Source organism: Eulemur rufifrons, chromosome 30 (genome assembly GCF_041146395.1).
Source record: "Eulemur rufifrons isolate Redbay chromosome 30, OSU_ERuf_1, whole genome shotgun sequence".
NCBI lineage: Eukaryota > Metazoa > Chordata > Mammalia > Primates > Lemuridae > Eulemur > Eulemur rufifrons.
In genome coordinates, this window is record NC_091012.1 from 33,377,564 (window position 1) to 33,521,742 (window position 144,179).

The 144,179-nt window shown below is 42.0% G+C and overlaps 1 protein-coding gene across 1 annotated transcript; it reads left to right on the top strand.

Annotated features, from left to right (window-relative positions):
• Positions 1-12,808: 12,808 nt before the first annotated feature.
• On the top strand, positions 12,809-14,892 carry SOX3 (SRY-box transcription factor 3). Its single transcript, XM_069463746.1, has one exon. It carries the CDS (start codon positions 12,817-12,819, stop codon positions 14,152-14,154), a length of 1,338 nt encoding a protein of 445 aa, XP_069319847.1. The 5' UTR covers positions 12,809-12,816; the 3' UTR covers positions 14,155-14,892.
• The last annotated feature ends 129,287 nt before the right edge of the window (positions 14,893-144,179 follow it).

A 144,179-nucleotide genomic window follows, 5' to 3' on the forward strand; every position in this document is an offset into this window, starting at 1 on the left:
CCGCAGTGAAAGAAGGAGGGAACCCCTCCCCCCACTGGCCTTAGGCTAAAAGGGCTGAAATGTCTACAGGAAACTCTCCTCTGGAATACAGTTTCATTTAAACTTTTTGTTCTTAATAAAAAACAGTTCCTTTCTTACAAATGGTATTTTATAGTTTACAAAAACTTTTCTCTGTCTTATCACTTGATTGACATAACCATCTGAGAAGGCAATGGTCATCCCCCATTAATAGATGAGCCCATGAAGGCCCACAGAGGAGAAGTGACTTCATACCATAGAGCCAGTAGTCAAACCCAGGTCTCCAGCTTTCAGGCACAATACTTCACAGCTTCTCCACATTGACTCCCTTGTGCATAAAAATTAACAAGACATTTTCTTTTTTAGCCTGATATCTCAGAAAAATTGAAAAAGGCCCAAATTTCTCTAGTACAATGAACAACTGATTTTGAACATCACTATAATGATCACTTGTCTATTCAAAAGTTGTTCATATATTGTATGCAAATTCTACTGATTGGTGGGGGAGGCTTCCCTCATTGCACAGACAATAGAGCCTAAGTCCTCAGCTTGACCTTCAATTTCCTCCACAATTTAGCCCCAAAGCCCTCCCTATGCCACAGCACCTTCTAGCTCTTAGCCACACTGACCTCCTCGCCATTTCCCAAACACGCCTTGCACTAGCCTGCCTATGGGCCTTTGTGCTAGCTGCTTCTTCATCTGGGACCCTTGATATCTGTGTCTTCTAAGGCACAGGCCACAACTCAGAGAGCCCACCTTCTCCAAAAATCCTTCTTAAATCAACCCAGACACAATGACACCCTCTCTCTCTCCTCTAGTCCCACAGCACAGGACACCTCTGCAAATGCCCTGAGAGACTGGCTTTTGTTGCAAGTACCAAAGTGTCTCCTCTAATAGACTGAGCTCCTGGAGAGCACCATCTATCTCCCCCATACCTCCCAGGGCAAAGTAACTGATTTAAAAAAAAACCCAGCACTTAACAAGACCAAAATCAGCCTAGCTTCTTGACTGAATACAATTGTAAATGGCTGAACAATTAATTATTCCTTTCGGGAATTAAAGTTTAAATTTTCTGGATGTCAGATAGCATGCCTAATTGATACCTGAACCTTGACTATTCCATCCCTTATCAAATGCCCTGTGGCCCTCAAAATTAAGGAGTAACTTACCAAAATGAGGACAAAAAGGATCACAAAGGCCTGTTAAAATGTAGTCTCCTTTCTCATTTACAGAGTTCTTTCTGGGGGCCACCTACTATAAATGCCTCTTTTCCGAGAATACCACCATATATTTTAAACATTGAATTGAAACCCCCAAATCAGATGGATACTATGTCAAGTGAAAGATATCAAATCTCTAATGAAATAAACTGGAAGAGAACCCAGGTTATCTAGATCGAAGGTCACTGAGACAAAGAGAAGAAAGAAAGATTATAATGAACAAATGAAAGAAAAAAGTAACAAACAAAACAGAAAGATCATCTGCATTTTACAGTTGCAGAAACTGAGATCCTGGGACAGCAAGTGATATTTCTAAGATCACACGAACTGATAAGAAACAAGCAATTTAGGCACAGAGTGGTGGCTCAGACTGGTAATTCCAGTGCTTTGGGGTGCCAAGGCAGGAGGATCACTTGAGCCCAGGAGTTTGAGGTTGCTGTGAGCTAGGCTGACACCACGGCACTCTAGCCCAGGCAACAGAGTGAGACTCTGTCTCAAAAAAAACCAAAAACAAGAAACAAAAAAACAAAAAAACCAAAAAAACAGAGCCTGATCAAGAACATTAAGGAAGCAACTCCTTACAGTGCAATGTAGAGGTAACATGAGGTACGGCAAGAAAAATTAGGCTAAAAGATTAGAAAAAGCAGGCATGTGATCCCCGAATTTCCACAAAGCTCACCTAGAATGCAGAGCATGTAACTAGTGATGGTTGATTGCTCCAGGTCACCTTTTGACCCCTCTACTCTTCCAACTCTAGAGGCTTTCTTCCTGCTCCATCCCACCACGGACGGGGACACTGCCTCTTGTGGATAAAGAACTAGAACCTAGCTTTCTTAGTTTGGTTCTGTTTCCACAAGAATTTTCTGCACTTGCTCTGACCAGTGCAACTAGGAAACTGGCCATTTCTGAAGAAAATCAAGGGTCACTTCAGCTTTCAGTGGGCTTACTCACTATTATAAATGGCATTATATGAGAACTTTTGGAATCTTCAAAATCTTACAAGGGAAAGGGTCCTTCCAAAGCATCTAGCCCAATTCCCTCATTCCACAGATGGGGAAAATGAGATCCAGTGAGAAGAGAGGTCTTTGTCTAAAATCACATAATATGGAAATTGGGCCCTCCTAGGACAGGGCAATGGAAAGAATTATCATTTAGGGATTGATCAAATTGCAAAGTTTAGTCACTGAATGTGTAACCTTACCTAGGTTGCTAGGATTAAACAAACAAGATAACATCTGTAAAGATCACATATGGTGTCACCCTGTAGTAGGTTTCAGTAAATGGTCACTATCATTATAATTTCCTCTAACCTTTGGCAAACTCACCTTTGTATATGTATGCCATAAGCCAAGAGATGAACTTGAACACTGGGAACAGTGAGAGGTCAAAGCTAGTGGATTGGATGCTTGGATCAGCAGACTGCTTTGCTATGATCTTCAATGTGAGGTCCACCTGACAGGGCTGAGAAACAAAATATGGGATTCTTTTGACTCCTAAGAATGAAAAGAAATAAGCATCATTATGAGAGATTAGTGTGCACTGCCTGAGAAGCTCATATATTGGTTTACCTATTTAATCCTGAATCTGACCCAGTGTCAATTTTAATGATTCTAATCAGTGTACCTTGAGACCTGGTCATGTCTCTCTCCAGCCCACCTCTGGGGGAACAACCTAAGAATGGAGGGATCCTCCTTGTGCTTCCTCTGCCATTTGTCACTGTTCATTAAGACATCTGGCCTTATTTAAATATAGGAAGAAATAATGGCATATTTCTTAATGTGCTGTGGTATCAATAACACTGCGGGATATGCAACCTAATAAAAAATTTGCTCATTGCCAAAGTGCAAGCAAACTATAGTTCAATGGAAAGATAACTGGACAAGGAGTCAAGAAGGGTCCTTTCCATGCCTAATTTTGCCAATTCAAATATCCACCATTTTAGACAAGTTATTTTATCCTTTTGAGCCTATTTCCTTATCTGTTAAAATATAAATAAGTTTGCCCCCCTCTGTGCTACATAGCTCATAAGGTTGCTGTGATGATGATGATGATGATGATAGCTTAACATTTACTGAGTCCTGCAACCATGTACCAGGCACTGGGTTCAGTATTTTATTCACATTATCTCATTTATGTCCCACAATCACCTTAAGGGGTAAGTAACATCAATTCCCATCTTTAAATATGAGGCTGAAGCTCAGAGAAGTTAGGTAACTTCTATTAAAGGCAAGGGCAAGATTCAAACCCAGGTCTGGGCTCTCAACCATTTCTCTGTGCTTCATTTTTATCCACCAAAGCCCTAGATAGTCTCTCAGCAAGGATTTTAATTAGGAGTCAATCAAAGTTTTAGACTAGATCTCTTTCCTCAAGTGCAACAGCACAGACTAACCACAGTCTAACAAATTATTTCTTAATTTGAAATAAATTCCCTCTAATTTATTTATTTAAAAATGATTTTTGTAATTTTCTAAGTCTTTTTAGAAGCCACTGTGAGGAGCGATAAGGGTTTAATCTCTGCTGATGATTAGTACTACTTTTTTTTATCCTCCTTGGTCAATTGTGCCTATTTCTGAGGTTTCAGGGAAAATATAAAAGCTATAAAATTTGAACAAGACTTCTTTTCTAATTCAACAGGACTCCTGATGCAATCTGTAGAAAGAATATACTTTCTACTGAGCTTTGAAAGTAAAAAATTAAACCTTACATTTTAAGCAAAAAAAAAAAAGGATTTAAAATCTGTATGACACTAATTATACATTTTTAATAGCAGGCATGTCTCTGTTATAAAGGATATTTTATGTTGTCTCAGAATTTAACACAAGAAGCCCCTCTGTCACAAACCAAGACCCCCATCATCTCAGTGAGTGCTCTCTAGAGAGCTTTGACAGAAACAATCTCAAGTGACTGTGTCGAATGTGGGAGACTATGATGAAGAATTGGAACTATGGAGTAATTAGTACATTTTTTTCTTTCATTCAAAGAGAGCTTCTTCAAATACTATGATTAATTCCACAAACATATGTGTATAGCCTATAAGAGGTAAGGAAAGTGAGACACAGTCCCCTTTTCTCCACACTAGAGGAATGTTCAATCCTGTTTGGGACGTAAGAAAGCCGAGTTGAAAAACAAGACAACTCCTTAACTGAGCTCACTCTGTAGGAAGCAGAATGCCAGGTGCTTTCAGTTGTATAATCTCATTGAATCCTCACCCTAACCCAGTGAAGAAGGCCTGATCACCTGCCACCTTGGGAAGGTGGCAATTTTCCCCCAGCACTAGTAGAATTCTCTCTGACAACAGGCCTTGCATACTGGTAAGATCACATCCTCTATTGTAGGAATCCAAAGGTAGGAAGAGTCAAGGAACTTGATTGCCAAGGAAAAGTCCCTTCTTCTGGCTGCCAAAGAAATCGGATGGCAACTCTGTACCCTTTGGCAAATGCTTTTAAGAACTCTATTTTGATATCCATTTGAACAAAGCAGCAAAAAAGTTAATGCTCAAAAGCAAAAAGCAAACAAACCTTTACTCAATATCAAAAATATGGTGGGAAGCCATTGAAGAGTAGCATCTGTCCTCAACAAGGACATGAAAACATGAGCATCAGAAGAATATTAGTAGCAATTTTTTGTAGTTGGTTGTTCTTTAGAAATGCATACTTTGAATAGCCAATCTAATGGCTCTACTCTTTCTATCTTTCTGAGTTGGCTGGCTATTTCTTTTTAAAGTTGTTTAAAGGATAAAGGAAATGGCAACCCTCAGGGTTGTCCAAGGTTATTGTGTTATTTTACTTAAATGACTTTATAGTTTTGTAAAAATATTTCTTTATTTTGTGAATAAATCAATTACTTTTAATTGTATTATTACAAAAATGATTTTAAGTTGTTTTATTAGCACAATCCCAAACACTAAGATCCCAAACCAACTCTGTTGGATTGCACTATTGTTTAGTTCTTCAAGGAATTTATAAAGACCAGATAAGTATTTTATTTTGCAAGGAAGTAAAGCCTTCCAAGCTTATAACTCTATTTTAATATTTCTAGAACATGTATTTAAAGGCTTACTGTGACTCACTGCTATTATTACTGAAAATTTCTTCTCATATTATTACTTTATGTGTTTTGAAAGGTTTTATTTTGTAGCACACCATAAAAACAGGATTTTTTTTCTTGCAGGCTTGATAATTTCACCAAAATGCTGAAGAATTAATATTTTTAATGAAATCATATCTAATGACACCTAGCAAATTTCAAAATTCATATTTTTAAAACACAAAGATGTATAAACCAAATTATAGTCTAAAGGGCACAGAAAAATTATCTAGAGATGGATTGAGCTGTGTGAACAATTAGAAACAATACTGAAAGCTGCTCATTTATGTCCCTCCCCTGTCATCACCTCGTCTGGGTCTTTCAATGAAGTACTAAGAAATATACAAAAAATAAACAAAGCAGGGGTTTCAATATGGTTTTTCTTTGGGGAACAATAAAAACATTAAACTTTATACATTTAAGTGTCTGTGCATCGAATGGTAACCCTTTCACGGGAGTCCGGCTTGAGTTTTATATGGGTGGGGAGGTGGGGAGGGAGTCTGTGAATACTCCCAGAGTCATTTAAAATATATAGTATTAGCTAATTGATGAGAGGACTAAAAACAATAGTAAGTAGGCAGTCTGGCTGTGAGCCAGGAGCAAGGCTTTATGGTGAAAGCGAGTTTACATTAGAGGCCTGTTTTCCCCCTTTCCTTATATGAAATGAACAGCTGTAATTGAAAAGCAAGGAGCTCTATGGTTTATAGAAATAGGTGTTGTGAAGAGCCTTGGCCGTCTAATTTTCTTCCTATTGCAGGGCAGGCTTCCATTGTCTGTTTTTTAGAGCTAATTTCTTTTCTGATCAAAAGGCCCACGTCGTTGAAAAGGTAGTAATGACTATTCATTTGGCTGAAGCCTCCATTCTCCAGACAGCAAGCTTTATTTAGAAATGGCTATTTCTTTCTAAAAGGAAAAGCTCATTTATGTCCTCTATAATGTCAATTAAAGTAGAATATATTTTAATTATTTATCCTGAGGAGAAACCTTTTAGGAACTTAATTTAGTATGCCTATGTTATGCAGACACTACAATATGTGAATGTGGAATGATATCTAGGCACATGGGTTTTATTTTATTTTACCACTAATGAATAGTTTATTTGCAACTAATTAACAAGTTAAATCGGCACAATTAGTGTCGGATTTCTTTAATAATATAACTCATAAAGGCATAGCCATTGGAACTAGAAAATAAGGTTGGTTGTTGGCTTTGTAAAGAAACCATTCCACAAAAGGGGCAGTTTTTTCCCATTAGAAAGGGTTATTGGGATGTTCTTCCCGTAGCTTTTTCAAATGAAAGCTGCGGCTGTGCTGCCAGAGGAAATATGTTCGGAAACAAGGGGAGACGGTGTTAATTACACAAACATCACATTAGCAAAGTCTCGACGTCCTAACTGGGCGATGCTTTCCGGAGAGATGGAACTGGGGTGACGCTGGCCTAGACGACAAAACTGCAGCATGGCCAGACCTCTTGATAGACCGCATTTTGTCGCGCCGTCTGGCCCCTGGCCCTCACGGAAATGCGTCTGCCTGAGGATTGACATCGTCCATACCTGGCAAGTAGCGGCACGCTAGCTGTTCCTGAGCCGCGTCCTCCGCCCCGCTCTTTGTCGCGAGCAGCTGCCCCAGAGGTTCGCCTGCAGGCCACTCGGACCGTGGCGCTGGGACGCGCGACCGCCAGGGTTCCAGGCACGCGGCGCTTCTGCGTCCGCCCCTCCGCTCGCTGGGCTGGGCGCGGCCGTGGGAAAGCGCGCTCACACCCCGCACACAGGGCGCACAGAGGCTGGCCCCTGCGGCAGGGGCGCATGAACTCGGCTTTAGGCTGGGACCCTGTTCAGGACGTCGTGCGTCCTGAGGGACCTAGATTTCTCCATAAATCATATGGGGGGAGCACGAGGAGAAAATTTCATCCACTCACAATCCGGAGTCCTCTTGAGGCTTTCCCAAGCCGTAGCCACTTTCTGATGGAGAGTGGGAAGGCACAGGGTCTCTGTCTCCCACTTGGTGCAAAACTTAGCACATAGTAGGTTTACGACAAAGGTTTGTGAAATGAAAAGAAATGATGGCCGAGAAGAGAACATAGATATTCTGTGCATTGAATTCCATGGCTCTCCACTCTCTGAAAAGAAAATGAAAAAGATAAATAAAAACAGAAAAAGAAAAGAGAGGGGGAAAAAAGAACAGCTGGATGCTGCCTTAAGATTTAAAATTTTCTCCAGGATACTCTACCCAATCCCCCACCCTGCCATCCTGTGGCACTTGTGGTTGGGGCGATAGCCTTGCCTGGTCACACTGGAAGTCCCCGGAGTTCCATTGATTTTTCAGGCACCTTCCCCGGGGAGTGCTGCCAGGCTTGGTGGACCTGTCACCTCCGCTGTGTGAATACCCATGTGGAACTGTGGGCAAGTGGAATAACTCAGACATTACATACTGATAACGATTTAAGATCGTTTTCTTTGCCCTGGCTTCCTGCTGGTCACCTCGCCTCTGTCCAGGCCAGGGTAGTTAGTGCCTTTGCAGCTATAGAAGGAAGTAGAAAAGGTGACAGGCCCAGTGGGAGGGCAGGCCTAGCTGTCAGATACTGGGTTCTGGGGGCTGCTCCGCAGGGGTGAGGGTTTGGCAGTGCAAAGAGCTGAGCGCGAGAGTTGTGAGGATGGGAGGAGGGAGAGGGTGGGGATTGGGAGGCCAAGAAGCCGACAGCGGTGGCTCAGAAGGCTGTCTGGAAACTGGACCCGGTTCCTGGACAGAGCCTTCCCTCCTCTGGGAAGATGGCAGTGTTTGGGTCTTGAGGTCAGCGAGGGAACGCAGAAGTCAAAGGTTGTCAAATTCCTCGCAGGTGCTGCGCACCTAGGCAAAAGAGAGCTGGTTGGTGATTGATACCTACATATCCTGTGAGTGGAAGGAAGCTGAGCGCCAAGGGGACTCCCAGTGTATTTAGTATAGCTCAGCTAACCAACTGAATTGAATTCGGAAACTTGTTTTAAAAAGTACCCCGCGCCCTTCGAAAAAAGAGCTACACCAAACTGCAATAGGATACAGTTGTACCACTCTTTTAAAGTACACTCTAACTTAATGTTAATAATAGTTACTTCCAATTACCCTGATTTGATTAATTCACATTGTATACCTGTATCAAAACATCACATGTACCCTATAAAGGTATACAACTATTATGTACTCATAATAATGAAAAATAAAAACAATTTTTTAAAAAGAATACAGTTGTACTGCCCACAGGAGACTTTCTGGTACCTCAAGGACCAGGTCTTCACACACCTCACAGCTCCTAGCTTTCTTTAGAGAGTGTCAACCAGGTTATCATTTACAACCTGCACCCACCAGCCTAGGGTCTTCAACTCCTTCCCAGACCTTTAAGGAAGTGTTTCCATTGGAACCTGGAAGAGGTGCTGTTGTTTGGTCTGGTGAGAGTGGGGTTCCTACTGAGTGCTCCAGGAACTGGAAGGTGCTGTCTCTTCCACCAGGTTGGAGCGAAGGTGACCTTTCCAACCTTTTTACAAGAGATGGTTTTAAGACAGACCCAAGCCTCTGATGTCTTGATCAAGCGCCTCAATCCGTGGCCTAAATACACAATCTTGGCTAGAAGCCAGAACAAATTAGTCAAGGGATGTTCTCAAGGAAGAAATAGGACAGACTGCTTTCAAAACTCAAACTTCTTGTCTGTTAGAAAGCAAAGTGTCTCCGAGGGTCCCCAGTATAAGTCGTTCTCACTCCCTCAAAGCCAGACTCTACATTGGGCCGGGTTGCACTTGAAAAACCTGAAAGGCAAATGCTGGGCCAGGGTTGGAGGGCCACCAGGCCACCTTTGCAGATCCTATTGTCAGGCCTCAGTAAGCCCAAATACTGCCCATCCCCCTGCCTCTCCAGCACCACCGACACACACTCACCCCATTTCACCCAGCACGCCGATGGCACCTCTTGTAAAAGCTTGAATCTAAAAGGTGCTGGAAATCCGGTAAGGTCCCCTATGAGCAGTTACTGAGCAGGAATCAACGAGGGTACCTCCGCGTGAGTGATGGGACAGTCCCTTCTCTGCTTTATCAGTACCTCTAAGGGACAATTGTTAAGAATGTACTTTGCAGATACGAGGCCCTTGGGACACCTGATTTCTGCCAGTGCTTGCAGCAGGAGGAATGCAGAACAGGGATGCCCTAATGTTCCCAGAGCCCGCTGAACCAGTCATAGTAGAGTCTGGGTCCCCGGATTTATGAGCAGCATTTTTGTACCGCAGCGAAGCTGACTGCCTCTCTTTGAGGTTTGGGGCGACTTCCAAGCCCGGGAGGGCGAGGCGAGAAGGGGCTACGCTGGGTGAAGTTTCCAACCAAAGCCAATAAACGGCGCTATTGTCGCGCCCTGGGTCCTGGGAGCCCCAGGCCTGGCTCCAGTTGGAGGGAGCCGGAGCTCTCTAGGGAGAGCGGGGGAATGGGGATGGGGGGCTTGTTCGGATTCCCAGCTCAGGATCCAGGGCTCTGCGTACCGCCCACTGACTCCCAGAGGCCCCCCGGAGGGGTGGGGGGGGGAGGCGGGGAGAAAGCTGCTAAGCGCGCTCTTTTCTCCCGGGAGAGGTTGGAAAGGGCCGGTCCTGGGTTTCCGCTGTATTCCTCTGCTTTCCTCGCTGGGTGTAGGGTGAGGGTTGGAGACACTGCGGTTCGGGTTCCGCCTCCCCGCTGCCAGAGGCCCAGCCGAGGCCCCTCGGGCTGTGGTGCCTGCTGTGACACTTCTCTCGACTCTCTTTAAAAGTCGTGCCGCTGGGCTGAGCCTGCACTGCTGATGGGCCAAGAACACTGGTTTCCTTTCAGCCTCTCCCCTTCATCTCTCTACGCCCGAAATGGTAGCTGTGTTTGTCTGTTGAAATGGTAGTTTGTGTTCAGAAAGTTTCCTCGGAAGAGTTTCAAAGGAAATCCGCGTGGCTCTTACTTGCAGACCACCCCAGAATCTCCAGGCACGGAAATCGGTTTATTCATAGCCTCCGAAGGAAGCCGGAAGGATGGGAGAGGGTGCCTGATCCTGGCAACATTCCAGTAAATCTGGCAGGAGGATGTTAGGCAAAAATGAGCTCACCTAAGCCCCGGGCTAGGTGTGATCAAATGACAAACAGTTGGGGGCAGTGACTAGGTTCTCCAGATAATCTGCTGTGGAGAGGATCGCCAGCCCAGTACCGCATCCCCTGCCTTGGGAAATATGCAGCCCAGATACTGTCACCACACGGCTTACTTGGGTCCTAAAACTTGGAAAGAAACCTGACATCTGTCAGGCTACTGGACGCCAGGCCGCGCGTCGGTTGGGTAGTTTCCTAAAACGAGCTTCACTTAGCAACAGCCTCGGGGGCCCAGAAAACCCTAGAGAGGGCGGGTGTGGAAGGCGGCGGGAGGGCAGGGGCTACAGCACATCGGCTTCTTTGGGAGAGGGTGAGTTTACCTAAGAAAATTTGACTTTGTCAGCCAGTTTGCCAAGAAAACAGGTGTAGGTGGGGGATTGCCTAATCATTCTGTTTTCTGAGACAAGCCTTACAGCCCGTGTTCACTGTGTTGTGCACATCCATGCGCGTGTGCGCACGCGCGCGCACACACACACACACACACACACACGCGTGCGCGCGCGCGTTCTCTCTTTCTCTCTCTCTCACACATACAATATATACCCATACACAGAAACCTTCCTGATAGTTTACTTTAAAACCTTAAATTCGTACAGCCCCGGACGACTCAGACCAAGTGAAACACCAACTAAAGGGGCAGGTTTTGGGACCCGAAACTTCTGGGAGATGATGCCGGCTGGGAGCTGGGATTTTGGTGCCAGCGGTCCGCCTAGTAGAGAGGGGGCTGGCCTGCTCTGTGTCCCCCAAGCCACAGTGGCCTACTTTTTAATTCGTAGAGAAGAGAAAGAGGGAAGAGTCCTGCGTGCAGGCGTCCCGGGATTGCCAGGTCTTGCATTAACCCTAGAAGCTAAAGCTAGAAGCCTGGGATTCCCCCCCTCATACTTAGGATTTATGCTTTCCTTTTAGTTCCCCACCTTTCCAGGGGGCTGGGGGCGAGGGACGAGACCCCACACAGTGCAGACACCTTATTTCGGCTTCCGCCACATCTGCCTGGATGGTTTCTCATTTCCACTCGCCGCCTCGGGCGGCTCCGAGAGTTTCAAACGCTGTGCCACTCGCTTGAGCTGGCGGTGGCGATTGTCGGGGTTCTCTCTCCCAGCAGCCAGGATTCCCGCGCCGCTAGTCTTTGGCAGACAACCCGACAAGCAAGCGAATGTCCTGCTCCGAATGTCGGGGCTCTGGCCAGGAAGTCTGTAAAACAAGAAAAAAGAAGGACGGAATCCGTTAGCAGAGCCTGCTCCCAGGGGAGGCGGCGCGGCTGCGCGCGGAGAGCAGCGCTCAGCGGTCCTGGCAGGTGCGCTGCCAGCGGAGGGGGCCCGGCGGTCTGCCGGGAGGACAGCCTCGGCTCTGCTCCGGCCACCGTCCCCCCCTCCAAGAAACTTTTCTTTCACTCAGACAGGCTCCGTGTTGCCATGAAAACGGATTTTCGAAGGGGCCCGACCCTCCCCCTCAGGGGCATCGGACTGGAAAAACCGAAATGGCCAGAGAGCAGAGACAAAAAGGGGCCGCTAAGCAGGGGCCGGGAGCGAGAGAGCCGAGGCCGACTCACCCTCTACGTCCCCCACACACACTCTTCACACCACCGCCTACAAGCGCCTCATCCAGGCTCAGGAGGCGGGCGGCTGACTGCTGACCCTCCGGCAAACTCCCAAGAGCCTCACAGCCGGTGCACTCCGCGGTCCCGAAGCCTGTCTCCCATGCCTGGGTCTCTGACCCCATCTCCGTCCTGGACGCACTGGCAGTCCTGGAGGAAGGTCTGGGCAGCCAGCGGCCAATTCCAGGGAGGGCTTCTTGGAGGCAAAGCCTGGGGCACATTGGATGCGCCGTGAGTCCCCAAGCCTGCCTGGGTAGCTCCTGACTGTGCTGCGTGTCCCTAGCGCTGGCAGCAAGCAGAAGCGGCCAGAGGACCTCGGTGCAGACAGCGGGGAACTTTGAGGGCTAGCCCCGGGACAGGGTGCCAGTCAGCCTTGACAGGGTGGCAAAGTTGTTTTCTGAACCCCCGCAGGCCTCCCTCCCCCTCCCCCCAATCGTGCTCGCGCTCCCGTCTCTCTCCCTCCCTCACCTCCTCCAGTTTCGTTCTTTCAAACTTTTTCAGACCTAATTGGTGGTCCCAGAGCGGGTCTCCGGGACTCCCGCCTCCTGAATAACTCTCATCACGTCACTCGGCCCAAGAGGGGCGTGAGGGTGAACGAAAGTGCTCCCCGAACTTTTTTTTTTCAGCCGGGCCAAACGGGGGCTTGGTGATGATTGGCCAGGGCGCATCACTGCGAGCCTGTCAATCACCGGGGCTCTGGGTGGCTGGGGGCGGACCGAGCCCCAACCCCGGGGAATCTGAGCAGGTATATAAGGGGCCAGAGAGCTCCCGGCCTGACTGTGAATGCGATCTGCTCCAGACAACTCATCAGGTGCGAGTAGCCTGCGGGTTCCTGGTGACTTGGCGCTGAGCACTTCGGCAAGCCTGCCCTTCCCGCCCGACCCGCTGGCCCACAGGCCCCCAAGCTCCCCTCCGACGGAGTCCCCGGGCCTTTTCACCGTGGCTGCTCCAGCCCCCGGAGCGCCTTCTCCTCCCGCCACGCTGGCGCACCTTCTTCCCGCTCCGGGAATGTACAGCCTGCTGGAGACTGAGCTCAAGAACCCCGTGGGGACACCCACCCCAGCGGCGGGCACCGGCGGTCCCTCAGCCCCGGGCGGCGCAGGCAAGAGTAGCGCGAACACAGCCGGCGGTGCGAACGCAGGCGGCGGCAGCAGCGGTGGTGCGAGCGGCGGGGGCGGGGGCAGCGACCAGGACCGTGTAAAGCGTCCCATGAATGCCTTCATGGTGTGGTCCCGAGGGCAGCGGCGCAAGATGGCCTTGGAGAACCCCAAGATGCACAACTCTGAGATCAGCAAGCGCTTGGGCGCCGACTGGAAACTGCTGACCGACGCCGAGAAGCGACCATTCATCGACGAAGCCAAGCGACTGCGCGCGGTGCACATGAAGGAGTACCCGGACTACAAGTACCGGCCGCGCCGCAAGACCAAGACGCTGCTCAAGAAGGACAAGTACTCCCTGCCGGGTGGCCTGCTGCCCCCCGGTGCCGCGGCCGCAGCAGCTGCCGCCGCCGCCGCGGCCGCCGCCAGCAGCCCGGTGGGCGTGGGCCAGCGCCTGGACACGTACACACACGTGAACGGCTGGGCCAACGGCGCGTACTCGCTGGTGCAGGAGCAGCTGGGCTACGCGCAGCCCCCGAGCATGAGCAGCCCGCCGCCGCCGCCCGCGCTGCAGCAGATGCACCGCTACGACATGGCCGGCTTGCAGTACAGCCCCATGATGCCGCCTGGCGCCCAGAGCTACATGAACGCCGCGGCCGCGGCAGCTGCCGCCTCGGGCTACGGGGGCATGGCGCCCTCAGCCGCCGCCGCCGCGGCCGCCGCCTACGGGCAGCAGCCCGCCACCGCCGCTGCCGCCGCCGCAGCCGCCGCCGCCATGAGCCTGGGCCCCATGGGCACGGTGGTGAAGTCGGAGCCCAGCTCGCCGCCGCCAGCGATCACATCGCACTCGCAGCGCGCGTGCCTCGGCGACCTGCGCGACATGATCAGCATGTACCTGCCACCCGGCGGGGACGCAGCTGACGCCGCCTCCCCGCTGCCCGGCGGCCGCCTGCACGGGGTGCACCAGCACTACCAGGGCGCCGGGACTGCAGTCAACGGAACGGTGCCGCTGACCCACATCTGAGCGCCAGCCTGCGCTCGCCGACCCTCGCCCCCACCCCACCCCGCACCCCCAAGTTGGGACGCCTTGTTGTTTAGCTTTGCTTGCCTGGGACTGTTGCCTTGTACTGATGATGGGGAGGACAAAGTTTTGCTGTAGCTGTCGGGTTTTGTACAAAAGCAAAAAGAAGTCAGGAGCAGCGGAAATGGGACTTCTAGAGAGCTCGCCTGCCCCTCGCCGCTGCCCCTCCCTTCCCCTTTGTAGGCTGGGAATCGCTGTGATATTTGCAAAGAAAAAGCAGCCCCCTCCTCCTCCTGAGTTCCTGGGTTCTTCTGTTGCATTTGAAAATGTTGTCTTTTTAGTTTGCAGTTAGCCAAGGAGTGAATGGGAGAAACATACTGTAGGGTGAGGCTGGCCTGAGGACTGCAACGCCCCCGCCCCCAGTCGTGTTGCATCTGTTTCCTCGTGGTTTTGGGGGGGGGGGGCTGACCGCAGCGACAGGCGCGGCAGCTAAAGCCAATGTTAATTTATAGCCAAGTGTGCGTGTGTCTCCCGCCTCACCGCCCCTGATGCCGGGACAGTTTGTCCAGTCCGCATTTAGACTGTCGAGTTGGTGATATCTGCTGTGATCTGTTTTGATATTTCGTCGCGCTAATGTGTTCGGATTTCGTTTGGGTAGTGGGGAAGGGGCTATTTTGTTTCAGGTTTTTCAAGGTTTTACTCTTAATTCCTAAATGAGAGATCAATAAATTTTATAACCAACATGATGGAGTCCTGATAATTTTGCGGGCCTGAAACTTTAGGTGCGGGTTGGGGAGGGGACCAACACTTGATTTTATAACCGAGGTCCCATGCTGGGGGCAGGGTAGGGCCTGGGGGGAGGCAAGCATGATCTTAAATGGTTTCTTTTTAACTACTGGTGATCCAAAATACACCAGCTCCCAATATTCTCAACTGAAACTCCGAGGAGACAGCGGTTTGTCTTCCCTGGGAGCGCCTCCGGAGAGCCGGCACACTGTAGCGGAGGCGCACGCCCGCGGCCGCGCACTTGTTGATCGCGGTGAGCGTCGGCTGAAGTACTGTCTGCTTCGGCAGCCACGCGGGGCGGGCGGGGAAGGCAGAGGCCGCTGAAACCGACCAAAAAAGGGACACTTTTACCTTTGTGCACTGGGGCGGGAAGACATTTGAGCCGAGCTGAAATATTTACAAAAAGAAAACCCATCGGAAATCTCGATGATCCTATTAAAAATAAATGGTTACAGGGATCCCCAGCAGGAAATAAATACATTGCAACCGTGGTAGCTGAAGCGGCGGGGTCAGCATTCAACACTGGAAGATTTGGTTTTAAAAAGTGCTCCTTAGATTTTCAAAGATCTCTAAAACGCCTCCCAGGGCCTTTTGTTTTTAACTTGTCAACTCAGTCCACTTATTTGTTTTCTAGAAGAGGCTCCCTCTCATCCAGAGCCTTGAGCCCGCTTTCTATTCCTACCTCCCCGCCACTTCCCTCCAGTCCCTGACCCTTGGTCATTCCACTGTGCCCCCCGAAGGGCTCTTTATTTCGCGCCAGGCCACACGGCCCCAGTGTATCTGTTTGGGGCCTAGGAAGAAAACAAATAGAACCAGTGTTTTTTTACCCCCTCCTCAGCTGTTTGAGGTGATTTCCTTAATCCCTTTAATCCTGTTACCTCGCTATCCCAGAATAACTAAACTCGGCCTTTCCAATAAGCTTGGCCCGGTGCACTGTTTTATCCCCATCCACTACTGACCACAGGTTTCTTTGCTTGAGGTTTGCTGGGACCCTAGGCGACAGAATCTCCCGTAAATTGGTCCAAATTCCACATTTCCAGCCGGCTTCCTTTGTGCGGTCCAGCCATTCACCTGCGGGCCACGGCGGGCCTGGGGGGAAAGGGGGAGGGGCGGGGGCTTTCTGAGGCTTCGGGGGTCGTGCCCGCTTTTTACACATCACTGCGGATCCTGGAGACTAAACCCACCCCGCCTCTCCAAGAAAGGTCGGGTCTCCCTGGGAAGGCAGCCACTCCTTCCCCCGAAGGCGTTTGCACTGCCATCCCCACCCCCTGGCCCCCATCCCCCACTGTGCAGCTTGGGGTGGGAGGGGGCCAGCGTTGATTTACAGACCCAGACACTTTGCCCTCCACCCCGTGTTCCTCCGGGCCTGCTGCGTCCGGGCTCGGGGATCAGACTCAGCCTCGGTAGTACTCCCTCCTCTCCCCATCCCAGGGCCTCAGACCTCAGGCCCCTCCTGATGGGCTGGTGCTTCGACCCTTGTTGCTGGGATTGGAACAAATGCACAAGCTGCTTGGTTCGTGAGCCTCACCCACGCCCCACCTGCGGTGCTCCAAAGTCCCAGGGCGTGAGGAAACTCTCCTGTCACATCCATCCCCCATTCATACCTTTCACAGTGTTTGGCTTTCAATAAAATACCTGTCTGTAGGTTACTCTGGGTTTCCAATTACTAGCAATTGTGGACTCAAGTTTGGACTGAAATGACTCCAGGAAAAAGAAGGTAAAAACAAGCAATTCGCCCCACTGAGGGGGGCGGTGCCAACAGGGGAATAAACTCTGACACTGCTTCTTTCGAAGAGTCCATTGTGCTGCTGCCTTCTTAGAAGTGCCAGGGTCACCCTTTCAGCGTGTCTCACATACTGCTCACTCCCTCTCTAAACATCCATGGCTTTGTGCTCCACTTTGTCTGATTTCCAAACTGCCTTTAAGAGAAAAGATTTCATCAATCAGCGCATTTGCGGGATTTAAATACAGATGAAAGATTTTTTTTTAACTTCAGCAATAGGGAAGAACACTGAACTGAACTAGAATGAAACTGGTATCTTCTAGGCCAGAGTTTTCAAATGGGAGCCCCTCCCCCACTCCTCCCCACCTTAATCTGTTTTATAGATTGGGGTTCTGGTAAGGTTTAATTGGAAATAAGGGTCCTGTTGCTTTAACAGCAATAATAACGAAATCTGGCCAAACCCAATTCCTCCTGCCTCCTCTTGCTTGTTTTACATATGAGGAAACTGGCCCTGAAAGGGGAAATGATGCTCAAGGTTGTGTTTCTAGGCAGCTGAACCAGACTCCCAGGCCTGAGAGGGCCCTCCCTGCCCTGCCGGCCACAAAACCAAGACAGAAACCAGTGAAATCACAGCCCTGGCTGCTTCTCAAACCCATAATAGCGGAGTCTCTAGAGAAAGAGGTGATTCCTGACACAGAGACACCTTATAGCCTCTGCTTGGCGAATGAAGTGATGTGGGAAGCACCGAGTCCTCACAGAGGGAAAGAGACTAGTCTACCTTTTAGCTTCCAGGACTGGAACAGAGCTACTTTTTGCTGGGAATTATCCTACAAAGAAATTTGCTTTCCTGTCCTCTGACTGTACAACTTCCCTCATTAATCCTCCTTGTAGAAATCTAAGGGGGGGGGTGTCCAAAGTGAAGGAAAAGATTCATAAACAGAGATGTTCGTCACAGCCCTCCTTATAATGCTAAAAATTATAAACAACTCAAATGACCAACAAATGGAGAAGACTAAGTAAATATGTTTTTTTAAAAAAGACTATGCATTCTAAACAGTAATTGCTACAAAATGAAAGAAAGACTACTTTGCAAATATTAAAATTTTTTATGGAAGGTTTTAATGACACAGGGAAAAGCTTAAAACACAAGGTGAAAAGGGCAAGATACACAGAACTACATTCAGTATATATGACCTTGATAGCTTAAAAATAAATATATATGATTGTAGAAACATGCAAAAATGCAGAGTAGTGTTATAAATACTGGTTAGTCTTCCTTCTCGTACTTTGCAATTTTATCTAATAGGATTATATTCCTGTTATCACCAGAAAAGTCAGGGTATTGTCTCCCTATCACGAATACAGAAATGTGTCTCCTCATGAAAGAGGAACGTTCAAGCCTTTCCTTCAGCTGTTTTGGGGCGATGAGGGGGCAGGGAGCCCCAGGAGCAGTAATCCCCTAGCTTTTCTCCAAGTTGGGGCCTGCAGTTAACACAAGCAGGACAAGCACACCAGAGCAACCCCCTGCCAAGTCCCCTCCTCAGTAAGCAGGAGCAGGATTAGATTAGTGAGCGGCTCCGTCATTCTTCAGACCCACTCACTGGAGAAAAAGACCTCCTTGGGAGCCAAGCTGAACAGCCTGGGCTGCGGGGAGCAGGGGCCACTGAGGAACCAGAAAGCAGTTAAATGCAGGGGCCTGAGCAAACCTCACTGCCCTCTTTGCAAGGGGCAGAAAGCAAGCCCCAGGTCAGGCTGAGGAGAGGCTAGGTGAGCAGCCACCAGCTGAATGGAACACAACATTCTGTGTCTCTCCCGCTCATGCCGCCATCCTCATCCACACCACTGTCACTTCTTGGTGGACCGACACCGTGGCCCCCTACCTGTTCTCCCTGCTTCCACTCTGCCCCCCTCCCCACCAATCCATTCTCCTTAGAACATTCCACTTTTCAAACATAAACCCTATCATTGCCACTTATCTTCTGAAATAACTTTCTGGTGGCTTCCTATCGATTGCTCTTGGAAAAATATCCCAACTTCTCCAAAACTTTGTCTGATCCAGCCCCTGCCCACCTCTCTGGGCTCCATTGCTTGGGCCTCTACTCTTCCCTCCCTGGACCTCAGCCAGGATTCCTCTGAGAAATGTTTGTTGACTAAATAAATCATACTTCTTGATAGTTTCATATCTTAACAAATTTTAAAGTCCAGTAGTTGTCTTAAATAAAGATTATTATGCATAGTACATATTTTACATTTTGCATCTGCAGAATTTCCCCCAAATCTACACAAATGCAAATTTTCTGAAAATTAATAAAATTTACTGACAAAAATACATGGATTCTTTCTCAGCTCAGGGCTTTTGAACTTGCTGTTCCCTTTGCTGGAATGTTCTTTCCCAAGCCCTTTTCTCAAATAGTGCAGGATCTTCCAGATTCTCATTCATAGCTCTGGGTACCTCTCCAAGCACTGATCCCAGTGGTCATTTGACATTTATTTATGTGATTTTGCCTATTGCCTGTCTCCTAGTCTGTAAGTTCCACAAGGACAAAGACTGTGTTTAATTTGTTCCCCAATACCGAGCACAAAGCCTATTCCATAGTAGGCTCTCAAGAATATTAGTGGAGGATCAACTATATGTTTAAGGAATGAGCGCCAAGGGGACTTGAAGCCAGTGGGATCGGTGCAAGCCCTTGAAAATCAAGATTGAATTTACAACTTTGGCTCCATCCCTTATCAGCTGTGGCCTCCTGAGGACATCACACTGAGCCTCAATTTCTTCAGATGTTGAGTGGGAACAACAATGTCTCTGACTTGTTGTGAGGATTCAGTAAATTAATGCTTTGAAGGCTGGGTGCAGTGCCTGGCACATGGTCATTGTGCAATATGTGTTAACTATTATTATCACCTTTCTTATCAACCTTTGTTGACCTTTCAGGGAGGAGCTGGTGTTCTCTGGTCAGATTCTGTATTTCTCATCATGAGTGATGCTTCTCATTGCTGAGGTCAGCTCTTGATACAGAAAGAAGGCAAAATAGGACTTCACCATGAAAAATGAAAAAAACAAATGACACCAAGTGTCTCTGATCCATGATACCATGTCCTAATGGATGCTGTTGTCAGCAATGGGAAAAGCATTGAGCTAGATGTCAAAAACCACCCTGGGGCCCTGGTGGCTGGTGGTAGAAGAGGTGTCCAGGGGGCAACCTATCCAGTGCTATGGGCTCACCAGCTGCTCCCTCAAACCCAAATACATTCTCTTAACTTAGGCTGTTAGAGCAGGAAGAGTCTTCAGACATCATCCAGTCCAACACCCTCATTTTACATACAGGGAAACTGAGGCCCAGAGGGACAAAGACATACCAAAGTCACAGAGCTTGTTAATGCCACAGTCAATGAACTAGAACTTGGGTATCCTTCTTCCCTATTCAATGATTTTTTTACAACTACCCCGAAGCTGCCTTTAATAAGGTTAAATATGTTCTTTCCACCTTCACCATGAACACCTTCACCATGAACACCTTCTCAGTTGGAATGAAAAAGGGCAAACCATTCCCCAAAGAAAAACAAAATAAACTTCTTAGTTACCAAAATTCTAGAATTAAGTCTCCAATTGGGTTCTTTTGATAGCAACTCTGCTAAAAACTCATTTTAAAAGTGAGCACTGGTCCAGTGTGGTGGCTCATGCCTGTAATCCTAGCATTCTGGAAGGCCAAGGTGAGAGGAGGATCACTTGAGGTCAGGAGTTTGAGACCAGCCTGAGCAAAAGCAAGTCCTCATCTCTACTAAAAATAGAAAAAATTAGCCAGGTGTGGTGGTGCGTGCCTGTAGTCCCAGCTACTATGGAGGCTGAGGCAAGAGGATTGCTTGAGCCCAGGAGTTTGAGGTTGTTGTGAGCTAGGCTGATGCCATGGCACTCTAGCCCAGACAACAGAGTGAAAAGTGAGAACTTTCATGTTAAAGTAACTTTTCATTGAGAAAAAAAGGTCCTGTTAAAAAAAGTAATTAAGAGCTTGTTTCTTTTAAAAATAGATATTTTCTATAGAAGTGTCAATAAAATTTAACTGAAGTTTAAATTACCATGTATATTTTACTCTCAGATTTTATTCATTGCTAATAAATACGCTTTTATATGTGGATCTTGGCAATGCCAGATGAGTAAAAATAAACCATGTATACTTACCAAACATTATTCAAAACATTTAATACGTTGTAATTTTCATTTAAATATGAAACTATCAATGACTTTTGAAATATGTTAAAAAGCTTTGCAAAAGCCCATGATTTATTTATTCTGTAAACACTTTTTAAGGCATCCTATGTGTCAGGAAGTGTGCAAGCATCTGGGCATGGTAGGAAGTCATGGGACTCACAATGTAGGTTTGGAGAGAGAAGGTCAACAGGAGACTCTGTGTTGAGACAGAATGAAATAGGAAGAAGCCATTTCATGGTAGAGCCAGAACCCATGGGAGAGCCAAAGAAGGGGCTTCCTGGAGAAGAGGAGATTTAAGCTGAGGCTTACAGTGTATATAGGACTTTCACCTGGAAAAGATGGGGTGGTGGACATCCCAGGCTGATAGAACAACATACAAACCATACAGTCATATATCTTGGAGTCAGGAGTCAGGGAACTTCATATGGTCAAATAACATGGCTTTGGAGTAAGGGGGTGGAGAGATGTCATGGGAAACGCAGCTGGAGAGGTAGAAGAGATCCTAGTCATGGGCCTTGAATGCCATGCTAAGGGGTTGTGGCTTGATCCTGCATTCAGTGGGAACCATGAAAGGATTTTGATCAGTGCTCTATAACGATCAAGCTGACTGCAGTGTGAAGGACAAACTGGAGAAGGAAGAGACTGGAGGCAGGGAGAGTAGCCAAGAGACTGCTTGATTTTGTTTCATGCAAGAGACAAAACCCTGACTGGCAGCAGTAGACATGAGAATGGAAAGTGTTAGAACTGATAGGTAGGAGTCTCTGCTTCATCCTGGCTGAGGGTAACTAGAAAGAAAGGTGACATGAACAGAGATAGAGAGCACAAGAAAACGAGTCTAAGTTGTTAAACTTTTAAAGCAGAAAGAGTGAATTTTGATATGTGACTTTAGTTTGGTACTGTGTGATTCTGTATATAATCATATTCATATATACATTGCTTTTGTTCAAATGAGCTATTGTGCCATCTAATTTAATGTGGATTTGTAGGTTAATAAAAACCAATTCCATCCACTAGCATTGCTCAATTAAAAATATTCTATTTGTTGCTTTATTAACACATTAACTGCCATGAGAGTTGTATTTAACTCATTCTAGTTTTGGCCCCGGGGCCACGTGAAGCATATATAAAATCTTACCTGTTGATGTTCTTATTGTTACAATTAATATTGACAATTTAATTCTAAAAATGTGAATTAAATGAATAGAAGTCAATAAATTTTGTTTTTCTATTTATGTTTGTCTTTAAGTTTTACACTTTAAGTTTTTATTCTATTTTCATAATGAAATACTATGGCCCCATGGAAAAGTCTGTGGCTTTTTGTATGACAGTCAATGTGTTAATGGCTCAATTGAAACACCATTGATTATTTGCAAGTACCTGGTTCAAAACATTCAGAATTATTCTGTGTACTTTATTCTAAAAAGGACTCTAAGGTGCCTTCTAACTTTAAGATTATTCCACGAGTCTCTATGTGCAGGAACAGGATATCTGCAATGTCAAAAGCCCCAAACAGCTCAACAAAATTGGAATGGTAACAGGCTTCTGTGCTCACACCCTGGGTAGGATAGTGGTGTCAACACCTCCAGCAGAGCTGATAGAGCTGTCTTTCAGTCTGTCTGCAGGCTCTGTTTACATTCTACAGGTTAGCTAGAAACACACTCACTACCGCCAACCTCCAAAAAGGATCTCTGGGTCAACTTGACATCTTCTAGACTCTCCATGTAGTGTATTTCTTCTGCTAACAAGCTCTCCTGCTATGTCACGTTACATGATTTCTTTGGGAAGAATAAAAGAATAAATTAGACTGAGTGTGTAAACAACGTAGGAACTCTAGAGATGTTACAAATAATTACCAGCAGCGGAAATCAACAGCAGAATTTCCCAGTATTCTTTCAATGGCAACTTGTCCAATTTGGAGAGGGCTCAGTTTAATCTGAAAGGTGGAGAGACTCACTAATGTTTGGAGTCTTTAGTGAGGTAAAACTGGAACACAAATATGGCTGCAAAGCTAAGGAAAAATATTTTAGGATGAGAGGTAGCTGCTTGGGAGAAGATGCACATAGATAACACACAGAAACACACACACACACACACACAATAACACCGACTTGATGAAAGGACTGTCTCTTAACTGTCAACATCGCCAGGGTTTCAATGTTGGTCCCTGCACTTCCTGAGCCACTTCTACATTGATACTCTCAAATGTCCAGTCCATATCATTCTCATGAGCCTCAGGCCTTTGAATTCAACTGCCTTCTGAATATATTTACTGGGGTGTCCCATGGGCCCTCAAACTTTGACCATCAAGCTAACTAATCATATTCCTCCCCAAAGCATCACCTCCTACTCTAGTTTCCATCTCCATTAAACAGCACTAACATCTACCTAGACATCTCCTTCCCCCTCGTACTCCAACCCAACTTCTTAACATTTCCAGAATCCATCTGTTTTTCTTGCCACTGCCTTAGCTGAGGCTTGTATTACTTATCTATTGCTGTGTGACAAATTATCCCAGATGTTATCAGTATAAAACAACAGATACCTGTACTTACTGTTTCTGTTGATCAGGAATCTGAGTGTGACATAGTTGGTCAGGGTCTCTCACAAGGCTTCAGTCAAGGAGTCAGCTAGGACTGCAGTTATCTCAAGGTTCCATTGGGATAGGATCCCTTCCAAGATTACTGACGTGGCTGTTGGCCTGCCTCAGAAGATCCACTTCCCAGCTCACTCAAGTGGCTGGTGAACAGGCCTCTGATTCTAGCTGGTTTGGGCCAAAGACATCAGCTACTTGCCATCCAAGCCTCTCCATAGGGCAGCTCATAACATGGCAATTGGCTTTGAAAGTCATAGTCCTAATCTCAGAAGTGACATCCCATCACCTTTACTGTATTCTGTTCATAGGAGCGAGACACTGAGTTCAGCCTGCACTCAAGGGAGGGGAATACACTGGGGCACGAATGTTGGGAGGCAGAGATCACTGGAGGCCAACCTAGAGTCTGTCCACCAGAGGGCTCTTGTCTTTTGTTTGGAATGTACAGCATGCACCAGCATCTCACCTGGCCTCCAGGTCTCCAGAGTCACTCCACTCCAGGTCATCCTTCCTATTGAGACCTGAGCAGTGTTCCTATAAAAGCAATCTGATTATGTCATGCTGCTGCTAAATAACCTTGTTGGCAACCTGTGCTGCCCAAGGACAAAGTCTGAACTCCTTGGCAAGCCATCCAAGACTCCTCATGATCTGGTCTTGGCTTCTCAGCTCTTTAACCTTGTTTCTTACCACCACTCACTCCCCTATGGCAATACCAAACTTCCCATGGTGCCCAGGTTCCCTGAAACAAGCCAGGGTCTCCTAGGCCCTTCCACAATTTCAGAGGAAGTGAAGAGTATGTGTTCCTCTCGCTGCCTGGTCTTGTTTTCTTCCTATCATCCTTCAAGGCACCACTTCAGTGATACCTCCTCTGAGATGCCTGCCCTGACTTTCCCTGCTTCTGCACTCCCCAAGCTTTTTAGACGCAGCTCTATGTGAGGAACTTACACAGTCCCTGGCACACACTATGAGGCACTTGCTGCAGGTTTTGTATTTTCTTTAATAAAATCAAGTAATTCCAGAGCTGTACAAAGAAAAGGGCATAGATTACTAAAATTCAAATGAGGAAGGACTTGAAGGGCTTGAGAAGATGCAGGAGGTCACACTTTTGTCTAAAGTCACACTGCTATTCGGTGGCCAAGCAGGAACTAACTAGCTTAGCCAGACCTCCTCACATCAACTCAAGGGCTCTTTCTACTGCTATGAAACTACCTTCACTGCTTCTAGGCTCCCTGTTGCCCCCTGAAATCTATGACTCTTTAAAGGTAGGAAAACAGAAGTTTAAAAATAAGCCTGCAGATGATGCTTCTCTGTTCCTCTTAGGGTCCACCAGAGTCGTGGCATTGTCTCCAGCTTATGTGAACATGGACTTCCTGTATGATAAGGTGGTGAGAGTCACATTCTAATCATGAGTAAAAAAGTTAAGAAATTCCATCTACTTTTTCATTTTTGGTGGAGGGCTGAATTTGTTTGCATGAGTTTATGGTCCTGCAGGGCCACTCTTGGGCCTCCCCTGGTAGCTGCATTCTCCATTTTCTGTAGATCTACTCAGCATTGTCCTTTCTGGGTATGTGGATTTCCATTTCCAGGACTACAAACTGCATGATATTCACAAGGAAAACTGTATGAACAGAAGAAGATTCTCCTTTCCTCTTTCTTCCTTTTCTACTGAATAAATCCTTAACATACCAAAAAGAGCTGTCCCAGAGATAACAGAGTCTTGCAGCATGTGCTGCCTGAGTAGCTGCAGCAGCAATGGCAACTCTAGTGACAGTCCAGTCCCTGAAATCAGCAAGAATGAGGAATCTGACAGGAGGTGCTGAGGAGGAATATGCTGCAACAGCTCATGAGGTGCTGATGGGGGGAGGGTGGTAGCAGGGCAGCTGGTTGCGTTTTACATTTTTGAAGATATGGCGATGTCCTTGCTAGGTATTGTGCACTTTCAGTGAGAAGAGGAGAGAATCAAGGCTCAAACTGCAGAGCCAGTGAGTAAGTCTTTCAGTGCCTGAACATTGTAATCAGACAGACTTTAAATTTCTGCCCCTCCCAATATCTATACATAGGTGGCTTTCTCTGAACATGGTTTGTTAACCTCTCTGAGACTCCAATCCCTCTTCTGTAAAATGGGAATAATAGTGGTACTTACTTTACAGCATTGTTCTAAGTTTAAATAGGATGATACATGTAAAGGGCTTATCATTCAATACATGGAAAATATTACCTTTGTTATTACAGACCTGGGAGAACCCAAAACACCCACATTCCAAATGAATATTAGACTTTGACCTCTAATACAACAACCCACGGAGCTTTTCAAGCTGGCTCCTCTGCTTACTAGCTGTGTGACCTTGGATACTATTTCCTAAGCATTCTGAACCTCCGATTTCCTTATCTGTAAAATGGGGATAATAATGGTATTGACTTTACAGAGTTGTAATAAAGATTAAGTTTAAAACTTAGCACAGTGCCTGGCATATGTTATTATTATTATTATTCTATACATACATAACCTTTCTATAGCTTCATACAATCCAGGCTTATTCTCCTGCTGTAGTAGAAAGAGCACAGTTTTGCAATCAGACAGATCTCAGTCTGAGATGTTTAGAGCATAGATTTCAGTGTCCCAATGCCTGGGTTTCAATCCCAGCTCCATCACTCACTGGCTGTGTGATTTTGGGCAAGAAGTTTAACTAGGAGTCAAAGATTCATCATAGATCCTTTGCTGAATCCTTGCATAGATTCAGTAGCACACACTAGCCATGAAATATTCTTAGGTCTGAATTGAAATCTTAGTAGTCTATTTATTTTCAGAAATGGTTTCTGTAATTTTTGTAAGCCTTTTGGAAGCCCCTGTATATTATTTTGACCTTTCTATTCCTCAGTTTCCTCATCTGTAAAATGCTGATTATAACAGCACCTATCTCAGAGTTGTATTGTGGCCATTAACCCAAATTTGGTTCCAATATCAAGACTGATGATGCCAAAAACACACCAAAGGCTATGAAAAGATTTGTTAATTACATAATGGGGCACTTCCGGGGAAAGCAGGGCAAACTTCCCAAGCTGGTCCAAAACTTGCTTGGGAGAGCAAAACAAGGAGCCTGGGCAGGGGGGTTTATTGTGATTAGGGGGTGGAGCCAGGTTTCCCACATGTGATCAGGGGCTTGCATGGTTTGAACCCTGCCAGCAGTAAAGGAGGGAGCACCCAAACTTTCTTAAAAGCTTGCTCAGATGTGGGGAATAATGAGAAGGGGGGCGGGGGTGAGGCTTAAAAGCTCTCAGCAGTCAAACATCAAAAAATGTAGTCAGATTCCTTTTTCTTTCTTTTTTATTTCAGCATATTATGGGGGTACATGTTGTGACCCAATAAATGAGATAACACACATAAAGTACTCAATGATCAGTGGCTGTAGTCAAACCACAAGTCTTGATAGAGTCATTAGCCGGCTGTATTGCAAATCTGTAATTTCTTTATATTGAGGAGTTCCGTGGTATAATGGAAAGAGTACCTGATGAATGGGCCATTGGGCAACACAAGGTCTCCCCTTCATTAGCCTTTGTGAACGTCCCCTCTGGGCCTCAGGTGTAGAATGAGGAGGTAGAACTAGATGTTCTAAGGCTCCCTCCTGGTCTAACAGGGTCTGAAAGGCACGGTGGTTGGCTCATTAAGTGGTATTGCTGTAGAATGAAGAGCAACTGGCATTCCTTTGCAGTCCATTTTTCACCACATTCCAGATGTTGTTATGCCCCATGCTATTTGGTTGAGTCTTTAAGACAGATTTCAACCAGCAGAATAAAGAAATAAACAAAAAGTAGAGACCGAAAAGACAAGCCCTAACTTAAGTCCCAGTCGATCAACTATTATTCCATGATTTTCCTGCAGTCTGAAAAAAAATGCTATTTATTAACCTTGTCTGAAAGAACTCTGATTTCTCCATTCTTACAAAGCATTCTCTTTCTTGTCTTTATTGTAAAGACATGTCCATTGAAAAATATTCATTTGAGATAAGGGAAAGAAAAGTACTAGAGAGATAGAAAATTTAGAAAAGTAGTCCCCAGAAATTAGAAGGTCTTATGTCACCTGCATAAATCACTACTTCCATCTAAACAATGTTTCCACTGGTGAGTAAGCTGGCACTACCATTATTAGAAGAGGGTACTGGTTTGCAGGACAAGACACAGAACTACAACAAGTCTTTGATGAACATTTCTCAGGGACAAATAAGGTTGAAAGACAATTTCCCAGGGGATTGTAACTTGTTTTCTCAGAGCAATTCCTGATGTCTAAACTCTCAGACGTCCCTCAACTCAGCCACGCATAACAACATTCTTGTCGACAGTGAATTTCAATCTACTTTTGATCACTTTCTTCAAGCTTGTCAGCTCTTCAAATGCAGTTCATTTGAGGGAGGGTGTAAGGGCCTAGACTATGAACAAGTACAGCAGACTAGGAGATAATCCACCCTCAGAAGAGCATTGCCCAGGATTGTGCTTGCTAAAAGAATTGATGGCCATGTCTAACCTTAGTAAGGACCACTCTTCTTGACTTCTTTGGCTCTGGGAATGTCACAGAACATCTCCATGTCCTTTCTGATAAAAGATGTACACCACAGGTTTCCATCTTTTTTACAGAATCTCACATTATATAAATATTGCCCTAGAGGAGATGCTCTCCTCTCTCTACATGTTGAGGAATATCATGTGCCATGAATCGCATCTATGTGACATTTGAGTTTCCTCTTCAGTTTCCAAGACAAGTGGATATGGCCAGGTTGGATGCTTCCAGGAATGAACAGATCACTACTATGTGGGGCAACCTGTCCCCTATTTGGAAAGCTCTTACAAGTCTGCATTGTACCTTCTACCCATTCCTCCTACTTGAGACTTCCAAAGTTTACTCCCTATTTGTGCTAGGGCAGCCCTGTGCTCTAAGGTTCTCATCTCCAGGCAAATCACTCTTACTTCCTTTAACTTTTTCTCATTTGGATGGTTCTTGGTGCCCTTCAACACTCTCATGTCTCTCCTGAGAAAATTTTGCAATATGTGTCCATCCATCAGCCCAGTGTAGCAGCCAGAAGTGAATACTGGGTGGAGTTTGACTAGTGCAGAGCAGAGCAGGACTCACTTTCCTACACTGGAGAGCAAGTTTCTCCAGCCCAGAAGTCCATGAGCAGGCACTTACACCGTGGACCTATATTAAATTTCATATTATTTGATTTAGCTCCTCAATCCTGCTTCATTGTCAGGGCCTGATTCTGTCATCCAATGTATCCTTCCCAGCTGCTATTCTATGGAGGTAGCTTGGCCCAATTTTTAATATGTGTGGTGTGTGTGTGTGTGTGTGTGTGTGTGTATATATATATATATATATAAAATATGGGTTATATATATTTGTCATTTGTCATATATATGGGAATATACATATAAAAATAAACTGATTGCCACTTAGAATTTAAAAATGCTAATTCTGGTCTCTGAGTAAGTACCTACTTATATTTTGTATTTCCCGCATTTGGACAACAGGAGTGAAGGAGATACTGGTTTCTAGTCAGATCACTTTGCAACCCTTTGCATTTATATATACTACTTCCGGGCTTAAGCCATTGATTCCTGACATGTCATCAGGTCCTTATTCTTCTCATATCTATACCAAACCCACTACCCATACTGAATTAAAGTCACCACCACACTAGACTCTCAGGCCCCTTGAGCCAGGACCCAGGATTTCAGCTTGAACTCTAGCCCAAAGGAATCATATCAGATCTAAAGAGAAATGACGTGGACAGTGAGGGCTGCACAGCACTGGGGCAGGCTCCTGAGAGGGGCTGGAGCTCCTTTCTAAGAAGGTCTGTATAAAGTACTCTTGGAAGTTTTTTCAGGAAAAGATTCTAAATAGAAGGAAAGAGCTTCTTACGTACTTAGACCTAGACCCTAGAAATCTATGAGAGAACACTCAGCAAGAATAAGAACTCCACCAAACAATATTGCCGCTAAGCTTCAACCTCCTACAGACACCGAGCTCAGCTTCACTTGCAGCTCTAATAAACTCAGGACCAGATGGAGATCCACACAGACATGGTAGCCTGTCATAGATGATGATTTTAGAATATTGAATGCTCATGAAATCCCAGAATTTGATCACCATAGGGGTTGTTAAATTGAACCATCTACAATATTTTGGGGCACAAATATTAGCAAATTTTCCAAGTTGCAGTAAATGTAAATAGGGAAACCACTTGCTAAAATAGTTGCTTCTCAGTGACATCGTTTGACTTTGCCAGTAGTTGTCAAATTTCAAGAACCTCTACTCTTGTGATTCACTGACCATGGAATTTATTCAGTCTCTTCTTTTAATTGTGCCTAAGCATAGAGGAAAGAGTGTTTATTTGTGTAGCAATTAAGTGTGACAGCTTAAGTTATATACCCTGATAGAAAAAGCATTTTTACTCTCGAAAGCAGATAAATAAAAAAGACACACACACAATTCTACGGAAGGGCCCAGAGATGTCATATTATCATCTTAAAGATGGGAAATGCAGGTCCAGGAAGGAGAGGGAGTTTCAGGAAGGCCACACCAGGAGAACTGGACTAAGACTTAGGGCTTCTGACTGACAGCCCAGTGTCCTTGCATCCATACAGTGCTAAAAACTAATCTAAAATAAATATATCACATATCCTTGTTGACTGAGGGAACCCTGATAGTAAATACTGATATTTTATCAAGATTGAGAAGTACCACATTCATTTCCCTCCCTTTCCTTCAGTAAAAAATCAAACATTCTTCAGAATTTGAGATACATTAATTTACTCATAAAAATAAATTTCTAGATGAATTAAAAAATTCAAATATGTATGCACAATATGAGTACACTTGCATTTGGCAGACAGTTCTCATCTTTGCTTCAAAACTGTGGTCACCATTTATGTAACTTTATATCATGATTAATGTAATCCACATAACAATATATAGCATGATAATGTTATCTAGTGTAAATCAAAAGAATTAAAACACTTTGCCCACATTTTAGTCTAAGCAGAACTGAGAGCTGGTGTTAAATTCCCTAGTTTTGTCACGAGAATAAACAGACCACCTACAGAATGAGAAAAAATTTTCACATACTATACATCAGATAAAGGACTGATAACAAGAATCTATTTAGAACTCAGGAAAATCAGCAAGAAAAAATCAAACAACCCTATCAAGAAGTGGGCAAAGGACATGAATAGAAATTTTTCAAAAGAAGATATAAGAATGGCTAACAAACATATGAAAAAATGCTCAACATCCCTAATCATCAGAGAAATGCAAATCAAAACCACAATGAGATATCACTTAACCCCAGTGAGAATGGCCTTTATCAAAAAGTCCCAAAACAACACATGTTGGCATGGATGCAGAGAGACAGGAACACTCATACACTGCTGGTGGGACTGCAAGCTAGTGCAACCCCTGTGGAAAGCATTATGGAGATACCTTAAACAGATTCAAATAGACCTACCATTCGATCCAGCAATCCCATTATTGGGCATCTACCCAAAGGAACATAAGTCATTCTATGACAAAGACACCTGAACCCGAACGTTTATAGCAGCACAATTCACAATTGCAAAGATGTGGAAACAACCCAAATGCCCATCAATTCGTGATTGGATTAGTAAATTATGGTATATGTATACCATGGAGTATTACTCAGCTATAAGAAATAACGGTGATACAACATCTCTTTGATTCTCCTGGAGAGAGTTGGAACCCATTATATTAAGTGAAGTATCCCAAGAATGGAAAAACAAGCATCACATGTACTCACTAGAAAATTTGTTTCCCTGATCATCACCTAAATTCACATCTGGGAATGATACCAATCGGATATCAGACTGAGGTGGGGGGAGGGGATGGGTGTATGCCTACATGATGAGTGCGTTGCGCACCATCTGGGGAATGGTCACGCTTGAAGGTGCTGACTCGGGGAGGGGGGGTGCGAGGAGGGGATGCGTATATACCTACATGACGAGTGCAGTGCGCACTGTCTGGGGAATGGACATGCCTGGAGCTCTGACTTGGGGGAACAGGCAGTACATGGGCAACGTATGTAACCTGAACTTTTGTACCCCACATAATAAGCTGAAATAAAGAAAAAAAGAAAAAAAATTCCCTAGTTTTGTTTGCAATTGCTTTCTTAGCATGCTTTTTCTCAGTTGGGGATGTTTACTGACCCCAAAATGGCTCTAGACATCTCACCTGTCTGTTGGTGGCCTAAATGATTACAAGTGACTAGGAAAAACTTAGCCATCTTCCAGAGGTCCTCCTCATTAGACAACTATGGAAGTGTCTAGTTAAGAAAGCACTTTTCCCTCACATTTTAGTTTCTTACCAACAGCTACTGAGCACACTATAACCGTCTCCATAAATGCCCATTTTCTAATTGGATTTTTGTTCCTTTTACTGTTGAGTTGTGAGTGTTCTTTTTTTTTTTTTTTTGAGACACAGTCTCACTCTGTTGCCCAGGCTAGAGTGAGTGCCGTGGCGTCAGCCTAGCTCACAGCAACCTCAAACTCCTGAGCTCAAGCGATCCTCCTGTCTCAGCCTCCCGAGTAGCTGGGACTACAGGCATGTGCCACCATGCCCGGCTAATTTTTTCTATATATATGTATTTTTAGCTGTCCATATAATTTCTTTCTATTTTTAGTAGAGATGGGGTCTGGCTCTTGCTCAGGCTGGTCTCGAACTCCTGAGCTCAAACGATCCGCCCACCTCGGCCTCCCAGAGTGCTAGGATTACAGGCGTGAGCCACCGCGCCCGGCCTAGTTGTGAGTGTTCTTTACATATTCTAGACAGTAGCCCTTTGTCAGATATGTGATTGAAAATATTTTCTGGCCGGGCGTGGTGGCTCACGCCTGTAATCCTAGCACTCTGGGAGGCCGAGGTGGGCGGATCATTTGAGCTCAGGAGTTCGAGACCAGCCTGACCAAGAGCGAGACCCCACCTCTACTAAAAATAGAAAGAAATTATATGGACAGCTAAAAATATATATAGAAAAAATTAGCCGGGCATGGTGGCGCATGCCTGTAGTCCCAGCTACTCGGGAGGCTGAGACAGGAGGATCGCTTGAGCCCAGGAGTTTGAGGTTGCTGTGAGCTAGGCTGACGCCACGGCACTCACTCTAGCCTGGGCAACAGAGTGAGACTCTGTCTCAAAAAAAAAAAAAAAAAGAAAATATTTTCTTAGTCTGTAGCTTGTCTTTTCATCCTCTTAACAGCATCTTTCCTAGAGCAGAACTTTATAGTTTTCATGAGGTCCAATTTATCAAATTTTCTTGCTTTGGATATCAAGTCTAGAAACTCTTCAGCAAGCTCTAGATCCTGCCTGTCCTTTTTTTCTAAAAGTTTTATAGTTTTACATTTTGCAATTAAGTCCGCCATTCATTTTGAGTTAATGTCTGCTTAAAGTACAGGGTTTAGGTGGATGTATGTATTATGTATGTATTTATTGCTTATGGATGCCCAATTGCTCCAACACCATTTATTAAATAGTGTTGAATTGCCCTTGCAACTTTGTCAAAAATCAGTTGGACTTATTTGTGAGTCTATTTATGGATCTCATTTTGTGCTCCACCGATCAATGTTATCTATCTTTCTACCACACTGTCATAATTACTATAACTATATAGTGAGCCTTAACATTGGATACAATGACTCTTCCCATGTTATTCTTCCTTTTCCAAGATTGTTTCAGCTATTCTGGGTCCCCTGCCTTTCTAGATAGATTTTGGAGTAAGTTTCTCTATGTCTACTGATAAAAACAAGAGCAGCTTTTACTCAGTTTTGTTCTGCTGTTAAAATTCTCTAAAAATAAAATTCCCTTAAAATAGGGAGAGAATGTTCCCTATTATTGCCTGCACTGCAAGGGGTCTGCTCTCATTACCTTGCCCTTGGAAGGCTACTGCTCCACCCCAAGTTTCTTTGTTTTTTAAAAATTTTTTATTGATACATAATAATTGTGCCCACCCCAAGTTTCTTATCAAGTGATTTGTAGCTTCCAAACACTACTATTTTATGGTGTGGAGATGCTGTCAGTGGCTTTCTGTGGAGTGAGGTTTTTGGTCCCTCTGAGGGCCTCTAGTTGCTTACAGCATCAAATGGGATACAACATACACCACTGTGAGGTAGATGACCTGGAGGTAATTTTGTTTTCTGCTTTTTTGGGGAGGTGTGTCATTGTCATATTGTCACCTCACATGTATCACACCTCAACCTATCTGGGCTCTCTCCACTTCTACCCCCCTCCCCACATAGAAACACCAAGCCCTTTTCTCTATTTGCTTGGGGGATGAAGTGCTTAGGAGGAAATTTGTCTTCCATGCCCAGCCCTCCCCCTTTCCTTATCCTCAATGTCTGTCTAACTGTGGATCTGTCCCCCAGCTCTGTGGGACTCTACTTCCCTCCCTTCTCACACATCTGCCTTCCTCTCTCCCCTCCATCAGAGAACTCTCAGAGACACACAGACATCTTTCAAAACTTGTTGATTTTATTTTAATCATCACCATTGGTATACCCTGTAGATAGCAGATTTGGTCTCTATATGGTTGACTCTCTTTCCATAGCCTCCTCTGGAGATACAACAGATAATTTTAGGTCTCCAGGACTCCCTATGCACAGGGCTTACTTGGATCGGTGCACTTCTCCAGGGTTCTCTAGGTTCTGATTCTGTTTCTTATTCAACATGTGGTAACAGATGAACATTGTGGGCCTTGTTTCTGTCTTATGCTTTCTTGAACAAACGATAGATGTTTCAGTGGATTTTTTTTTTTTTTTGTCTACACAAATGTGAAGGAGCATGTCTACTCTTATGGCTCTCTTGCATACCTGGAAAGGCAACAGGGTAAATACAGTAGAGCATTAGACTGGGGAAAAAGGATGGAGATTGGATGGGAAGGAGGGCTTCACAGGGGTGCAGGCTGAGGAGGGGTTTGTGCCAGGCAAGAAAAGGATAGCGATCTTGAGGGGTTCTAAGGGGAAGAAGAGGAACATGGGTAGGGTCAACTGACATGGCCACTCTCTCTACACTTGCACTGACAGGAGGTCATCTTCTCCTTCCTTTCTTGAGTGCTTGTGGCTGGTTGTTCTGCATTTGTGGTTGCTAAACTCCAGTGGTTTGCCAGTAAACTTGGCCATGTCAGCACCTTCCAGTGGTCTGTCCCAGGCCTCCTGCCCTCCCTATGGAAACTCTCCTGGAGATAATGAGGAGCCACACTTTTAAGCTTTGTTTTGTTGTCTAGGTACTGCCCCAGCCAATGGTATCCTTGAGGTGGCTTAAACATCACAAAACACAACCCCTGACACCTCCTTGGGTGGTTGGGTGATTGGGTGGGGAGAAGGCAGGAAGAGGGATACTGGAGAGGGTAAGATGCTGTGATCAGAGAAAGGGGGTTTCTTTAACACTGCATAAAGAGCCTTCTCAAAATGACAGGCCACCCCTCATCTTCTCTCCATATTCAATCCTGCTGTTTACCCCCATGGCAGAAAAAGGATACTTCTTCCAAGTTGCGACCCATGGGCCATCAGTGATTCATTCTGTTAGCTCTCATCCTTCACCATTACCTAGTATTTTGGATGTCTTGCCTAAAATCCTTCTAAGGTAATACGGTCATATTTAAGTCTTTGTGGTGATGTGAATCATCCTACTTGCCTCCAACAAATTTATGTCCTTGTTTTTATATGACCCTCAAGCTAAGAATGATTTTTAGGTTTTTATTTTTTTTTCACATCAGAAAGAAACAAGGTTTATTTGATGAATATAAATAAGGCGATCAGCACAAAGTACTTCTCATACACATAACAAATTTATGAACTGTACATACCATGTACATTGTTCTTCTACTACACACGAGGTTACAATGACTGCCTAATACATGCCCACTGGTAGTTTCAAGGGTTCCCTAGTTTTATTTTTTTTTCATATCGATGTCCATAATCACATGATCAATATCACAACCCACATGCCACTCACTTGAAGAAATGTTACAACAAGCACTATCAAACGAGGGTCTTGGGGAATTAGATACACTGACCCCTGGCAGCATTCAATTGCCACTCTACACAAAAACATCGCAGATAGAACTTATGTCAACACATTTGAGGTCTTGTCATAAACACTGTTTAAAAACTAAATTGAAACCCACTTTCAAATGAAAGTTGACACACTGTTAATGTGCATACTGGATACACGAAAATCATTAAATACAAAATTGAGACTTTACATCAAAATCAAATGGGGTGTAAAATACAAGCCTGCTTTTGTACAAAATAAGACCAACTTCTTCTAAATGTTAGCCTGAACTTTTTTTTTCAATTACATTATGATTAGAAGGAAATCTGCTAAAGTTTGCACAAAGGAAATATCCTCCCAACATCACAGTGTTTGTTGTAAACCCAAAGACTATTTTTAATAGGTGAAAAGGGATATTTTTTGGTAACCCCTAAACATCAGAGAATATCACGTAAAATGGAAAAAGATGCTATGTTAGATGGAATTTAATTTTATTTTTTCTTGATACATAATAATTGTACATATTCATGGATTACATGTTACATCTTGAAACAAGCACACAACATACAATGATCAAATCAGGGTAACTGGGACAAGATTCACCTGAAACATTCATCATTGCTTTATGTTGGGAGCATTTGAAAACTTCTAGCTATTCTGAAATATAGTAAACTATCATCAACTATAGTTGCCCCACTGTACCACTGAACATCAGAACTCCTTCCTTCTATTAAACAGAATTACCCCTTCACCAGCATCTCTTTATTACCGCATCCCACTACCCTGACCAATCTCTAGTAGCCACCATTATATTCACTACTTCCTTGAGATCAATTTTTTTTAGGTCCCATATTTGAGTGTGAAAATTAAATATTTTTCTTTCTGTGCCTGGTTTATTTCACTTAAAATAATGTCCTCCAGATCTATCCATGTTTCTGCAAATGACAAAATTTCCTTCTTTTTCATGGCTAAATAATATTCCTTTGTGTACATACACCACATCATTTTTATCCATTCATCCCTTGATAAACCCTTAAGCTGATTCCATAATTTAGCCATTGTGAATAATGCTGCAATAAATACTGAAGTGCAAATATCTTCTGGTTACATTTTATGACTTTGCCTCACCCAAGCGAGGTTTAGAGGCATGCCCTTCCCCTCTACAATGCTCACTGTGTCTGTGACCCTCAGTTGTGAGTTTGTCCCCCCCAATCCCCTAATCCCTGGAGAATATTACTACCATGTGAGCACCATAGTGTTGATCAGTTAGTACCAATTTGACAGTGAGTATATGTGTAGACTATCCTCCAATCTTGTGATACCTCACTGCAGTATTTTACATTTTTAAATGGTTGAAAAAAATTAAAAAAAATATTTCATGGCATATAAGACCTGAAATTCAGACTTCAATATTCAGAAATAGTTTTGTTGGAACACACATATGCTCATTAAAGTATTGTCTATGGCTGCTTATGTGCTAAAACAGCAGAGTTGAGTAGTTGCAACAGAGACTATATGACTACAACCCTAAAATATTTACTATCTGACCCTTTAAGAGAAAGTTTGCCAACTCCTTCTCTATTCTGTTCTATTGACTATTTGCCTATCCAAATGTCAATACCAGATAGTCTATTTCATCTTGGCTGAGTTTTGATAGTTGATGGTTTTGGAGGAGTTTATGCATTTCCTCTACTTGTTGAATTTATTGGTGTAAAGTTGTTTATAGTGTCCTCTTACTCTTTTAATGACTGTAGGATCTGCAGTGGCATTCTTCATTTCATTCCTGATATTTTTTCAGTCTTGGTACAAGTTCATCAATTTTATTTTTTTCAAGGAAACATGTTTTCATTACTTTTCTCTATTTTTCCCAATTTTATTTATTTCTGCTTTTGTCTTTATTATTTTTTCCTTCTGTTTGCTTTGTATTTATTTTGCTCTTCTATTTCTAGTTTCTTTTTTTATTATTTCTAGTTTCTTGAAGTAGGAACTTAGATTGTTGATTTGAGACCTTTCCTCGCTTGTAATGTAAGCATTTAATATTAAATACTAAATATTTCCCTATCTGCTTTAGTTTTAGCTTTGTTGTGTCCCATATGTCTTGATATGCTGTGTTTTCATTTTCATTCAGTTCTATGTATTTTTAAAATTTCCTTTGAGACTTCATCTTTGACCTGTCGATTATTTATCAGTAAGTTGTTTAATTTCCTAGGGTTGAGATAATTTCTTATCTTCTGTAGTTGATTTCTAATTTGATTCCATTGTGGCCAGAGAACACACTCTGTATGATTTCAGTATTTAAAAAATTGTTGAGGTTTGTTTTATGGCCCAGGATATGGTCTATCTTGGTGCATGTTCCATGGGCCCTTGAAAAATAATTATTCTATTGTTGTTGGGTTGAGTGTTCTATGTTCTGCATTTGTCAGTTAAGTTATATTGGTTGATTGTGTTGTTCAGTTTTCCTACAAAGTTGCTTATTTTTTGTCTAGTATTAATAGTTATATTGATTGCTGAGAGTGGGGTGTTAAAGTCCCCGATTATTGTTGTGGATTTGTGTATTTCTAATTTCATTTTTATCAGTTTTCGCTTCATAGATTTTGAAGCTCTATTGTTTGCTGTGTACAGATTTAGGATAACTATATATTCTTCGTGGATTGTTCCTTTCATTATTATGTAATGTCTTACTTGTCCCAAGCAATTTCTTTGTTCTGAAGTCTACTTTCTCTGATATTAATATACCCACTCCTGATTTTTAAAAATTAATGTTTCATTTTTTATTCTTTTGCTTTTAACCTACCTTTGTCATATTTGAAGTGAGTTTCTTCTAGAGAGCACGTAGTTAACTTATCCACCCTGTCAATTTCTTTTAATTGGTATATTCAGATCATTTACATTTAAAGTAATTAATATAAATGTCACAATTATTTTCTCTATCTACATTAAACACAACACCAGGTGATATTATAATTTTTGCTGCAATCATTGAACATAATTGTTACGGGTTGAATTGTGGCCCACAAAAATATATGTTGAAGTCGTAACCCCCAGTACCTGTGAATGTGACCTTATTTGGAAATAGGATTGTTGCAGATGTAGTTAGTTAAGATGAGGTTATACTGGAGTAGGACAGGCCCTTAATTCAATATAGCTGGTGTCTTTGTAAGAGGAGAAGAGACACAGACACAGGAGGGGAGAATACCATGTGATGACAGAGGCAGAGATTGAAGTGCTGCACCTGCAAGTTCAGTTCCCCTCTTAACCTCATTAACACATTCCTGGAGAAAGCAGGGTACTGCCTCATTCTGCCTCATTCCTGCATTGGAACTCAGTTCCCCACTGGAGAAGAAAGCCAGAAATCAGAGAGCCAACTAGCCCTGCTACACATACCGTGTTCCACCTTGCTGATGCTGATTGAGTGTGGAGGCTCAGCTTCCTACTGGGCTTTTCTGACACCAGGTGAGGAGGGGGTAACCGGAATATTTCATGATGTCACTTCACACTGCTTCATTCCACCTATGGATGCTGGGTGTAGGTACAGGGCTGAGCTCCCTGCCGGGCCCTGATGGGGGAGGGAGAGGAGTGTCAATTAGCCTCTCTTTGCACCACCTCTTTTTCTTGCCTGATACTATTGGCCAGAAACTCCAGTTGTAATGAGGTATAGCCAGTGGCCATCCCTGTCTGATGTTAGGGAAAAGCATTCAGTCTTTCCCTATTAATTATCATGTCAGCTGCAAGTTTTCCAAGTTTGCCCTTTATCAGGTTGAGGAAGTGACCTTCTTTTCTTAGTTTGCTGAGTTTTCCCAATCAGGAATATAGGCTAGTTGTTGTCAAATATTTATTCTGAGTCTATTGAGATGATCATACATACAAACACACACTATAGGTGTGATACATATATATGTTTTTACGTATATATGTACGTGTATTTACACATACTAGTTTGTTAATATGATGAATTATATTAATTGATTTTTGAATGTTAAACCAACCTAATTGGTCATAATACATTACTCTTTAATATATTGTTAGATATCATTTGTTAAAATTTTGATTAAAATTTTTGCATCTATGCTCATTAACAATATTAGGTTGTAGTTTTCTTTCCTTAGAATATCTTGCTAGTTTTGGTATCAGGGTATTATGGATTGATTGTGTCCCTTAGACTCCTATGATGAAACTCTAACCTCTAGTACCTCAGAATGTGACCTTATTTGCAAATAAGGACTTTGTTGATGTCATTAGTTAAGTTAATATAAGGTCATACTGGGGAAGGGTAAGTCCCTAATCTAATGAGATCTTTTATTTTTTAAAAAGTGGGGAAATTTGGAGACAAACATACACACACACAGGGAGAACATTATGTGAAGATAAAGGCAGATGTAGGGGTGATGTGTCTACAAGCTAAAGAACACCAAACAGTGCCAGAAAACCACCAGAAGCTTGGAAGAAGCATGGAACAGATTCTCCTTCACAGCCCTCAGAAGGAACCAACCCTGCCAGTCAGTAGCTTGATCTCAAACTTGTAGCCTCCGGAACTGTGAGACAATAAACTTCTGGTGTGTAAGCCACTCAGTTTGTGTACTTTGTTGTGGCAGCCCTAGCAAACCAATACCAGGAAATGCTGGCCTCATAGATTGAGCTGGGTGGTAGCCTCTCCTCTTCAATTTTCAAGAAGACTTTGTATAGAGTTGGTATCATTTATTTCTCAAATGTCTCATAGATTTTACCGGTGAAAGCATCTGGGCCTGGAGTTGTCTTTTTGAGAAGGTTTTTATCCAAAAACTCAATTGCTTGCTTGCTTGCTTGTTTGCTTGCTTGCTTTTTTCTTTCTTTCTTTCTCTGAGACAGGGTCTTGCTCTGTCACCCAGGCTAGAGTGCAGCAGCATCATCATAGCTCACTGCAACCTCCAACTCATAGGCTTCTGAGCTATGACAATTCTACTGCACTCTAGCCCAGACAACAGAGCAAAACTCTGTCTTGACAAAAAAGAAAAGAGAAGAAAAGAGAAGAGAAGTGAAGAAGAGAAAGAAGAGAAGAGAAGAAACTCCTGAGCTCAAACAATCCTCCTGCTTCAAACTCCTAAATAGCTGGGACTACAGGTGCATACAACCACACCCATCTAATTAAAAAAAAATTATAGAGATGAGGGTCTCGCTATGTTGCCTAGGCTGGTCTCCAACTCCTGGCTTCAAGCAATCCCCCCACCTCGGCCTCTCAAAATGCTAGGATTACAGGCGTGAGCCACCACATCCAGCCTCAATTTATTTAATAGATAAAGAGCTATTCAAGTTATCTATTCCTTCCTGTGGGAACTGTGGTAGTTTATGTCTTTTATGAAATTTGTCCATTCATCTAAGTTGAATTATTAGCAAAAATTTATTCATAATAACCTCTTAACATTTTAATGTCTATGGGATCTTTCATGAGATCCTTTTTTTTTATTTCTGATATTGATAATTTGTGTATTCTCTTTTTTTTCTCATCAGTCTGGCTAGAGGTATATCAATTTTATTGATCTTACTTAAAGAAACTGCTTTTGGTTTCAGTTATTTTCTCCATTGTTTTTCTGTTTTCTATTTCATTGATTTCTATGATCTTTAATATTTCCTTTCTTCTGCTTAATTTGAGCTTATTTGCTCTTTATTTCCAGTTTATGTGGGTAGAAGCTGAGGCCATTGATTTGAGACCTCTCTTCTTTTCTAATATAGGTGTTTAGTGGTATAAATTTCCCCCAATACTGCTTTAGCAGCTTCCCACAAGTTTTGGTATGTTGTGTTTTCATTTGCATTTAGTTCAAATTACTTTCTAATTTCACTTTTGAGTTCTTCTCTGGCACCCATGGTTTATTTAAAAGTGTGTTATTTAGTGTCTAAATATTTGGGGATTTTTTTCAGGAGATCTTTCTATTATTGATTTCTAATTTAATTCCTTTGTGGTTAGAGAACAGACTTTATATGACTTGAATCCTTCCAAATACATTGAGGCTTGTTTTATGGTCCACAATATGGTCTATTCTGATTCATGTTTTGTATGCACTCAAAAAGAATGTGTTATTCTATTGTTAGGTGGCATATTCTATAGAGGTCAATAGGTCAAGCTTGTTAATAGTTATGCTCAGGTCTGCTATATCCTTGCAGTTTTCTGTCTACTTCTTCTATCAGGATTCAAATCTATGCTGAAAGCCTATTCATTCTTAAAGCTGGGGCAAAAAGATCACTCACATGAAAATTATACAGACTTAAGTTCAAATCATTCTCTACAACTCCTTGTTTGTGTGCCCTTACATCAGTCACTTCACGTGTCTGAGCTTCAGTTTCCTCATCTGTAAAATGGGGATAATTATAGTACCTACCCCACAAGTTCATTGTGGGATTGTATGAGAAAATGTCAGAGAGCTAGAGACTTCTAACCGTGGGGTTTCAGAAAATTACGATTTGCTTTCCACAATCTTCTTATTATTTGGAAAGTTAGTAGAGTTGTAAAAGTTCTTATCAATTTTCAGTTTATTATGCCCATCTTTATTTAAGATTGTTATTTATGTTTATCTGGACATGTAGTCACCTGCATTTTAATCAAAAGGGATGCAGACTAGGTGTTAAATGTCTGTATGTAGAGCAGTAGTTGAATATAATATAATGAGATTTCAAATAAAGAAGAATTGGTTATTAATATCTCTCTCCCTTCTCTGGCCCCACCCCAAAGAAAGATTCAGAAATAACAGGTTTAATAAAAAGAAATACGAGCATCTCAAAGAACTCAAGGGATGTGGTGGTTTGCTATTCTTTACTTTTCATTCTGGCTATTACAGAAATATCCTGGCAACAAGGTACCCATTGCAACGTAGGTCAGAGTTCATTCGAATGAAAAAAGCCCACAAACAAGTAGAGATAGTTCAAGTGGGCTTTCAAAACCCAGACTAATGAGAAATTGCAGATAAAAGACAGTAACTCTTCCTGCCACAATATAGCCTCTCAAATACATCATCATTTTCTGGCATCCAGGAAAGGTCCATTTGAGGGCAGCATAGTGAGGGTGGCTGAAGCAGGAACTTCAAAATGAGAAAAAAAATGGAGCTTAATTCTGTACTTTACAGCTCACCATGGATAAGACCAGACCTGACTCCATGCCATATATAAAAAGTGGATCTAGTAATACCTAGTTCCGTATGTTGGGGTGAGGGCTGCATGGGATGGTATTGGTCAGAGCCCAGCTGTCTGCCTGACCTGGAAGAGTAAATGCTTGTCTCATCTTTAGATAGGAGTTCCTTTATCTTTCTAACTCTTTCTCCTTTTTTAATTAATATCTATTACTAAAATAATGGTTTCTCTTGGGTTTTTAGGCCTTCTGCTCCTATGCAATGTACATTCTTTTATTGTTCTATAATTAATCTGTTCCAGAGAAAAATCATACAATTGTGTGGACTCATAGATTGCAAAATCATCTGGGCCCACAATCCCATCCTGAAATCCCCTGGTCTTTAGTCAACTAATTATCCCACCCAACTACTCAAAACCTTACCACCCAAACACAAGCCCTTGAACTGAATGCCATGTCCTACACTCTCAGCAGATGGCCTTGCCTCCTTCCTCACAGAGAAAATCCCTCAGATTCCTGGCCAGCCCTCTGCTTACTTGTTTCCATAGTCATCTTTTTATTGTTATTTCCCTCTCAGAAGAACCAGCTCTTTTTTTTCCTACCCAGGGCTTTGGATCCCATCCTTCCTGACTCCTCAGGGGGTTTTTGCCATCAATTCCCCTCACCCCTTCTGTCTTTCAACCTCATGTTCTCTACTGGAGCCAATAATCTTGGAAACATGATCAAATTTCTCTTATCACCACACCACCAAAACCATATCCTTCTCTTGACCCAGCATCTACTATAGCTACTGCCCTAGCTGTCTCTTTTTTTATAGATGCCCTTCTTGAAAGAGTTTCCTACACTATCTCTGCTTCCTCAGTTCTTCCATGTTCCTCAACCCACTGTCATATGAGTCACGCCCACACCAGTCTGCTGAATCTGTTCTCATTCAGGTAACTAATGAGTTCCTTATTGCACACGGTATTAGTTAGGACACATGTTCTGTTGCTGCAACAGAAACTCAAGGTAAGAGTGATTTAAACAAGATGGATGTTGATTTCTCTCTCATGTAACCATCTGTGGGTAGGTTGTCCAGGGCCAGTGTGGCAACAGTGCTCAATGAATTATCCACGAACCCCTGTTCTTCTACTGTGATACTAGGCCATCCCTAAAATACTACACCATCTGTATGGTCAAAAATGACTCACCATGATGTCCAGCCAGTGGAGAGGGAGAGAAAGGGAAGGTTAAGGAATGTCTTTTCCATTTAAGGCAACAACTCAGATACTGCACGTATTACTATTGTTCACATCCCACTGGCCAAAATTTAGTCTTGTGGTCAAATCTGAGTCTGCAATGGAAAATAGAAATATAATCTTCATTCTGAGTGGCCATGTGCTCAGCTCAATATTCAGTTATGGTGGAAGAAAGAATGAAGATTTACTGGGGAACAACTAGCAGTCTCTGCCGTGCTAACCACATCATCTTAACAAAAGTCACCCTAGCACATGCGAGGTCAGAGGCTGGTTTTTACAAGTGCCCCTCTAGTCTGATCCCCTTTAAATTCACTCTACCAGGTGCCATAGTTGATTTATAATCTCAAACTTCTGCTGTGGATGTTGAGTCCTTTCTCAGGCTTGCAACACAGAGTCGATAGCAGAGAATAGGGAAAGCTCCATGAGAATAACATTCTTCCCTAGTTTGTTCATGGATATACCTCTGGAACCTAGCAAAATTCCTAACACGTAGTAAGTGCATAGTAAATATTTTCCAAATGAATGGGTATGTCTATATGCATTTAGTTAAGGGAAGATGGCAACAGTTTTTACCATCTTGAAACCCCTGAGAAGAACCAGGAAGAAGCTTCAGTTTGGGGCAGTGGAAGAAATGAGAGTGATTTGATGAATCTGTTGATGTCATACTCCTTAAAATCTGTTAGTTTTCCCATTACCCTGCAGCATAACTCAATCTTATCCTAGCCTACTCTGTAAATTACAGTTTTTACCTAGATGATCAGCTGGATGAATGGATGGGTGGGTGGAGAAGGGGCTGCACAACCAGGTGGTCCTCATGCCCAGATGTTTCCCTGGTGAGTTGTCCCTTCTGGTAGAAACTTTTCTTGTACCACAAGATGCCTTACTGGTTTTCCTGAATGACCTCTAGGTCAGTATTTTCCAAACCCGAATACACATGAGAATAACCAGAGGTGCTCCTTTAAATTATAGATTCTTAGGCTCTTGCTAGGAGAATCTGTTGTTTGAGACCCCCTGTTTTAAGTAGTGACCAGGGGCCTCCAGGTAGTCATAAGATTGTGCAGTTCATGCAAAAAAGAGTAACTCTGGTTGATCTAAATAGGAAAGATTATTTAAGAAGTCTAAATTGATAGTCACACATAGATGGGGTGGGTGTGTGGAAGGAGAGAGGGTCTGGATGGGCTAGCCCTTTACAAAACTCCATAGTTTTTAAGGCAGTTAATTTCTCAGTACAAAAAATGGCCTCAACTACCTCCCTGTACTCTGGATTTCGATACAAGGGCAATCCCCCAAATCTCTATATGTCCTTAATATGGAGGAGTAGAGCTTGGGGATGAAAGGAGTCTAGGACTTTGGATATCTTGTCTGAGTCATCCACATTCTGCTTCAACTGGTACTTGGCCCAACAATTCAACCTCCTGTTTCTTATGGGATAGACAGAGATGGGGCTGTCCTAGTTTGCTTTTGGGAGGCCACACCAAGAGTAAGTGGTTATATAATTAAGTTAGTCACACAGGACAAGCCTGAGCCCCTCTAATTTGACAAAAGAGGTAAGGGAAAAGTTGGAAGAAGTAGCTGTCTCCTAGTATCTCAGTGCTAAGGCCAGGGGGATCTTGGCAGAGCCTGAACCCCTCGTTTTTGCTCTTGTCCTTGTTTTTGTTTTTGTCATCATTGTAATTGTCAAACTCCTCCTCCTCTTCCTGCTTCTTAATGGGTTTTTGAACCCCATATGTTTTCATATTTGTAATTCAGGAGGGTAACTCCTGCAGGTTAAATAACGAATGCCTCTTCTTCCTGGGGCCTAGATGGAGACTGTGACCCCAGAAGATTTTGCATTTTTAGTGGGTAGTTGCATTTCCTGGCAGTAGGTTAAGGGTCTCCCAGACAGGGAATACATGTAAGTGCCAGGCAAGACTGGCCAAAAGGTGAAGCTGAGCAGCAGATGCACTCCTATGAGTTAAGTCAGTTCAAATATAATCCTTCCTGCTTAGGCTTTGAACTGTGTCCTTACAGTTGGGCTTTCCAACCCAGTCTTAGGACAACAGCTACAATTTGGAGGTTGATGGACAGACCCTTTCTCCAGGTGAAAGTGGCACTATCGTACTTTAACAAGGGTATTATATTTTCCCTCTGTGAAATCAGGAACCTGTTATACATATGAGACTGATGGCCAATGCCATTTTTTAAGCTTGAAAAATTTCCCAACATTTCAGAGTTGTCCCAAAAATTCCCTTGGGAAGAATTATAATGGCATCACAGGGGCAGAGGTGCCTGATAGGTTAGCTCCCGCCAATTCCCTAAGTAAAATCCTGCTGGAAGCAGATCATTTTAGCTGGGTTCCACAACACCCATTCCCAATCCTTATGTGTGCCCTCATTATAAAAGCTAGAAAAACTAAATGCTAATTTGTCTAACATTTCTTGAAGTTAGAGGTGGCCATGTAACACAGTTTTAGCCAAAGAGTTATAAGTTTCAGTCTGCTGGAGGATCCTGGGGGAAATCTTTGCTTTCCTGAGAGCAGACAACTTCTTTTCCCCTTTTAACTTCCTTAAACATGGACATGATGCCTAGAGCCATGGTGGTCATCTTGTGACAATGAGACAACAAGCATAAGGGTGAGGAACCAACACAATCAGGTGATGAATATAAAGATAGAGCCGGGGCTCCAAGAGCATTGTTGAGCCTCTGAACCAAACCCAGCAGCTGTGTATCTTTAGACTTCTTGTTATATTTGAGAAAAAATATATTATTATAATAGTAGTGGATTTTCTGCTACTTGTACCCAATGCATTCCTAACTAGTAATCATTATGCGGTTCCCTCTGCCCTTAGGATAAGACCCACACTGCTTAGCATGAAAAATAAAACCCTAAATGATCTGGCCCCTGCCTATCTCCCTAGCCTTGCCTCTCTCCACATTTGTCCTTGCACTACAGGCTATGGTAATACAGAGCTACTTCTGTTGCCCTAAGGACACCAGGGTGTCTCAGGCCTCCTCACTTGACCTATGCTGACAGGTTATAGGCAAAAACTGTCTTCCTTACCTGTGGATCCCTAAAATGTAGCACAGTGACATATAATAAAGGAACTGCACCAAAATGCTATTACCTGACTCTCTTTTGATAACAAACTAATTACTTAACAGCACTCGTACATTTTATGCACCATTTGTTTAATATTTCAGCATCTCTTCTTATATGTAAAGGAGTGTGGCAGCCTTATGTACTGACAACAAAAGATCTCTAAGAGCACAATGTTAGGCTAATAAAACAAATCTCAGAAGGACGCACCTAGTACTATTCCATTACTGTAAAAAACAAAACCCAGTAAAACAATATGCTTATCCACGTGTATGTGTAATATTATAAATGTACATTTTGTATATATATAAAATTAAAAGCAGAGAATGAGCCTTAGAAATATAGATACCAAAATGTTAACAGTGATACTTCTCAAGAGGGGCAAGGCCTGGGGAAGTTTTACAGCATGAAGTATTCACATGTAACTTCTTCAGTTAAAAACATAAAACATACAAGGCAGGAAAAGTCAGGAGAAAGAACTAGGGAGATGAAATCTAACAGATCTAGGCTCAAGTCCCTGCTCTTCCACAAACTAGTTATTTGGCCTTGAGCAATACACTTTACTTCTCTGAGCCTCAGTTTCTCATTTGTGAAATGGCGAGTGATTCATTTTTTTTGTTGTTGTTCTCTTGCTCAACAAATATTTTTTGAGTGCCTACTTAAGTGCCAAGCACTATTATAGGCACTGGGGACTCAATGATAAGCACATAAATCTCTGTCCTCATGGAGTTACAGTTTAGTGGAGAAGGTAGATGTTAACCAAATAGTCACACCAATTGATATAAAATTGCATCCATGAAAGTGCTAGAAAGAAGAAATCCATGGGGTCATGACAGCATGTAACAGGAGAACATGACCTAGTCAAAAAGGTCAGGGAAGGCTGATCTCTGAAGGGGCTTAACTAAGTGAGAGAGAGTGGCTTGAGCCAGGTGAAGAAGGGCATTCCAGGAAGAGGGAACAATACGTAAAAAGGCCATATAATGGCAAGAATATGGCTTATTTAAGATTCTAAGTTTGGCTGGAGTGTGTGTGTGTGTGTGTGTGTGTGTGTATGTGTGTGTGTGAAGGAGGGGCAATACTGGTATAAAAGGAGGCTGGGGAAGGAGGTTGGTCAGACCACATATAGGTCATGACACAGAGTTTGCTCTTCATCCTACCAGTAAGAGCAAAGTGATGCCATTGTAAGTTTTAGGTGAGGTGATAACATGATCAGATTTGAGTTTGGAAAAGGTAACCCTGGGTGCTGTGAGAGATGATGGGGGCTTGGATCACTGGTAATAATTCAAATAGGAGGAAAATGCATTGCCTCAAGAGAAACATTTATAAGATAGAATTGACAGAACTTGGTGATGGATCAGATATGGTGGCAGGGGTACGAGGAAGGGAGAAAGAGCATGGTGTCAGGATGACTCCTAGGTTTTGCCTCAACTAACACAGTAGATGGTGGGGTCATTTTTTCAGATTGAGATCACTGGAAAGGGATTAGTTTTTGAAGGGAAAATTTTGGGTTGAGTTTTGGATCTGTTGAGTTCGAGGTGTTCTAGAAACCTCTCTCACCTCCTTCACCTCCCTCACCTCCTCCATCTCCCTTATTCAAATACTACAACATCAGTGAGGCCTTCTCTCTCTATCCTACCTACAATTTCAACACCAGTTCAACATTTCATATCCTCTTCTCTGCTTTATTTTTCACCCTTGTTCTTCTTATTATCTAGATATTTTCCACTTTTTCTTGCTTATTATGTTTTCCCCACCAGAATGGAAGCTCCATGAGAAAAGGATTGTCATCTATTTTTATACTGCTATAACATTCAGCACCTAGAATCATGCCTGTTATATAGTAAGTGATCAATAAATATTTGTTGAATGAATAAACAAATAAATTCAAATATAGAAGTCAAGCAGGCAATTGGAAATAGTGGTCTGAAATGCTCAGAGAAATCTTGTCCAGGTATAGACATTTGTCATTCATCGGAGGGTAGGTGCTAACTACAGCTGTGGATGTGGATGAGATCACACAGGGACAGGGAATGAAGTGAGAAAAGAGAACAAAATAGTACCTGCCTCAGAGGATTATTGTGAGGACTAAATGAGATAATGAAAGTCAAGTATTTAGCATGGTGTCTGGCACTTGGTAGGTGGCCCAGGAATGTTAGCTCTTCTTAGTGTTGCGATTACAGAGCTATGGCACATGAAAAGCAGCAGATGAAATGGATGGCAGGATGTGGCCTCTAAGCTCTCACCAGTGAGCTCCCTACCTTTGTTAGGTGGGAGTGGAATAAGCACTGGCTGGGACAGAATCCCAGCTTTGCTTTGCTGCATGACTGCATCAATTTACCTAACTTAACCATGGTTAGCCTCAGATTCCTTGCTCATAGGTCAGTGTTGATGGCAATACCTTCCTCACAGGACTGAAATAATGTGCTTGGCACCAAGTCAATTCTCAGCCCCCAGCCCCTCACCCAGTGTCTGGTACATAGTAAGGGCTCAACAGGTCATTTGTTGGTGGAAAGTACACTGGACTTAGAGCCAGAAGATACTTACAAGCTCTTTGATTTTGCCCAAATCACATACTCTCAAAGGATCATAATATCTAAGTCACAGGATTGTTTTGAAGATCAAGTGAGAATGTGTGTTTTTTAAGAAAGATTATTTATTTATACCTTGCCTCATTCTAAAAAAGATTTGTTGTGGCTCACACTCACAGAGATATATTACCAGCAACAGCAGAGAAAACAGACAGATGAGAAAGCCCAGGCAGAGATAAAACAAACGTAGGGAAGTAAAAAGACATCAGAACTAAGAACAGTACATAGTCTATGCCAGGGGAGCCCAAGTCTAATAGAAATAATGTCGCTAGCCCAATACATGGCAGTGGCTGTCACCTCCCTTGTTTGTCTCCCCGCAAACCAGTACGGGCCCACTCAGAGACTCAGCTGGTGTTTAAAATAACACCGGCCCCAGCCCCCAGCCCCTCCTTACCAAGATCACTTTCTTGGCAGAAGAATGGGACTACCCCTCCTTTTCTGCCCCCTCCCAGTATTTCCTTGGGCTGCTCCCAGCAGATCTCAGTGACTCTTTTCCTCTCCCATCTCTTCTACATGTCTGGGGTGTTTTTTAAAAACCAGCTCATGGGTACTTCACATGACCATTCCAGGGAATGATGGGCTTATGATGATCTCATACCCTGAGTCCATTCAGGCTGCTATAACAAAACACCATAGGCTGAGTGGCTTATGAGCAACAGAAATTTATTTCTTATGGTTGTGGAGGCTGGGAAGTCCAAGATCAAGGTGCCAGCAGATTTGGTATCTGGTGAGGGCCTGCTTCCTGATTCACAGACAGCCATCTTCTCAATCTAATCTCACATGGAAGAAGGAGTAAGGGATCTATTTTGGTCCTCTTTTATGAGGATGCTAATCCCATTCATGAAGACTTCACCCTCATGACCTAATTTCCTCCCAAAGGCCCCATCTCCTAATACCATCATCTTGGGAGTTAGGATTTCAACCTATGAATTTGAGGAGGACACAAACATTCAGACCAAAGCATATCCCAAGTTTTCCACTAGTCTAATGTGGCCTGAAGAAAAAGCCCTTTCAAACATATACCCATACCAGCTCAACCCTCAAAGGGTTTCCTCAACTCAAGAGGCTGTTTGATAAATGTAAGCATTGTGTGGGTCTTATCCTCTGAGGGTTATAGTACATCCTAGATCAGCAACCTGAACTTTGGAGCACCCCAAAATTGCCCCAGTATCTTCAAGGCAATGGTTCAAGAATGTCTAATACATCTTTTTTGAGCACCTACTATATGCCAGTCACTAACTGGAAAGATAAGCAGTACAAAGATTAACAATAATCCTTGATCTCTAGTAGCTCACAATCTAAGGTTGGGATTACATGGACATATTACATAAACAGCTAAAATTTTTTGACTGCTTACTATGTGTCAGATGCTATTCTTTAGAGGTATTTTATCACATAATCCTAAAATAACTCTAGTAAGTAGATACTGCTATTATTGCCATTATACAGATCATGAAACTGAGGGCTCAAAGGGCTAGTAGATTTATTTAAGGTCACACAAGTGGTAAGTGTTTCTAAGTCTGTTCTCCTGATGCCAAAACTTGTGTTCCTGACCATTTGGCTGCACTAGGAAGGTTGTGTCAGGTTCTTAACAGAGATACGAAGTGTCCTGGGCATAAAGGGGAAGGAGAGATTGATTCTTGCTGATGATATGCAGGTAGAGATTGTAGATATGCCCCAGGGATCAGGTTTATTGGAGGAGGAATTTGACCTTAATTGATTGATTGGACTCTGCCGGAGGCAGAGGTGGAGAAGAAGACTCTGGGTGATTGACTGCACTTGGAAAGGCACAAATGCAGGAAAATACAGGGTGTGTTTAGTGAAGTGGGTGAAAAGTAGGATGGGGGCTAGAGGATAGGGGCTGATAATGGCAATGAGGTTATAAAGGGAGACTGGGGCCAGATGTGGAGAGAGGGGTCAGTAGGGCCTTGCATGCCCCAAGTTAAGAAGATTAACCCTAACTTCCCTAGACTTCAAAAAGGACACTCACTTGGCATGCTGCCTTACATTTGACTATGCCCCATTTGGCATCGGGACACACTCAGGTTGCCATGGCCCAGTTGTTATTTGCTGGCCACCTATTTCAAGGTCTTTGCCTGGGCAAACTCCTTGTCATCCTTTAGGAACCAGCTTGTGCCTTCAGTGGAAAGTAGAGCTGTTCATATCCTGATAGGTACTCTCAGTGTTTCCTTTTTTGGTATATCCTGACCACAGGGCATTCTAATTGCCTAGCACATGCCGGGTTCTAGCACTTGACTGCTCCTCCAGGGCAGGGCATGTGGTGTGTTTATCTCTGCATCCCTGGAGCCCAGCACACTATAGGGCTTAATATTCCATTATGGAAGAAAGGAAAGGGGTGGGAGATTCCCACTCTTCCCCTGATGGCCTCTTTAGCATGACTCAAACCATTGAATACCATAAAAAGGGAACATAGCAACCTTCCCACCTCTTCACCTTTTGTGTTTTGCAGTTAACACAACATCTGCAATAATAAAATCCACTTCATCTTGATGAGCAGTTTTAGGCTTCTGTAGGGCTAGAGGGATGGGGTTTGAGGGGATACAGTACTAGTCCCAGTGGGCTCCGTGGCCAGATGTAGAAAAGGCTGTGCAAAACATTAGAACTCTCCATTGTTGCTCTCCTGACACTGCTGCCCAGATAGCTCGTGTTGGACATCTTGCCCTTGCCATCTTTATTTTCCACTCTCCACTAGGCAGCCAAGTGTTTCTTATTGCACAGGGACTGTTCAAGTGGCAGTGGGCAGGTGGGGACATGGCTTCTCTCCCACACTTGTTCTAGCAACACAAAGAGAATTGGTGATGACTCATCCCTACCTTTCTTGACTCTCCTTCCTGGCTTTCTACTGCTTAGAAATAAAGCCCAGGAAAATGTGGCTGGAATTAGAAAAGATCGTTTCCCTCCTCCCCATTTATTCTCCATCTTACGACATGGGGCAGAGGAGCTGGGTGCAAAGTAGGACACTGGGTGAATAAGGGCACTCTAGTATTTCTAGACCATTTTCTAGACCATTTGCTCCTGAGTCCTCAGTAAATTTGGCAAATCCAAATTATTCCCTTTGTTGTAGAAATGAGAAAACAGAGGTTGAGAAAGTGTGAGGCCATCAGATAGTAATAAAGGACTTAGAATCTGAACTCAAGCTACCTGCTCCAGAGCTGTGCCCTTAACCACCACACACTCCATTGGCTATAGGTACATGCTCTCATTTGATCCTCTCCATACCATTTTGGGGTACAAATACTGACAAGGAAACTGAGGCTTAGTGCTCCTCTTACTAACTGTTCTAAGCAAAGAGAATGGTCTAGAGAATATAATAATTTAGCTCCACTCCCATTCCATTCTCCCAGGTATTGCCTGCCCTCCTTTCCTGGCCACCCTCCCTCACTACCCCACTCATCAAGATTCTGAGGACCACAGTAGATGAGTCACATGGTGTGGTTAGAAGGGTATTGTCTTATTTCCATTTTATTTTTTTAAATGAAAGTGGCTTTTTCCCTCTAGTGATCCAAGCAATGTACTTTGTTGTAAAAACAAAAACAAACAAAAATCACAGAGGTATAAAGAAGGCAATAAAAATCACTCCTAAGCCCACCACCCATGACCACTGTCAACATTTTGGACTGTACTCTAGCAGACATTTTTAAAACCACAAATACATATTTACAAAAATGGGATTGTACCATTTGCAATATTTTATAACCTGCCTATAAAACAATTTCACAATACATGTATTGTCTCATTTATTCCTTATAACAACCGTGCACTGTGAGAATAATAATCTCCTTATTAATTCAAAGGAAATTAGGGCCTACAGAGGTCAAGTAACTTGACTGAGGTCATGCAACTATGATGTGGCAGAGCCAGAATTTGAATCAAGATCTGTTTGCTCTTAAAACCCACATCTTCCCTATTAGGTTTTCACATTCATTAAAAAGTGATATTAGCACACAATTATGACACTGAAATGATGAAAACAGTGTGGTGCTGGTGCCAGAATCAACAGACTTTCATTCATTTGTATTTCACAGATGGTGATTCGGCATGTACTAGATACCAGGCCCTGTTTCAAACAGTGGAGAGAGAGAGAGAGAGAGAAACAAGGTAGTGTTCCTAGGCTCATAGATAGAGTCTGTATCCTGGCGAGGAAGGCAGGTAAACAAATAAGTTTATCAGGAAGTAATAAGTGCTATGAAGCAATATAAATTTAAGGGGACAGAGAGTGACAAATGGGGCTATTTTGTTTCTTCAAAGAATGAGGGCCTCTTTGAGGAGGTAATACTGGAGCAATGAGCTGAATGAAGTGAGGGAGCAAGCTATGAAGCTATCTGGGGGAAGAACATTCCAGGCAGATGGAACAACCAGTGCAAAGACCCTGAGGCAGGAGCATGCTTGGCATGTTTGAGGAACTGCAAGGAGGCCAGTGTCCCTGGAATGCAGCTTGCTTGGCAAAGAGCAGTAAGAGGTAGAGGGTGGTAGGGAATAGGCAGGGAATTAGGCCATGCAGGGTCCTACAGGCTATGGTAGGTCTTTTGATTTGATTCCAAGTATAAGCCAGTGTGGGGTTTTGAGCAGAGGAGCAACACAACCTGATTTACCCTATGAGAAGTTCACTTTCACTCAGACTGGAGAGGGTAAGAGTAGAAGCCAGGAGGCAAGTGATGAGGTGTGTCATGTGGGGATGAGGTGCTAGCCACTTGGGAAAAGATGGATATACATTTAACAAATGACTGGGTCTTATAAGGCTGGGTTATGGCGATAAATACAACATTGCTGCTGCACCTACAGAGTTCACAGTGGAGTAGATGGGACCAACAATGATGCCATTTAAGCCTGCTGTGGCAGAGTTCTTAACCACAGGCATTGGAAACTAGAGGAAAGAATGCTTCTTCCGTCTGGGGTCCAGGGTGAGAGAAGGCTTCAGCAAGAGAGTTTGACTTCGGTAGAATCCTGAAGACTTACTAGGAGGTAGGCAGAAAAGAAGAGAAGGGAGTGGGTTGGGGGTGGACATTCCAGGTAGAGGGACTTCATAAGCAAAGGCTCAGAGGGAGTCACCTTCAGGCTGTATTCGAGAAATGCCTATTCGTTAGCTTATGCTAGATCTGCTTGGAATTGACTATAAGTAAACAAATCAAGGCAGCAAATATAGCTGGGTTTATTTTAGACTCCTGCCCAGAAACTTTAAATGTGTTGGAACATTTTAAATTACAGACAACAGGGGTTGGCAAACTTTTTCTATAAAGGGCTAGATAGCAAATATTTTAGGCTCTATGGGCCGCACAGTCTCTTTTGCAGCTACTCAACACTGCCATTGTAGTGTGAAAGCAACTGGGGGAAATATGTAATGAATGCGCATGGCTGTGTTTCAATACAACTTTACTTACAAAACCAGGCGATGGGCCAGATTTGGCCCATGGTTTGGCAGCCCCTGAGCTAGTGCCTCAGCCCCCCAGTGCTGTGCTCAAAGCCCCCCAGTCTTTACCTCACAGGTACTGTTGAAGGGGCTGATGACCTGACCTATAGTCACCCATCCTGGGTAGCTCACCGATCTCAGACCTTTCTGGAGATTACTGACATCACTAAATTAGTTTTAATGTCAAAGATGGAAATGTGGGGACTTTATGGCAAAGATGATGTTAATGCTCATAAGAGGAGACCAGGTTAAGGTGTTTGCCCTAAGAAGCACGTTGGAACTAAAGTAACAATTATTATAAGGTAGATAAATCAAAAGATAAAAGGCATATAGTTCCACTTTTATGTTTAATCTGGACTCTACATAAAGCCCTGACAATGTCTGTTTCTCTGCCCCTATTTTAAAGTTTCAGTGTAATTTCCAATGAATCTCATTATACTGCACTATTGAAATAGGATTACTCCAATAACAACTGTATATCAATTATATACATATAAACGTACGTATATAATTTTCTAACTCTAAAGGAACACAGAGAAAAGAAATATTCATAGTGCAATGTCAATGATTTCAGGGCACTAATCTCTGCAATTCTCAACACAACTATAACAAAACTCAGTTTTGACCACAAAAAGGTGGGCTCTGAAAAGGCCAGCTCCTGTTCTTGAAATAGACTGTTAGCTTCATACTGGGCTATGTATTGATTAGTTGCCATAGTTTATTTGTCATTTTCCTGTTAATTTCATCCTAGAGCATCACCCTTGGCTAAATGTCTTGAATGGCATCACTTGATCAGACATGCTGTCAGTTTCAACATTTCCAGAGACTTGATGCCCAGAACAACGGATTTGCCTTTTCTCACATTGGCCATCTTGATGATGAATGACTTTGCATTGGAGACATCTTCTCCGCTGTCTTTCTGTAATGCCTCTCTGAGGAAAGAAAACCAATTTTTAGGAAATCCAAAAGGATTCATTTTGGGCACGATAAGAACTTTCAACAAGGACAAATCTCCAAACTGCCATCATCGTCATTACTCACACTTGTAGGGTACTCACTCTGTTCCAGGCCCTGCTCATGCACCTTTATGTCTTTTAATTCATTGAAGCCTCACAATAACCCATAAGGTATTAGTCCCATTGTACTGGGGTATGAAGAGGCTATGTGATTTGCCCAAGCTCTCACAACTAGAAAGTGGCAGAGCCAGGATCCGAACCCGGGCAGTCAGGCTCGAGCCCACACACTTGATTGCTAAACCGTGCAACATTGCCTTTTGACTGAGTTTTCAAAAGCATATATCTTAGACAAACTTCTATTAAAAGTATGATTATTATATTCCTTGTTATGTCTTGAAGTTTTTCATACAGTTAAACTCAGTTTGTCAAGGAAGCAGCTTTCCTATTTTTTCCCCCTCAGGGAGAAGTACTCCATCTTTGTAAGCTAAGCCCAATTCAAGAAACACCCTAGATTTAAAGGGCTTATTTCTCATATAATACTCTTAAGCATTTTCATGTAATTTCTCTCAATTGATGCAGACAACAAATAGATAAGGTAACTTGACCATAATCACTAGTCAGTAAGCAACAAGGCCACACTTTTCCTTCTACCTGACTGCCTCCCTCCTCAGGCACAAGTTGATTCAGAACGGACCACAAGTGTCCTGTTCAAGTGATTGGGCTTGATTGATTTTACTACGTTTGTGAAAATTACATTGCTAGTATCCCTGGCAAGGATTATAGTTTTAAATGTGCAAAATTATTCCAAATTACTTTAGAATCCATTTATTCTTTATGCTTCTGTGCATAAAGGGGATCATGCAGGTTGGAACCTGGTCATCTGGGAGACCCCACTTTGTATTTTCCAGTTACCATGAAAAGCCATGTAGCCTACGTGCTGTCTCTGTTATTCTCCTCATTTCTTTTCTTTTTTTTCCAACGCAAGAGCAAGATGTTCTTATGGTCTTATTTCCCTACGCTTTCCATATACACTTCAGAAATCAATAGCTTGCTCACATAAACACAAATAAGTAATGTGTTAAAAAGTGATAAAGAGTTCCACTTCTAGAGTGGCAGTGTGAATAGCATCTCAAAGAAACAATCATAATTGGTGAAAATCATTTTTAAAAAATCAACCATTTAAAGTCTCTAAAAATTGTCTTAAGGTCATACAGTAAATGAAGAAACATTTGTTCAAGAAAACCTACTTAATCTCCTCAAAAACGAACAGCAAGTGTCTTTGACATTTTAGTCATGATCCACTCCTTCCTGTTCCCCTCATTCAAGCTCAGCTTGACGGAAGATCTACTCTGAGTGGGTGTGGCCAAGAAGATAGGGCTCCCTCTCCCCTCAGCTCCCAATTAAGAGGCATGGCATCTCACATGGAGGAGCTGGCTGCCAGCATTTCTCACTCTCCAACTCCAAGTGGTAGAGGGTAAATTCCTGATGAGTGCAGCTGAGAGGTAGGGAGCTCCCTTCCTCCACACAGCCCTTGTGTATAGACTAGGCTTTTTTCTACCCCAGTTGTGACTGGCCAAGAATATTGGGGCCATGATCACCCTTACTCCAGCTAGCTTGTAGAGCAAAGGTTCCACATTGTGAGAAGCAATCCAAGAAGACCAGAGATTCCCATCCCTATTCAACACTCAAAGCAGTGGCTCAGAGATTTTGCCAAGGGGGAAAGTCAGTCAGTAAGAACAGAGAGTTCTGAAGTTCTCTCCAAAGGAACTGACTTTGTTTGAAGGAGTATGTAAAAGTTCAGGCCTAAGAATGCTCTGGAAAATGATGGCGATTTTGATGGTGAGCAATTAAGAGGAGGCTGGTAGCTCTGTGAGAGCAACAAACTTAACCATAGGCCATCTTGTTTACCAGAGAGAACCAGGGAAAGACCTAGCTAAGAAGAGTCCTCCTGGGGTTAGAACAAACCTCAAAGAATTGCCTCATAAAGCTACCCCTGCTTGAGTATAATTGAATCAAACTGTGCAGCAATTTATGCCCCAAAAATTATTGAAAAAATTGAGCAATCAGCCAGAAATTAGTGTAGCTTAATGGAAGAAGGCAGACAGCTTAACAGAGATATCAGGAAAAGAGACAAAGACAGCCATGCTGAAACCATTGTTATCCCAGGGTAACTGTGTTCATGCTCTCAGACACAACATCTTAGGAGTGACATTAGAGGCCTTGATTGTGTGGGATGTGAATCATATGTCAATAAAGTTGTTATTTAAAAAGTGATACAAGTAAGAGCAAAATGAACACTTCCATTTGCCTTTCTTCAGAAATCATTTAAGTAGAATGTGGGCCTGCAATTCTTCTTTTGTTTGTGTTTATTCCTTTTTCATTTACCACAGAAGTCACACTGTGTGTCAAAAGAAAAGTAGATCTGGTGACAATTTCAGCGATTAAATCTCCCTCCTAGTGTATTTTGTGGCACAATTACTGAGACATCTTTAGTACTAGAAGAGCAGGAACACCAAACGGGAAGACACAGGGCAGGTTGGGAGGGTCTGATGGTCTGATGAAGTTCATTTGCTCACTCTGTATCTGGAGGAGTACTATAATGCTTGCTTCCAGGCCTTCCTTGATGTCTCCTCTATGTCTCTTTTAGATGGCCACATGAGATGTCCCCTCCTCAAATTTATATCAGAAAAGGAAAACAAGCATCAAGCACCATGTCTTTTGTAAAATCTGTCTTTGGGAGCCACTCTTACACTTGTATGATCCAGACAGACTTCAAATTTGACACGTCCAAAATTGAGGTAATTATCCCCCTTCCACAGGAAATACCTCCTCCTCCTGTATTTCTAATCCTGACGGCATACAAACCAGAAACCTGGGAGTCAGCATAGATTCCTCCCGCTCCCTTACCCACACAGTCAATCAATCACCCATCCTTCTACCTCCCAAATAACTGCATCTCTCTGCTCTCTTTCCCTTCTCTTACTGGCCTAGCTCAGGCCCTCATCACTCTCCCCTGGACTGTCATAGCCTAGCACCCTCCTAGCTTATCCCCCTGCCTTTAGTATTATTCCCATTGGATTTGTTTTTACACAGGATCAAGTCCAAGTTTCCCAGTTACTCAGAATGGCATATAAGGTCCTTCATTCTCTGACCCCTGCTTATTGCCCAAGCCTCCTCATCCCCCAACACTCCATGCTCAGACCCATCTCCATACTCTTGTCCATGCTGTTCCCTCTGTGTAGATTGACCTTGCCTATATTTTTCAACCAGCTAAATTCTATTCATCCCTTCAGAATCCGTTCAGGAGTTATCTCCTCTGGGTAGCCTTCTCTGACCTTCTTCAGACTGAGTTAGGGAGTTCGGGGCCCCTCCTCTGTTTTCCCATAGCTCTTTGTGCATGACTCCATCTCTGCACTGTGCTGAAAGTATAAGTTTACTTAGAGGTTTTCCCCATTAGACTAAACCCCTTAAGGACATGAACTATGTCTTATTCTTCCTTATAGCCTCAGCTCCTAGCACAGGGCCAGACCCAAAGGGGATGCTCAATATATGTGCTGTCAGAGCAACCCCCAAGTGGGTGCTTAGTCATCCTTTACTGAAGTCAAACTTCCTGACTCTTGATGATGCAGTTGATAATTGGTTAGATGCACCTCCTCTATGCTCCCAGAGCATTCCTTCAACCTGTATGTTTATGGCAGTTCCTTATTTACTTGTCTGACTCCTCACTAAATGGCATCAGCTCTTGGAGAGAAAGCCCCAGGTCTCCTCTTGGTCACTGCCGAACCCTTAGTGCAGAGCTATCCCAGTATTCGTGGTAGAAAGTACCCGGTGGGCAGGGGACCAGATGTGAAAGGAGAGACTGTGCTGGACATGACTAATTCTCTGGCCCATCCCACTAATCAGGTAGAATGTGGAGAAACCGGCAGTGCTGTTCTACCAGAAGTTCTTCACTCCCCAATACAAACCCAATACTGGGGAAAGGGAGGACCCTACCAACAATGATTACCTGCTAACCTAGATTACAGTCATGAGATTCAACTCTCAATATAGTCCAGTTGTTGCCACAGAAAGCTTTTGGAAGGGATTTTTATTCCTTGGCAACTCCTGGAGAGTTAGGAGTATAGACAGAATGTAGAGGGAGAAAGTAAAACTGTCCCAAAGGGCCATGCTGCAAATTGGACTAATCATTGCAGGATGGGCATCAATTATAACCAACATAACTTCAAACACAGAACTTTAAAAGAGCATGTCTGTGGTCAAGTAGAGATTGAACCCCAAAATCTTGATAGAGTGCCAGCGTTCAGATGTTTATAAACTATAAGATACCTCCTCTCCTGTGCTCACTCTTTCATGTATCCCTCTCTCCTTCTTCATTGAGGTCACAGTTTTCAGCACATGAGCATCAGAAGAATACAGTTGTCCCTCTAAAAACCAACCAACCAACAAACAAAAAGTTGACCACTTTTCAGTGCTGCTAGTGTGAAAACACAAAGACATACTGAATATCTGTCAGTGCCGGGGCTATGTGGGCCAGCCTACACAAAGGCAAGCAAACTTTGTCATTCCTCCCAAATGAGCCTGTGGTGAAAGGAAATGTTATATATTTGAGCAGGCCCATGTTACTGTCACTTTGAACAAAAGTTTCTGGTCCAGTGTCCTAGTGTACATCATAACTCAAGAAAACTTTGAGCCTAGCCTCATTCAGAGAAGAAAGCCCTTTGTAGTTTGGACTCTGGGATGTCTGAGTTTGTCATGCACCTGATCATCCACCCCCTAGAGGTTCAAACACTAATATTAATTTCTAAAATGAGGGTTGAATAAAACTATTTTTGTTTGGGATATTTCTTGAGACATCCTGTGATGACCAGAAACACTGTAAGGTAGGGCCCAATGAAGTTAGCATTCACATCCCTATTTTCCAAACAAGATGACCTAGGCTCAAGAAGAGTAAAAATTTACCCAAAGTCACAGGCCATCAGTTGATAGAACCAGTACCCAACCTCAGCTGTGGCTCACTCCAAAGTGCATGTCCTTGATCGTCACTCCACAACACTGCTCTCTTGGCTACTGGACACTTGAGAGAACCATATTTAGCCACAAGTTATTTGGAGCCTCTAGAAATCAATATTTTGAAGGATTATCTATTTGGGCAACAGTTGTTTTAGGATAGCTTTTACATTTATAATGTGGCTGCGACCGTGGATTTCCCACTAACCAGAAAGGAGTGGCATATTATTATACTACTTTAATAATCACAGTGCTCAAAATAAATACTACATAATTTCAACACTTTCCCTTATATCTCAAAATAGTGAGATAGTGATGAACTAATGGAGTATGTTACATTGAAGGCCCATTTAAGCTTTCACCAAATTTGTCAAATTATAAGTCAAACATCAAATGGGGGTACTTATTAGGTTAGCATAGTTAAAATGCATTACTTCCTGAAAGGCTGCAGATGGTAGATGTTCATGAAGACGTGTGCAGGTGCCATTCGCTTTGAATTTTCCATCTGTAGACTTTGTCCCTCCAAATATTGTTTTGGGGGTTTCTACTTGGGAAGTGTTCCAGGATGATTATTGGAAATGGGAGGAATGTTCCAAACCCATACCTGTTCAGATAAATGGAGATATCATTAGCAACTAGAAGTAAGCGATCATGGCTTCTCTCGTTTTTCATAAATTACACTAAATAACCATAATGCTGCAATTTAGTGGTTCAAAGTTCATTCTATTCAGCAGGCCATCCATAGTCAACAGTTTAAAGAAAAGGGACCTGCTGAGAAAATAGTGGTCTAATCAGATGCCATAAAATTGAGCTGATGAGATGAGTCCCATTTCTTTTTTTGTAAGGGGATTCTAATGAAGCAATGCTCGGAGGGGATTCATAACTTTCATTATTCAGGTCAGCTGCACCCAGTTCCAAACGAAGCTAGGGAGCCTCATCCCACAAGCTATTTGTAGACATGTCGGATTGTGCGGGAGACTTAATAAATCCCAATTTCCTAGCTGCCAAATTGTACACCTTGTCTTGGTTCCTATAAGGATCATGAGAAAGCTTTGAGGGGGCGGGGAAAGGCAAAGCAGAGGGAGCAGTAATTAAATGAGAAGTACTGAAGGATGGCACCTCCAAAATGAATTTGTCAAATGCTGAAAGTGGGAGACAAGAGGGCTCCGTTTGTGTGCAGCGCCATGACAGCTCTCACAATAAAGTAAACACGTCCGAGGCTCAGGTGGGCAAACACAGGCAGGTTTAAAAGGGAAGTTTCCATGACACATCTAACACACCTTCCTCTCCGAAAAGAACCTGAGGAGGGAGGTGAAAGCTGGGTGACCATCTACTTAGCATCTGCCAGTTAGGCCCATAGGCCTTGAGAAATCATCCATGTGTCAATATACAAGTATCTCCTCCCAGAGAGGTAAAAACAGTTCAACTAGTGGTTCCTGAATTTATTCCATGAATACTTTCTCCTTGGAATACATGGCAATTATATTTGAAGCAAGTCCAATATAATAAGTGGAAACGGACATATTTCCTTTTGGCAACACTGGAGTGAGGATGTATTTTTAGGGCCCCACCTTCAGCACTGGAAGCCAGATAAAGAAATCAGTCAGCAGCTCCTGCACAGCAGGGAGTCTTCCTGCTGCAGATCTTGGTTATTGCCTCCTCAGCTCCCTGCCCCCCGACACTGTGTGGCGTTTCACTTACTTGCAGGAGAAACTGAGGCCCTAGAGAGAAAGGAGTACATGTCATTAAGATTAAATGAGACAATGCATGCAAAGTTCTTAGCAAGGTGGTTGTCATATAATAAGCACTTAATAAATGATAGCTAATGTTATTATTACTATTACTATTAGTATCACCAGCTTTATCATAGGAGGAGATATATAGCTTTTAATATATTGAAAGTTATATAAGATTCTTATTTTCTAATATCCCAGTGACACTTTATGTGGCCAGTATGTGATCACCAAAGTGAGCTCAGCTTGTCTTGCCAAGTGAAGTTCTTTCAGTACAGCTGATCAACCTTAACTAAAATATAAGGCTGGTGACCAGTGATCGTAGTTCAAAAAAAGATGATTTCTCTTCTCTGTATTACATGACTTAGAAACCAGGTCAGGGGTAACCCATCTCTGGACTTACTAATTAATTCAACGAACATTGGTTGAATGCCCACTGATTCTGTGTCAGCCTTACTGTTGGATGCTGGGAATAAACTAGTGAGCAAAAATAGACACAATCCCGGCCTTCATATAGTTTATAGTCTGGTGGATGGGGGATAGGGGACAACGGGAGGATCGGACACAACATTCAATTCAACCTATTGGAAGGTGTGTACTTGAAACAATGTGCATGACCTCAAAATGATTATATCAGAAGAAAATTTCCCAGAAGAAACAATAGAAAAGGGTTTCAGTCTGTCATTTCCATAGTACTGGCACTTGAGGGCAGTTATTGGCCTACCAGACATAGGCAAACGAAATCACTGAAGCTGCTCCTGAGTCTGACATCTCCACCCAAAGGAGGAGGTAAAAGCATCCAAGAAAACCAATGAAACCACTCCCATCCTCACACTGCCCCATCTGTCAGTGAAGTGCAGCACAGGTCACACATAACCCCCAAGACTATGGGAGTGAAGAAGAGGGACTCCATACCACCTTCACTGGTGACTCAATATGGTTATTCATCCAGTCATCACGTATTTAATGAGCCCCTGCTAAATCCCAAGGGATACACAGTGGTCTGTGCTCTCACAGAGCTTGCATTCTAGTGATTAGCCCTGCATTATCAGCCAATGGTAGTAGTCTCATGCTTTGGAGACCATGCTGTGCATAGTGGCTCATTTATGTTCTTAAATGTAGGGGATAGCTAAATAAAGATGGGAGTAAACTGGAAATGTGTGCCAGGCAGAGAGAACAGCAAATACAAAGGCCTGGAGACAAGAACAAGCTTGGAATATATAAGTGACAGAAGAAAGGCCACTGGGATTGGAGCATAATGAATGAGGGAGAGATTGGTGGCAGAGAAGGCAGGAGAGATCTCTGCCTTACACACCTGGGTACATGGTGGTGTCATTCACTAGGATAGGGACCATGGGAGGAGGAGAGCATTATAAATTGCCACAGCTCCCACGTGGCACAGTTTTGCCACATGATCATCCCAGGCTTAGGGTCAATAAAACCATTCCCAACTTTCTAATAGGCAAGCTTTCAAGGTTTATTTGTGAGATGATTGTTTAAAACCCAGAATTTTTGTCCCATAGAGTAATTTTATATGTGGCCAGCAGATGGGCTGTTGTATTGGAAATTTTAACTGTCTAAGACTCAAGTGTGGAGCCGGAGTGAACATGCATGACCAAATACCATGCATGGAGGGGCTCTGTCAATGTCAAGGCCCTGGAGCAGCCATAAACATCATCTGAATGCTGCCGCTGGCTCAATTAGTGCTCATGGAATATCAACAGGCAGGACCATATGATTAGTTCAGACCAATGGACCACGAACAGAAGGGATGTGAGTCAATTCTAGGCCAGAGCATTAATGGCCAGTAAGCGGCCTCTCTCTAGATGGCAACCTGTGTATGACACGTAGCATGAGTAAAATAGAAATATTTATTACATAAACCTACTAAAATGGTGAGTAGTTAGCACAATATAAGCTAGCCTACCTTAACTGATACAGTGCTTGTCTGCCGTTTGGCCCTCCCATGTACCATACTCCAGTTGGAGGAGGAGTCAGATTGCCCATGAATAACATGCCCATTTCAGACATCCAGCTGGGCTTGTCCTCCTGGTCACTTTCTCAACATGCTAATGTTTACTGTCATTTCACTGTGTCTCCACTCCCTGACTGCATAGCCTGGCTTGCACTCACTGCTCCTCACTGCCTACTCAGCTTCATGACACATTTTTATGCCCTTCTCTGGTTTTTTGACTTTGGGTTCCCACTTGCTTCTCTTCTCTACACATTGTCTAGATTTGGGCATCCTTTGCAGCTATATCCAAAATACTCTCACAAACAACCCTAGCACTGTAAAAGCTTTGTCGAACCTCATCTCCACAGGGAAAGGGAATTTAGACAGTAGAAAGAAGCCAATGGCTTTAGCTGGGGAAATAATACTGAACATGAGAAATGTAGGCCAGAAGTCAGATGGACTGGGAACTAGCACAGAGCGTAAAATGGCTCAGGACCAAAGATATGAATGGTACCTGATTGACTGAGATGAACTCCTTAACCTAATTCCTTATTTGGTGACAGCTGTGTGGAGCAACCATCCCAGAACCTTCCCCTTTTCAATCTAATGCACCCCAAACCATCTCATCTTGTTTTGCTTTCCTTTCATCAACCCTAGAAATACCAGAACACTGCCTGTACAATGGAAATACTAAGATTTCCACATTTCTCTTCTTCCTTAAGGACACATCAGGAACATGGAGGAGAGTCAATCATCTAACAAGTATGTACTGAACACCTACAGTGTTCCAAGCAGGAAACTGCTGCAGGGTAGTTACAGCTCTTTGGAGAAAGCTCCAGATACGAGGTAATATTGTCATTAATGGTTTCCATGTCATTTACTTTCCCCCATGTTAAAGTGCTGCTGATTCTAATTACTCAGTATATCATCATTGTTATTGGCTTTATGTTTCTCTGTGTTTTCATAGACAATACAGTTCTAGATATTATAGCAGGTAACAGGCCAAGAAATTTTAATATAACTTGATTAGCTACCATTTGTAGAACATTTTCTGGTTTTTATAAAGGGTGTTCCCAGCACTTCCCAGGAGGGTCCTGTGCCAAGTACTTGACAAGGTATGATAAGTTGAAATGTTTTAAATTGAATATGATATTTTGCAAGAAATCATATTTTTCTAATTTTTAATTTTTATTTCAGCATATTACAGGGGTACAAATGTTTAGGTTACATATGTTGCCCTTGCCCCACCAAGTCAGAGCTTCAAGCATGTCCATCCCCCAGAGGGTGCACACGACACCCATTAGTGTATATATACCCATCCCCTCCTCCCCCATCCCATCTGCCCAACACCCAGTGAATGTTATTACTATATGTGCACTTAAGTGTTGATCAGTTAATACAAATTTGATGGTGAGTACATGTGGTGCTTATTTTTCCACTCTTGTGATATTTCACTTAGTAGAATGGGCTCCAGCTCTATCTAGGATAATACAAGAGGTGCTAGATCACCATTGTTTTTTGTGGCTGAGTAGAACTCCATGATATACATATACCACATTATATTCATCCACTCATGTATTGATGGGCACTTGGTTTGTTTCCACATCTTTGCAATTGTGAATTGTGCCGCTATAAACATTCAAGTGCAGACGTCTTTATTATAGAATGTCTTTTGTTCCTTTGGGTAGATGCCCAGTAATGGGATTAGTGGATCAAATGGGAGTTCTACTTGTAGCTCTTTGAGATATCTCCATATTACTTTCCACAGAGGTTGTACTAGTTTGCAGTCCCACCAGCAGTGTATGAGTGTTCCTATCTCTCCGCATCCATGCCAACATTTATTGTTTGGGGACTTTTTGGTAAAGGCCATTCTCACTGAGGTTGAGTAATATCTCATTGTGGTTTTGATTTGCATTTCCCCGATGATTACAGATGTTGAGCATTTTTTCATATGTTTATTGGTCATTAGTCTGTCTTCTTCTGAAAAGTTTTTGTTCATGTCCTTTGTCCACTTTTTGATAGGGTGGTTTAATTTTTTCTTGCTGATTTTCCTGAGTTTTATATAGATTATAGTTATCAGCCTTTTATTGGATGTATAGCATGCGAATATTTTCTCCCATTCTGTAGGTTATCTGCTTGCTCTTGTGATAGTTTCCTTGCCTGTGCAGAAGCTTTTTAATTGGATCGGGTCCCATTTATTTATTTTTGTTGTTGCTGCTGCGATTGCCTTTGGGGTCTTTTTCATAAATTCTTTGCCTAGGCCAATGTCTGTAAGAGTTTTTCATGTTTTAACACAGGGTACAACAAACTATGGCCGTGGGCCAAATCTGGTCCATCAGATACCTGATTTTGTAAATAAAGTTTTATTAAAACACAGCCATGCCCATTTTTTTAAAAAACATAGTGTCTATGATTGCTTTCATGCAATAACAGCAGTGGATGGGTACAAACAACTGAAATAGCTTCCGTGTATCAAGTATTGTACTTATGCATTTAAAATTATTATTTTGAGAAGGGGTCCATGGGCATCAACGGGCTGCCAAAGGAAGCTATGAACAAAAAGGTTAGAAGCTCTCTATGCTGAGTGCATTAATTCACTGAGTACTCACAACCACCCTGGGTGATGTGTACTATGACCAGCCCCTGATCACACACTGCTTACACAGGAAGACAATGTGGAGCAAGGAGATTGATTTAATTGCCCAAAATCATGCAGTTAGTAGTGGGGCCGAGAATTTAACCCAGACAGTCTGAGTTCAGAGTCCATGTTCTTCATCAATATCTTATGCTAGACTACTCTAGGAAATCGATACTTTTTTATAAAGGAGGAAGTTGAAGGCTGTTGTGAATAGGGAAAAAAATGAACATTTCTTGAGCAGTAACTGTGCCAGACTCTTTTCATACATATCTCATTTTATCCTCTTAATGGCCCTCAGCATTTGACTGATAAGTGAACTGAGACCTAGGGAGGATATGTAAGTTGCTCACGATCACACTGCTGTGAAGCCATGTTAGCTTCCAGAGCGCTCTCCCTCTCTCTCTCTCTCTCTCTCTCAACTACATCATGCTACCTAATTAGTATGTAAATTGTCTCATGCAGTCCTCAGGTCTTATTTCATTCATGGGTTTTCAAGTGAGGGGAAAATATTGCAAGGAAATATTCATGCCCTCTTTCCTACGAAAGCCAAGAAATTCTTCATCAAAACAGATGGGCTAAATCACTGTGGATTTGCACGGTGCATTTTCAAGAAAAATATTTCATGTGAAGTTTAAGAATTTCACAAAACCACATGTAAGAACCAAATTTAAAAATAAAGTAATAGATTGATATTCATTACTATGATGAATGTTCCAAGTGAAAATATAATACTGGCAAAGAATACTTTCAAGCAAGAAAATTGACATCAATATAAAGAATTTTTTTTTAAAAAAAGGAATTGCAATAAATTATGGTGCAAACCTGTTTCAAGGATTTCATATAAAATGGTTTAAACAATAGTGACTTAACATCAAAAAGTATATTCTGGCTCAATTACTTGGCCTGATTCCCTCAGTAAACTTCAGATCAAGGCAGAGTTTAAAGTATTTTGTGTCAGTTACAATTTACAAATCAAGGAAAAAGGCTAGGGATGGGAAACTCTTTCTGGGTAAGAACTGCTTTGCTCAGATCTGAACTGTTTATACTCACAAATCGCAGTGTCGTTCAGACATGGGCTAAGCTTTTCCTTGGCAATAATGCTAAAGTCGGCCCTAAGAGAATGCAGAAAACCCGCCCCCCAAAAGCCGTTTCATTAGCAGCCTGCCTCTTCCTGCTAGGAGAGCTTCGTTTCCCAAGGCTCTCAGTGGTCACAAACCACGTTTCTAATGCAACTAAAGGATTCCTCTTCACGGACACTTAATGATGCCGAGTGTGTCATTACGACAAAAACAAACAAAACCTTGTCTTCAGAAAGGAAATCTGGGGCCTCATAGTCCAGAAATGAACACAGAGGACTGAAATGAAATAGTCCGTATTTGAAGAAGCCCTTCAGGATTCCATGGGGCGTTGGGGCAGGAGCCCTGGATTTGCATTTGGCAGATTTCAGTCATAGCTGTGCAACACTTCACCTCTCAGAACCTCAGCTACTTTCGTTTGTTCAATGGCATTAGATTCCACCAATCGCCATTTATTGATTTAGTACCATGTGCCGGGTCCTGTGTTAAGTATGGGATGATTGTGATGAGCAATGCTAAGCAATGTGTGTGATCCATGCATGTGAGAATAGTTGGTTACCGGTAATGTGTAAGATTTCATCATCATTATTACATGGTTGTGATCTCTGATGCCCCTCCCTTCCGTCTGTTTTACTTCTATTTTGAACAATGTCGATATATTTTTTTAATCGTATAAACAATTTGTGACCATGTTCAATGATGTGGAAAACACAAGAAAGTATAGGAGAAAAATAAAACACTCATAATAATGTTTACATGAGACAAAGCCACACAGTCAAAAATATTTGTTAGACAAGAACTAAGGGAACAGAAACCCATCTGGTTGAACCACACATCTATGTATGCGTCCTTCCCACCATCCATCCAATTTGTCCCTCCCTCCAACCAATAAATAGTGGCAGACACTGTGTAGGCACTGAGTCTGTGAGGAACGAGGGACCACAGTCATCTGTGCATCCCCAGACCCATAGAATGCAGGGGGCAGGGGCGGGCCCGAGGGAACGCGCAGCCGCTCCCCAGTATCTTTTCCAGAAGAGGAAGAGAGAAAGAACATCTTTGTCGTGGCTGACCCCCATGGCATGCTAGCTCCCCACAGAAATGGGGGAGATATTCCTACCCTGGCCCCTTAGGTTCGAGGGCATGCTCCATCTGGAGGGCCCTCGCTCAGGCCAGGAGATTCCTTCATTTCTAAGAAAAGCGCCTAATCTTCGGCCGGCGGCCCCTGCAGACCCCCGCGTGCCCCCTCGGTCCTTGCCTCCCTCCCCTTCCACAGTCTCTCGCTCACTCGCTCGCTGGGGATTGGATCAATGCAGCAGAGTGCTCTTTGCTGGGCCTTCATGCCCTGTGATCGCCCAGCCCGGGGCTTTAGGGGCTGAGCGTATCAATTCAGGCCCACTGAACTGTATTTCCCCAGCCCGGGCCCGCCCTCAGCCTTTGTGCCGCGCCCGGCCCGCCCCCTTTGCTCACTCTGCCTTCATGCTTTGTTTGGCAAACACAAAACGCCCGGCCCAGCGGCGGGCCCTTTTCAAGCTTCGCAGCCAGCACTTGAAAACGCCGCGAGGCTCGGGTACCTGGGAACACCTCCGGGGCCACGCCGCGGGGACGCCGAGCTGCCCGTGCCCCCGCCGGGCGCGCTGCTGGGACGGGCGGTGCCCCCCGAGACCCGACGGCCACAGTTGGGGCCGAGCAGCACGGGCTTCCACACCACGCCACCCGGGATGCCCCCCAGGCATCACGACTTCTTCCAGGCCCCAGCGTTGCCTTTGAAAATCCGGGGCACTTCAGGGGCCCCCCTCGCCATGCCTTTGTGTTTTAAATGGCCCAGAAGTTCACTTGACACAGAATTTAGAAGCCTGAGAACCGGTTTGGGTGACGCACTCAGGGCTCTAATCACAGCATCCCACACTGGCCATCAAGGGCTGCAAAGGCTCAAGAAGAAAAATATAAGCAGCAACAGCAGCTATTTTTTATTGAGCACTTACTATGTGCCAGGTGCCATGCTAAGTGCTTTACAAGCATGGCGACATTTAAACTTAATTTACAACAACCTTGTGATGGGGAGATCGGGGCCTCTTGTATTGACAAGGAAGCTAAGACTCCCAGGGGTTAAGAAGCTTGCTCCTAACCACTGCCATACACTTCCTCAGTTGAATGTCCTCTTCACTTAAATAGTGAAATCCGTTGACATCTTTTGGCTCCTAATAAGAAATGATTTTTTTTTTCCATTCCTGAACATGTTACTCTCTGTCACACTTTTGCCAGTTGTCTTCATAGCCTGAATGGAAGAAACTTTTTAGGCGTTGTCATATAATTATTACCAGAGTAGCCACACTTTGCTGAAGATTTATGGTGTGCCAGGCACTTAGCTAAGTGAATAAATACATCCTGTCACTGAATCCTCACAACCATTCTCTGGCGTGGATTCTGCTATCATTTTACAATAGAAGAAACTCAGCAAGCTGAAGTAACTTGTCCAAGGTCACACAGCCAGACCACTTGGCATAGCCAAGACTTGTCTGAAGCCAATGCCTGTTCTCTAAACCATTAGACAATATTGCCTTCTATTATTATTATGTTTTAATTTCTACAATTCTTCAAAGGATGGCTTTTTGTTTTCCAAAATTTGCCTCCAAGTTAACTTAACTGACAGTCACTTGCTTTGTTATTTTAAGTCCCTTTGGGATTATATTTTCCTTGAAAAGTCTAATATATTTAATTGCTTCAAACTGCAATAACACTGAAAGGAAGTAAGGAGAACAGGGCTCCTTACCTGGGTAGGTCCACCCATCAACAGGTGTTTGATTGGAGGAACAGAAAGTGATGCCAAACTAATAAGTTTTAGGACATCCACATCAAAGAGAATAGCACATGCCAAGACCCTGTGGTTGGAGAGGGTATGGCAGTTTTCAGGGACTGAAAACTCAGTGTGTCCAGAGCATAACGAACAAGGAGGAACACAGTGTGAGAAGAGGCTTGAGAGGCACACACGTGGGGCCCAACCATGAGGGGCCTAGTAAGCCCTGATAATGATCTGAGTCCTTACCCTAGGATCACTGAGAAGCCATTAAAGAGTCAAGGGGTGTCATGGCATTCTTAAAAGATCACTGTAGCTTCAGTGTGGAAAACATAATAGGTAGCATAGTAAATCCAGGAAAGAACTAATAAACTAGTAAACTATTGTAGTTGTCCAAGCACGAGATAAACGGCAGCTTGGACTAGGGTGATGACAATGGTTTTCTACTAACTGGTTGTTTGACCAGGGATCATCCATATAACTTCTTGGGTATCCATCCATATAACTTCTTCAGTTTCCTCATCTGCAAGCTGTCCCCAACACTTTCAGCCTTCCTCACATGACAGTACATCAAGAAAGAACTATAACCGATCAACACTCATGTGCACGTATGGAAACAACACTCATCGGAAATCAAGCAGGTGTGAGGGGGGAGGGGGAATGGGTAAATTCACACCTAACGGGTGCAATGCACACTATTTGGGTGATGGGCACACTTATAACTTTGACTCAAATGGTAAAAAAGCAATTTATGTAACCAAAACGATTGTACCCCCGCAATACTCTGAAATAAAATTTAAGGAAGAAAGAAAGAAAGAAAGAAAGAAAGAACGAACGAACTACACTAATGCAAACTGCCAATTTAGCGTAACAATAATCCAGGTCTAGCGATTTTCAATCCTAATCTAATGGTATCTACCACTTTTCATCATCATGTAATGACTAGGCAGAGCTGTGCCATTTTTTCTGGTTTAGTGTTAAATATACAATAAATACCTGAATATTTTTCCTTGTAAAGACTTAAACCATTATAGATAAGGCTAGAGTCTCCGTTGGCTTCCACCCCAAACCCTGGTCCCTGTTGTCTCTCCTTAGAGACGATGTTTAAAGTACCTGAAATTTAGACTTCAGAAACACAGGGTGATGATGCAGATCAACCAATTGTACCTGAATGCATCTAGAAACATAATATGGGGGTCACCTGGAAATATCTGAAAGAGAAAATGTCTGTTTGGGGGCACCCCCTTTGTAATAGACATCATGTTCATGGTTCTCCATATCCCACTGTGGTCAAAGGTCAGTTGGATCACAGGGTTGAATATTCCCCATTGTACTTTAAAACAATAAGTGATTTTTCTCCGTATGTATGTTGTATGTCACTAAAAAGGTTATTGGTTTAACGTACAAGTGTTCTGTGTCTAGAACTTGATCATAAAGTGAGCACACCTGTGAAACTAACACCTAGGTCAAGTTCAAGACACAGAACACTACCAGCAGCCCAGAAACCCTACTTAGGTCCCCTCTTTATCACTACCCCTCCCTCAAGGATAACCACTGTCTTGACTTCTAATGGCATAGATTAGTGTTGCCTGTTTTTGAGCTTTATATAAATGGAAGCATACAGGATGCACTCTTTTGTGTGTGGTTTCTTTTGCCGAGTACTAGGCTTGGAAGATTCATCCATGTCCTTTGCATGTAGCAGTAATTCCATTCATTATCAGTGCTGTTGTGCAGTGTTCCACTGTGCAAACATACCACACAATTTATCCATTCTATTGTTTGATAGACGTTTAGGTTGTTTTCAATTTAGGGTTACTTCGTTCTACTATATTTTTTATTACACCTGAGCAGGGTTTTCAGCTTTAAACTTACACTGACGTAAGAATGAAATACCCACAAAAAACAAAGCTGATCATTTTACCCTCTCCAACTTACAGTCTTTTGTGGCTCTCCATTCCTTCCCTTTGAATTAAATCTGAATTCCTTAGCATGACATTAAGGCTTCATCCAACGTATCCAAAACTAAATCTTGGGCCTAATCTGCCACCACACTCCAGCTACTCATTTCTCATTACTCCCCAGACATACCTGTGCCTTTGCACATGCCTTTCTGATGATTTTGGATGCCTTCTTTTTTATTTGGAGAATTTCCACTGTTTCTTCAAGATCCCTCTCCAATGTCACCTCCTATGTCAATGTCATTCTGCCTAACGCTTGTAGGCAGAATCAAGTGATACCATCCTGTGGGTTCCCCCTACAATTGGTTCAACTTATTTATTTTGTTCTAATTGAACAAACACATCATATTTAGCGCATGCAAGACATTATTCTAAACACTTTAAAAATATTAACTCATTGATCCTGAAAACAAACCCTATGGGGTTGTTGTACTTTTGTCATGTGAGGAGACTGAGGCACAGAGTGGTTAAAAATGACTTCCTTACCTTATGTAGGTGGATGTAGATGGAGAAAGTTGTACATGAAGATCCTAGATCCAAACCCAGGCACTCCAGCCCAAGAGCTCATGCTCTTCCCTCCTCTGCCACACTGCTGTACTCTCTAAGTGGCACTGCCCACTCTTTTGGGACAAATCATCTGGCTGACATTGCCAATCTCCCTCCACTAGATTGTATCCTCCGTTATGTACAAGTCACTGTCTCATTTCTTTTTATGTCCTGAGAGCATGAGAGAATCAATAAATAAGTGGATATGGTTGGGTTCATGAAGGGGAGTAGTTCAGAAGAACCTGAGAATTTCAAGGTGTGAAATGCAAACAGGTTTTCTAAGCAATTAGCTCAAGAAACATGTTCACCCAGGTAGAAGGGTCATAAGGCTTAAATACGATCGTGGGTGTAAAGTGATTAGCCTGACACATGGAAAGTGCACGGTAAATGTTATTTCACACTACACTAATAATAACAGCTCACATTTAACAAGCAATTACCATGTGCCAAGCGCTGCTGTAAGTGGTTTATTTAACTAATTTAATCATCATAACACTATCAAGTGAGTACTATTGTCCCCATTGCATAAGTCAGGGTCTAAGCAGTAAAACAGAAACCACGTTAAGTGTAAACAACAGTGAGAATGTAATGCCCGGAATTGGTGATACAGGTGAGGGAAGACCTGAGAAACCAAAAGGGATGAAGAAGTAACCTGGACATTAGCAGTAGCAGGAAGTGCTACCACCTGTAGACTGAAGGGACAAAGGGAGGGGGCTGGAATCGCCCAGTGGAAACTGGAATCATGGTGTTGATCACTAGGACAGGGGAGTGAGGGGCCGTCAGCAGGAGCTGGAGTTGGACGAGAAACTGCTTGAGGCAGAGGTACTTGAGGGGTCTCCTGGGACATGGAGCTGTCAGTGCTGAAACCAGAAGAGTCCTGGACAAAACAGGACAAGTTGGTCACTCTGGGACACAGAGAAGCAGAGGGCAGACATTCTCTGGCTTCTCCCTTCCTTTTTCCCCTCTCTTTCAGTGAGTGCTTCCCACTAGCCGGACCTGGTGGGAAGTCAGTCTGGGAGAGAGACAGCCTGCAGGGGTCAGACCCCTGCCATATAGAATCGAGCAGGCAAAATGCTAGGAATGAACTTGAGGGTCAACGAGCCCACAACTGGCACAGACACATGACAGGCAAAGAAACTTTAGTACACAAAGGCAACAAACCATTTGCAGAGCAGCTCTTGCACATTTTCACTCCTGAGGGGCTGTGATTATTCCATGACCACATAACCCGTGACCCCAGCCTGTATCACAACCCATTCCCCTTATAAAAGAGGTGAGGCACAGTTCTGTAATGGGATGCCGCCTCATGTTGGACAGGCATCAGCACCAGGGCTGCTGGGCACAGGGATGGCATTGAGTTACAGAGTTTGTGCCAATGTAAATCAGCTACCTCACTAAGCATGCTGTTTAGTTCAGCTGACATTTGATTTTCATAGCAAGGCTGTTTTGATGAAGCAAGCAGTGCATTGATTTACATTCTGGCGCAAGCTCCTTATCTCCTCATGAAACGCTAACAAACAGTTCTTGGACTGGCACTGGTCTTTGGGCCACACTTTTGTTGCCTTTGTCCTTGGGGAAATAATGTAGTTTAAAAATAGAGAAGAAGCAGCATCAGATCAGGGCTTAATCTCTGCTCCTTTCACTAATTGTGTGGGCAAGTCACTTAACCCCTCTCTTAGGTTAGTTTCCTCTTCTGTCAATACCAACCCAAGCTGCCCTGCCAACCACGCCGAGTCATCGTAAAGTGCTTGGGCAGCCAAAACATCCTACACCTCTGAAGGCTGTTTCCTTTATTGTAGGGCTAAATCCATGACTGGCTGCAAGGGGGAATATCCTATCCTTAATCTGCCACAAAATTTGGAGTGGGGAGGCACTTCAAACCACAGAACTACAGGGACATAGCTATGCTCAATGACAGGGCATTGAGAAACAGAAATAGTTCCCAGAATGGAAGGCACAAAATAATCCACCTGTACCAGTCTCGTGACAAACTGCGTGTGCTCACGTGTGTGTGTTTGTGTGTGTGTATTGGGGGCCAGGGTGGTAGAGTGGGGTGTGGACAATGGAGGAGAGAAGAATTGGGAGAGTGAGGAATGGGTGGCGTTACTGAGAGAGCTGCCCAAGGGAAGGGGCAAGCAGATGAAATGAGTATATGGCAGGAGTCCAAGGACACTTGGGGGAGAACTGCCTAAGAGGGTGGGCATGTTCTGTGGCAATGCCTACAGGTGGATACCACATGTAAGCTGCACTGGGTCATGCCAAGAGCTCAGTGGTAGTGTTGAGAAGGCTGTGCCTGCTGGGGATCACATCCTAGTGGTGACACAGACTTGGGAGCCAAATTGGCATGCCCTCCAAAAATGTGGGTAGGGCTACCTTGGCCTGGCTTACAACCCTTACCTCAGCCAGGGGGCCAGGGTGTGGGTGAGGGTCACAGCCACCCGTGTGCACCTGTGTGTTCATTCATAACAGCTGGGCCACTTCTTTAAGGGAAGCCTTGTATTCCTCTGGTCAGAGGCCAATCCCTGCTCCCCCCTCCCCTCCCAAACACCCAGCTGCTGTCCTGGGAAGGGACTGGGGCCATTAGTGAGGACAGAAGGAGACAAAGGCGACCCTCTTGTGTCTCCAGATCCTGCAGCTCCCTAGCTGTTCCTATGGGCACACAGATGTCTGCAGGCTCTACGAACCTTGTCTGATAGCCAAGGAGGGCAGTGGGCCAGGTCAGGGAACTAGGACTCCAGCCAGCACTGTCTACCCTGGACTCTTGCCCAGTCTCAGTCTTTCCTGCCAGAATCCATGCCAGGGGAATGTCCAGTGGCAGATCCAAGCAGCCCATGCTCTTCAAACCCATGACGTCTTTACAGGACAAATTCTCTGTGTTGAGAAAGGGCCCTGGTATCTCATACTAAGGCCAGATATTAGAAGCTGGCATCTAGAGGCTGCAGCTAGAGAAGAGTGTTCTTGGGAAGCCCACAGTTTATCTGGGGGTGAGGAACACACTTGGAGCCTTAGGGAGTTCTGGGGACCCAGGTGGTCCTGTTGCTCTGGTAGATCTGCCCCATTTTGAGAGATCACATGAAGACCCCACAAAGAACTCAGAGTTCCTGGGAGTTAGAACTCAAGCAGAACTTTCAAGTCCTTTCTCCTTTTTCCACTTCCCTTCATCTATTCTGGTTTTATGTTGATCCTCTCACCTAATCAATCTTTTCTTCTGTCTCCTCCTATTTGATGTCTAATGTTCAGCAGTTCTACAGGCTCATCCCTCACATACATTAGTTCTCTAGACTTGTCTCTTCTTACTAACACTGTACTTGTTTCAGAATGCTGCCCCCCAAAATACCCTCACTGGCTTGGATCTGGCACTAGGCAGTTCTGGGGCAGGGAGACAAGAGGTGTCTTTTCAGGCAACATGCTGAGACTAATACCGCTTTAGCTTCCTGTGCTTCCTGCCTGTGCAGAGGTGCCCAAGGGTAACAGCGAGGGTAGCAGCAACAGCTCTATTCACTTGACAGTGTTATAGACAAGGCATTAGCTCAGCTGTGTTACATGCTGGGATATGGCCAGAGGGGACCAGTTTGTAGCAATGGAATAAGGTTGCCTGGAGGGACTGGGGTGTTCTCTGGGAGGAGTAAGTGCTAAGGGAACATGTTCAACTCTAGGTGAGAGGGCACTCCAATGGGCACCAGGGTGGGTAACAACAGGCAGCGGGGACTCAGGCTCTGGGCTGGAACCCAAGGACAAGTCCTAGGAAACATGTCCTCAAATGCCAGGAGCAGTAGGCCAGTTTGATGGGGACTCCAGGGCCCACGGTGGTATGGTAGAGGGAGCACTGGCTTTGCTTAGAGCATGACAGGCTTGAGTTCAAATCACAGCAATGCCATTTAAGACCTTTGTAAAATTTAGCAAGTGATTTAGCCACTTTGAGTGTCAGTTTATTCATCTGGCAAATAGAGACACTTCTACATCATCTCACATGGTTGATTTATAGTAATTAAGTAAGGCAGTGTCTGTAAAAGTACACCGACTGACATTATTACTAAACATGAGTCTAATGTAGGAATGAAAGTACTCTTGGGAGGGGGCAGAAGCCCAGCTATTAAAACAGGCTGGATAGGAATGGATTTTCCAGAAGAGAACATGCATGCCAAGCCCAGCACCCTCACCTAGGGCTACTTAGAGGTCAGGCTTAGCCTTGCAGAGAAAACAAAGATTTTAAGCAAAGAAACTACCTGATCAGATTTATGAGGGGTGGGAAGAGAACAAAGATTTGGGAGCTAGGTTGACTTGAGTTTGAATCCCTAGCTCTAGTACTTAGTAGCTGTATGACCTTAAACAAGTGATTTAACTTTTTTTTTTGCCATCTGTAAAATGGGGATAATGATGCCTACTATTATGAGTTGAATTCTGTGTCCCCAAAATTCATATGTTGAAGTCCTATCCCCCAGTACCTGTAAATGTGACCTCATTTGGAAATAGAGTTTTTGTAGATGATCAAGGTAAGATGAAGTCATTAGAGCAGACCTTTATCTAATCTGACTAGCATGATGGTTAATTTTATGTGTCAATTTGACTGTATTGAGGGATACCCAGATAGCTGGTAAAGCATTATTTCTGGGTATGTTTGTGAGGATGTTTCCAGAAGAGATTGGTATTTGAATTAGTGGACTGAGTAAGGAAGATCCACCCTCACCAAATGTGGGCCAAATGTGGGTGGGCACCATCCAATTGGCTGAGGGCCTGGATAGAACAGAAAGGCAGAGGAAAGGCAAATTCATTCTCTCTTTTCTGGAGCTAAGACACTCATCTTCTCTGGCCCTTGGACATCAGAACTCCAGATTCTCTGACCTTCAGACTCTAGGACTTGTAGAAGTAGCCCCCTAGTCTTTCAGGCCTTTGGCATGAGACTGGGAGTTACACCATTAGCTCCCCTGGTTCTTAGGTATTCAGACTTGGACTGAGTCAGCTCTCCTGGTTCTCCAGCTTACAGACGGCATATTGTGGGACTTCTCTGCCTCCATGATCACCTCAGCCAATTTCCCTAAAAAATCCCCTCTCATATATCTATGTATCTCCCTCTGTAGATATCCTACTGGTTCTGTTTCTCTGGAGGACCCTGACTAATACAATTGCTGTCCTTCTAAAAAGGGGAAATTGACAGACAGACATACAACACAGGGAGAACACCATGTCAAGATGAATACAAAGATCAGTGCATTACATCTATAAGCCAAGGAATGACAAAAATCACAGCAAACCATGAGAAGCTAGAAGAGAAGAGTGGAACAGATTCTCCCTCACAGCCCTATGAAGGAATCAATTCTTCCAATGCTTTGATATTAGACTTCTACCCTCCAGAACTGTGAGACAATAAATTTCTGTTGTTTAAGCCATCCAGTTTGTGGTACTTTGTAATGGCAACCCTAGCCAACTAATACACCTACCTAAATGGAAGATTAAAGATAATCTAGGTACTCAATAAATGATGGCTATCATGATTGTTCTTTCTCTCAGCTGCTTAATTAGGTGTGACTGGACAGCTCCCAAGAAGCAGGACAGTGTGGTGTGAGGAGCACAGGCTTCAGGGTCTGACAGAAGCCTGGATACACCACTTAATAGTTTTGTTACCTTGGTCAAGTTACTCAAACTATAATACTTGGCCTTCATGTTCCTCAGCTATAGTATGGAGATAAGAGTAGTAGCCACCTCAGAAGGCTGTGGGAAATGCACGAAAAAAATGAGGTTAGATGATTACTGAGCACAATGCCTGGCAGGTCAAAAGCACTCAATAAGTGATAGCTATTATTACTACTATTGTTGTGGGGGTTGTTATTAATATTATATGTAGTATAGCTCTATAGGCTATAGAAGATCATGTTCTGTCTTCTCCTTGGAGCTTTTCTTGAATGTTGTAATCCAGTGATTTTTCTTTCCTCTTAATTCCTGCAGCACAAGCCCTGATAATTACATATTGTCTTCTGGATTGTTTCAGATGTGTGTCTTCTCTTTTCAAGGAGACTGAAAGCTCTATGAAAGTGTGGATTATGTCTTACTATGTTTCTGTAACTCTCACAGCACCTAAACACAATGATATGGCCTTAGTAGGTGCTTAGTTATTGCTTACTAATTGACCAACGCATTGAAGCTGAGTAATTGCAGCTTCAGCAGGGATTCAGTGCTGGTGAGGAGGGCTCATCTGCAAACATGTCTGGCTTTTGAGTTACCTTAACTTAAAGGATAGATTTTTAAAGATCTATCTATATACTCAATTATTTTTTGAGACAAGGTCTTTCTGTGTCACCCTGGCTAGAGTGCAGTAGCGTCATCATAGCTCATGCAACCTCAAGCTTCTGGGCTCAAGCAATTCTCCTGCCTCAGCCTCCTGAGTAGCTAGGACTACAGGCATGTGCCACCACACCCGGATAATTTTTCTATTTTTTTGTAGAAATGGAGTCTTACTCTTGCTCAGGCTGGTCTTGAACTCCTGGCCTAAGCAATCTTCCCACCTTGGCCTCCCAAAGGATTACAGGTGTGAGCCACTGCACCCAACCTTATATACTCAATTTTGATGTCACCTTTCAAAAACAATTATGTCTCATAGAGTATTCACTTAAGTATCATCCCATGTAGACATGCTGCAGTAAAAAAAATTCCTATCTCAAAAGGGTTGAATTAGATACTATTTAAATATCAAATTCTAATTTTGTCAATTAAAACATGCCCTGAAGTATCCATGGAATGGATGGAAGAAATGGGATGAAAATTTGGGTTTAGGACCAGATTATGAAGGGCACTGTGGTTGGTTCAGGCTAAGAAGTTGGGATTTTGCCTTACTAGGCCCGGGACTCACAGTGGAAGCCAGAGAATTCTGCTTCCTCTGCCACTTTTCCAACCAGCTCACTTCCCAGCCTCTTTAGCAGAGGGCCTGGAGGCAGGATCTTTTTTCTAACTGTTAATTGTTGTTTCCAAACCATTACTCTTCTACCCTGCCATTTTACTCTAATCAATCAATCTCTTGGTCACTCCCTGACATTCATTGAAGACTGAAGAAGGTAGTCCCTGACTCTATGGCTTCCTTTCCCCCTCACACTTTGTCCTTATGATAGAGGACTTCAATGCCCATAGTGACAATCTACTCAATGCCCTAGCTTCTCATTCTCCTGACTTCATCTACAGTAGCCTTTGCTCCCCTCCATCTGAGCCACTCAGCCACGGCCACACCCTGAATCTTATCATCTTGGAGAACTACTCTACCTCATGAATTTTGAACTCCATGAACTATTCTCTGACCACAATTCCTTTTCCTTCCAATTCTCTCACCCCATCATTGTCAGCATTTTTATCCTCATCAAAACCCTCAGTCCCCTTTGTCCCTGCAATTTTTCACAGTCTGTTCTATCTTTCCTCCTTCAACTATTCAACCTTTGACCACCCTCTTACTCAAACCTTCAACTCCCATGTCCTCTCATTGAATCTGCTTGATGAAACTACCTTTGTACCAATCCAACTCTTTGACTTCTTCAACTATACCCACAGAGAAAATCATACAACCACACACAAGTTGGAACTGCTATAAATTCACATTCTTGTGACCTCAAGTGGATCCTCAATATTGCCCACAATTCTTCTTATGCATCTCTAAGTCCATTCTAATTTATCACAAGACATTTCAACCTGTCAGCATTTTCCTTAAGACTACCACCCTATTGCCTCCACCCTAATTCTCAGAAGATTAACTCACTTTTTACCTTACAAAGGCATTTGAAGCAATCAGGTAGAACTTCCCCAATTTCCTGTCCTCCTCTTCCACACCACACATAGTATTTACGTTCAGCCACACCATTCCTTCCTGTCTCATGGAAGAAGTATGTTCTATTACTCCTGAAGGCTAATTTCTTCCCTTGTACCAAGCCTCTCTGCTCTGTTCCATGATATTATTCTCTTTCTTGTATCTTTAACATTTCCTTGAATAGCATATAAATATTTTTAAATCTTTTCAATATTAAAAAAATTCATATCCATGTTTAGAAAACCAACTTCTCTCTCCTAATAATATATTTCATTGATTTTATTAATAGTAAGTTTCAAAGACCTTGGACTTTTAAAATCTCAATGACTACCACTTACTAGTTTTCTTACTTTGGCTAGGAGATATATATATATATATATATATACACATATACACATGTATTCCCTTGCAAGTAACAGAGACGCACTCATATCTTTCCTATATTGAGTTCCAGGGTAACATGGTTGTGATCCTCCAAAGTTCCTGCATATTCTTACTGCCAGTTAATGTTTCCTTGGTTAGAATTAAGTCCTTTTTCTCAAGAAAGATTCTATTGTACTCAAGAGAAAATATTAGCAGGTGTTCTGTTGTTAGCCATTAGTACTCCTGGAAGATTCTTGCCATCAATAGTTTAGTTGAACAAACATTTACTGAATGCCTATTACATTCCAGACACTATTTATAGGTTCTCCCTCACCTCTGTGTCAGATTTGTGATCTGTGTTAGGAAAACATTTTTCGTGGCCTCCATCTGGCCAGTCTGTAGTCCACACCCACAAGGATAATAATAGCTTTAACAGATGCTGTTAATGCCCTGCCCCATATCTACTTGGCTAATTTGGAAATGTGGGGGTTAATGCCCCTGGGGATGATAGAGGGTAGATAAATGCCCCAGCCTCCCTGCATTCCAGTGGGATACTTCTGAGGCATGTTACACTAGGCTTCTCAAAGGTGATTTTCCAGGAGGACTGAGCCCCACTTGTCCATAGCAGTAACCTCTCATTAACATACATATTATTGGCTTTTATCCCATCCTGCCTCACTTTTCCCTTTTCATCACTTAGGCTAGCTCCCAAATAAACCACCTGCAACCTAGTAGTCTTTGTTTCGGGGTCTCTTTTTGGAGGAGCCAAACTAAAATAGTGGCTTACACTAAAGGAGCACTTACTATCAGCCTGGTATTATGATATTCACTTCATGTACCTTAGCATAGTGGTTAAGATTGAGATTAAGTTAGTCAAAACATAAAATATTTATAATAAGTTCTAGCACATTGTAGGTGCTCAATAAATATTAGCTATCTAATACATCAGACAGGGTCTAGTCATAGACATAAACCACACCAGTTATTTAAATGGAGAATTTCATATAAAGAATTATTAACTAGGCATAAAGTCATTACATAGACAGTTGAAAAGGTAAAAAGAGAACTCTGAAGTATCACAGAAGTAGCAACTGCAGGATACAGCTACCATTCCTGGGAAAACAAAGGAAAGAGACTGGAATTATTAAAACTTAAAAGCTTGAAGGAGAAGCCCTGAAGAGTTGAAACTCAGACCTCTGAGAAGAAGGCACTGCTCAGATGGTTCTGCTAACTCTGAGCTCAGCAGAGTGGCCCCATGAAACTGTGACCCAGACCTTTCAGAAGGGGCAAGGTTGGCTAGGGCTGTTTTTATAAGAGGGATGTGATAAGGCTAGTTTTGCAAGCTCTGGGGAAATGAAAATCTGGATTCAGCTGCTGTTTCTCGAAGAAGCTTCAACTGCTGGAGCGAAGTGTTGTTAGGGAGATATTTATAGGAACATGAAGCACACAGTAAGAGCAAGTCCCTTCTTCTTTCTCCTCCAGGCTTGCAGTCTTTCTCTAGCATACCCATTGGCACAGCCTAACAAGGAGCCAGCTGGCAGAAAAGAAACTTGGCTTGTGGGGTTCATATCTCAGTATAGATAGATGGGTTTCAGGCCAAGAGACAACAACCTAATAATTGGTACACATGGTCTCCACAACAGTTCTTTGAGGCAGGTACTACAATTTTCCCTGCTTTTTTAAAAATGGGCTTTATTTTTTAGAGTGGTTTTGGGTTGTGATGGTTAATTATATGTGTCAACTTGACTGGGCCCCAGGTTGCCCAGATATATTATTCTGTGTGCTTCTGTGAGGGTGTTTTGGAGTGAGATTAACATTTGAATTGGTAGACTGAGTAAAGTAGATTGCCCTCCCCAGTGTAGATGGGCCTCATCCAATCTGTTGAAGGCCTGAATAGAACAAAAATGCTGAGCAAAAGAAAATCTTTTATCTTTGCCTGACAGTCTTCAAACTGGGACATCAGTCATCTCCTGCCTTTAGACTTGGACAGGAATTTACACCATTGTCTCTCCTGAGTCTCAGGTCTTTGGACTGCATATCTTGAAACTTGTCAGCCTCCATAATTACACAAGCCAATACCTTATAATAAATCTATCTATCTATCATTGGTTCTGATTCTCTGAAGAACCCTACTAATAGGTAGGTTTGTAGCAAAATTGAGGTTAGAGTGCAGAGAGTTATGTCTCCGAGTTTTGATGATTAGACTGCAAGTTACTAGTCCAAGGTCACATAGCCAGTCAGTGGTAAATCCAGGATTACAACCCAGGATCTCAGGTTCCAGAGCTCATACTGTTAATCACCTAAACAATAACCCCACCTAAACAATTTCTTTGTTTCTGTCTCCATTCATTCAAGCTCACATGTTCTTCAATGCCATTAAAGTATTCTACAACTCCAACCTTTTATGTGTTTGGATAGACCAACCCTCTTCTCCCTTCACTATTCTTTTTCCAAATTAGCGATGGTTTTCTACACTTTGGGGTCAGAGCAAATGAAGTCTTTATCAGGACAGCACTCAGCACCTCAAATGGTTTTGGTGACCTTAATATTCTGTTGGTCCCATTGAGGAACATGCCAAAGGTGATACTATTAAAAACTTATGCACACCCAACTGGCATTTGTCCTAAGTAGTAGGCAGAAGATGGAATTAGTGGTCATGAACTGATGCTTGCTCCTTTAGTAAGGAGGAGAAATCCAGGTATATTCCAGTTCTCACTCCTGAGAGACCAGATGATTTTCCTTCTTGGGCCAAGCTTCTTCATAATAATGTTTGTTCTCTGTTGACACTCTCTTCATCTATATTCAATTTCTCTTTTTCATCATTCCTAGTCATTATGCTAGGTTAGAAGCACTGAGCTCAAGTTTGAAGGGTAGGTGTGGGGTCACCAGAAGGTCACTAATACCTCTCAGCAAGTTGGAGAGTTTTGAGACAAGTGATTGTCCAATTGTAGAGCCAACACCTGATAGCCTTCGTGCTAGAGGGTGGAGACCTCTACAAGGAAAACTGTAGCTGGAATCCTTCTCGGGGGCTGCCCTTCAACAGTAAGTCTGGTTTCACTCAGCAAAGAAATGTTGACTCTGGGTCTGCACAACTCACATGTGACCACATTTTAGAGACGACAGTTATCATCATTGTCTAAGGTTGTGATATTTCATGGTGCAGGAGTTCCTTCCTTCCTTTCTAACAGGTTGGAAGCCTTCTACTTGCCCAAGTCCCCAGAGAGGTAATTTCTAATGTGACAATTCAAACAGGCTTGAGCTTGATGTGAGACAGCCTTTGCTTTGGGGATCTGCTTTGAGAGGAATGAGACTGGATGTCATAATTAAGACTATTCAGAGAAACGCAGTATACATAACTGACATTTTGAGCCTCCTAACTGGGATAAGGATTTGATGAAATTTATAATGAATAAGACATGTTTTCCCATCATGGTAATCGGCAACCTGGACCATCCATACCCTCTCAACCAGTGGCCGTTAGTCAACCACAGGTATTTCATGACAATGTCTCTCATCTTTAGCATCCCATCATTAGTGCAATTTCATTATGAAGGCTGATGCTTGAAGGGCAAAAGAAGTGAAAAATCTCTATTTTCTGCTATCCTAAGGAGAATATCAGGTTCCAGTACTTTCTATCCCTTCTCAATATTTGCTCAATTCCTATTTAATTCACTTGATCAGGTTTTAATCATTTGTATCTTTACCTATAGTAGAAACCACCAAATGGAAACTTTTCCTGAAACACCACAAGATTTCTGATATATTAACAGGACCCAGCTATATCACAGACCCTTAAAACAGGTGGCCTAGTACCACAGTTTGGATCCCAGTGCTGCAGTTTTGAATCCTCAAAATTGAAGAAGAGCACTCTATTCATGAAGGCCAGATATAGAAGATGACTGCAAACCTCAGTCACTGGAAATCATAAAGATTCAAAGCTTGGAAAACTCAGTGGAAATATCAATTCCGATATGGCAGTGGAAGAACCAAGATGAGAGACAATCATGAACCAGCTAGGAAGAAATTAGAACAGAGGTAAGTGAGGAGTAAAGTGACAGTAGAAAACAGATCTGAAGTGCATGCATTTATGTGATGTTGTCTGGGCATGGCATGGATGGGGTGGGCTGGCTTAAAAGGTACAGGGTCAGAGCAGACAGCAATGACACTGCAGGATTAAGGAGTTGCCATCAATTGGCCCATGAGCTTCTTCTGGGGAGTCTACAGGCTGCTTATTTGTAGGTTGGGGTTTGAAAATATGATAAAGAACAGTCTCTAGTTTGTGTCACACATGAATTTATTGATGACATTGATGTCTCCTCTGAAATAGAGTGCTATAATTTGAATGTGTCCCCCAAAAGTTCACGTGTTGTAAACTTAATCTCTCTGCCCTCATGAAAAAATTAATGTCACTATCATGGGAATGGATTCATTATGATGGGAGTGGCTTTGTTATAAAAGCAAGCTCTCTCTGGCTCTCTTGCCCTTGTACTCTTACCAGGTGAAGCCCTCTACCATGTTATAATGCAACAAGGTAGCCCTCACCAGATGCTGGCACCACACTATTGGAACTCTCAGCTTCCAGAATGTGAGCTAAACAAGTCTCTACTCTTACAAATTACCCAGTCCATGGTATTCAGTTATAGCAACAGAGAATGGACTAAGACACAGGGATGTTAATTTCACTAATTTTAATGACTTGTAAAGGTGCCAGCATATAGGGCCAGTGCTCCATAGTGACTTTAGTTCCAACAGAGTCCTCTGTGCATTGCAGAGATCATGTGGGAAAACTCAGGATAACTTTTACCTACATTTCCAATTTTCTCAACCAACCCTAACCACATCAACCTTGAAATGGTTCAGCTTCCCTCTAAACTTCTGACATGTTTGTTCTATGTTTTTTTCTGGTGACTTTAGTGCTCCTAAAAAGCAATATATCACTGTTTCAATTGCCCAATATAGTTCTTCAGAAGCTAACTCTTGCAATGGCATAAACCTTTCTAGTTTAAGCCCTTAACTATAAATAGTGGAACATAATATTCAATTATTGCTTAATTGCCACTGAAGGTTTCTAATAATATGTTACTCTTGGCAAAAAAGTAAAAGATATTTTCACATTAAAATGACAATACATTGATAGGTGAAAATTTGAAGACTGGTGATTTCAATGAGAGAGAGAGAGAGAGAGAAAATCTTCTCAACTTCACCTGATTGACTACAGTTGACTGAATTAGCATAAGATATTTGTAAAAGTTATGCCATTTCCAAGGAATATCAAGTCACTGATACAGGCACAATGACCAGTTTTTAGTAGTAAGTCTGGCAATTAGAGTCCCTTTTTCATCCATAGATTTTCAGTTTGAATTGCTATAGTTACAAGGGCTATCGTAGTTATAACACACACCCCTATCTAAGTCACTTTTTTAAGTCTTTGACTTTAGCAACCATGGGATGTTTCTTAGAAAGAAAACTAAATCTCAACTATTTAGAAGCCATTGAGTAACAAGGAAAGTGTCTCCTCAGTTGGTTTCTATATTTGGCAAATTGCTTTAAAAAAGCTTTTACAAATTTAACACTTTATGAGTATTTAAGTGAAAGAAGGTGACAGGACTATCACACTTGAAATATACATTTTTATTCCAGAATCTGAAGATGCCTGACCAGGAAGTACATAATTGCTTAGGCAAATTTTCAAGTATGATGTGGAGATTATTAGTAATAAGTAACATTTATTGAGTGCTTAGGTACAATTATTATCTCATTTTACAGATGAGAAAATGAACCTACAGAGAGGTTAAATAATCAACCCAAGGTCACACATCTAATAAATGGCACAGCAGAGCTTTAAACCCATGCCTTAGACCAAGCCATGATCTTAACCATTATATACTTCTTACAGAACTGTAAACTGCATGTTGATCTAGACTAACGTCATGTTATACTTTGAAATTAGTTTTGGTCTGAAAAATTTTTAAATAATTTCAGTTTCACCATTTTGTATAGCTAGTTCATGAAACAAGCAGTAAAAAGTATCCCCAGTAAATATGTATGGAGCACTTCCTTTTAGTCTTCTATGTTTTGCAGCCAACAGATCACCATATAGTCAGGGACATAAGACCAAATATGTGAAATAAGGAAAGAACACTCCTATATAATGACTCTGATTAAAATGACAACTTGGATATCCAAAACTTTCCTGCTTTTATGTAATGTCAAAATTTTAGCAATTGTAATTTACTAAAGTTATAGATTTAACTATAACTGAATAAACTTTAATTTATATAATTATCAAGTTTTCTATATAATTAAATCCTTAAATTAAAGAACAGTCTTTGTCGGATAAGGAGTCTTGATTTCTGGTTCCAAAAACATGTCTACCGTAGCAGGTGCTACATTGGAAGTACAGACCATGCTAAATGTCAGAGGTGTTCAGCAAATGGAGAGATAATGGAGAGGATTGACTATCTAGTTAGGGGCTGCTTCATAGAGGAAGAAAACTTTGAGCTGGACCTTGAAGGGTAAATATAATTTGAACAGAGAAAGAAAAGAGAGAAGCACAAGGCAAAAGAAAAGAGGAAAAGACCTAAAGACATCCTCCAGGGGACATTTATGTGTAAGAAGACAAAGTGTAAATCCATGGAATAGACCAGAAAGGAATGATTAGAGAGGGAGAAAGAGAACTAGGAGCAGAGACAGAAGTCCAAGGAGAGAATTTCAAGGAGTTGGCAATGATCCTTTACAAATGATACAGGATGTGGAGGAAGGTAAGAACAAGAACAGGGCATGAACTGGGCAAGTCTTGAAACTTCTGGATGGTGACCCATAGACTGGACCATGTAGTAGCCAGGCTCTAGGAGGTTAACGTGGGTGGTTAGGCACAGGAGACAGCTGGTAAATACAGCTTAGCAGTGAAGGGATAAAGCTAGGTGAGAGGGGAAAACCAAGTCATACAAAAAGAAGTTCAAGATAGTTTTTGAGGGTATAAGGGAAGAAGCCTGTGGCCCAGGAGACAGCAGAAATACCATGGAGTGAAGATATAATTGGAGAAATAGGGGCACAAAAAAGGAGGGGAAGAAAGTAGTCCAGAACACAGGTGTACCTTACCTTCAAAATAGCCGTTACTTCCTTCAACAGATATTTGTGAGGTACTGTGTTGGACATGGAAGACACAGAAGAGGAAAAACCAACCAGCCGAACAAACATCAAAAAAATTAGAATCCCTACCCTCATAAAACTTTACAGCTTAGTGAGAGAGAAAGATTTTTAAACAAATAACCACTAAAATAAAAATAAAATTACAAATAGTGATCAGTATCATGAAAAAATTAAGTAGTATCATGAAATGGAGAATTATAGGAAGAAGCTGCAAAGAAAAAGCCTTCCTAAAGAAGAGAGAATTATACACAAAGTCACACACAAAGACCTGAGGTCTGGGGGATAGAGCTTTTCTGACAATGAGGACAGCAAGTACAAAGGCTCCTAGGTTAAAAAAAAAAAAAGTTTTGTATGTTCCAGAAACTAGAGAAAGCCAAGCACATGGTAATGACAAGTGAGTTTCCAGGCCCTCCTAGTGAAAAAGGATCAGGCCCTGTTCCATTTTCTTTCTGAGACAAGTGAGAGAGATGTGGAAATCGCCCCCCATCCCTACCCAATCCTGTACAACAGGGAGCAGAGGCTGCTTCTAGAAGGGGAAGCTCAGCAGGAACCAGGGAAGAAGCTTTGAGTAGCCAGGCAGGAAGGCCAGGGTGGGCCTGGACCACTTGAGGAGCAGATGGCTGCAGGAGCAGCAGCTAGTGTTCATCCACAGGCATGTGTCTGACATGCCCTGAGCCTTAGAGAAAACTCCTAGGAGTCACAGAACAAGAAGCTCTGTGCTTCCTGATTGATTGGTGGATTTACAAATGGATTGATTTTTTTTTTTGCAAGCAACTAAAAGTCACCTTTTGCTACCACATGTAGCAAATAAGGCAGATGATCAAGTGAGGCAATAGCATTAAAAATAATATTTATTGAGGTATTTCATATGTATATAATATATAAAATATATATAGCATACATTTTGATGAGATTTGATAAAAATATATACATCTTTGTTACCACCACCCCAGTTAAGATACAGAACATTTTCATCCCTCATGCCTTTTCACAGTAAATAATGCCCTTCTGCAAAGGCAACCATTGTTCTGATTTCTCTCACCATAGAACAGTTTTGCTTTTTTTGAGGGTCATATTAATGGAATCATACTGTTTATACTTTTTTGTATTTGATTTACTTCATTCATCATAGTGTTTTTGAGATTTATCCATTTAATTGCACATAGCAGTAGATCATTTCTTTTTATTATTCTCTAGTATTACATTGTATAAATATACCACAATTTGCTTATATTTTACTGTTGATGGGCACTTAGGTTGTTTTTAGTATCAATTCTGCATATACCCACTATAAAAATTCATATGCAAGTCTTTTTGTAGGCATGTGTTTTCATTTCTCTTGGATAGAAATCTAGAAATATAATATCTGAGTTATAAGGGAGATGTACATTTAACTTTGTAAGAAAATGCCAGTTTTCCAAAATGGTTGTAACATTCTACTTCCCAGACGGCAATATATGAAAATTCCAGTTGCTCCACATTTTCTTCAACATTTGGTATTGTCAGTCTTTTTCATTTTAGTCATTCTGGTGGGTATAAAGTATTATCTCATTGCAGTTTAATTTGCATTTCCTTAATGGCTAATGATGTTGAATACCTTTCATGTGCTTCTATCTTATAAGATATAAGCCATTCTTATATCTTCTTTTATGAATTGTCTGTCCAAGTCTTATGCCATTTTGGGGGTGTTGTTACTCTATTTATTAGTGAATTTAAGGAATTCTTTGTGTATTCTGGTTATAGGTCTTTTATGCTACATATGTGCATATTATCATTAATATATTATATTTAATTATCTCATGTAAATATTTTCTCCCTGTCTGTGGCTTGCCTATCATTGTCTTAGCTGTGTCTTCTAACAGGCAGACACTTTTAATTTGATGTAGTCTACTTCATCAATTTTGTTATGGCTAATAGTTTTTGTGTCCTTTCTAATACATTTTGCCTACCCCAAGGTAATGAAGATATCACAAAGCTTCTTCTAGAAGTTTTATGGTATTAGCTTCTAAGTTTAAGTCTTTAATCAATTTCCAATTAATTTTTGTGTGGTGTGAGTCAGAGATTCAGGTGCAGTTTTCCATATAGATATCCAGTTTTTCAACCATGATTTGTTGAAATTAGATAGTGTGAATCTTTCAAATTTTTTCTTCTAGTTTGTTTTAGTTGTTCCAAAACTTATATGAAAATGCAAACACTGTTCTTTTTCAAATTTGTTATGGCTATCATAGATCCTTTGAATTTCTACATACATTTTAAAATCAGCTTGTCTACAACTACAAATCCTACTGTGATTTTGAGTGGGATAGTTTTGGATTCATAGATCAATTTGGGGGAAACCAGTACCTTAACCATATTAGGTTTTCTGATTTGTAAATATAGCCTATATCTTGCAATTTATTTAGGTCCTGTTAAATTTCTGTCAGTAATTTTGTAGTTTTCACTGCAGATGTCTTACACATTCTTTGTTAAATTTATTTCTATATATTTTATATTTTTTGATGCTACTGTGACTGACATTTTTTAATTTCATTTTCAATTGTTTTTGTTAGTGTATAGAAATACAATTGATTTTTTAACTTGGCATTGCATGGTGGACTGATCATTAAGATGGTCCCCAAGAGCCCCACCTTTTGGTGTTCACGACCTTGTGTGACCTCCTCCCCTCAAATATGTGTGTGACTTGTGACTTGCTGATAGTCAATAGACTATGGCAAATGTGAGAAGTACACATGATTATGTGTACGTGATTACAAGACATAAGATTGTAGCATCCACTGGCTGTAGTCTCTCTTTCTACCTTACTCCTATGAGGAACCAAGCAGCTGTACTGGGAAACCCCATGTGGCAAGGAACTGTGGATAGCTCTCATTCCTTCAGCCCAAAGTAACTGAAAGCTACCAATAATCATGAGAACAGGAAGCGGGTCCTTGCTCAGTTAAGACCTCTGGATGGGAACCCACCCCTGGCCAATTCCTTGACTGCAGCCCTGTAAGACCCTAAGCAGACGACCCAGATATTCTGTGCCCAGACTTCTGACCTACAGAAACTATGAGATTATAAATATATTTTAGCCTCTAAGTTTGTGGTAATATTATTATGTGGTAATAGAAAACTAATACAACTTGTATCCAGTGTCCTACCTAAATTCACTTATTACTTCTAATAGTTTTTTTTTTTTAGATTCCTTTGGCCATCCTTTGTACATAAAATTTTCTGATGGTAAGGACTAATTTACTTCCTCCTTTCCAGACATTTGGCTGTGTTAATTTTCTATATTGTTTCCTTTCTATTTTATTAATTTCCATTCTTACCTTTATTATTTATCTTCTTCTTACTCTGGGATTAATTTTCTCTAACTTTTAGCTTTTAAAGATAACAATTAGATAATTCGTTACAGACCTTTGGTTTTTTTTAACATAGACGTTTATCAATTGCCCTCAAAGACCTTCTTTATCTGAATTCCACAAATTTTGAAATAGTGTAATTATCATGCAGTTAAAAAATGCTTTCCAATTTCCTTTATGGTCTATTTATTTGAATTTTTAGTTGTTTAGAGTGTGTTAATTTCCAGTTATTTGGGGATATATATATTTGTAGTGTCTTTTTGTGATTGATTTTTACTTTAATTCTGTTGTGGTCAGAGAACATGCCTGTGTAATAGGAATGAAGAATAATCCTGCAAATGCTGTTTGTTGCACTCCTTCCCCATTGAGACAATATTGAAATTTGTGTTCCCAGTTTGAGACATGCTTCTGCTAATGAATGAGAACCCTGGGGCAGCCACAGACTGATTAGCAGAGTTGGTAGCAGGGCCAAAGCAAAAGTAGATGCTGTCACCTGGTTTAATGGGGCAGTATTGACCACAACATTAGTAAGTTTCTTGGTACCCAGGCCAAAAGCCTGTGTAATCACGATGGGTTGAGTAAAAGCAGTATTTCCCAAGTTTAACTTCAGTGCCTTTATTCCTATGGAAAATCCAGTTTTTCCTGGGGCAGGAGTTGATGCAACTGATGTTCTGAAGCTGAATCCTGTACTCTGTGTAGCTGGAGCTGGGTTAGTGAGTGAGGACAGTGGGTTGAAGATGTACTTGTGATTGGTTGGAAGAGAGTCCCCAAATTAAGCCCTCCTGTACTGCATGCAGAGAAAGTAAACCCTATAATTGAAGTGGTGGTTGTTATCTTTGCAGAGCCAAAAGTGAATTCCCCTGTAGGGGTGCCAGTTCCTCCAAAATTAGACCTGCTCATGATTTTAAACCCTTAGTGGCTTCTGCTGCTGCTGCCGCTGCCACTGCCAGCCCTACTCCTACTCACTCTCTAGGCCCCAAAGTAAATTGGTAGGTCTTCGAGACTGTATAGTCACCTAAGTGGTGGTCCAGGGCCTACATGAGTTGGAAGGAAATGGCCTTGTCAGTGGGAAACATTCAGCTCATATGTCTGTTATTTATTTATTTATTTTTATTGTGATCTCACCCCCGCTTTATAGAGGAGCAACTTAAAGCTCAGAGGGGAAAAGTGACTTGCCTAAGGTCATGTAACTGACAAGCAGCAGAGCTGAGGCATGAAATCAGATTTTCCAATTTTAATCCAGTTTCATGAATGATGATTTTTGCGTGGATTTTATAATCTAGACCTGAAGGCAATTTCCAGAAGAGTTATCAAAATTGGCAGCCAGCATGGTTGGAAATAGTGTATAACTATGCAGGATGACTACTTAGGACAGCATTATTTATTTAGATAAGAGTTTTTAAAATGTTACCTTTGTTTAAAAGTTGGCTTTGCTACTTTATATTCATATTTTATACTCTGTTACTTGAATTGGCCTGTGGGTTTGTATCTCTAGCCATTTCTTCCACAGTTATCCTTTTCTCCATTATCCTGGAGATCTGTGAGTTACATCCATAGCAAGAGTAGACATGCTAGACATGCCACCTACTTCAGGGTGGTGTTCATCACTAATGCTTCCAATCTTGGATTATCATGCTAGTAATTGCAATCTCTTGCACTTTAAAAATTATGAAGCACTTTTCTTTTTTTTCTTTTTCTTTTTATTTCAGCATATTATGAGGATACAAATGTTTGGTTACGTATATTGCCCTTGCCCCCCTCCCCGAGTCAGAGCTTCAAGCATGTCCATCCCCCAGACGGTGCGCATTGCACTCATTATGTATGTATACACCCATCCCCTCCCCTCCACATCTGCCTGACACCCGATTAATGTTAGTCCTAAATGTGCTCTTAGGTGATGATCAGTGAAATCAATTTGATGGTGAGTACATGTGGTGCTTATTTTTCCATTCTTGGGATACTTCCCTTAGTAGAATGGGTTCCAGCTCTATCCAGGAAAATACAAGAGGTGCTATATCCCCATTGTTTCTTATAGCTGATTAGTACTCCATGGTATACATATACCACATTTTATTAATCCACTCATATATTGATGGGCACTTGGGTTGTTCCACATCTTTGCAATTGTAACTTGTGCTGTTATAAACATTCAAGTGCAGATGTCTTTTTTATAGAATGTCTTTTGTTCTTTTGGGCAAATGCCCAATAATGGGATTCCTGGATCAAATGGTAGGTCTACTTGAATCTGTTTAAGGTATCTCCATAATGCTTTCCATAGAGGTTGCACTAGTTTGCAGTCCCACCAGCAGTGTAGGAGTGTTCCTGTCTCTCCGCATCCATGCCAACATTTATTGTTTTGGGACTTTTTGAAAAAGGCCATTCTCACTGGGGATAAGTGATATCTCATTGTGGTTTTGATTTGCATTTCCCTGATGATTAGAGATGTTGAGCATTTTTTCATATGTTTGTTGGCCATTCTATGAATCACTTTTCAATCTATATATTCTTACTATACCCCAGAGTATTAGATCCCAGAGTAGGGTCAAGACAGAGTTTTCAGATTTATCTCCAGTTGGCAGATGAAGAAAATGAAAGACTGGATAACTCTCTCAAAGTCCCATAAGTAGTCAATGGCTAAGCCAAGATTGGAACCCAGGTCCCCCAATTTCTGAGCTCTTCTATCATCTCCATGAGATGGTGGTGCAGGCCTCTTGTCTACCTGAATGGAGAAGCGTACATACACCACAATTTCTCTGTACTATGTCTCCACAATACCACAACAGGTCTTTTCTGAGCCACATTATGGCTTTCATTTGTCCTAGGAGCTTTTGAATTAATGGGCCCCTTCCTCCATAAAAAATTTAAAACTTATATTTGACTGCTGCATTGTTATAAAGATGAATATATTATGTTACATATTAAAAAACATTTTCTTTCATGTAATAGTTCCATTTTTTTCTTCTGATTTTAAAAGAAATTAAGACATTCTCATGAATTCCTAAAATTATTGTGGCCCATAGGCTCTGTGCCTTCTGCGCCCAGTGAGGAAGATGGCCCTGGATATTTTTCTGGAAAGTATGAGGCAGTAGAATAATGATGACTTGCTAGATCCGTTCTTAACCTGAGGTTCACAAAAAATCTGAGTCACTGAACTCAATTGAGTTGTGTGCAAAATTCTGTACATCTGTAGAGGTGTGCATTTTTTTTGAGGAGAGGATGCATAGTTTGCATTAGATTCTCAAAAACATTAAGAAAAAATAGACCATCCATTGTAATGAAGGTACACATGAAGAATCCCATGCCAGGCCGTTTTGAGATAACTCAACCTCTGTATTTCTATGGACTATAGAGGCAGTTGCATAGGTTTAGATGCTCCTTGACTCAAGCATAGATACTGCCCCGCATCACCCCACACACACATATGGGCACAGTAATATCTTGAACTCTGTCCTAACGACCCTGAAAAATTGCTCAGGTAAAGAGAAATTTAGCGTTTGAAGTTGGTCCCCAGGACCCAGGATGAAGTCTTAAGTATATCCCTTACTCTACCAACTCCTGAGGGTAGTGCTCTGGGTAAGGAGAGAATTTACTCTGAAGCAGGAAAGATCCAAAGGCCATGTGCTTTGGCTGGGGACAGTGGCTGATTGTTGGCACAAGTAAGACATTGGGTGGTGTCACTTAAATGCCCTCAAGCCAGCCCTTGGCAACTTGTCCCAAATTCCTCAACAGAAGGCTCTGTCAACTAAAGGAGCCACAACACCCTTTAGGAAGCTAATAAAGAGCTGCAAACATTGGCAGGGAGAGAACCCACCCACACATTGGCAAGAGCAATAGCAGTGGTGAGAAGAGCTCTGCAAAGGCTAAAGAACAGGGGTACAGAAGTGGCAGCTGTTAATCAGGGCCAGCAAGAGGCCAAGGGGAGAGTGACTTTGGTGCTAGCTACAAATAATGTAATAATGCCCACCAATCCGAGAAAAGGGTACAGACTGGAGAGCTTGGGGCCGGGTAACTTTCCCATCAGGCAAGGGCTCAGAGCCCTACCCCCACTCCCAACCCACGTGGGGGCAGCAGCAGAGGAAGTAGGCAACCCCGCAGGAAGGAGGATTTTATCACTACCATTGTTTAAGGATTTTATCACTGACATTGTTTAGGATGGCTAGCACATGATAATCATGAAAAGCAGGCTAGCACATGATAATCATGAAAAGCAGACCCGACTTTGAGTCAGTTTTATCACTGTTTTTAAATTCTCCACAGGTGATGTCCCTCCCCTCCTTATTGTCTGCACCTGGGGTGGACATCTCTCACCATCCCTTCCCCCTTGGCACACCATTGCCCCAATCACTGGGGCCTGAGAAATAATGAGGATGAAATTAGCCTCCTACTCTTGACAAACTGCAAAATAACTCTGACTCTCCAGGAGGAAAGGCCCATCCATTTGTAGTTCCTCCCACGTAGGTCCTAGTAAGCAAAGGCAGAAAATGCTAGGTTGAGCCCTGGCTGCAGTGATGGCAGCCAGCATCCCACAGGCAGAGAGAAGTGCTTTCTGCTCTGCTCTTGAAGATCACTTCAAATACAAAGGACATTGATCCACGTGGGCTGCAGAAAACACTTCCATATGGGCACAATATCAGATGCTTGGATCTTCAAGTGCTTAAAGTAAATGGAAAAAAATACAAAGTAGGCCTTTCATAATGTACCATTCCAATTATCTCACCATTTTTGGTGCAGTCTGAAATTGACCCTTTTTTTACCCTAAGAAAGATCTCATGTAGAAGTTTCTTCTAACCTGTGGGAGAAATACCTGCCTGCCTTCTTTCCATTTTCTTCTATTAAAGCTGTGTTCCTGTCTTTACACTGCTTTTCTCATCTAACCTCACCTTGGAAATACAAGTTTCCACTGGTGAGTCTATTTAAACAGATGCTGTATCTCTTTTACTCATACACCAGAAACTTAGAAATCTGGCTTCTTCATTCCAGAAGGGTATTTGGGGGGCAGGAAGTGGGTGGGGGCGATCTCATTAGCTTGTCAATCAAATGTGTATTTGTAAACAGTTGGTTTACATCAAACAATACAGACTTGGATGGGAAACAAATGTATTGTGCTCATTAAATTATTTTTTTACAAAAAGAGATGCTGGATAAAACAAATGCATTCGTGTGTGTTAAACTACTTTTAGTTTTATTATATGATTTATTTTTTTCCTTTTAAAAAGTCCCTTTTCTTCAAACTTATAAAAATAATAAATTATTTCTTTGCATGTCCAAGTTGATTCCCTAGTGTTTGATTACTGTTTCACCAAAAGGAAAATAAATACAATGTGTGCTATTAAAGTAATTCAGTGCAAATTGGGCATAACACAAAATTACATTATTAACAGCTGTTAAATGACTATAAAATGTAATTAGACACACTCAATTCACTACTCATGAACTGGACCCAGTTTCTAAAATATCAATTTAGAACTTTGATTATTCATGACAAAAGAGAACATATTTAGATTCTAGGTTTAAATTCCTGGTAATGGATGTATCCCCCTAAGACCTTTACTGAGATTCCAAATGGAAAGAGGAGGAGGAAAGAGCTGTTTAAGCACAGAAGGAGGGGGATTGCGAGTTATCATGTGGGTGCCAGCCGGGTTCCCACTGAATCCCTGCCAGCTGCAGTGAGGCATGAGCGCCTTAGTTAAATTTTAACTCTCTGCTTACAAAGAAGCAACAAAGCCCAGCACAGATACTTCCACTCTAGATGTTTATGACTTGCTCTTCTTGACTACCTCACTTTCTTGGCTGCCTTTTCAACATATCCCATGAATCTGCTTCTCCGAGGCAGGATGGAGGCAGGATGACATGATGTCCAATATGTGCTTTGGGATCCACAAGGGAACATAACTAGTTCTTGTTGCAAACTCCTTACTCTAGTCTCTAGTCACCTGGCCCTTCCTACTCTGCCCCTGACCTACCTTCTCAGTCTGATTTCCAACTTCTCTCCTCCCTGGCCAAGGCTACCTGCTATTTGTCCACATGTGCCTTAGCTAGATCACTTTCCCCTTTTCACAGTCCATTCTTTCCTTCAAGTTACAGTTTCATATGCATCCTCCTTTCCCACAGCTTTGACTAAATCCCCAACAAGAGGTCCCCTTTCCCTTCCCAGATCTCCAGGAGCCCTCTCTCTGAGCCTCTTTTATGATAGTTACTACACTGTTTTCTGATAAGGGGTTGATATAGTACAGTGGTTAAGAGCATGGACTCCAGAGGCAAACAAAACTGGGTTTCAATCCTGGTGCTTCTAGTGCCTGGTTGTATGATTATGGACAAGTTGTATCACTTCTCTGAGCCTCAGTGTCATCATTTATAAAATGGACACAATAATAGTTTCCTTATCCCCAAATCCTGAGGCCATGAGAGTTTTGAAATTCAGAAATTTGAGTATTTTAAAAGCTATAGCACACATTTTGTATGCTACAAAACACCCTGCAGAAGATCTGGGATACTGCCTTGAAAGCAACCACCTTAGTATTTCTACAGTGAGATAAATGAATAATTACACAAAGTGAGATAAAATGACAAATAGCTCATGTCAGTTCGGGTCAGCTTTTGCTGCCAAATTAGTTCTAAAGAAATCATATGAATCAACTTTGGATTTGTAAAGCTTTGTGTTTTAGAATTGGGGGTCAAGGACTGTGGACCTGTGGGGGCTAAAAGAAATATGTATAACACTTAACATGGGCTGGGCGCAGTGGCTCACACCTGTAATCCTAGCACTCTGAGAAGCTGAGGCCGGAGGATTGCTTGAGGCCAGGAGTTTGAGACCAGCCTTAGCAAGAGCAAGACCCTGTCTCTAGCAAAAAGTGGAAAAATTATGCAGGCATGGTGGTGTGTGCCTGTGGTCTCAGCTACTTGGGAGGCTGAAGCAGGAGAATTGCTTGAGCCCAGGAGTTTGAGGTTGCTGTGAGCTATGATGATGCCACTGCATTCTAGCCTGGGTAACAGAGCGAGATTCTGTCTCAAAAAAACAAAAACAAAACAACAACAACAACAACAACAAAAAAAATGCTTAACATGGTGCCAGCACATAATAAATGCTTAATGAAAAAGTAAGCTATTGTTATATGATCATTTGGGTACTTGGCTTTAACCCCTTATTGGCAGCTACCTCTTGGAGAAGTAGAGGTTGTGTCTTAAATGGCCAACCTCTCACATTGCATTGTACTTTGTAGGTGTTCAATAAATGGATGAAAGACATCATCACATTGCTTAACTACATTTCCAGTCACGGAAATGTAGAGCCTTATAAATGGCTATAATCTAAAGCCTAGATGTGAATTCCTCCAAACAAAGCTTATAGTCTGGGTCACCAAGAGGCAAAATACATCAAAATAAAGTCTCATGGTCTTTTACAAGGAAGGTTAGATTGTTTCATCTCTCACAACAATGATACGAACATGACCAGCTCTCAGACAGAGTGGGAAAAGAATGCAGATGGGAGAAGCACACTATCCCCAACCTGGCATAAGTGAAAGCAGGGGCAAGAGAGAGGCATTTGACCCAGAGGTCATGTGAAGCCAGAGTGGGAACTGAGGGAGAGTAGCTAACTCCTGGGTGGGATGAGCACTTTGGTGGCATGAGTTGGTGGTCTGAGGGCAGTCACCCTCCAAACGCAGCCAGCACAATCGAGACTAATTGGTCTTTGTCGGCAGCCTCAATGCAAGCCTCAATCTGAATAGTCTCCTTCTCTCAGGCTGACACCCTTAAGAAGATTCAGCACTTGTGAGTAATTTGGCCAAGCCTAACTTGAAGCAATAAAACCTTTAGAGCCCTTCCAAGATCGTTCCACAGGGAAGAAAGATCGTAGGGGTTAGGCAGGTTAGAGGAGCTTGTGTTCCCTCAACAAGAGTAAAGGCCTCAATGAACCCCATTTGGGATATTCATACAGATGAAGAGAAAATAGATCCCTAAAGAGAAAAATGAGCTGCCTTCTACACTGGCTGAGATATGCTTTATTGAATGGCTGGTCACTTCGCTTGGATGATCAGCCATTTGTCATATGTGACTGGAGGCCTCTGGGAAGCAGGGACTGGGAATGTGAAAGGAATCAATGGGAGTTCTGGCCCAGAGGAAACATTTTCCAGCATGAATTCATTCATTAACTTCTCTAAAGTATGCTTTTGTCTTTTAACCTCAAGGCCACTCCTGAGTTCAAGATGGTCTCATTGCAGGAACTAGTCATTTTAACAGGCCATAGGGCCTGCCAGGAGCTAACCAGTGTAGGGTCTTTGCTTCTGCAATACTTCCCACAAAGGTAGTTATACTCAAAGAGGTTCTTTAAGTGCACAAGGTGGGTTGGATTCATTCTGAAATGATGATCTCATATCTAAAGGTATGCCTGAAAAGTAACAAGCCTGGCGGCAACTGTTACAATTTCAATAAATGTATGTGAACCTAGATAGCTTTTGAGGGTCTGGCCAGTTATCTTAGGGATGCTGCCACTGTCAAAACCATTTTCAAGACCCCCTTTTGGAGACTACCTTCAGAGTTTGCACTATATTCTGAAGGATCTCTTCAGTGATGACAAACCTATATCTCTGAAGGTTGAATTTGATTTTTGGAAAGAAGCCATGTTACCCAAACACAAAAATCAAGTCGGTATCCCAGGAAATACCATTTAAATATAGAGTAATGGCCGAATACAGTGGCTCACACCTGTAGTACCAGCACTTTGGGAGGCTTAGGAAGGAGGATTTCTTGAGACCAGGAGTTTAAGACCAGCCTAGCAACATAGTGAGACCCCATCTCTACAAAAATAAATAAATAAATAAAATAGAGTAATGAAGAAGTGATGCTTTTCTCAATGGTTAACTTTGGAGGGAAAATAATGAACTTTTACTGAGCTCCCATCATGTGCCAGGTACTTTTCTATGACCCTAATGTCATTTGATCTTTAAAATGACTGCATTAAGGTAGGTATTATTATTCTCATGTAGGAAATGGGGTTCAGAGAAGTCAAGCAACTTCCACAAGGTCACAGATCATCAGTGTGAAGAGCTGAAATTGACAGCCACTTCTTCTATCTGCTGCAAAGCCTGTGAATGGTCTTTCTGCCATGCCATGCTGCCTTCTCTGAAAGCCGTTAAAATGTGAGGAGTGGTCCTTCCAATGTTCATACACTCACAAAATTTCTTTTTCATTTTCATACCAAATAAAAAGATGGAAATATCCATAAGTTATTTGTTTTGAGATAGAAGACTTCCAAGAAAGCTAGGAATGAAGCAGGCATTTATACATCATATAATTTTAGATGCTGAAGAAGAGCTTGTTATTTAAAGAAACCCTGGGAATTATTTGATAAATGTGATAATTCTGATAGAAGTGACTTATTTTTCCTAGATAATTTGTATTTTAACTTCCAAGTACAACTTGAAGTGGTGGTGGCCCTCAGGGAGTTTACATTCTGGTTGGGAAGGCGTATCTCCCCCAAAATCAAGTAAATCAGCCTGATTTTTAAAAAGTAAACAGATAATTGCAAATTGTGATGGAGTCTATGATGAAAACAGGTGAGAGATTGAAATAAAGAATAATATGGGCACCTACTTTAGGCCTCTCAAAGGCAGTGACAGGATGGCAGGACAGCCACGTGAAGTGTGGGGTCAGGGGCATTCCAGACAGAGGAAACGGTGTGTGCAAAGGCCCTGGGGCTGAATGGAGCTTGGTATGTTCAAGGAACGGACAAAGGCCAATGCTGCAAGAATATGGTGAGTGAGGGGAAGCAGTAACACAAGATGTGGTGGAAGGGAAGGTTCAAAGCAGCTCATGAAGTTTTCTGAACTGTAGAAAAGATTTTGAATTCGATTATATATGAAACTGGATGGTTTTAGGCAGAGGAATCACATGATTGATAGTCACTGAAGGTAGATCAGTGGTTGCAGTTGTGGAGACTGGGTTGGAGGGGAGCCAGAGCAGAAGAGGGAAGACCTTTGTTGTAGGAATAAAGGAAAGTGATGGTGGAGACTGGGACTAGGACAATGATGGTAGAGACGGAGAAAGGAAAATGGACTTAAGATATATTTAAAGATAGATGCAATGGACTTCCTAATGCACTGGATGTGGGGACCCAGGGAAAGACAGGAGCCTAGGATGAACTGTACATTTCAGGCTTGAACAAGTTGGTGGTACCATTCACTGAGCCAAGGAAAACTGGAAAAGGAACAGTGTTTAGGGGGAATATAGTTCAGTCTTGGACCTGCTAAGTTTGAAAAAGCCTTTTAAATATCTACATGGAGATGCTAATTAGGCAAGTGGAGACATGAATCTGGGCTAAAAATATAAATTTGGTAGTCATTGGCATATGTTGTTATATATAGTCATGGGCTTCATGAGATCATCTAGGGAGAGTGTGTATATAGTAAAAAGACGATGGAAACAGACTGAAGCTTGAGGCTTCCCAACACTAAGAGGCTAAGCAGAGGAGAAGGAGTCAGCAAAGGAGACTGAGAAGGAGTGGCCAATCATGTAGAAGGAAAAGGAGCGAGTGCTGATTTTTGACCTCCTAAATTTCACTAATCCCAGGGCTCTAAGATAAGAGGAACCTGATACTATTATCCACCATTACTACAGTAGGGCTTAGATAGTTCTTGTAAAGTCATGGTGCCTGGTTTTTGTGTTTGGTAATTAGTTCTAGTCCTGGACCTCAGGTTACTGGTCCCTGGGGTTGGCTCCTCTGCCAAATAACCTGAGAAGCTCTCTGGACTGGCAGTACACTTTCCGATACCCTGGACGTTGGTGAGACAGGCCAGGCAGTTTCCCTTGCTACCCACATGTAACACTGATGACTGTAGGCAAAGCCATAGCCTTGGGACTTAGAAGTAAGCAAGACCAAACACCTACAGGTAGCTCAAAAAGAGGGTATTCAAAAGACCCACAAGGCCTTGCCCCATAACCTCTTTGAGGAATTATCATGTAATCAGATAAATTGTGTAATATTCACTTAATGTCAGTCTCATGCACTAAACATGTCCCCCTTAAAGCAAGAACTGTGTTCTGACTTGTTCCCCACTTCAACCCCCCCCCCCCGCCCCCGTGCCTATCACGGCGCCTGCTCATGCTGATTAAGAGACTTATATACCATCTCAGCAGTGGAGGATAGGGGTGGATTGACAAGAGGGCCTATTGGAGCAAAAGCCAAATCTATAAAATTCCTGACTCCCAGAGACCACTACTTTTGGGGTCTCTAGGTAGGCACCAGCCCCAGCAAATCTAAAGGCAGCCAGAATAACTTTATTCACAATGTTTAGCAAAAGGGAGATAAAGCTATAGAGCTGAGATTGGGGTTGCCCTGTTCCCATTAGGCCTGAGTGTTTTCCGGTGGGTCTTAGCTTGTGTACCCACACGGCATGAGGCTAGCTTTGCCAGTGTTAGAGCAGGGTCTACCGTTTGTGTTCACCATTGGCTGTAGACAACAGTGGGAACTTCTCTTAGTTGTTTGTGCTCTTTCACTGCTTCAAAATCAGCCCAGCCAGTATGGGGCAGGACCTGCCAGCCACCAGATGCAGCAAGTGGTCAGCTAGCTTTGGATGTGTACACAGCAGGCCACAGGTTGGGCGTGGTTTCCTCTCTGCTAATGAGAGCAACTCCTCAAAGAGTAGGGACCGCATGGGGGCCCATTTCCAAGAGGGGTGCTCCAACAAAGAGGTCCCACAAAATGGCCTCATTCCAGGGCAAGCCCTCTGCTTGACAGCTGGGACTCTGAAGCACAGTAGCTTGTTATGGATTGTGTCGTAAATGGGGGAGTCAGTTCCTCTTGTGGGGTCTTTAAGGATCACTCCAATGCAGTCATGGAAATTACATTGAGAGAGACATGTGAAATGAAAGGATTTATTACACCCACAGGTCCTGGACAGGGAGGCAGGGCACATCGCACAGGGGGGCCATATGGAGGGAGCCCCCACGGAGTGGGCTCAACCAAGTAGGTGGGGAGCTGAGAGAAAGTGTGGACCCACAGTCAAGTACCCTTATTGGGAGTCAGAGTGGAGTACACAAGCGAAAGGCGTGAGGGGATTTTACTGGTACATTTGAATGTCACTAGGTCTCAGTTGGAGAAGGGCAAGAAGGGAAACTTTTGGCAGGGACCAGCCTTACCACACTAGCGCTCCTGGTCACCTGGGTGGTGTGCTCACAGACTGTGGGCATGTTGAGGCATCAAGAAAATATGAAGTTTTTAAAATGTATAATACATGAATTGAATGTTTGTGCCTCCTCCAGCCCCACCCAAATTCATTTGTTGAAATTCTAAGCCTCACTGTGAAGGTATTAGGAGGTGGACCCTTCTGGAAGTGATTATGTCATGAGAGTGAAGCCCTCATGAATGGGATTAGTGCCCTTATAAAAAGGACCCCAGAGAGTTCTCTTGCCCCTTTCCTGCCATGTGAGGACACAACAAGAGGTCAGAAGTCTGCAAACCAGAAGAGAGCCCTCACCACAACCCGGCCATGCCGGCACCCTGACCTGGGACTTCCAGCCTCCAGAACTGTGAGAAATCAAGCTCTGTTGTTTATTAGCCACCTGGTCTAAGGTACCTTGTTATAGCAGCCTGAGCTCATTAACACACAGCTGGACGACCCCTCCCTGGCAGAAGTAGTAAGTAGCTCCTGTGGACACTCGCACAGCATGACAGATACCAAGAATCCTGTTTGGCTTTCCTGTGAGCACTTCCTAGCGGCCTATGTAGAATCGCCCATCTCCACTGTCCGAACCACTTAGGAAACCCAAAATACCATTTGATCCACCTAACTCAAGAAACACTAGTTGCTGGTGGTCATGAAAATATCTAAGTATATAAAGAATTTATGTAGCAGCACCTAGAGCTTGAGCTTTGGGGCCAGACAGAACTGGGTTCAAATCCTGATTCTACTATTAGTCAGGCTATGTGGCCTCAGGCTACTTACTTAACCACTCTAGCATCAGTGACTTCATATTCAGTGGGATTATGGTAACATATACATACCTCCCAGTGTTGTTGAGAGAGCAAATGAGATCATTCACGTACAACACTCAACATGGTACCTGTCACATAACAAATGCTATAAAAATTTTAGTTATTACTGTTATAAGAGCATCAGTAGGCATCAGTCAGGAGCTAGTCTAGGACCAGTCTGTTAGACTGGAATCTAAGGCTCTGCACATTACACACTGTGTGACCTTGGACAGTCAATTAACCTCTCTGAGTCTCAGTTTTCCCATCTGTAAAATAAGGGTAATAATTTTTTCTTCTTCAAAGGATTGTTTGAGGAATAAATAGGAATATTCTATGTAGATCTTTATACATGTAGCTGGGTTAGGGGAAAATAAAGGAAAACAAAACAATAGGAACAGTTCAGTAGAATATAAGTTTGGGAATCATTGCACACTATATGTCCTTCTTAGAGAGTCACAATGCACCTAGGCATGTGACTAAAGGCTCTGATAAGTCCTGCAGCAAAGCAAACCTGTTAATGTTACATAAATCCATGATTCTAGAAATGATATGCTCTAGAACCCTTTTTCATACCATATATAGGATACCTACAACAATGCTTGACACAATGTAATGTTTCAGTAAGTGTTAGCAATCAATATTGGGTATTATGTATTAATTCACTGAGAGGATAGTGCCACAACTGAGGTGGGTGACAGGGTCTTTTATTTTCTCTGCTTGGGTTTTCTCTAGTATGCAGACATTTCCTGACTGCATAGCAGAAAGTAGATGAGGCTCTCTCAATTGCTTATTCTTATATTCATTGCAATTAATGTATAGTGGACAACCACAGAAGTCAAGAATACATCAGAGAGGCCTTGGAAGCTTATGCTTTGCCCCTTGACTGTTTCTCTGGCTTTGAGACACCAGTAATTTGCATCGACAGTCAAGAGAGAAGACACCAAGGCTAGCAGTGCACCCTCCTCCCATTCCTGCTTGAAGTACTCAAGCACATTCTTCCTTTCACTTCGCCCTGCCCCACCCATACACACACACTGCACCTCACATCCTCACTCCAGTAGGAAAGGTAGTGAATATAGGAGGAAAGCACCTGTACAGCTGAAAAGCACTGGCCTGGGAGACAGGAGACTTGGCTTTTACTCTGGCGTGGCCACTAATTAGCCCCATAACCTTAGAGAAAACCCAAGCAGAGCCCACCTCTCTGGGCTCAGACTCCAAACTTGGTAAGTTGAGGGACTGACCTAGATGATTGCAAAATTTCTTTCTAGATCTAGCATTCACATTCAAAGTGGACAGAGATGTTCATGCCCATTTTTTAGAATAGGAAACAGGTCCAGAGTGATGAAGTGACTTTCCCAAGATCACACCAATAGTCAACGGATCTGAACTGAGACAAGTCTCTTTACCTCCTGCCTTCCCACCAGAGAGCTGCAATGCTCTCCCGAGATCCCCCTGTGTTCTGGGAAATTCCAAACACAAAGTGTGAAAACAGGTAATTAAAAACCAAAACCAAAACCAAATCAAACAAACAAAAACATCAGAATATACCCCTTATAGTCTTAAAGCATCCTCTAAATGGCCCAATGGGCTTATTCTTTGGCATTTTCCTTCTTATGTTTGTTCATCTTTCTATGTTGGGTCCCTTCTCCTTCCTTCCTTTTTCTTAGCAGGATATAAATGTTTTTCTTGCTGTTTAGCCACTCTTCTCCTCTTTCTTAACCTCTGAGGTAAAAATAAAGGCCTTCATGCTGTTATCAGGTGTCTTTTGCTTGGGTTTCACACCTGAAATTGGACTGCTTTTCTTTCTCATCCCTTAAGAGCTTCCCTTTCTCTAATGTAATGGTTCTGAAACTTGGATGTTCATTAGAATCACCTAGAAGGTTTGCTAAAAACAAAACAATCAAAAAACAGATTGCTGGGCCTCACCCCAGAGTTTCTGAGTCAGTAGGTTTCAGGGGAGGCTCAAGATTTTGAATTTCTCATAAGCTCCCAGGTGATGCAGGTACTGCTGGTCCAGGGACCACTGCTCTACTGAAAGAATTCAAAACTGCCGCCTTCATGTTCCTACCATCACAGCTTAGTGCCAATGGAAAGTCAGCCACAAATGATCCTTGCTGTAAAGAGACCTTTTGCTTTTAATCGGAAACAAAAAATTTCCATTTGGGGAAAACTTCATTCAAAAGTGATTTGCTTTGATTGTGCTGATTGACAAACATCATTTTCACGGCACATTATTAATTCCAAAGCTAATGAATATACTGGAGCTTCAATAATGAGCCAGTGATGACATGAATAGCCACAGCCTTGTTTATGAGAGATGACATCTAGAAAAGTTTCCTGTGACATTTTTCTACTCTCTGATCAAGAATAATACTCCTTGTTGTTAGGTTTGTAGTTTGCATTCAAATCACTTAGGAATGAAGTAAGCTCAGAGGGAGTCCACGGGGTATATGTAACAAGTATCAGTCTGGGAAGCAGGGAAACTGAGGTTTAGTCCTGGCTCTGCCACTGACTAGTTGAATGACTCTGGCCAGTTTATTTCCCTCTCTGCGCCTTAGACTTACGTTGGTAAAATGAATTTATTCAAAGTATATATTGCATGCACATTTTCAGAGGTATGGCTGGTTTGAGAGAAAAACAACCCAACAAAATGGTTCAATAGCAAAACATGTTTGGGAATCAATCCATTCTATATGGAATTATTAGAATGTCACAATGTACCTTGGCATATGCCTTAGACCATTTTGTGCTGCTATAACAAAATACCACAGACTGGATAATTTATAATGAACAGAAATTTATTAGCTCATGGTTCTAGAGGCTCAGAAGTCCCATGATAAGCCATCTGCAAGCTGGATACCAAGGGATACTGGTAGCATGGTTCAGGACAAGTCCAAAAGCCTCAGAACTGGGGAAGCTGATGGCATATCTCATAGTCCAAAGCCAAGGGCCTAAAAACCTGGGGTAGCAGCATCTGATAAGGACCTTGTTGCTTCATCATCCCATGGTGGAAGACAGAAGGTGTGAGAGAGGGTGAGAGAAAAAGACAAAGGGGTGTCAAACTTGTCTTTTGATAAGTGATCCAGTCCTGTGATAACAAACCCACTGCCAGGATAATGGCATTAAGCCATTCACAAGAGAGGCGCCTCCATGACCCAAACACCTCCCATTAGGCCCCACCTCCCAACACTGCTGCACTGGGGATCAAGTTTCCAAAACATGAACTTTAGAGGACACATTCAAACCATAGCAGCACAATATAAAGGCTCTGGGAATTCCTGCAGTAGCACAACACTTTAGTGTTGTTTAATTCAATAATTCCCCAAAGTATGTGATGAGGGCACACATTTTTACGCTATTAACACCTGGTAGACCAGGACTCCAAAGGCACCAATCATGCCTGGGTGATCTATGAAGGTCCTCCTAATGTGAAATGCCCTGGGTCTAGGACCTGGCTCTCAAGAATTGCACCTGACATTACCGAGGTTGGGGAAATACCTGTGATTGGGAAAAGCAGAAGCACATACCACCAATCCAGAGTTCTCTTAGTGTCTGGAATTTAGGCAAAACCACCTGTAGGCACGAGCACTTCCCCACAGTGAGGACTATGTCTGTGTAGGGCAGGTTTTCAAGTGTCAAAATGCTGCAATTGCTTTCTGGGGCTTTTAGGAAGGGCCTCAGTCTCACACATTAGCTAGGTGCCAAGGAGGGGCTGAGGCAGTTCTTCCTGGTAGTCTGTTTTGTTTGTGTGGTGTTATCTAAAGTTCCTGGGGTTTTGTCACACATTCTCCACCTTTGTTGTGGTTTCTGCCGGTTTCCATGGATCCCTCCACCCCATGCAGCTTCAATTTCCCTTACTGCTTCTTCATGAGTGGCTCTGACATTTCCTCTAGCTGATATCCTAATAGCCCCACCATGTCTACTAGTCACAGCTACAGTTTGAAATGCCAGAGGGGGGGACCTCACATTGTATAGGGTTCTAAAACTATACATCACTTTTCAATGCAGTGTTTCATAGTATTCTTTCAACTTTGTGAGGGATTGTTATTAAGGCATCTTTTAGAGATAAGGAAACTGATGCCCACAGTGAGCTAGTGATCTGCCCAAGATTATTGAGTCAGTGAGTAGCAGAGCTACAAATTGATCCCAAATCTTTTTACTCCAAAGCTCATGTTTTTCTTTGAGGACATCTGTAGAAAGCTTACTTGCATGGATTCATTGGTAGTGGATGCACAAAGCTCTATATTAAGGATTGGGGGGCCAGGACTGTAGTCAACTAAAAAAAAAAAAAAAAAAAAAAAAGGTATTGTGATCAACTGGCTCTGAATACCATTTGGAGCAGAAGCCAGAGGGGCATGGAAAAGTGGTCTATATTTGTGGCCCCTGAGACATGCAAAACTTTACATCTTGTCTTGTTGATATGGTGTCAATTACTTTTAAGCCTTCTGAAATTATGACACCCAAAACTAGTATTCATTTTTCCCTGAGCCTTAAATTAACTGACTATTGGAGGTGAAAAGAATAACTTAGATAACCTACTTCAATATCTAGAACTGCGCTGCCCAATATGGTGGCCGCTCAGACCTCTCTTCTCAGCTCCACTTGCTACAATTCCAGCTCTCTCCTGGACACTGGCACCTGAGCTTTCCATGAGATGTGGAGATGCAACAGGCTCAAATTCATTAATTCTCCTGCCAGTGGACTTTTTAATGCCCTGGCATTGGCTGCTGCCTCCAATGCCATCAGAGCTGCTTTGATTGCCTCCTTCTCCGCCGCCACTCAGCACAGGGTCTGATACATTCTCCCCCTGCACTGTCCACTTGAATCCATCTTTAAGTTTTTACAGTAGTTTAAGTTTTGAATTATTCTTTCAGTATTTTCTAGATTCCAACATTTTAAAGGATCCTGCTATAGCAGGTAGCAATGAGCTATCTACTCTTGTCATAAGAAGATGACACTGCTGAGGGGCACTGGCCTTGAGTTGTTTCTCTGGAGTGGAGGCTGCAGGTGGCGGGGGAGGATTGCCACTTTTCCAAGCCCAAGGTCCTGCTCTAGTTCAAGGCTTTTTCTACATCCATAGATTATTGCTATGGTTTCCTAACTGGTCTTCCTACTTCCTGCAGGCTTCCAACACAGCTCTGCTCATTTTTGTTCCTACACAAACCCCTGCTACCTCTTCCTATCACGTCTACATGAAACTGAACCCCTCAGCCTAGCATTCAGGTCTCTCCATGACTTGGCCTTAAACTACCCTTTTAGTCTATTTCCCACCATCCTTTCATGGGTGCCCTCGATTCCAGGCACTGCATGCCAGATCTGATCCATGACTTGGCTCAGGCTGTTTTCTTGGCCGTAAATGGTCTTTTTCTCTTCTATTCAAGTTTAAATCCTCTCCATCAATGGGGTCCCAGAGATCAGAGGCCACAAACCTTGCAGTAGCTTTGGATGGGCCTCACGTTCAAGTCCAAACTCCTTATCATGGGTCTATAAGACCTCTTCTGAGCTAGTTCCCACCTACTTCTCAAGCCCCATCTTGTACCAAAAGCCCATCTCCCCTGCCCTCTCACACCCTCTGTTTCAGAATCCTTTGCCTTATTTCAGGCTTTTGAATACATAATGCTTTCATTCAATTCCTCCTCTCCATTCCTCCAAAACACCCCATACATTTGTCCCTATTGCCTGAGAAGTTTTTCCCACCCATATTTACCTGGCTAATTCCTCTTCCCCCATATATAACTGGAATGGCCTTGTACAAATAACTTCATTCTTCTGAACCTGAGGGCACTTGTCTCTAATGTGGGGACAATAATAAGGTAGTGGCAGCAATGCAGAGTGTAGGTGTTACAGCAAATTGCCTAGATTCAAATCCTACTTTTGTCACTTACTAGCTGTGTAACTTTGGGCAAGTTGCTTCACCTGTCAGTGCCTTACTTTCTTACTCTGTAAAGCAGAACCTTAGTTGTAAGGCTACTGGGAGGATTAAACGAGATGATGCATGTAAAGTACTGTAGAACAGTGCTGGAGCACATAGTATGTGTTTAATAAACTAGCTACAGCTATTAATTACTACAATTGCTCATTCTTCAACTTAAAAGTTACTTCATATGGAAGCCTTCCCAACATTCAAAACTAGGCGGGGTCTTCTCTGCTATAAATTCCTGTAGCATCCTCCTCTTCTTGGTGACAATAATCACATTTGTTATTACCTTTTCAAAGCCTAACAATCCAACTGATTGAAGGCTTTCTGCAGGCCAGGATACATCTACTTTGTTTATCTTTGTATCCCCAATGCCTAACACAGTGCCTGAGACATACTTGGCACTGAACAAATTAATTCATGAAAGAATGACAAATCAGTACTTCTTTTTTTGATTCTCACCATCCAAAAGGGATGTATTTCATTGTAGAACTTACAGGCATTGAGTATATCATACAGCACATTCTAATATGTATTATTCTTATGAGTGTTATATCTTTTCCTTCCTTCTAGCTTGTAAGTCCTTTAAGGCAGGAGGACTCTTCTTCCTTTTGTCCTCTCCAATTGCTCCTAGCACAGGACCTTACAAGCAGCAACATTCAATGTGTTTCAAGAATAAATGGCATTTTAAGCTAAGCCATGAAGATGGCAGATGAGAAAAACTGCCAGCCAGAGTGACTCTGCAAGAAAGACAGATTTTAGAAGAAAGTGAAAAAATAGGCAGACAAACATAGATCAGATGAGGGTCGTAAGGATGAGTGCATGAAACTACAGGAGACTCCACATGAAGAAGCTGCGGAGGAGATCTGGAAGGAGAAAGGCTCCCTGAGAGGCTTGGAGACCAGCAACAAGGGTAGGTGGAGCAGTTAAATTTCCCCTCCCTTGTGTTTTGGACTGTGGGTGGGCTCCTGAGCGGAGAGACCTGCCCACACCAACCCAGAGACGGCCACTGCCAGTGAGCCTGAGCCTCTTGCAGACAGGGCACTAGACTCCCAGCTCCCTTGGGGCATCTCCCGGTCCGCAGACCCCAGCCGATTGGCAGGCGCCATATTGCTTCATTCTCCCCTCCGCTTTCCCTACCGGCCACTGCCGAGAGAGAAAATTTAGTCACCACCCGGAGGCATCTGCAGGGAACGAGACCTCTCCTTTTGGGGACCTACAGCAGATTGAGGGGTACTCATATTGCGAGCTCCCTACCCACCTACCCTCCCAGGTGCTGCTTGCCTGGTGACTCCAGGAGAGCGGGGTAAATCCTGAGGTGGAGAGACACCGATCCAGCCTGGGCACCCAGTGGGTGACTTTAGACCAGCACTCCTCTCCCTGGAAGGGTCAGAGACTGATCTCCAGGGCCCAGGGGACAGGCCTGCAGGCCAGACCCTGTACACCCAGGCCTCAATCGCATTGCCCTGGGGCACAGAAGGGTTATTTGTGAACGACCCTACTGGCTTGAGGTCCTGCCTGCTGGCAGAGGCCCCGGAGAAACTGCGGAATAGGGGAGGGTGAAAAGGAGCAAGGCCTGCTCTAGACTGCAGGCCTCAGACAGCCCCACCCCCACATACAGACTTTCCTGCTGAGAGGGGCCATTCCAGCCCCTCACTAGCAGCTTTGCCCAGAGGCAAAGAACAGACCTTTGACCCCTGCTAACAGCATTTGTGGAGCTTGAGGGCAGGCTCACCCAACCCAGCTCTGCCCAGACTCACTCCCTGACCTGCCCCCACTGAGATGCAGAATAAGGACACACCTGGAAGTCCCAGGGCCCCACCCACCACATGAGGCACTAGAGTGTCTCTCCAGAAGAAAGAAAGCCAGTTACAGGACCCCAAAACAACACTGCAGCCTGCTCTTCCCAGCAAGCGCCACCTACTGACAGGGAGATCATTCTGCACACCCTTTTACTGCATCTACTGACTCATCATATAGGATGTGGTCGAATCTCACCCACAAACACCACCTAGTGCCTCAGAGACTAAACAGGGTGTGTCATTATCCAAACGAAAATCTAAAGGCAAGAAGTAGCAGCTGATCCAGATGGGAAGGAATCAGCAAAAGAACTCCGGAAGTATGAAGAATCGAACGGAAAGCACACCCCCGAAAAGAAACACCACCTCTCTAGCAATGGACATTAACCAAACTCAGAACACCAAAATGACAGAAGAATTTCAAACATGGATCATGAGAAAACTGAATGATATGCAAGAAAAAAATGGATAACCAACACAAAGAAACCACAAAAAAAATCCAGGACTTGGAAGAAAAATTCACTAAAGAAATTGAAATATTAAAGAAAAATCAAACCAAACTCCTGGAAATGAAGGATTTATTCAGGGAACTACAAAACACAGTGGAAAGCCTCAAGAGCAGGGTAGATCAAACAGAAGAAAGAATCTCAGAGATTGAAGATAACACCTTCCAATTAAATAAGTCAGTCACAGAGATAGAGCAAAGAAATAAGAGAAAAGACCAGAGTCTGCAAGAAATGTGGGATTATGTGAAGAAGCCTGATGTGAGAGTTAAGGGCATTCCTGAGGGTGAAGAAGAAAATACGCAAGGGTTGGATAAGCTATTTGAAGAGATAATTGAGGAAAATTTCCCAAGCCTTGATAAAAATATAGATATACAGGTACAAGAAGCCCAAAGGACTCCTGGGAGATTCATTGCACATAGGAAGGCACCACGTCATGCAGTCATCAGACTGACCAAAATAGCCACTAAAGAGGTGCTGCTTCAAGTAACATACAAAGGAAAGCCCATCTGAATAATGCCAGATTTGTCAACTGAAACCTTACAAGCAAGAAGAAACTGGGGCCCCATCCTCACTCGTCTGAAGCAGAATAATGCCCAGCCTAGAATCTTGTACCCAGCAAAGCTAAGTTTTGTATACGAAGGAGAAATTAAGACATTCTCAGATAAACAAAGACTGAGGGAATTCACCAAGACAAGACCAGCCCTACAAGAAGTACTCAAAACAGAGTTTCGCATGGACCAGCACAAGAAACACTCACAAATGTAAAACTACTCAAAAGCTAAAGATCAAAGGCCAGATATCACAATGGCCCAGGAGAGAAAACGTACCAATGAAGTTCTACCCAACAGGATGAACACAAATCTGCCTCACCTATCAGTTCTCTCAATAAATGTGAATGGCTTGAACTCCTCACTCAAGAGACATAGGCTGGTCCAATGGATAAAAAAAACACAAGCCAAGTATCTGCTGTCTCCAGGAAACTCATCTAACTTGCAAAGATGCATCTAGACTGAAAATAAAGGGATAGAAATTGATATTTCAAGCAAATGGAAGCCAAAAGAAGGCTGGTGTGGTGGTTTTAATTGCAGATAACTTAGTTTTTAAGTCACCAAAAGTAATGAGAGACAAAGATGGTCACTATATAATGGTGAAGGGTACAGTTCAACAAGAAGACATAACTATACTTAATATGTATGCACCCAACTTAGGTGCACCCAGATTCAGAAAGCAAACCCTACTTGAACTAAACCAAATGATAAACAGTAATATCATAATAGCTGTAGACTTCAACACCCTGCTGACAGCACAAGACAGATCCTCCGAACAGAAAATAAACACAGAAATAATGGACTTAAACAGAACACTAGAACAAATGGGCCTGACTGACATTTACAGGACATTCTATCCAAACTCCACTGAATATACATTCTTCTCATCAGCTCATGGGACATTCTCTAAGATTGACCATACCCTAGGACAAAAACCATGTCTTAAAAAATTTAAAAAAATAGAAGTTATACCATGCATCTTCTCAGATCACAGTGGAATAAAAGTAGAAATCAACCCTAACAGAAATTCTCATTTCTACTCAAAGTCGTGGAAGCTAAACAACCTTCTCCTGAACCATCATTTCATAAATGAGGAAACCAAGATGGAAATCAACAGATTTTTTGAACCAAATGACAAAGGAGACACAAGTTATCAAAATCTGTGGGACACAGCTAAAGCAGTACTGAGAGGAAAGTTTATTTCCATAAATGCCTATATCAAAAACACAAAAAATTTACAAATAGACAACCTAATGAATAGACTCAAAGAGATGGAGAAAGAAGAACAGACCAATCCCAAACCCGGCAGAAGGAGTGAAATTAATAAGATCAAATCAGAACTAAATGAAGTGGACAACAGGAAAACTATATCGGAGATTAATAAAACAAAAAGTTGGTTCTTTGAAAAGATAAATGAAATCAACACGCCTTTGGCTAGACTAACTAAGACCGGAAAAGAAAAATCTCTAATAACCTCCATCAGGAACATGAAAGGAGAAATTACAACTGATGCCACAGAGATACAAGATATCATCTATGAATTCTACAAAAACCTTTATGCACACAAATTGGAAAATGTGGAGGAAATGGACAAATTTTTAGAAACACATAACCTCCCTAGGCTCAACCAGGAAGAAATAGAATTCCTGAACAGACCAATATCAAGAACTGAAATTGAAACAGCAATAAAAAACCTCCCCAAAAAGAAAAGCCGAGGACCAGATGGCTTCACACCCGAATTTTACCACACCTACAAAGAAGAATTGGTGTCTATCCTACAAAAGTTATTCCACAACATCAAGAAACACAGAATCCTCCCCAACACATTTTATGAAGCCAACATAACTCTAATACCAAAACCAGGAAAGGACACAACAAAAATAGAAAACTATAGACCAATATCCCTCATGAATATATATGCAAAAATTCTCAATAAAATCCTAGCAAATCAAATCCAGGTGCTTATCAAGAAAATAATCCATCATGACCAAGTGGGCTTCATCCCAGAGATGAAGGGATGGTTCAACATATGCAAATCTATAAATGTAATACACCACATAAATAGAAGCAAAAACAAAGACCATATGATCCTCTCAATAGATGCAGAAAAAGCAGTTGACAAAATTCAACACCCTTTTATGATAAGAACACTTAACGAAATAGGCGTAGACGGGGCCTACCTAAAAATGATACAAGCCATATATGACAAACCCACAGCCAACATCATACTGAATGGGGAAAAATTGAAAGCATTCCCACTTAGAACTGGAACCAGACAAGGTTGCCCATTGTCCCCACTGCTATTCAACATAGTGCTGGAAGTCCTTGTTGAGAGCGATCAGGCAGGAGAGCAGAATCAAGGATGTCCAAATGGGGCAGAAGAGATCAAACTCTCACTCTTTGAGGATGATATGATATTATATCTGGAAAACTCCAAGGATTCAACCAAGAGACTCCTGGAATTGATCAATGAATTCAGTAAAGTCTCAGGATACAAAATCAATCCACACAAATCAGAGGCATTCATATATGCCAATAACAGTCAAACGGAGAACCAAATCAAAGACTCAATGCCTTTCACAATAGCAACAAACAAAATAAAGTACCTAGGAATACATTTAACTAAGGAGGTAAAAGACCTCTACAGGGAGAACTATGAAACACTGAGGAAGGAAATTGCAGAGCACGTAAACAAGTGTAAAACCATACCATGCTCATGGATCGGAAGAATCAACATTGTTAAAATGTCTATACTACCCAAAGTGATCTACAGATTCAATGCAATCCCTATTAAATTACCAACATCATTTTTCACAGATATAGAAAAAATAATTTTATGCTTTGTATGGAACCAGAGAAGATCCCATTTAGCAAAAGTGATTTTAAGCAATAAGAGCAAAATGGGAGGTATTTACCAGACTTCAAACTATACTACAAGGCTGTGGTTACTAAAACAGCTTGGTATTGGCACAAGAACAGGAACACAGACCAGTGGAACAGAATCGAGAATCCAGATATAAAATCATCCTCATATAGCCATCTATTCTTTGACAAAGCAGACAAAAACATACTCTGGGGAAAAGAATCCTTATTCAATAAATGGTGCTTGGAAAACTGGATAGCTGCATGTAGAAGACTGAAACAGGACCCACACCTTTCACCTCTCACAAAAATCAAATCACGGTGGATAATAGACTTAAACCTTAGGAGTGAAACTATTAGAATTCTAGAAGAAAATGTGGAAAAGAATCTTATAGACATTGGCCTAGGCAAAGAATATATGAGGAAGACCCCAAAGGCAATCACAGCAACAAGAAAGATAAATAAATGGGACCTGATTAAATTAAAAAGCTTCTGCACAGCCAAAGAAACTGTCATGAGAGCAAATAGACAACCTACAGAATGGGAAAAAATTTTCACATGCTACACATCCAATAAAGGACTGATAACTAGAATCTATTTAGAACTCAGGAAAATCAGCAAGAAAAAATCAAACAACCCTATCAAAAAGTGGGCAAAGGACATGAGCAGAAATTTTCAAAAGAAGACAGAAGAATGGCCAACAAACATATGAAAAAATGTTCAACATCTCTAATCATCAGGGAAATGCAAATCAAAACCACAATGAGATATCACTTAACTCCAGTGAGAATAGCCTTTATCAAAAAGTCCCATAACAACAAATGTTGGTGTGGATGCGGAGAGACAGGAACCCTCATACACTGCTGGTGGGACTGCAAACTAGTACAACCTCTGTGGGAAGCAATATGGAGATACCTTAAACAGATTCAAGTAGACCTACCATTTGATCCAGCAATCCCATTATTGGGCATCTACCCAAAAGAACAAAAGACATTCTATAACAAAGATATCTGCACCTGAATGTTTATAGCAGCACAATTCACAATTGCGAAGATGTGGAAACAACCCAAGTGCCCATCAATACATGAGTGGATGAATAAAATGTGGTATATGTATACCATGGAGTACTACTCAGCTATAAGAAACAATGGAGATATAGCACCTCTTATGTTTTCCTGGAAAGAGTTGGAACCCATTCTACTAAGTGAAGTATCCCAAGAATGGAAAAATAAGCACCACATGTACTCACCATCAAATTGGTTTCACTGGTCATCACCTAAGAGTGCATTTAGGAATAACATTGATCGGGTGTCAGGCAGATGTGGGTGGGGGAGGGGATGGGTGCATACATACATAATGAATGCAATGCGCACTGTCTAGGGGATGGATGTTGAAGCTCTGACCTGTGGGGGTGTGGGGGCAAGGGCAATATACATAACCTAAACTTTTGTACCCCCACAATATGCTGAAAAAAGAATTAAATAAATAAGTAAATAAATAAGAATAAATGGCAGCTTAGAATGATGAAAAGAAGGCTGGTTGGGTGGATAAGACTGCCAACAACCCTGCCTTTCAACCTGAGGTTATCCATAGGTTAAGTCTTGGCCAGATGGTATGTGGGGAGGCTGAGGGAAGAATCAAGTCATATTAGAGGGAATACCAGAGAGTGTCTGCCAGTCAAGCAGGTCCAACCAAATGTGTTGCCAAGGTCAAACAGTCCTGAAATTTCAGAGCTGGAGAGTAGCCACAGGGCTGGCAGGAGCAAGGAACAGCAAGAATAGATGGCGGAATGGGAAAACAGTTTGGGAAAATATTTGCAACCCATGTCTCATCTTTGACAAGGTCACCACAGCATTTTGTGAGAGTGGGCTGAGTCTGACCAAAGAAAATGGGTCTGTCCAAAGAGAATATTGTATAGAATGAACAGATAATGGGATACTCAGACCCTGAACAAAAGGGATCTGCCCTTTACAATATGGTCCAACTTGAACATCCAGCTTTGCTTCTCAAGAGTGAATCCATACCCATCATTCATTTCCTTCACCTAGTCTGTCATTCAACCTAGTCTTCATCAGGCTCCTTTCCTTGCCGCCCCTTGAAAGTATGGCTCTAACTTCCATCTCCAAGCCCTGGCTTTTGCTGTTCCTGCTGCCAAAAATATTTTCCCTTCTCTATTCTTTCTATTTAAATCCTAATATTCTTCCAGGTTCACTCAAGCCTCAATGTCTCACAGAAGTAATTATTAGTTTTGTTCCTCTAGTGTTCTGTAGTCACCTCAGGTCTTTGGATATATTGTGTTGCTTCTTCCCTCTCATGACTGCATGTTGCATCTCCTCAGCTTTATTGTATTTTTCCGTAGGGCAGACCTTGTCACTTCAGAGCATAGTTCAACATTCAATATGGGTGCTGAGTAGACTCGTGGAATGAATGCATTAAGAGGCCTGGGGTACTAAGGAGAGGAGAGTGAAGTAACCCAACTTTTATCACCAAATCCTGAAGAAGACACCTGACAGTTGATGATTGCAGTCTCATAACCAAGTGGTACAACATAGCTATGAGGTTTTGCTTTTAACAACCTATCAAAATTTGATTTATCCGTCTAGGGGATGGACATGTTTGAAGCTCTGACTCAGGGCAGGGGGAGGGGAGGACAAGGACAATATACGTAACCTAAACATTTGTACCCCCATAATATGCTGAAATAAAAAAAAACTGAAAAAATGGATTTATTTCAGTTTCAGGACAATGTAGAGCACACAGATCATCAATTGTGCACTTGAACTTACATTAGAGTTTAGAATGTGTGGTTAAGAAGACCACTATTTTGACATTCTTTAGATAGCAAGATTGAGTGCTATCAGGGCACAGGGAGACTGGATTAGGGTCACAGACATTGGCCTACGCTGTAAAGCCTGCTCAGTAGAAAATCAGAGATGGCCTTGTTGTTCTATGAATGTTTAGTAAAAGGTAATCAGATTTCTCCCTAAAATGATGGAAAAGTGGGCTCTGTGTGTGTGTGTGTGTGTGTGTGTGTGTGTGTATGTGTGTTGGGGGCAGCACTCATAGATTGTGCTATCTATTGCTCTAGGAAATATATAGATTGCATTATTCCTAGGGTCCACTTGTCCCAGGAGAGGTTTGCAATGGGCAGGTGAAAAGGGATTCCAGAGAGCACTCTCAGGGCCATCAGCTGAACAGACCTTCTAAATGAGAGCTCATCACAGACAAAGCAGACAGAAGCAGTCCCCTTCACCATGCCAGCTTCAGGGCATTTGCAAGGGAAACCAATGCCAAAAAGTGATCTCTAGATTAAACAGAAGGCAAAAGGCAAAAGCCCAATTTGACTACTCCTCCTCTACAACGTCAGGAGGAAGTTAGTATTGTTTTTACTATTAACCAGCCCCCATCTCAAAATCAGATTTGGGGGGATTACATAGAAAATCTCCTCGGTGATTTTTTGGAGAGCAAATGATTTCTTAAGTATTTTGATACCAAAAATTTACCTTTAAGGAAATTCCTTAGGACTAAATAATAAAAATTAAGGTGCAAAGATCTCAGCATTAAGATCAGTTTTGCATCCCTTATAATAAAGTCATTTTGTTTCCTTTAATGTTTTCTAGGAATCAAATTCTCAGCATTCGTTTTACAGAAAGTTCCTAATCATCACAGGAGCTTTGCCAGAAGCCTTTTGCATTGATAAGCTTTTCTTAAGTACAGCACTACTTTTCAAGGAAGGTGAGACTTCTGCTTTAACCATATAGGTACTTTCTGGAAACAACACTATACTAAGTCATTCAGGTATCAAAAGAGAAACTTCCTGATCCGTTCTTTATTGGGATGGTAAAAGGGAAAGGGGGGAAAAATCTGACCCCAAATAGTAAGTTTTTTAATGGTCTCCAAAAATTATTTTTGGATTGTTATTTCAGGATGGGTATTGTCCTAGTTCATTGGGCTGCTACAACAAAATACCGTAAATTGGTATTTTATTTTTCATAATTCTGAATGCTGGGAAGTCCAAGATCCAGGTGCCAGCAGATTGAGTGTTTGAGAGGGCCACTTTCTAGTTCATAGAAATTAGCTTCTTGCTGTGGTGGAAGGGGTAAATGAGATCCCTTGGGCCTCTTTTTTAAGGACATTAATCTCATTCATGAGGACTTCACCCTCATGACCTAATCACCCATCAGAGGTCCCACCTCTTAAAATCATCACATTGGGGGTTAGGATTTCAACATCTGAGTTTTGGAGGGACACTGACATTCAGACCACAGCAGGTATTTTGTGATCCTTTTAGTAAAAGAAATTTGCAAACCCCATTTCAATGTATTTTTCAACTCATTTAACATTTGAGAGTGACCTAGAGTCCTATCCTCATACTTCACTTCTCCATCTCCACTTACTTCTCAGGTGAACTCCTCCAGTTCTGTGGCTGTAAATACCAAATTTAAGCAGATGACTCCCACCTTTATAGTTTAGGCCTTGACCTCTCCCCCGACCTCCAGACTCTCATATCCATCTAGCTACTTGATTTAACTGATCCTAAATTGCACCTCTTATTACCACCACTCCAAACTAATTTTCTACTATTTTCTCCATTTTCAGCAATGACAACTCCATCCTTCCAGTTGTTTAGTCCAAGAAATCCTTGAAGTCTCCCCTGACTCCCTTCTTTCTAACCTATCCCACATTCATTCCATCAGTAAATTCTCTCTTCAAAGTATACCTTTGAAGAATATGACTTCCTCCTACCGCCTCCACTACTATGAACCTATTCAACCACTACTGCTACCAACTTTTTGATGTATGATATCTATTATCTTTTATCTGGATTGTGGTGATAGCTTCTCAAGTGGTCTCCCAACTTCTAATCTTGCCACTACTCCAACCTATTCTCTATCCAACAGCCTGAGTGATCCTACGAAAACATAATCCAAATTATGTTACTGTACTGCTCAACCCCCTTCAAAGGCTTCTCATCTCATTCAGAGTAAAAGCTAAAGTCCTAGAGGGCCCACTGATTTGGCCTCCTATTACCTCTCTGACCTTCTCTCATACCACTTTCCACTGAACTCACTCTGCTCCAGCCACATTGGCCTTCTTGCTGTTTTTCAAGGCAAGACACATTCTTGCCTCAGGAACTTTGCACTTGTTTCTCCTACCTAGAACATTTTTCTCCCAAATACAATATGACTTGTTCCATAACCTCTTTATAGGTCTCTACTCAAATGTTACTTGCTCTGTGTGGTTTCCTATTATCATCCTAACTGTCTGTCTCTCTTCCCTGTTTTATTTTTCTCCATATCGTGCATCACCATCTATTATACTATATATTTGACTTACCTATTTATTGTCTATCTCCCTCCACTGGAATACAAGCTCATTAAGGAAAGAGATATTTATGTTTTGTTCATTACTATATTTCCCAGTGCCTGAAACACTGCCTGACACATAGTAGCCCTCGAGAAATAATTGTAGATTGAATGAATGTAGAGTGAATGAATGAATCCTGGATCCCTTTGCAATCTCTCATTAAATAACATCTCTGGCATTGAGACTTGGCATCATGGAGCCATTTGAAAACCTACCCCTGTCAAATTCTAGCCAATTCTTAGAATATGTACAAAGTTCCAGGCACTATGTGATACCCTAAGAAGCTCCTGTCTTCATATTCAGTTGTAGAATTTGCAGTTCATCAAGTCACACTTCTGAACCCTTGCAGAGCTTTTTGATAAGGGTATCTTCCTCTGGCTACACATGTCAAGGCATACTCCAGTAAATAGCCCTTTTGGATTTTTGCATATCTTGAAGGAAGACCAGTGTTCACATCCTATTGCTATTAATTCAATTCAGTCTATAATTTTATTGTTACACTTAATATATGATTTGTGCCAACCTGAGGCTGAAGGCATCAAGTATGCAGGGAGTCACCACCACTTTGCTGACTGTATGGCAGCAGCAGTATCCTCAATTTGGTGCCAATGCTTTGTAGCCATTTCCATGCAAGAATTAGTTAAAATAAAAAGTATGTGATTACTCTATTTCTGTTAAAAATGTTTCCCATTCTTTAGAATTGAATCAATTTCTCATTTTCATATTCTTGATGCAGGGATGTTCAAAGACAGCACTCCTGGGGAAATGTCAGTGGATTGAAGTTCCCTAACCCCTTTCCCAGTAAAAACATGTGAGGAGTATCTGTCCAGAGAGGATCATCAGAAGAAAGCACATACAATTAAAGGCAGAGCTGCAGACAGAGGGTCTCCTGGTCTGGGCTAGCCTAGCTTAGAGACAAAAACATCTTAGGTTGCTTCTTACCCTAGGTTTCTGCAGCATGCCTGTCACTTAACCATAACTCATTTGGTGGGGAGAAATCTACTTGTCCTATACCTCTTGCAATTAGTGCTTAGCTCAGCACCAGGCAAGTAGTAGGCACTCAGAAAATATTTGTTCAATTCACTCATGTATACGCTTATCCATTAATTCACTACATATATATTTGTTGAGTGCTTACCATGCACCAGCATGGCATTAGCACTGAGATGCAGCAATGACCAATTCAGACAGTTTCTGCCCTCCTCTCAGATCTCTTTTAGTTGCGGGGAGATAAACAATAGATAAATCCATGATAAGATGACAAGTGCTATAGAGAAAATATAAAATGGGAGAGAGTGATACGGAGCTCCAACAAAGGGAAAGAAGTTATAATTTTAATTTAGGTGGTCAGGCAAGATCTCACTAAGAAGGTGACATTTGAGCAGAGAGACCTGAAGGAGGAGAAGGATTAAGTTATAAGGTTATTTGGGGAAAAAAAATTTTAGACAGAAGGGACAGCAGATTCAAAGGCCCTGCGGCACCAGTGTAACTGGTGTATTTGACAAACAATATGAAGGCCAGGGTGGCTAGATTTATATAATCAAGGGGGAGAGAAGTAGGACATGGAATCAGAGAGGTGGAGGGGTTCAGACCATATGGGGCTTCAAAGGCCATTTATATATAGGCTCTATGCTCTGAATAAGAGAGGAGTGATCACAGGGTTTAGGGCACAAGGATGACATGGTCTGACTTAGATTTTAGAAAAATCCTTTTGGCAACTGTGTTGAAAATAGATTATATAGAAGCAAGAGACCAGTTATATTGTGGAAATGCAGATAAGAGATGACAGAGGTTGGAACCTGTTTGTAATGTTCTAAATGAAATCCCATGATGGACTGGCAAAAGTCTAGCATGGTTTAAGCTGTAAGGGCCCTGTCACTGCTGTGTAATCTGAGGCTGGCCACAAGATCCACACTGACTGCCTATAATACTCTCTCCATGGGACACATAGAATACTGCCATCACGGGGAACAAATAGCTGGATGGACACTCAGAACAATCACATTTTCTGATAACTAATAATGTTAAGCACCATTTTGTGTGTGTGTGCTTATTATTCTTTTCTTTATCTTCTTTTGGGAAGTCACTGTTCAAGCTTTTGCCTATTTTTGATTGAGATGTTTTCCCTTATGATCAATTTGTAGAAATTTTTAAAAATTTTTCTTAAAAAGAGTCCTTTGTCAGATATATGTATTGCGAATATTTTTCCCAGCGTATGGCTTACTTTTTCACTTTTTAAACCATTCCTTTAAAAGAACAGAAGTTGGCTGGGCAAGTTGGTTCACACCTGTAACTCCAGCACTTTGGGAGGCCAAGGTGGGAGGATCATTCGACACCAGAATTTCGAGACCAGCCTGGGCAACATAGTGAGAACTCATCTCTGCAAAAAATTAAAAAATTAGCCAAGCATGGTGGTGCGTGCCTATACTCCCAGCTACTTGGGAGGCTGAGGCAGGAGGATCAGTTTAGCCCAGGCGTTCAAAGTTGCAATGAGCTATGATTGTACCACTGCACTCCAGCCTGGGTGACAGACAGTGACTCTGTCTTAAAAAAAATTATAAAAGAATAGAAGGTTTTTTTGTGTTGATGAAGTCCAATTTATCAATTCTTGTTTTGTGGTGAGCTCTTTTTCTGCCCTCTCCTGGAAATAGTTGTCTACCCCAAGGTCCTGAAGATATCATCTTGTGTTTTCTTACAGAATCTTTACAGTTTTAGCCTATACTTTTCAGGCTATGATTAATCTTATTTATATTTGTGCATGCTGTAAAGTAGGAGTCAAGGTTCATGCTCTTTCATACATTTATCCAGCTGCTCCAGCCTCACTTGCTTAAAGGATTTTACTTTCTCCATTGATTTGCAGTAAAGTCCTTAATTGACAACATGTGTAGGGGTCTGTCCTGGATTCTCTTTTCTTTCATTAGTTGCTAGTCTAGTCTTAATGAGGATCAATCACTCACTGTCTTGATTACTTTACCTTTGTAGTAGGTCTTGAAATTTGGTAGTATAAGTCTCCCAAAATAGTTCTTCCCTCTTAAAGGTTGTTCTTGGCTAGTCTAGATCCTTTTTTATCAATAATAAATTTTAGATCAGATTGTCAATTTCTACAAAGAAATAACTGTAGTGATTTTAAATGGGATTGCATTGAATCTGTAGGTCAGTTTGTGCATAAATGATACCTTAACACTATAGACTGTTCCAATCCATGAACATAGTATATCTCTTCATTTATTTAGATTTTTGAGCTTTATTGAGGTATAATTGATGAATAAAAATTTCATACATTTAAGGTGTACAATATGATGCTTTGATATATGTATGTATACATTGTGAAATTATGACTACAAAAAAGCTAACACATCAACCACCTTACATAGGCATCTGTTTGTTTTTTTGTAGTGAAAACACTTGATATCTATTCCCCTAACAAATTTCAAGTATACAATACAATATTGCCAACTGTAGTCACCATGCTGCTTGTTGCTAGTATATAGAAATACAATAGATTTTTGCATATTGACCTGGCATCCTGCAACCTTATTAAATTTACCTATTTGTTCCTATAGGTATTTTGTAGACTCCTTAGGATTTTCTACACTCACAGTCATGCCATCTGTAAATAAAACAGTTTTATTCTTCATCTCCAATTTGTATGCCTTTTATTTCTTTTTCTTGCCTTGCCTCACTGGTTAGAACTTCAGGTAAAATTTTGACTAGAAGTCATGATAACAGATATCCTTGCTTTTTTCGTTGTTGTTAAGGAAGTAATCTTCAATATTTCACTAGTAAAAAAAGTATTCACTGTAAGTTTTTTTGTGGAAGCCCTTCATCAGCTTTAGGAAGTTTCTTTCTATTCCTAATTTGCTGAAATACTTTATCACAAATGGCAAATTGTAAATTTAATCATAAATGGTGAATGGTTCTGTAACATTTTTCTATTCCTGTGTAACAAATTACCGTAACATAGTGGCTTAGAACAACATACATTTATTAGGTCACAGTACTATGGGTTAAAAATCCGGCATGGGGTTGCTGGATTCTCTTTTCAAAATCTCACAAGGCTGTAATATAAGTAGTGGCAAGTACATTCTTATCTGGAGCTTAGAGTCCTCTTTGAAGCTTTGGGGATATTGATAGACTTTAGTTCCATGTGATTGTAGGGCCAAAGCCCTCAGCTCCCAGAGGCCATGTACAACAGGCAGTTTACATCATAGCAGCTTGCCCTACTTTTATTTTATAATATTCATTCTTTTTCATTTGTACTATTGAAATAGTAACCTATTTGGTCTCCTCTTGGGTCCCTTAAGTCCTCTCTTCCTCATGTTAAAATTACACCTGATTATGTCATCTCTTTCTGGAAAAAAAAAAAAAAGAACTTTGTTGACTTCTCACTGCCCACAGAAAGAGTTCTAAATTTTTTCATATGGTGGCAAAAGTTTTGCATGTTCTGGCCTTGACCTCTCTATCCAATTGCCAGCCATAAGCAGCCTATTTTTGGAGTACTAGTATGAGCCATGCACTTTGACATGCTTGTCCCAGCACATGCCATTTCTTCTACCTGAAGTGTTAGAAGCCACTCTTCCATCCCCCCGGCACACCATACATAGTTTTTCCATCTGATGAAATTTTGCTGATATGTCCAGTCTAGGCTCAGATGTCACCTCTTCTATTATGTCTCTTCTCCAGGGCTTACATAACTAAGTGTCTAATTTGGGGTACATGCTTTTGTAGTTATTGGGTGTCTGTCTCCTCCTAATAATCTGTAGTAATCCTGAAGGCTCAGACCATATTTTATTCATTTTCTGAGGAAGATTACTCTGTATTAGGCTCTGTGGAGGCGCTACAGGTATAAAAATGAGGAAGGCAATTGAAAGGGACATTCTGAACAATAAGTAGACAATTACAATACAGTGCAATATGGACTGGACTAGAGGGATGCATAACGTGCGGTTGGAGTATAGAGAAGGGAGAATTTAGTTGTTCTGGGGTGAAGGTAGAGGTGGAAGGAGTAAGGGAAGACTTCACGGAGGACATTCCATTTATACTGTAGGCATAGGAAATAGGTAGGGAGGGGAAATGATGATAACAGCCTGATAGAAACAAAGACCCAAAGATCTGTAATTGCGTAGTATATAGCTGGAAGGGAGTTCAGCTCATGCACAGGTGGACTTAAAAAGCTAAACAGCAAAACTTAGGATTTTATGACACATGCTAATTCTACTAACAGTGGTTTCCTAAAGTGCTGTGCTAAGAAGGATTCTTTTCTTCTTTTTTATTGAGATATAATTCACATACCATAAAATTCACCCTTTTGTACAAGTGTACAATTGAATGGCTTTAGTATATTCACAGAGTTATGCCGTTATCACCACAATACAATTCCAGGACATTTTCATCACCCCAAAAAAGAAACTTCATACACATTAAGCAGTCACTCCCTGTTCTCCCCTCTCCCTAATCCCTGGTAATGTCCAGTGCTCTTTCTGTCTCTGTGGATTTTCCCATTCTGGACATTTCACATAGATGGAATCATACAGTATGTGGTCTTTTGTGTCTGGCTTCTTTCACTTAGCATCATGTTTTCAAAGTTCATCCATTTTGTAGCATGTAACATTATTTCATTCCTTATTATGGTTGAACGATATTCCACTGTATAGTTAGATCACATTTTGTTTATCCAGTCATTAGTTCTGAGAAAGCCCTACTGCAAATAGAGATTGAAGAAGATGTACCGGGAGATACAGAAATGAGAGCCCAGAGAGAAAAAGGCAGACAATGGCTGCCTTGCTTCCTGGTGGCTTTCCATTTCCTGCCCTCGAGTTCTGTGAGACTACTAGAATTCTCATACTGCTAGCTCAAGTAGAATTCTATTATTTGCAGCAAGATTCTGAAATCTCATGGGAAAGTTTCTCTAGCCCAATTTTTTTCAGGCCAAGGGAAACCCTCCCTCCTTAGACTCAAGCATGTGTTTATCCAAATGACCCCTGGGGGCAGTGATTCAGATGCATATTCAGGGATGCTTGTTTATCAGTGGTATGCAGGGAATGTTGTTCCCCACTTGCAAGATCCAGAAATCCTGCTTAAATTCCATGTACCCATCACTGAATGTTCTTAACCTTTCCTTGGAGGGCTTTTGATTGATAGAAATTTTGTATTTGGATGGAGAAAAGTAAATATAATGTAAATTTGTTGTTTGAAAAACTAAACTACAAGTTAACTCAAAGGTGAAAATGATACACTGATTTGGAAATGCAAAACATTAAACAGTTGGGAATATATTGAGAAAAGTCATCTCTATGCAAAAAGCCCCAATCCAACTTGCCTCAAAGCATAACTTCATAAAATAATCTTAGTTCTGTGCCTTTCATCAAAATAAGAGGTAGATAAAGACAACTATAAACATGCAACAAACCTCTTAAAATCCAGATCACAAACAGAGAAAAGAAACAAAACTAGAGTAAAAAGAAATAACCTTTATTTTAGTGCTAATAAACATTTTTTTTTTTTGCCCTCAGCATTTTTAAATGAGGGTGGGAGTGGGACAAAATCTAGGCAAACTTTCTGCAAAACAAAACATGCATAGGCCTTCCTCCCTTCTTTGAAAAAAGAATCAGTGCTGACTCTATGCAGACACCTGCTACCTGGCACTCAGCCAACTTGCTAACCAACCCTGGGTTTCAGCCCAATTAGCTAAGCACGCGTCATCCAGAACGCGTTAATTATTTCTAGCGATTTCCCAAAGTATCCGATGGGATTATACAAGGAAAGGTGGACATAACCTTCTTTTACAAGGACCTTTACTAAGGAAACACCATTGCATGCATTCTTGAAAATCCCAGCGACATCCCTACAATTGCATAATGTGAGAGCTGGCAGTCACCTTCCAGAGTCTCATTATTCAAGCCTCTCATCAAAGGGAGAAACTGGGGCCCTCCCAAAAGCTTCCAATAAGCTATGAGTAGAGAGAAGATAAATATAAAAATGAAAAACATTTAAATATAGCCTACTATTGCAGATACACTGCAGGGACAGAAAATACTTGTCGTGGAGTTTTTGTGAATTAAGTGATAATAATTCTCTTCTCCCCTCAGTTCATTGAAAACAAAGACACGGGATTAGAGAGGAGAAGAACTGATAGCTTCAAACTGTTGCCTGTCATTTATTTTTGGTCGTATTCCTGTGCTTCACTGTCTCCATCTGTAAACTGGGGAGCAGGAGACTTTTTAAGTCAGACAGAGGGACATCACGATTGCAAGCACAGGCATCTTATGAATTTGTCTTTTTCCTGGACATGAATATTTGGCAGGAGGTTCAGGACTTATGCCTAATGAGGAAGGAAAAATGAGTCTAACATTTATTCATCCCTTATGTACTAGGCTACAGTAGATTTGTGGAGCTCTCATGTGCATTATATCATTTAATTACCAGCAGAATCATGTAAGGTGTCGTCATTCCCATGCTATAGATGAAGAAACAGGATCAGAGAGTTCAGGTAACCTGCCTGACATCACACAGCAAGTGAGAGTCAGAGTGGTGATCTGAACCTAGATTTCCAAGTCTAAATTCACATTCTTTCCACTATACCATGTTGCCTTTCACACACTCATATGATCTCCATGTAATGTGCAATATGCCCCCCAGCACTGCCTATATATACTAGGTATTCAATCCAGTGGTTGCTTGAATGGAGAAAAATTACTGCGATATAAGCAGCATTTTAAGTACTTTACAGGTTTCAAACTACTTTTAATCTCACAATAATCCTATGAGATTGGTTCTATCATGCTAATTTTACAAATGAAGAAATGAAGGTGTATAGGGTTGAGTAATGTGTCCAAAGTCATCTTACCAGATAGTGGCTCACCTTCTGCCAAATTCTGACTCTTAACTTTTGGCATTCTCTGAAAGTAGTGATGAGGGCTCTCTCTTTCTTTGGCATCCTCTTGATGGTCAGAAGGAAGATAAAAAGGAGGAGGGGCCAGTAAATACAAAAGATGCAGTTCTGTTCTTAACAGAATGGGGGGTGGGGAAGGGCAGGGGCAGAGGGAACGTAGCACCTAGAAGTTAAGTCAGTCAAGCCAAAGTTCCACAGAGAGCGCCGCAGTGGCAGAACAGAGACTCTTTGTGCAACCTTCCGCCAGCAACAGATGGTCTTCTTGTCCAACTCCACTCTTTTTTGCAGCCTTCATTGCCAACTTACAGCAAAGAAAACTTAGATGAGCAGAAGGTCTATTTCTTCAAGTCAACATCAGGGCACGTGGGAAGCTCTTTCCCAAGTATCAGATTGGTTATAGGGAGTGCCTGCAATTCAGAAACCCACCCATTTGAGATTATTTTCCTCTGCATTCCTATCACTTCCTTCAATTCCATTCTTGTCACTTCCCGGTTTCCATGGCCAATTCTGTTGGTGTAAAAGCAAGACATGGGCAAGCCTCTGATCTTACTCATGAACATCAGCTAGAGAGCTGGCACAGCTGGAGAAAAGAGTTTGTTTACAGATTTCAAAGGCAACAGAGAACACTGTCCTTATCAAATTGATCAAAGTGTCAGATTTAATTGTACAAATATAACAATTTGGTGGCCTTTTATAGTACTTTCCCCAAGGACTGCAAGGTGGGAAAGCCAATTCATTTTGCTGCTTGATTGCTTTAGACTATTACAAACTGTTCCCTTGGGAAGAGCAGAAAATCAGTTATGATCTTTTGTCTCTCCTCAGAGGTACAGGAAAGTCACTGCTTCTAGTGAATGAGCCACAGATTTCCTCCTGATTTCACTCTCAATTCCCCAATTAGGTGACTGTTACCATGAAAACTGTTGAGATTTAACAGATGGAGGCTGCCCTCAGAAGAGGCTAGGGGACCGTGGAGGCTCATCAATGATGGCACTGCCCCCCTAACATCTGGATGGGCAGTTAGCTCCTAATTTTTATCATGGCCCAGTTTCCTTTGGCTCTCTAGGCAGGAACCAATAAGAGAGTGTGCCTTCTGGAAAACAGAGGTGTTCAGTGAGCTATAATAACTCTCTTCTAATGGCTGGTCATGGGCACTTCTGTTCTCCCGTCTACAAAGATAACAGCTATCCGTTTGATAATTAACCACTCCCACTGTGTTCCCAATTGATAGTTCTGCAGATATTTTCTGCTTGTGCCCACTCTCCACATGGAGCTAAATGTACCAAAGAAATCAACAGATTTCCTCCCAATCTTCTTTGTCTGTTGAGACTAAGAGTGGAGTCTGAGACCTGCATGGCCCTCAGGGTGTTTCAGGCTGCATGGGAAGAAGGGTTCTTCTCCCTATTTGACACAGCTCATGTTCCTTCCATAAGAGAGCAAAAAGCTCATATTTTTTAAATTTTTAATTAATTTATTTTTAAGTGTACACTTCAATGATTTTAATAAATTTACAGAGTTGTATAATCATCACCACAATTCAATTTTAGAATTAAATGCATTACTCCCAAAATATCTCTTATGTCCATTTTCTTTCATTCCCCATTCCCACTCCCAGGCAACCACTAATATGCTTTGCCATTTCGAGACATTTCACGTGAATGGAATCAAAGAATATGTGGTCTTTTGTGACTGGTTTCCTTCACTTAATATAATATTTCTGAGGTTCATCCGTGTTATAGCATACATCAGTAGTCTATACCTTTTCGTTTTCCTTTTCTATTCCTGCTGAATAGAATTAGAAAGTTACTTCTTACTTCCTCCTCCCCCAAGCAGAGAGGGATAAAAAAGTATCAGATGTGAGGCCCTACACAATCCAGCTGTAGCTTGCTCACTTCTCTAAACTCATCTCTTAAATCTGCAACACCCCCTAGCCCCCACTGCAAGCATATTGGCCTTCCTCCAGATCTCTAATGTGCCATGATCTCGTCTACCACAGTGCTGTTGAAAATGTTGTCCCCTTTCCCTAAACGCTATCCCCTCCAACATGCACACACATATTTCACCTGGTTAATTCCTACTCATCCTTCAAATCTCTCGTTAAAACGTATTCCCTCAGAAAACTGGATAGCCACATGTAGAAGACTGAAACAGGACCCACACCTTTCACCTCTCACAAAAATCAAATCATGGTGGATAACAGACTTAAACCTTAGGAGTGAAACTATTAGAATTCTAGAAGAAAATGTGGAAAAGACTCTTACAGACATTGGCCTAGGCAAAGAATATATGAAGAAGACCCCAAAGGCAATCACAGCAACAAGAAAGATAAATAAATGGGACCTGATTAAATTAAAAAGCTTCTGCACAGCCAAAGAAACTGTCATGAGAGCAAATAGACAACCTATAGAATGGGAAAAAATTTTCACATGCTACACATCCAATAAAGGACTGATAACTAGAATCTATTTAGAACTCAGGAAAATCAGCAAGAAAAAATCAAACAACCCTATCAAAAAGTGGGCAAAGGACATGAGCAGAAATTTTCAAAAGAAGACAGAAGAATGGCCAACAAACATATGAAAAAATGTTCAACATCTCTAATCATCAGGGAAATGCAAATCAAAACCACAATGAGATATCACTTAACTCCAGTGAGAATAGCCTTTATCAAAAAGTCCCATAACAACAAATGTTGGTGTGGATGCGGAGAGACAGGAACCCTCATACACTGCTGGTGGGACTGCAAACTAGTACAACCTCTGTGGGAAGCAATATGGAGATACCTTAAACAGATACAAGTAGACCTACCATTTGACCCAGCAATCCCATTATTGGGCATCTACCCAAAAGAACAAAAGACATTCTATAATGAAGATATCTTCACTCTAATGTTTATAGCAGCACAATTCACAATTGCAAAGATGTGGAAACAACCCAAGTGCCCATCAATACATGAGTGGATGAATAAAATGTGGTATATGTATACCATGGAATATTACTCAGCTATAAGAAATAATGGCGATATGGCATCTCTTTGGTTCTCCTGGAGAGAGTTGGAACCCATTCTATTAAGTGAAGTATCCCAAGAATGGAAAAATAAGCACCACATGTACTCACCAGCAAACTGGTTTCCCTAATCATCACCTAAGTGCACATTTGGGAATAACACCAATTGGGTATCGGACCGAGGTGGGGGCTGGGTGGAAGGGATGGATGTATACCTACTTGATGAGTGCGATGCGCACTGCCTGGGGAATGGACACGCTTGAAGTTCTGACTGGGGGGGTGGGGAGGCAAGGGCAATATACGTAACCTAAACTTTTGCACCCCCACAATATGCTGAAATAAGAATAAAAATAAATAAATAAAACATATTCCCTTAGAAGTGCTTCCAATGATCTTGTGGATAGGGTCTGATTTTTCTCTTACACACTCTCTTAGCATCTCTGTCAGAGCCCTTATTATATATGGAATTAGTTCATGATTTATGGAATTACTTTTTTATGCCAATCTCTGCCCTATCTCTTTTCCACCTCCACCTTGACCCCCCAGAGCTCTAATTTCCCCAGGGACTGATACCATGTTTGTTGTGGTTACCACTAGCCCAGGACCAGGCCATAGTGGGTGCACAGTAAATATTCATACCTTGCCTGCCTGCCTGACCCCTTGCCTTTGGTGCTGCAGATACTAGGTCTTCTCTTACCTTGTTCAATTCTCTCAGCACAGCAGGGGGAATCTGCACTTTATATGCCATGGAGTTTCCTAAATGTGTCAGTCTATAAAGATGTGCTGTTTTCAACTGATAGCATCAACGGGTTGAGGATAAATGCAACCTGACAGCTAGAATGTAGTCGCTACAAAGTATCCGTGAGGCCAGCTACATGGTGTGGAATGGAGGGAATGTGGCTATGTGATGAGAACCCCTGTACACTTCTCAAGTTTTCAAGTAGTTCCCGGGGAAGACCTGGAGGCAACCTTGTTCACCGAGGTGCTCACTAACGCTTTCATGTAATGCCAATTCCAGTGCGCTGAGCGGCACTTTGACTGGCTGTTTGTTTGACTCTGCTTTCAACACCTCTCTTGAAAATATGACACATGTCAGAATAAATCCAAGTAGCCTTTGAGCCAGCTTTTACGGCCACACAAAGCTCTCCACCCATTGGGCACATTGAAAGACACTTGATGCTGTTTGAGAACACTCCTCTTAATCTGCTGATAACCTTTACTGTCTGGCTGGCAAGACCTAAGAAAACATTTCTTTTCATTTGGGCCCATTTTAAATGAAACAACTGAAAACCATCAACTGTTAAAAACGTGTCTCTTTGTACTTGTGCATCCTTACTTTTGAGTCTTGGCAGGAGATTCTTAAAGGGCAAATGGACTAAATGAATGAATGCCAATCACAGCAACAGTGGTGGAGAGTAATAATTCAATTCAACAAGCAGTTATTGAGTGCTTACGATGTGCAGGGCCCTGTGCACAGTCCATGGGGGATAGAGATGAATAAACTGCAGTTTCTGCCCTCCAGGAGCTCATGATCTGGAAGAGAAGATAGACGCGCACATAAATAGTGCTAATAAGGATGACACTGGGAAACACTGGAATAGAAGTGCAAGTAAAGGGCTATGGGAATATGGGGAGAGGAAAATTAATTTCAACTGAGAACATCAGGAGAGCTTTCTTGGCGGGGGGGGGGATAAATATGACACACTGTTTTATTCTAACAACTTAAGAAGGAAAAATGTCAACAATACTTTAGACTATTCTGGCTGTATCTAGATGGGGCCACTGGATTGTCTTGGAAGCCCAACGTCCACTTTAATGCAGCTAAGTGATGGAAGGAAACTCTTTGGGACCCAACAAACTCCAGAACGGACAGTTTTGCTTTATCCATCAGGACACAGATCCTGCTGTGACTCCCTGATGCCCAACCACCAGCCAAATAGTCATAACATCTGTAAGATATGGTACTGGTCCCCTATTGCTAAATTGAAGTCACCCCCTCCTTTTAAGCAGCCTTAGACCCACCTAGTGAGTATGTGCACAAGTTAAGGAGCACGCTCTCCTGGCTGGGGCCAGCTCATTCTACAAATATGACTTCAATCTCTTTCATACCTGCCCTTGGAAAAGGTCAGATACTCCCATACTCTAAGACTGCAGAGATCTGACTGCGCCAGCATTTCTCCTCCCTTGGGCGTCTGCATTTTAACAGGAATCCAAACCTTTCCCATTCATAGGGAGAATAGGGAACCAGATAAGGACCTTGCCTGAGCTTTTCCTAAACCTGGGATGACTCTGCTTATTTGGCCTAAGGGTAAAAAATAGTTTGCCGCTTATTGGGAAATGGTGGTTGCCCCATTTAGTAAAAAGCCTTTAAAGGTTTAGGGATGAAAGCACTTGACAAGCTGGGAACAACAGCTAATTAGCATTTCAAAGAGGTGGGTAACAATAAATACTGTGAATCCCAGAGGCTCAGGATGTGGCCTCTGATGAACACTCTCATCTTCTGCACCCCTCTACCTTGTTCTCTCCACCTTGTTAGGGCAGCATGTGGCCTTTGGGGTCTAGGGGAACCCCAGGCTGCATTACTGGCAAGTGACTTAAAAACTCTTTGAACCTCATCTTCCTTTTCTGTGAACTGGGTTCAATGATTTCTACCTCATAGAATTGTCATGAGGATTAATTACTAAGCCAATGTATGTACAGGGCTAGCAGAGTACTTGGTATAAAATAGGAATGCAAGCTGACTCCCCCCACATTTTCTTCTGCTCTGTGTGTGTGTGTGTGTGTGTGTGTGTGTATGTGTGTGTGTAGGGGGTGTCCCTTTCCCTCTTTCCCTTCTATCTCCTCTAAAATAGCCATTATATGAGAGTGAAGCATAATTTTAATACTTTCTATGGTTAAACATTGAAGTTCCCTCAATTTAAAAAGTAAATGAGTTGAATAGTTTATTTTCTCTAAGGTGCTTTTTTGTGGAGTGGCCTGCAAACGTTTCCCTCTAGAGGTCATAAATTCTCAAAAACAAACAAACAAAAAAAAAACGTTCCCCACTTTCAGCTTAACTAAAGAAATGATCAGGGGATTCTGCCAACAGCTAAGGGAGCTGCCGCAGGTTGGAGGGTAATAGATTTTCTCAGAACTCAGAATTCATCCCATGACAGTGGCTGCTTCTTGTGCCTGTGTTCAATACCTGCCCTCCGTGCCTACCCCAACCCCTTTGGTTTTTTCCATATGAAGGTCAAAGGAGTAGAGATACTCTATTCTCTAGGCCAGAGGTCTCCAAGCAGAACATATAGAAAAGATACATGAGATATAGCCAAGCGATAAGTTATCCATGTGGTCCAGGCACAGTGGAGGCAGGGGAAAGGGAATAGGAATGGTAATGGTAAGAAAAGCCTAATTATTCTTTTTTCCATTCCTGAGATATTTCACTTAGGATAATGGCCTCCAGTTCCATCCAAGTTGCTGCAAAAGACATTATTTCATTCTTTTTTATGACTGAGTAGTACTCCATGGTGTGTGTGTATATAATATACATATATATTATGTATATACAATGTTTTCTTTACTCATCGGTTGATAGACACTTAGGTTGATTCCATATCTTTGCAATTGTGAATTGTGCTGTGATAAACATTCAGTACTTCAGCATTATACAATTCATTCATATAACAGAAAACACTGGTACCTCCTAAATGTATTGAAGTAAAAAAGAAAAGACTAATTAGCAGCTCTGTTCACTTGTTTCTCCAGTCCCTTGGCTTTAAATACTATGTATATGCTGAGAACTCCTAAATTTACCTCTCTAGCCAAGACTACTCCCTAAATTCCACACCCATGTATGTATCTTCAACCCAACATCCCCACTGGAATATCTAATAGATATCTTAAAATCAATCTAGATCACCATCCCCCAAGACATGATCCTCCCTTATTTGTTCCCATTTCAATAAAAGGAATCCCTGTTCATCTCAGAGTTAGGTCTGGAGTCACAGTCTCTCTAGTTTTCTCTAGGCTCAGGAAATTGTCATCACAATTTTAATAACTTTTCAGTGCTCTCTGGTCAGGTGACCTTTAACTTCCCACAGATAATACATATAATGTGTACTCTCAGATTTAAAGATCTCCAATCACATGTATACTTAAAAAAACGATACATGTACATGGTATAAAATCAACCAGCAGAAAATTGAGTGAAAAGTGAGTATCCCTCCTTCTTTACTAGTTCTCCAGTTACTCTCCAGAGGCAACCACTGTTTCCACTTTCTTGTAGACCCATTCAAAAAGAATTCTATTTTAGGGTGAAATAGTCCACACCATTGTTTTAATAGAAAATCAAACAACTCAGAAACAAAAAAACTTTTAAAAATCTAAAATAAAATGACACCATATAGAGAAAACAATATTAATATTTTAATATATCCCTCTAGATATCATATAGCGAATATATGGAAACATACTGCATATGTTGTTCAATTTCCCACCTTTTTAAATTAACAAAATGTCATGGATTTCTTTCTGTATCAACACCTATAGACTTAAGTGAATGCCAATTTAACATGCAGTATGACTTTGCCTCCCATCCTAGCATACGTGTTCCTTTTAGATAAGGCAGCTCCTTCTGCCTCCAGTCTTTAGGTTTGTCCCACTAAATTCCCATGAGTACTGCAATCCCACATGTACTGCCCTTCAAATTGGTGTTGTCTGTCACTTGGATCAATTCATAGAAATTCCGGGCTGTAAGTTGTATTTCCAGCCACTTTCTATTCAATATTCGCATAGCAATAAAATTTGTTGTTAGGGCCTTCAAAGTAACCTTCATGGTGGAAAAATTATATGTAGGTTTCATGGAATAGTGTGCTGACTAAGAGAAATACATAGGCATCACTAATTTTTAACACATATTTATTGAGCACCTAGTGTGTGACAAGTGCTGTTGTAGCAATAAACAAAACAAAGATCTTTGTCCCTGTGCAACTTGTGGGAGGGAACAAACAGTAACCAGAGAAATATGTCAGATGGTGATAAATGCTAAGAAGAAAAACAAAGCAGGGTAAGGTGCAGAGAGTGACCAGCAGAACTGGATATATGTATGTTCTGTTTCAGCTGCAGCACCAAGGATTACCTCTCTGATGAGAAGGCAATTGGGAAGAGACCTGAATGAAGTGAGGGGTGATCCCTGCAAATATCTGAGTAGAGGGAATTCCAGGGGTGAGGTTTCAGCAAATGCAATGGCCCTGATTTGGGGATATGCTTCTTAGCATCTTTATGGAACAGCAAGGAGGGATTTGCAGCTGAACCAGAGGGTGGGGACGGTGATAGGAAGTGAGATTCAGGATGAACCCAAAGAGGAGCACCAGCTGACGTGAATGATGGCAGGAAGGTGAAAGACTCCAGTGAGCCTTGCTAGGAGGCAATGTCTAGAATGAAAGCATGGGACTTCAATAGTTATGTTTCAAGCAAGAATGAAGACAGGGGAAAGACATGTTGCTTAGGGATGAGAGAGTAATGCTGATGAAAAACAGAGGAAAAGCAGAATCCCAAAACTCCAAATTAGTTGTATTCTCTACAAAAGACAGTAAGCTTCAGATTGAAAGGTTAGAGAAAAACCCTAGTGAGAGGCAACAGAAGCCCAAAATTCAGATGAGAGTGTAAGATAACACATAGGTGCTATTTAAATGAGTCTTAAACTCCTTACCCAGGTGACTGTGTCCCCAATGAAGAAATCTTAGAAAAAAGAACACAGGGAGAGAGAAGAGAGAGAGAGAGCGCTATCATGACACAGTTTGAGGAATCAGAGAAAATAGGAAGGATCGAGAATTAAGGAAATGGATATTTATTTTGACTTTCAAAAATGGAAAAAAATTAGATTCTGGAGGTTACAAATTGAAAAGCTTGTTGTTGATATCACATAAGGGTATCAAATGAAATATTAAAGGTATGATTTAGGTGCACCTAACAGAATTGGTAACGGTTTCCAGAGTCTAGCAACGGGCTTTGGTATCCAATATGTGTTCACTAGGAACAAGATATGTCTGACTAACCTCAATGCCTTCTGTGATAGGGGTTCCAGATTGGCAAATATGGAAACAATGTAGCCAGGAAATCTGGACAGCATCAAGACATTTGTAGGTACTGTCACTTGGGTGTTAAGGTGAAAGAAATCTTCTGGTGGTGTGCCACAGGATTTGTCTTTAACCTTGTCCTGGTGAATAGTCTTATTGATGACTTACATACATGGAAGGCATATATTTTAGATTTGGATATGACACAAAGCTGGAAAGACTGGTAAATATCTTGGTTGACTGATCTGGGATCCCAAAATCATTTGCATTAATAGAATGATGGATGCAATTTAATGCAATAAAATTTAATAGAATAAATACATGATTTTTTGCATTGAGCCCCCAAAATACTCATGATGAGGAGCTTTTAAGTTTTAATTGACTGTAAATTCTCCAGTGTGATATGTGATATGGCCTCCAAAAGAGCAAATGTGATCTTAAGACTTCATCATACCAGAATAATGACTATAAGATACCAGACAGTGAGTTCTCTGGAGGCAGGGACCCTGTTGAGTTTGTTCACTGTCATATATCCATGACCTACCATGGTGCCTGCTACATGGTATATACTCGTTGATTAAATAATGTGGTTGTTCTGCTTTATTCTTCTTTGGTTAGCTCAGAACTAGATTTCTATTACCAGATCTGACCATTGCACTTCAAGAGGGATATTGACAAAGTTAAGAGAGTAATCAGGATAGTGAAGGGAACAAAAATCATATCTTATTGATTCATTCAACAAATGTTTACTGAGCACCTACTATGTATTAGACAAGACAGACATAGTCCCTGCCCACTTGACACTTATATTTAGCTGGAGAGATATACAAACATAAAAACAGATGCATAATCATCTTTCAGGGAGTGATGCACACTATGAAGAAATATAACACGGTAAGGGGATAGTGATGGAGATGGGGGGTTTGTTTAGATACAGTAGTCAGGAAAGGCCTCTCTGAGAAATTGATATTTGAGCAACATGAAGTAAGGAAATAAACCTTGCTATTGTTTGAGGGAAGAACATTTCCAACAGTGGGAACAGAAAATGTAAAGGAATATGCTCTGCAAATTTGAGGAACAAAAAGATGTCCTGTGGCCGGAGCACAGGCAGGGAGGAAGAGATCAGGTTAGAGAAGTAGCCAAAAGTTCCTTCTGAGAAAAGTCACAAAAGCTTGGAATGGTAAATCTGACCAGTGGTGGTGGGGAGAGGGGTGGGGTGGAGCTAAGGAAAGAGGAGGAAGGGAACTATCTTCAAATATTTACAGGATCTGTGATGTGTAAGAAAGATTAGACATGTTAAGGAGGTACCACTGGCTTCCCATTGGTTCAGTGGGTTGAATCTACAGAAAGAAAAATTTTAGTTCAATAAAGAAACCTTCTATGTGACAGAGTATTTTAAGATGGATTGAGCTGTCTTATACAACAGTGATCTCCACGGTACTAGAAAGATTCAGGCTGAGCTGGGGATACCTCCTCACTTGGTAGAAGCTGGAAGGCAGGGGAGACCTGGAAGGGACATTCAAGGCTGGGAGGGGGATAGATTAGATTACCTTTAAGGCTTGAGATTCTAGTAATCTAAATTTGTATCCTGAAATAACACTCCTTTGATACTAATTATGATCAAGGTAAATACTTGCTTGCTAATGGATCCAGGATTACACAAAATTCTCAAGCTGAATTTAATAGTCAAGATACTGAATCAAAATGTCAGAAAGCATCTGCAAGTCTTTTCATGCAATATATGAATGAATAGGGTCTAGGAGGGACCAGGTTACTGAAATTAATACTTACTGTGCTTGGCTACAGAAATGTCCCTAAGCCTGTGTTACCAAGGGTAAGGTAGCCCCCCACCCCATGCCTTTTTTCCTTGAACAGCTGAAGTATCACTTAGGAGAAATGGAACTGAACTAAATTGTCACTAAGCCAGACTGTTAATCAGCTTGGGCTGGCCTCTCTGCTGCTCAACAATTAGCATGTTACTCATATAAAGGAAAAATGGAAGCAGGGACAGTTAGGAAAAGCCAGTCATTGCCACTCGGGACTCTTTGCAATGGCCATCCCCAACTCCAGTCCCAGGAGCATTTCTAGCTATTCTAGCTCAGATTCCCTTGATGGCAGCATTGTAAATAATCTGCACTATTTGCTTCTGTTTCAAAACATGTCCCCCTCACGGTTCAAAAACTCATTATTCTTCAATGCTGAGCCTACAGGGGCAGCCCAATTATGAGGTCATTCTGAAAGAATTCTGAAAGAAAAAAAATACATCTGCCTCTGTCTGAATGGTTAGAATGGATTGTTGGAATGGGCCTGAATATATCAAATAACTGTGCAGCTCTCTACTTCCTTCTGGATCGACCTCAAAGATGCCTTTAAAAAAAAACTATTAAACTATTAACTATTGAGTTAAATTTTAAAAGTTTAGGCTTGAGTGACTTAGACAAATGTGTTAGATGTCCACGGTGAATTTGAAATTACCAAAAAGCACCTTCCAGTTGTGAAGGTCGAGGGAATGAAAGGAGGATTATTTTCATATTAAGTTAAGAAAACCAGAATTAAGCAATTAAAATTGTTTCCTGTTCCCCTCCTCCCTAAAAGAAACTCATAACAAAAAATACACATTTTTCCCCTTCTTTTGAATTGACTACATATTTTTCCTCTGTTAGGTGGTTGATCAAGAATGGATCACAAGAGTACTTAAAGAATACAAAACATTTATCTCTTTCTTTTTAAATACAGAGAAGTATAAATCAAAAAGAAAATCACCCACAGAAAAGAACTTAAGCAAGCAATTCACAGAAGAGGAAATGCAAATGACCAATATACATATGAAAAGATGCTCAACCTCAATAGTGATCAGAGAAATGCAAATTATAACCTTAATGAGATACCATATTGCCTAATAGGTAGGAAAATTTTTAAAGATTGATAATATCCAGACTGGAGAAAAAGGCATTCTTACATATTGAGAAAGTGGTACAACATCTTTAGAGGCAGAAATTGGACATATATGTTGATATAATAAATGCATAAACCTTCAACTCAATAACTTCACTTGTAGGTATCTGTCCTACAAAAATATTCGTATAAGTATATAAAATATGTATATAAGTTTAAAATCATTGCAGCATCAGTTGTAAAGGTGAGAAATTTGAGAATAAGCTAAATACTCATTAGTAAGAAAACAGTTAAATAATATATACTATATATTCTGGAACACTAATGCTACCATTAAAAAAATAGTAGATCTGAACTACTGATATACAAGGATGTCCATGATGTATTGATATATTGTTAAGTGAATAAAGTTGTTTAATAGTATTCATTGCATGATCCCATTGCTATTTTAAATATGTGTGTGTATATAGATTCATATATGCATATATATCTATATGTATATATGTATGTATGTACACATATTGTATATGTGTGTGCTTGTTTGCATAAAAAGGACTGGAAAGATAGATACCCATCAAAATGTTAACAGTGATTATTCCTGAAGAATGGAAATGTAGAGAATTAACAAAAAATAAACTTTCATCTTTTAACTGCATCCATGCCAATAATAATTATAATAGCTAACATTTATTGAGCCCTTACTATATACTAGACAATCTTATAAATGTTTTATAAGTGTTCCTCATTTAATCATCATAACAGTTCTAGGTCAATGCTACTATTATCTGTATTTTATAGATGAGGTAACAGAGGGACAGAGAACCTAGGGAACTTACCCAAGTTCAATGCAGCCAGTTGTCAGTTTGGCTCCAGAACCTGTATTATTGTGGATTATTATTTTTTAACGATTCACATGTACTTCTTTTGTACATTTTAATCTCTTGGAATTCCTACACACAGAAGGAACCATGATAACATTGTGGCAGTTTTTTCTTCCAATCTTTTTCTATTTTTCCAGTCTTTAATGAGATCACACAGTATATACAATTTTGTATTCTTATTTTCTCAATTTAGATTATTTCACAAATATGTCCCATTGTATTCTCATGATGACTCAAAGATAATTCCCAATCTTCATAAATATAATTTCAAAGAATGCTTAATGTTGCACTATTTGCATGTATCATACATTTATTTAAACAGTCCTCCACTGTGATTTCTAACATTTACGTATTATAAATAATAACATGATACACAATTTTGTGCATAATTCTTAGTCTATTTCCTTTTAGGTAGGCTGTCAGAAGTGGAGTTACTGGGTCAAAGGGAACACATATTTTTAAGGCTCTTGCCATGTATTGCCAAATTTCTTTCCTTTTTCTAAAAAGATGCCCTTTCTGGAACTTTCCTCTATGCCAACCTCAGTATTCCTTTCTTCCTGCAGTTTCCTAGTGCCCTATTTGCTGTGTCAATATTTCTAGGTACATATTTTTTAAAGATTTAAGAGTAGCAATGCTTAACCTGAACAACTAAATGTCTAATGGTGGCATTTTAAGGTACAGTGGCAACAAGGAAGAGAAGGGTGGAAACTGTGGGACCTTCCTGGCACCTCTCCTCACACCCCTAAACATCAACTTGTTGATGGGTTGGTTATACTAACAAGTCACTGATAAAAAATCTCTGACAGCTGTTGTGGATTCTAGATTTTTCTACTGAAAAGGAGCACCAAAAAGCCTTTAACTATAAGACCACCCACTCACTTCCAAGGTCAAAGCCCAAATGTAGTCATTATTACTAAACACAGGCAGTCTTCACTGTGCATGGTAGTGTAGATATTGAAAATAACTGCATGCTGAAACAATGCAAAGCAATCCTAATCAGTGGGAAAAATTACAATTGTCACCTTTAAAAATTTTTGTCAAAACATTAAACACTCCTTTACTATCCATTCCATTATAAATATATAGTGGAATGAAAACAAAATAGTAAAACTAATATTTATTCAGTACATTGTAATTGAAAACATCAGAAACATTGAAAGTTAAAGTGATTTATTCCTTTGTAAAAAAACTCACCTGGGCACAAAGAGATGTAAAGGACACTGGAAACCAAGAAGGGGGGTGAGGGGGAAGGGT

Bases quoted from the DNA above. Each gene is read 5' to 3' on its own strand.
- SOX3 (XM_069463746.1), top strand. From the start codon at position 12,817: ATGCGATCTGCTCCAGACAACTCATCAGGTGCGAGTAGCCTGCGGGTT.